The sequence below is a fragment of the Scyliorhinus torazame genome, chromosome 8 (assembly GCF_047496885.1).
Source record: "Scyliorhinus torazame isolate Kashiwa2021f chromosome 8, sScyTor2.1, whole genome shotgun sequence".
NCBI lineage: Eukaryota > Metazoa > Chordata > Chondrichthyes > Carcharhiniformes > Scyliorhinidae > Scyliorhinus > Scyliorhinus torazame.
In genome coordinates, this window is record NC_092714.1 from 258,749,952 (window position 1) to 258,894,130 (window position 144,179).

Here is a 144,179-nt window from a genome sequence, read left to right on the forward strand (position 1 = left end):
GTTATAGACAATCATTGGGAATGGAGTGGTTATAGCCAATCATTGGGAATGGAGGGATTATGGAGAATCATTGGGAATGGAGTGGTTAAATACAATCATTGGAAATGGAGTGGTTATAGACAATCATTGGGAATGGAGTGGTTATAGAAAATTATTGGGAATGGAGTGGTTATAGACAATCATTGGGAATGGACGAATTATAGACAATCATTGGGAATAGAGGGATTATGCACAATCATTGGGAATGGAGTGATTATAGAAAATTATTGGGAATGGAGTGGTTATAGACAATCATTGGGAATGGACGAATTATAGACAATCATTGGGAATAGAGGGATTATGGACAATCATTGGGAATGGAGTGGTTATAGACATATTTGGGAATGGAGTGGTTATAGACAATCATTGGGAATGGATGAATTATATACAATCATTGGGTGTGGAGTGGTTATAGACTATCATTGGGATTGGAATGGTTATAGACTATCATTGGGAATGGAGTAGTTATAGACAATCATTGGGAATGGAGGGATTATGGACAATCATTGGGAATGGAGTGGTTATAGACAATCAATGGGAATGGAGTGGTTATAGACAATTATTGGGAGTGGACTGGTTATAGACAATCATTGGAAATGGAGGGATTATAGACAATCATTGGGAATGGAGTGGTTATAGCCAATGATTGGGAATGGAGGGATTATGGACAATCATTGGGAATGGAGTGGTTATAGACAATTATTGGGAATGGAGTAGTTATAGACAATCATTGGGAATGGAGTGATTATAGACAATCATTGGGAATGGAGGGATTATAGACAATCATTGGGAATGGAGTGGTTATAGACAATCATTGGGAATGGAGGGATTATGGACAATCATTGGGAATGGTGTGGTTATAGACAATCATTGGGAATGGAGTGGTTATAGCCAATCATTGGGAATGGAGGGATTATGGACAATCATTGGGAATGGAGTGGTTATAGCCAATCATTGGGAATGGAGGGAGTATGGACAATCATTGGGAATGGAGTGGTTATAGACAATCATTGGGAATGGAGTGGTTATAGAAAATTATTGGAAGTGGAGTGGTTATAGACAATCATTGGGAATGGAGTGGTTATAGAAAATTATTGGGAATGGAGTGGTTATAGACAATCATTGGGAATGGACGAATTATAGACAATCATTGGGAATAGAGGGATTATGCACAATCATTGGGAATGGAGTGATTATAGAAAATTATTGGGAATGGAGTGGTTATAGACAATCATTGGGAATGGACGAATTATAGACAATCATTGGGAATAGAGGGATTATGGACAATAATTGGGAATGGAGTGGTTATAGACATATTTGGGAATGGAGTGGTTATAGACAATCATTGGGAATGGATGAATTATAGACAATCATTGGGTGTGGAGTGGTTATAGACTATCATTGGGATTGGAATGGTTATAGACTATCATTGGGAATGGAGTGGTTATAGAAAATCATTGGGAATGGAGGGATTATGGACAATCATTGGGAATGGAGTGGTTATAGACAATCATTGGGAATGGAGTGGTTATAGACAATTATTGGGAGTGGAATGGTTATAGACAATCATTGGAAATGGAGGGATTAAAGACAATCATTGGGAATGGAGTGGTTATAGCCAATGATTGGGAATGGAGGGATTATGGACAATCATTGGGAATGGAGTGGTTATAGACAATCATTGGGAATGGAGTAGTTATAGACAATCATTGGGAATGGAGTGATTATAGACAATCATTGGGAATGGAGGGATTATAGACAATCATTGGGAATGGAGTGGTTATAGACAATCATTGGGAATGGAGGGATTATGGACAATCATTGGGAATGGTGTGGTTATAGACAATCATTGGGAATGGAGTGGTTATAGACAATCATTGGGAATGGAGGGATTATGGACAATCATTGGGAATGGAGTGGTTATAGCCAATCATTGGGAATGGAGGGAGTATGGACAATCATTGGGAATGGCGTGGTTATAGACAATCATTGGGAATGGAGTGGTTATAGAAAATTATTGGGAGTGGAGTGGTTACAGACAATCATTGGGAATGGAGTGGTTATAGACAATCATTGGGAATGGAGTGGTTATAGCCAATCATTGGGAATGGAGGGATTATGGACAATCATTGGGAATGGAGTGGTTATAGCCAATCATTGGGAATGGAGGGAGTATGGACAATCATTGGGAATGGAGTGGTTATAGACAATCATTGGGAATGGAGTGGTTATAGAAAATTATTGGTAATGGAGTGGTTATAGACAATCATTGGGAATGGACGAATTATAGACAATCATTGGGAATAGAGGGATTACGGACAATCATTGGGAATGGAGTGGTTATAGACAATTATTGGTAATGGAGTGGTTATAGACAATCATTGGGAATGGACAAATTATAGACAATCATTGGGAATGGAGTGGTTATAGCCAATCATTGGGAATGGAGTAGTTATAGACAATCATTGGGAATGGAGTGGTTATAGACAATCATTGGGAATGGAGGGATTATAGACAATCATTGGGAATGGAGTAGTTATAGACAATCATTGGGAATGGAGTGGTTATAGACAATTATTGGGAGTGGAGTGGTTATAGACAATCATGGGGAATGGAGTGGTTATAGACAATCATTGGGAATGGAGTGGTTATAGCCAATCATTGGGAATGGAGGGATTATGGACAATCATTGGGAATGGAGTGGTTATAGCCAATCATTGGGAATGGAGGTATTATGGACAATCATTGGGAATGGAGTGGTTATAGACAATCATTGGGAATGGAGTGGTTATAGACAATCATTGGGAATGCAGTGGTTGTAGACAATTATTGGGAGTGGAGTGGTTATAGACAATCATTGGGAATGGAGTGGTTATAGACACTCATTGGGAATGGTGTGGTTATAGGCAATCATTGGGAATGGTCGGGTTTTCGACAATAATTGGGAATGGAGTGTTTATAGACAATCATTGGGAATGGAGTGGTTATAGACAATCATTGGGAATTGTTTGGTTATAGACACTCATTGGGAATGGTGTGGTTATAGACACTCATTGGGAATGGTGTGGTTATAGACAATCATTGGAAAAGGAGGGATTATAGACAATCATTGGAAATGGAGTGGTTATAGACAATCATTGGGAATGGAGTGGTTATAGCCAATCATTGGGAATGGAGGGATTATGGACAATCATTGGGAATGGAGTGGTTATAGCCAATCATTGGGAATGGAGGGATGATGGACAATCATTGGGAATGGAGTGGTTATAGACAATCATTGGGAATGGAGTGGTTATAGACAATCATTGGGAATGCAGTGGTTATAGACAATTATTGGGAGTGGAGTGGTTTTAGACAATCATTGGAAATGGAGGGATTATAGACAATCATTGGGAATGGAGTGGTTATAGACAATCATTGGGAATGGAGTGGTTATAGCCAATCATTGGGAATGGAGGGATTATGGAGAATCATTGGGAATGGAGTGGTTAAATACAATCATTGGAAATGGAGTGGTTATAGACAATCATTGGGAATGGAGTGGTTATAGAAAATTATTGGGAATGGACTGGTTATAGACAATCATTGGGAATGGACGAATTATAGACAATCATTGGGAATAGAGGGATTATGCACAATCATTGGGAAAGGAGTGATTATAGAAAATTATTGGGAATGGAGTGGTTATAGACAATCATTGGGAATGGACGAATTATAGACAATCATTGGGAATAGAGGGATTATGGACAATCATTGGGAATGGAGTGGTTATAGACATATTTGGGAATGGAGTGGTTATAGACAATCATTGGGAATGGATGAATAATAGACAATCATTGGGTGTGGAGTGGTTATAGACTATCATTGGGATTGGAATGGTTATAGACTATCATTGGGAATGGAGTGGTTATAAACAATAATTGGGAATGGAGGGATTATGGACAATCATTGGGAATGGAGTGGTTATAGTCAATCATTGGGAATGGAGTGGTTATAGACAATTATTGGGAGTGGAGTGGTTATAGACAATCATTGGAAATGGAGGGATTATAGACAATCATTGGGAATGGAGTGGTTATAGCCAATGATTGGGAATGGAGGGATTATGGACAATCATTGGGAATGGAGTGGTTATAGACAATCATTGGGAATGGAGTAGTTATAGACAATCATTGGGAATGGAGTGATTATAGACAATCATTGGGAATGGAGGGATTATAGACAATCATTGGGAATGGAGTGGGTATAGACAATCATTGGGAATGGAGGGATTATGGACAATCATTGGGAATGGTGTGGTTATAGACAATCATTGGGAATGGAGGGATTATAGACAATCATTGGGAATGGAGTGGTTATAGACAATCATTGGGAATGGAGGGATTATGGACAATCATTGGGAATGGTGTGGTTATAGACAATCATTGGGAATGGAGTGGTTATAGACAATCATTGGGAATGGAGGGATTATGGACAATCATTGGGAATGGAGTGGTTATAGCCAATCATTGGGAATGGAGGGAGTATGGACAATCATTGGGAATGGCGTGGTTATAGACAATCATTGGGAATGGAGTGGTTATAGAAAATTATTGGGAGTGGAGTGGTTACAGACAATCATTGGGAATGGAGTGGTTATAGACAATCATTGGGAATGGAGTGGTTATAGCCAATCATTGGGAATGGAGGGATTATGGACAATCATTGGGAATGGAGTGGTTATAGCCAATCATTGGGAATGGAGGGAGTATGGACAATCATTGGGAATGGAGTGGTTATAGACAATCATTGGGAATGGAGTGGTTATAGAAAATTATTGGTAATGGAGTGGTTATAGACAATCATTGGGAATGGACGAATTATAGACAATCATTGGGAATAGAGGGATTACGGACAATCATTGGGAATGGAGTGGTTATAGACAATTATTGGTAATGGAGTGGTTATAGACAATCACTGGGAATGGACAAATTATAGACAATCATTGGGAATGGAGTGGTTATAGCCAATCATTGGGAATGGAGTAGTTATAGACAATCATTGGGAATGGAGTGGTTATAGACAATCATTGGGAATGGAGGGATTATAGACAATCATTGGGAATGGAGTAGTTATAGACAATCATTGGGAATGGAGTGGTTATAGACAATTATTGGGAGTGGAGTGGTTATAGACAATCATGGGGAATGGAGTGGTTATAGACAATCATTGGGAATGGAGTGGTTATAGCCAATCATTGGGAATGGAGGGATTATGGACAATCATTGGGAATGGAGTGGTTATAGCCAATCATTGGGAATGGAGGTATTATGGACAATCATTGGGAATGGAGTGGTTATAGACAATCATTGGGAATGGAGTGGTTATAGACAATCATTGGGAATGCAGTGGTTGTAGACAATTATTGGGAGTGGAGTGGTTATAGACAATCATTGGGAATGGAGTGGTTATAGACACTCATTGGGAATGGTGTGGTTATAGGCAATCATTGGGAATGGTCGGGTTTTCGACAATAATTGGGAATGGAGTGTTTATAGACAATCATTGGGAATGGAGTGGTTATAGACAATCATTGGGAATTGTTTGGTTATAGACACTCATTGGGAATGGTGTGGTTATAGACACTCATTGGGAATGGTGTGGTTATAGACAATCATTGGAAAAGGAGGGATTATAGACAATCATTGGAAATGGAGTGGTTATAGACAATCATTGGGAATGGAGTGGTTATAGCCAATCGTTGGGAATGGAGGGATTATGGACAATCATTGGGAATGGAGTGGTTATAGCCAATCATTGGGAATGGAGGGATGATGGACAATCATTGGGAATGGAGTGGTTATAGACAATCATTGGGAATGGAGTGGTTATAGACAATCATTGGGAATGCAGTGGTTATAGACAATTATTGGGAGTGGAGTGGTTTTAGACAATCATTGGAAATGGAGGGATTATAGACAATCATTGGGAATGGAGTGGTTATAGACAATCATTGGGAATGGAGTGGTTATAGCCAATCATTGGGAATGGAGGGATTATGGAGAATCATTGGGAATGGAGTGGTTAAATACAATCATTGGAAATGGAGTGGTTATAGACAATCATTGGGAATGGAGTGGTTATAGAAAATTATTGGGAATGGACTGGTTATAGACAATCATTGGGAATGGACGAATTATAGACAATCATTGGGAATAGAGGGATTATGCACAATCATTGGGAAAGGAGTGATTATAGAAAATTATTGGGAATGGAGTGGTTATAGACAATCATTGGGAATGGACGAATTATAGACAATCATTGGGAATAGAGGGATTATGGACAATCATTGGGAATGGAGTGGTTATAGACATATTTGGGAATGGAGTGGTTATAGACAATCATTGGGAATGGATGAATTATAGACAATCATTGGGTGTGGAGTGGTTATAGACTATCATTTGGATTGGAATGGTTATAGACTATCATTGGGAATGGAGTGGTTATAAACAATAATTGGGAATGGAGGGATTATGGACAATCATTGGGAATGGAGTGGTTATAGTCAATCATTGGGAATGGAGTGGTTATAGACAATTATTGGGAGTGGAGTGGTTATAGACAATCATTGGAAATGGAGGGATTATAGACAATCATTGGGAATGGAGTGGTTATAGCCAATGATTGGGAATGGAGGGATTATGGACAATCATTGGGAATGGAGTGGTTATAGACAATCATTGGGAATGGAGTAGTTATAGACAATCATTGGGAATGGAGTGATTATAGACAATCATTGGGAATGGAGGGATTATAGACAATCATTGGGAATGGAGTGGGTATAGACAATCATTGGGAATGGAGGGATTATGGACAATCATTGGGAATGGTGTGGTTATAGACAATCATTGGGAATGGAGTGGTTATAGCCAATCATTGGGAATGGAGGGATTATGGACAATCATTGGGAATGGAGTGGTTATAGCCAATCATTGGGAATGGAGGGAGTATGGACAATCATTGGGAATGGAGTGGTTATAGACAATCATTGGGAATGGAGTGGTTATAGAAAATTATTGGGAGTGGAGTGGTTATAGACAATCATTGGGAATGGAGTGGTTATAGACAATCATTGGGAATGGAGTGGTTATAGCCAATCATTGGGAATGGAGGGATTATGGACAATCATTGGGAATGGAGTGGTTATAGCCAATCATTGGGAATGGAGTGAGTATGGACAATCATTGGGAATGGAGTGGTTATAGACAATCATTGGGAATGGAGTGGTTATAGAAAATTATTGGTAATGGAGTGGTTATAGACAATCATTGGGAATGGACGAATTATAGACAATCATTGGGAATAGAGGGATTATGGACAATCATTGGGAATGGAGTGGTTATAGAAAATTATTGGGAATGGAGTGGTTATAGACAATCATTGGGAATGGACAAATTATAGACAATCATTGGGAATGGAGTGGTTATAGCCAATCATTGGGAATGGAGTAGTTATAGATAATCATTGGGAATGGAGTGGTTATAGACAATCATTGGGAATGGAGGGATTATAGACAATCATTGGGAATGGAGTAGTTATAGACAATCATTGGGAATGGAGTGGTTATAGACAATTATTGGGAGTGGAGTGGTTATTGACAATCATTGGGAATGGAGTGGTTATAGACAATCATTGGGAATGGAGTGGTTATAGCCAATCATTGGGAATGGAGGGATTATGGACAATCATTGGGAATGGAGTGGTTATAGCCAATCATTGGGAATGGAGGGATTATGGACAATCATTGGGAATGGAGTGGTTATAGACAATCATTGGGAATGGAGTGGTTATAGACAATCATTGGGAATGCAGTGGTTATAGACAATCATTGGGAATGGAGTGGTTATAGCCAATCATTGGGAATGGAGGGATTATGGACAATCATTGGGAATGGAGTGGTTGTAGCCAATCATTGGGAATGGAGGGATTATGGACAATCATTGGGAATGGAGTGGTTATAGACAATCATTGGGAATGGAGTGGTTATAGACAATCATTGGGAATGCAGTGGTTATAGACAATTATTGGGAGTGGAGTGGTTATAGACAATCATTGGGAATGGAGTGGTTATAGACACTCATTGGGAATGGTGTGGTTATAGGCAATCATTGGGAATGGTCTGGTTTTCGACAATAATTGGGAATGGAGTGTTTGTAGACAATCATTGGGAATGGAGTGGTTATAGACAATCATTGGGAATTGTTTGGTTATAGACAATCATTGGGAATGGAGTGGTTATAGACAATCATTGGGAATGGAGTGGTTATGGACAATCATTGGGAATGGAGTGGTTATAGTCAATCATTGGGAATGGAGTGGTTATAGACAATTATTGGGAGTGGAGTGGTTATAGACAATCATTGGAAATGGAGGGATTATAGACAATCATTGGGAATGGAGTGGTTATAGCCAATGATTGGGAATGGAGGGATTTTGGACAATCATTGGGAATGGAGTGGTTATAGACAATCATTGGGAATGGAGTAGTTATAGACAATCATTGGGAATGGAGTGATTATAGACAATCATTGGGAATGGAGGGATTATAGACAATCATTGGGAATGGAGTGGGTATAGACAATCATTGGGAATGGAGGGATTATGGACAATCATTGGGAATGGTGTGGTTATAGACAATCATTGGGAATGGAGTGGTTATAGCCAATCATTGGGAATGGAGGGATTATGGACAATCATTGGGAATGGAGTGGTTATAGCCAATCATTGGGAATGGAGGGAGTATGGACAATCATTGGGAATGGAGTGGTTATAGACAATCATTGGGAATGGAGTGGTTATAGAAAATTATTGGGAGTGGAGTGGTTATAGACAATCATTGGGAATGGAGTGGTTATAGACAATCATTGGGAATGGAGTGGTTATAGCCAATCATTGGGAATGGAGGGATTATGGACAATCATTGGGAATGGAGTGGTGATAGCCAATCATTGGGAATGGAGTGAGTATGGACAATCATTGGGAATGGAGTGGTTATAGACAATCATTGGGAATGGAGTGGTTATAGAAAATTATTGGTAATGGAGTGGTTATAGACAATCATTGGGAATGGACGAATTATAGACAATCATTGGGAATAGAGGGATTATGGACAATCATTGGGAATGGAGTGGTTATAGAAAATTATTGGGAATGGAGTGGTTATAGACAATCATTGGGAATGGACAAATTATAGACAATCATTGGGAATGGAGTGGTTATAGCCAATCATTGGGAATGGAGTAGTTATAGATAATCATTGGGAATGGAGTGGTTATAGACAATCATTGGGAATGGAGGGATTATAGACAATCATTGGGAATGGAGTAGTTATAGACAATCATTGGGAATGGAGTGGTTATAGACAATCTTTGGGAATGGAGTGGTTATAGCCAATCATTGGGAATGGAGGGATTATGGACAATCATTGGGAATGGAGTGGTTATAGCCAATCATTGGGAATGGAGTGAGTATGGACAATCATTGGGAATGGAGTGGTTATAGACAATCATTGGGAAAGGAGTGGTTATAGAAAATTATTGGTAATGGAGTGGTTATAGACAATCATTGGGAATGGACGAATTATAGACAATCATTGGGAATAGAGGGATTATGGACAATCATTGGGAATGGAGTGGTTATAGAAAATTATTGGGAATGGAGTGGTTATAGACAATCATTGGGAATGGACAAATTATAGACAATCATTGGGAATGGAGTGGTTATAGCCAATCATTGGGAATGGAGTAGTTATAGATAATCATTGGGAATGGAGTGGTTATAGACAATCATTGGGAATGGAGGGATTATAGACAATCATTGGGAATGGAGTAGTTATAGACAATCATTGGGAATGGAGTGGTTATAGACAATTATTGGGAGTGGAGTGGTTATTGACAATCATTGGGAATGGAGTGGTTATAGACAATCATTGGGAATGGAGTGGTTATAGCCAATCATTGGGAATGGAGGGATTATGGACAATCATTGGGAATGGAGTGGTTATAGCCAATCATTGGGAATGGAGGGATTATGGACAATCATTGGGAATGGAGTGGTTATAGCCAATCATTGGGAATGGAGGGATTATGGACAATCATTGGGAATGGAGTGGTTATAGACAATCATTGGGAATGGAGTGGTTATAGACAATCATTGGGAATGCAGTGGTTATAGACAATTATTGGGAGTGGAGTGGTTATAGACAATCATTGGGAATGGAGTGGTTATAGACACTCATTGGGAATGGTGTGGTTATAGGCAATCATTGGGAATGGTCTGGTTTTCGACAATAATTGGGAATGGAGTGTTTGTAGACAATCATTGGGAATGGAGTGGTTATAGACAATCATTGGGAATTGTTTGGTTATAGACACTCATTGGGAATGGTGTGGTTATAGACACTCATTGGGAATGGTGTGGTTATAGACAATCATTGGAAAAGGAGGGATTATAGACAATCATTGGAAATGGAGTGGTTATAGACAATCATTGGGAATGGTGTGGTTATAGACAATCATTGTGAATGGTGTGGTTATAGACACTCATTGGGAATGGAGGGATTATGGACAATCATTGGGAATGGAGTGGTTATAGACAATCATTGGGAGTGGAGTGGTTATAGACAATCATTGGGAATGGAGTGGTTATAGAAAATTATTGGGAATGGAGTGGTCATAGACAATCATTGGGAATGGAGGAATTATAGACAATCATTGGGAATAGAGGGATTATGGACAATCATTGGGAATGGAGTGGTTATAGACAATCATCGGGAATGTAGCAGTTATAGACAATCATTGGGAATGTAGTGGTTATAGACAATCATTGGGAATGGAGGGATTATAGACAATCATTGGGAATGGAGTGGTTATAGACAATCATTGGGAATGGACGAATTATAGACAATCATTGGGAATAGAGGGATTATGGACAATCATTGGGAATGGAGTGGTTATAGAAAATTATTGGGAATGGAGTGGTTATAGACAATCATTGGGAATGGACAAATTATAGACAATCATTGGGAATGGAGTGGTTATAGCCAATCATTGGGAATGGAGTAGTTATAGACAATCATTGGGAATGGAGTGGTTATAGACAATCATTGGGAATGGAGGGATTATAGACAATCATTGGGAATGGAGTAGTTATAGACAATCATTGGGAATGGAGTGGTTATAGACAATTATTGGGAGTGGAGTGGTTATAGACAATCATTGGGAATGGAGTGGTTATAGACAATCATTGGGAATGGAGTGGTTATAGCCAATCACTGGGAATGGAGGGATTATGGACAATCATTGGGAATGGAGTGATTATAGCCAATCATTGGGAATGGAGGGATTATGGACAATCATTGGGAATGGAGTGGTTATAGACAATCATTGGGAATGGAGTGGTTATAGACAATCATTGGGAATGCAGTGGTTATAGACAATTATTGGGAGTGGAGTGGTTATAGACAATCATTGGGAATGGAGTGGTTATAGACACTCATTGGGAATTGTGTGGTTATAGGCAATCATTGGGAATGGTCGGGTTTTCGACAATAATTGGGAATGGAGTGTTTATAGACAATCATTGGGAATGGAGTGGTTAGACAATCATTGGGAATTGTTTGGTTATAGACACTCATTGGGAATGGTGTGGTTATAGACACTCATTGGGAATGGTGTGGTTATAGACAATCATTGGAAAAGGAGGGATTATAGACAATCATTGGAAATGGAGTGGTTATAGACAATCATTGGGAATGGAGTGGTTATAGCCAATCATTGGGAATGGAGGGATTATGGACAATCATTGGGAATGGAGTGGTTATAGCCAATCATTGGGAATGGAGGGATCATGGACAATCATTGGGAATGGAGTGGTTATAGACAATCATTGGGAATGGAGTGGTTATAGACAATCATTGGGAATGCAGTGGTTATAGACAATTATTGGGAGTGGAGTGGTTTTAGACAATCATTGGAAATGGAGGGATTATAGACAATCATTGGGAATGGAGTGGTTATAGACAATCATTGGGAATGGAGTGGTTATAGCTAATCATTGGGAATGGAGGGATTATGGAGAATCATTGGGAATGGAGTGGTTAAATACAATCATTGGAAATGGAGTGGTTATAGACAATCATTGGGAATGGAGTGGTTATAGAAAATTATTGGGAATGGAGTGGTTATAGACAATCATTGGGAATGGACGAATTATAGACAATCATTGGGAATAGAGGGATTATGCACAATCATTGGGAATGGAGTGATTATAGAAAATTATTGGGAATGGAGTGGTTATAGACAATCATTGGGAATGGACGAATTATAGACAATCATTGGGAATAGAGGGATTATGGACAATCATTGGGAATGGAGTGGTTATAGACATATTTGGGAATGGAGTGGTTATAGACAATCATTGGGAATGGATGGATTATAGACAGTCATTGGGTGTGGAGTGGTTATAGACTATCATTGGGATTGGAATGGTTATAGACTATCATTGGGAATGGAGTGGTTATAAACAATCATTGGGAATGGAGGGATTATGGACAATCATTGGGAATGGAGTGGTTATAGACAATCATTGGGAATGGAGTGGTTATAGACAATTATTGGGAGTGGAGTGGTTATAGACAATCATTGGAAATGGAGGGATTATAGACAATCATTGGGAATGCAGTGGCTATAGCCAATGATTGGGAATGGAGGGATTATGGACAATCATTGGGAATGGAGTGGTCATAGACAATCATTGGGAATGGAGGGAGTATGGACAATCATTGGGAATGGAGTGGTTATAGACAATCATTGGGAATGGAGGGAGTATGGACAATCATTGGGAATGGAGTGGTTATAGAAAATTATTGGTAATGGAGTGGTTATAGACAATCATTGGGAATGGACGAATTATAGACAATCATTGGGAATAGAGGGATTATGGACAATCATTGGGAATGGAGTGGTTATAGAAAATTATTGAGAATGGAGTGGTTATAGACAATCATTGGGAATGGACAAATTATAGACAATCATTGGGAATGGAGTGGTTATAGCCAATCATTGGGAATGGAGTAGTTATAGACAATCATTGGGAATGGAGTGGTTATAGACAATCATTGGGAATGGAGGGATTATAGACAATCATTGGGAATGGAGTAGTTATAGACAATCATTGGGAATGGAGTGGTTATAGACAATTATTGTGAGTGGAGTGGTTATAGCCAATCATTGGGAATGGAGGAATTATGGACAATCATTGGGAATGGAGTGGTTATAGCCAATCATTGGGAATGGAGGGAGTATGGACAATCATTGGGAATGGAGTGGTTCTAGACAATCATTGGGAATGGAGTGATTATAGAAAATTATTGGGAATGGAGTGGTTATAGACAATCATTGGGAATGGACGAATTATAGACAATCATTGGGAATAGAGGGATTATGGACAATCATTGGGAATGGAGTGGTTATAGACATATTTGGGAATGGAGTGGTTATAGACAATCATTGGGAATGGATGAATTATAGACAATCATTGGGTGTGGAGTGGTTATAGACTATCATTGGGATTGGAATGGTTATAGACTATCATTGGGAATGGAGTGGTTATAAACAATAATTCGGAATGGAGGGATTATGGACAATCATTGGAAATGGAGTGGTTATAGACAATCATTGGGAATGGAGTGGTTATAGACAATTATTGGGAGTGGAGTGGTTATAGACAATCATTGGAAATGGAGGGATTATAGACAATCATTGGGAATGGAGTGGTTATAGCCAATGATTGGGAATGGAGGGATTATGGACAATCATTGGGAATGGAGTGGTTATAGACAATCATTGGGAATGGAGTAGTTATAGACAATCATTGGGAATGGAGTGATTATAGACAATCATTGGGAATGGAGGGATTATAGACAATCATTGGGAATGGAGTGGGTATAGACAATCATTGGGAATGGAGGGATTATGGACAATCATTGGGAATGGTGTGGTTATAGACAATCATTGGGAATGGAGTGGTTATAGCCAATCATTGGGAATGGAGGGATTATGGACAATCATTGGGAATGGAGTGGTTATAGCCAATCATTGGGAATGGAGGGAGTATGGACAATCATTGGGAATGGAGCGGTTATAGACAATCATTGGGAATGGAGTGAGTATGGACAATCATTGGGAATGGAGTGGTTATAGACAATCATTGGGAATGGAGTGGTTATAGAAAATTATTGGTAATGGAGTGGTTATAGACAATCATTGGGAATGGACGAATTATAGACAATCATTGGGAATAGAGGGATTATGGACAATCATTGGGAATGGAGTGGTTATAGAAAATTAATGGGAATGGAGTTGTTATAGACAATCATTGGGAATGGAGTGGTCATAGCCAATCATTGGGAATGGAGTAGTTATAGACAATCATTGGGAATGGAGTGGTTATAGACAATCATTGGGAATGGAGGGATTATAGACAATCATTGGGAATGGAGTAGTTATAGACAATCATTGGGAATGGAGTGGTTATAGACAATTATTGGGAGTGGAGTGGTTATAGACAATCATTGGGAATGGAGTGGTTATAGACAATCATTGGGAATGGAGTGGTTATAGCCAATCATTGGGAATGGAGGGATTATGGACAATCATTGGGAATGGAGTGGTTATAGCCAATCATTGGGAATGGAGGGATTATGGACAATCATTGGGAATGGAGTGGTTATAGACAATCATTGGGAATGGAGTGGTTATAGACAATCATTGGGAATGCAGTGGTTATAGACAATCATTGGGAATGGAGTGGTTATAGCCAATCATTGGGAATGGAGGGATTATGGACAATCATTGGGAATGGAGTGGTTATAGCCAATCATTGGGAATGGAGGGATTATGGACAATCATTGGGAATGGAGTGGTTATAGACAATCATTGGGAATGGAGTGGTTATAGACAATCATTGGGAATGCAGTGGTTATAGACAATTATTGGGAGTGGAGTGGTTATAGACAATCATTGGGAATGGAGTGGTTATAGACACTCATTGGGAATGGTGTGGTTATAGGCAATCATTGGGAATGGTCTGGTTTTCGACAATAATTGGCAATTGAGTGTTTGTAGACAATCATTGGGAATGGAGTGGTTATAGACAATCATTGGGAATTGTTTGGTTATAGACACTCATTGGGAATGGTGTGGTTATAGACAATCATTGGAAAAGGAGGGATTATAGACAATCATTGGAAATGGAGTGGTTATAGACAATCATTGGGAATGGTGTGGTTATAGACAATCATTGGGAATGGTGTGGTTATAGACACTCATTGGGAATGGAGGGATTATGGACAATCATTGGGAATGGAGTGGTTATAGACAATCATTGGGAGTGGAGTGGTTATAGACAATCATTGGGAATGGAGTGGTTATAGAAAATTATTGGGAATGGAGTGGTCATAGACAATCATTGGGAATGGAGGAATTATAGACAATCATTGGGAATAGATGATTATGGACAATCATTGGGAATGGAGTGGTTATAGACAATCATCGGGAATGAAGCAGTTATAGACAATCATTGGGAATGGAGTGGTTATAGACAATCATTGGGAATGGAGGGATTATAGACAATCATTGGGAATGGAGTGGTTATAGACAATCATTGGGAATGGACGAATTATAGACAATCATTGGGAATAGAGGGATTATGGACAATCATTGGGAATGGAGTGGTTATAGAAAATTATTGGGAATGGAGTGGTTATAGACAATCATTGGGAATGGACAAATTATAGACAATCATTGGGAATGGAGTGGTTATAGCCAATCATTGGGAATGGAGTAGTTATAGACAATCATTGGGAATGGAGTGGTTATAGACAATCATTGGGAATGGAGGGATTATAGACAATCATTGGGAATGGAGTAGTTATAGACAATCATTGGGAATGGAGTGGTTATAGACAATTATTGGGAGTGGAGTGGTTATAGACAATCATTGGGAATGGAGTGGTTATAGACAATCATTGGGAATGGAGTGGTTATAGCCAATCACTGGGAATGGAGGGATTATGGACAATCATTGGGAATGGAGTGATTATAGCCAATCATTGGGAATGGAGGGATTATGGACAATCATTGGGAATGGAGTGGTTATAGACAATCATTGGGAATGGAGTGGTTATAGACAATCATTGGGAATGCAGTGGTTATAGACAATTATTGGGAGTGGAGTGGTTATAGACAATCATTGGGAATGGAGTGGTTATAGACACTCATTGGGAATTGTGTGGTTATAGGCAATCATTGGGAATGGTCGGGTTTTCGACAATAATTGGGAATGGAGTGTTTATAGACAATCATTGGGAATGGAGTGGTTAGACAATCATTGGGAATTGTTTGGTTATAGACACTCATTGGGAATGGTGTGGTTGTAGACACTCATTGGGAATGGTGTGGTTATAGACAATCATTGGAAAAGGAGGGATTATAGACAATCATTGGAAATGGAGTGGTTATAGACAATCATTGGGAATGGAGTGGTTATAGCCAATCAGTGGGAATGGAGGGATTATGGACAATCATTGGGAATGGAGTGGTTATAGCCAATCATTGGGAATGGAGGGATCATGGACAATCATTGGGAATGGAGTGGTTATAGACAATCATTGGGAATGGAGTGGTTATAGACAATCATTGGGAATGCAGTGGTTATAGACAATTATTGGGAGTGGAGTGGTTTTAGACAATCATTGGAAATGGAGGGATTATAGACAATCATTGGGAATGGAGTGGTTATAGACAATCATTGGGAATGGAGTGGTTATAGCCAATCATTGGGAATGGAGGGATTATGGAGAATCATTGGGAATGGAGTGGTTAAATACAATCATTGGAAATGGAGTGGTTATCGACAATCATTGGGAATGGAGTGGTTATAGAAAATTATTGGGAATGGAGTGGTTATAGACAATCATTGGGAATGGACGAATTATAGACAATCATTGGGAATAGAGGGATTATGCACAATCATTGGGAATGGAGTGATTATAGAAAATTATTGGGAATGGAGTGGTTATAGACAATCATTGGGAATGGAGTGGTTATAGACAATCATTGGGAATGGAGTGGTTATAGAAAATTTATTGGTAATGGAGTGGTTATAGACAATCATTGGGAATGGACGAATTATAGACAATCATTGGGAATAGAGGGATTATGGACAATCATTGGGAATGGAGTGGTTATAGAAAATTATTGGGAATGGAGTGGTTATAGACAATCATTGGGAATGGACAAATTATAGACAATCATTGGGAATGGAGTGGTTATAGCCAATCATTGGGAATGGAGTAGTTATAGACAATCATTGGGAATGGAGTGGTTATAGACAATCATTGGGAATGGAGTGATTATAGACAATCATTGGGAATGGAGTAGTTATAGACAATCATTGGGAATGGAGTGGTTATAGACAATTATTGGGAGTGGAATGGTTATAGACAATCATTGGGAATGGAGTGGTTATAGACAATCATTGGGAATGGAGTGGTTATAGCCAATCATTGGGAATGGAGGGATTATGGACAATCATTGGGAATGGAGTGGTTATAGCCAATCATTGGGAATGGAGGGATTATGGACAATCATTGGGAATGGAGTGGTTATAGACAATCATTGGGAATGGAGTGGTTATAGACAATCATTGGGAATGCAGTGGTTATAGACAATCATTGGGAATGGAGTGGTTATAGCCAATCATTGGGAATGGAGGGATTATGGACAATCATTGGGAATGGAGTGGTTATAGCCAATCATTGGGAATGGAGGGATTATGGACAATCATTGGGAATGGAGTAGTTATAGACAATCATTGGGAATGGAGTGGTTATAGACAATCATTGGGAATGCAGTGGTTATAGACAATTATTGGGAGTGGAGTGGTTATAGACAATCATTGGGAATGGAGTGGTTATAGACACTCATTGGGAATGGTGTGGTTATAGGCAATCATTGGGAATGGTCTGGTTTTCGACAATAATTGGCAATGGAGTGTTTGTAGACAATCATTGGGAATGGAGTGGTTATAGACAATCATTGGGAATTGTTTGGTTATAGACACTCATTGGGAATGGTGTGGTTATAGACACTCATTGGGAATGGTGTGGTTATAGACAATCATTGGAAAAGGAGGGATTATAGACAATCATTGGAAATGGAGTGGTTATAGACAATCATTGGGAATGGTGTGGTTATAGACAATCATTGGGAATGGTGTGGTTATAGACACTCATTGGGAATGGAGGGATTATGGACAATCATTGGGAATGGAGTGGTTATAGACAATCATTGGGAGTGGAGTGGTTATAGACAATCATTGGGAATGGAGTGGTTATAGAAAATTATTGGGAATGGAGTGGTCATAGACAATCATTGGGAATGGAGGAATTATAGACAATCATTGGGAATAGAGGGATTATGGACAATCATTGGGAATGGAGTGGTTATAGACAATCATCGGGAATGTAGCAGTTATAGACAATCATTGGGAATGGAGTGGTTATAGACAATCATTGGGAATGGAGGGATTATAGACAATCATTGGGAATGGAGTGGTTATAGACAATCATTGGGAATGGACGAATTATGGACAATCATTGGGAATAGAGGGATTATGGACAATCATTGGGAATGGAGTGGTTATAGAAAATTATTGTGAATGGAGTGGTTATAGACAATCATTGGGAATGGACAAATTATAGACAATCATTGGGAATGGAGTGGTTATAGCCAATCATTGGGAATGGAGTAGTTATAGACAATCATTGGGAATGGAGTGGTTATAGACAATCATTGGGAATGGAGGGATTATAGACAATCATTGGGAATGGAGTAGTTATAGACAATCATTGGGAATGGAGTGGTTATAGACAATTATTGGGAGTGGAGTGGTTATAGACAATCATTGGGAATGGAGTGGTTATAGACAATCATTGGGAATGGAGTGGTTATAGCCAATCACTGGGAATGGAGGGATTATGGACAATCATTGGGAATGGAGTGGTTATAGACAATCATTGGGAATGGAGTGGTTATAGACAATCATTGGGAATGCAGTGGTTATAGACAATTATTGGGAGTGGAGTGGTTATAGACAATCATTGGGAATGGAGTGGTTATAGACACTCATTGGGAATTGTGTGGTTATAGGCAATCATTGGGAATGGTCGGGTTTTCGACAATAATTGGGAATGGAGTGTTTATAGACAATCATTGGGAATGGAGTGGTTAGACAATCATTGGGAATTGTTTGGTTATAGACACTCATTGGGAATGGTGTGGTTATAGACACTCATTGGGAATGGTGTGGTTATAGACAATCATTGGAAAAGGAGGGATTATAGACAATCATTGGAAATGGAGTGGTTATAGACAATCATTGGGAATGGAGTGGTTATAGCCAATCATTGGGAATGGAGGGATTATGGACAATCATTGGGAATGGAGTGGTTATAGCCAATCATTGGGAATGGAGGGATCATGGACAATCATTGGGAATGGAGTGGTTATAGACAATCATTGGGAATGGAGTGGTTATAGACAATCATTGGGAATGCAGTGGTTATAGACAATTATTGGGAGTGGAGTGGTTTTAGACAATCATTGGGAATGGAGGGATTATAGACAATCATTGGGAATGGAGTGGTTATAGACAATCATTGGGAATGGAGTGGTTATAGCCAATCATTGGGAATGGAGGGATTATGGAGAATCATTGGGAATGGAGTGGTTAAATACAATCATTGGAAATGGAGTGGTTATAGACAATCATTGGGAATGGAGTGGTTATAGAAAATTATTGGGAATGGAGTGGTTATAGACAATCATTGGGAATGGACGAATTATAGACAATCATTGGGAATAGAGGGATTATGCACAATCATTGGGAATGGAGTGATTATAGAAAATTATTGGGAATGGAGTGGTTATAGACAATCATTGGGAATGGACGAATTATAGACAATCATTGGGAATAGAGGGATTATGGACAATCATTGGGAATGGAGTGGTTATAGACATATTTGGGAATGGAGTGGTTATAGACAATCATTGGGAATGGATGGATTATAGACAGTCATTGGGTGTGGAGTGGTTATAGACTATCATTGGGATTGGAATAGTTATAGACTATCATTGGGAATGGAGTGGTTATAAACAATCATTGGGAATGGAGGGATTATGGACAATCATTGGGAATGGAGTGGTTATAGACAATCATTGGGAATGGAGTGGTTATAGACAATTATTGGGTGTGGAGTGGTTATAGACAATCATTGGAAATGGAGGGATTATAGACAATCATTGGGAATGGAGTGGCTATAGCCAATGATTGGGAATGGAGGGATTATGGACAATCATTGGGAATGGAGTGGTTATAGACAATCATTGGGAATGGAGGGAGTATGGACAATCATTGGGAATGGAGTGGTTATAGACAATCATTGGGAATGGAGGGATTATGGACAATCATTGGGAATGCAGTCGTTATAGACAATTATTGGGAGTGGAGTGGTTATAGACAATCATTGGGAATGGAGTGGTGAGAGACACTCATTGGGAATGGTGTGGTTATAGGCAATCATTGGGAATGGTCGGGTTTTCGACAATAATTGGGAATGGAGTTTTTATAGACAATCATTGGGAATGGAGTGGTTATAGACAATCATTGGGAATTGTTTGGTTATTGACACTTATTGGGAATGGTGTGGTTATAGACACTCATTGGGAATGGTGTGGTTATAGACAATCATTGGAAAAGGAGGGATTATAGACAATCATTGGAAATGGAGTGGTTATAGACAATCATTGGGAATGGAGTGGTTATAGCCAATCATTGGGAATGGAGGGATTATGGACAATCATTGGGAATGGAGTGGTTATAGCCAATCATTGGGAATGGAGGGATTATGGACAATCATTGGGAATGGAGTGGTTATAGACAATCATTGGGAATGGAGTGGTTATAGACAATGATTGGGAATGCAGTGGTTATAGACAATCATTGGGAGTGGAGTGGTTATAGACAATCATTGGGAATGGAGTGGTTATAGACACTCATTGGGAATGGTGTGGTTATAGGCAATCATTGGGAATGGTCTGGTTTTCGACAATAATTGGGAATGGAGTGTTTATAGACAATCATTGGGAATGGAGTGGTTATAGACAATCATTGGGAATTGTTTGGTTATAGACACTCATTGGGAATGGTGTGGTTATAGACACTCATTGGGAATGGTGTGGTTATAGACAATCATTGGAAAAGGAGGGATTATAGACAATCATTGGAAATGGAGTGGTTATAGACAATCATTGGGAATGGTGTGGTTATAGACAATCATTGGGAATGGTGTGGTTATAGACACTCATTGGGAATGGAGGGATTATGGACAATCATTGGGAATGGAGTGGTTATAGACAATCATTGGGAGTGGAGTGGTTATAGACAATCATTGGGAATGGAGTGGTTATAGAAAATTATTGGGAATGGAGTGGTCATAGACAATCATTGGGAATGGAGGAATTATAGACAATCATTGGGAATAGAGGGATTATGGACAATCATTGGGAATGGAGTGGTTATAGACAATCATCGGGAATGTAGCAGTTATAGACAATCATTGGGAATGGAGTGGTTATAGACAATCATTGGGAATGGAGGGATTATAGACAATCATTGGGAATGGAGTGGTTATAGACAATCATTGGGAATGGAGTGGTTATAGGCAATTATTGGGAGTGGAGTGGTTATAGACAATCATTGCGAATGGAGGGATTATGGACAATCATTGGGAATGGAGTGGTTATAGACTATCATTGGGAATGGAGTGGTTATAGACAATCATTGGGAATGGAGGGATTATGGACAATCATTGGGAATGGAGTGGTTATAGCCAATCATTGGGAATGGAGGGATTATGGACAATCATTGGGAATGGAGTGGTTATAGACAATCATTGGGAATGGAGTGGTTATAGACAATCATTGGGAATGGAGTGGTTATAGAAAATTATTGGGAATGGAGTGGTTATAGACAATCATTGGGAATGGACGAATTATAGACAATCATTGGGAATAGAGGGATTATGGACAATCATTGGGAATGGAGTGGTTATAGAAAATTATTGGGAATGGAGTGGTTATAGACAATCATTGGGAATGGACGAATTATAGACAATCATTGGGAATAGAGGGATTATGGACAATCATTGGGAATGGAGTGGTTATAGATATATTTGGGAATGGAGTGGTTATAGAAAATTATTGGGAATGGAGTGGTTATAGACAATGATTGGGAATGGATGAATTATAGACAATCATTGGGAGTGGAGTGGTTATAGACTATCATTGGGATTGGAATGGTTATAGACTATCATTGGGAATGGAGTGGTTATAGACAATCATTGGGAATGGAGGGATTATGGACAATCATTGCGAATGGAGTGGTTATAGACAATCATTGGGAATGGAGTGGTTATAGACAATTATTGGGAGTGGAGTGGTTATAGACAATCATTGGAAATGGAGGGATTATAGACAATCATTGGGAATGGAGTGGTTATAGACAATCATTGGGAATGGAGTGGTTATAGCCAATGATTGGGAATGGAGGGATTATGGACAATCATTGGGAATGGAGTGGTTATAGACAATCATTGGGAATGGAGTAGTTATAGACAATCATTGGGAATGGAGTGGTTATAGACAATCATTGGGAATGGAGTGGTTATAGACAATCATTGGGAATGGAGTGGTTATAGACAATTATTGGGAGTGGAGTGGTTATAGACAATCATTGGAAATGGAGTGGTTATAGACAATCATTGGGAATGGAGTGGTTATAGACAATCATTGGCAATGGAGTGGTTATAGACAATCATTGGGAATGGAGTGGTTATAGACAATCATTGGGAATGGAGTGGTTATAGACAATCATTGGGAATGGAGTGGTTATAGACAATTATTGGGAGTGGCGTGGTTATAGACAATCATTGGAAATGGAGGGATTATAGACAATCAGTGGGAATGGAGTGGTTATAGACAATCATTGGGAATGGAGTGGTTATAGAAAATCATTTGGAAAGGAGTGGTTATAGACAATCATTGGGAATGGAATGGTCATAGACAATCATTGGGAATGGTGTGGTTATAGACACTCATTGGGAATGGAGGGATTATAGACGATCATTGGGAATGGAGTGGTTATAGACAATCATTGGGAATGGAGTGGTTATAGACAATTATTGGGAGTGGCGTGGTTATAGACAATCATTGGAAATGGAGTGGTTATGGACAATCATTGGGAATGGAATGGTCATAGACAATCATTGGGAATGGAGGGATTATAGACAATCATTGGGAATGGAATGGCCATAGACAATCATTGGGAATGGTGTGGTTATAGACACTCATTGGGAATGGAGGGATTATAGACAATCATTGGGAATGGAATGGTCATAGACAATCATTGGGAATGGTGTGGTTATAGACACTCATTGGGAATGGAGGGATTATAGACAATCATTGGGAATGGAGTGGTTATAGACAATCATTGGGAATGGAGTGGTTATAGACAATTATTGGGAGTGGAGTGGTTATAGACAATCATTGGGAATGGTGTGGTTATCGACACTCATTGGGAATGGAGGGATTATAGACAATCATTGGGAATGGAGTGGTTATAGACAATCATTGGAAATGGAGTGGTTATAGACAATCATTTGGAAGGGAGTGGTTATAGACAATCATTGGGAATGGAATGGTCATAGACAATCATTGGGAATGGTGTGGTTATAGACACTCATTGGGAATGGAGGGATTATAGACAATCATTGGGAATGGAGTGGTTATAGACAATCATTGGGAATGGAGTGGTTATAGACAATTATTGGGAGTGGAGTGGTTATAGACAATCATTGGAAATGGAGTGGTTATAGACAATCATTTGGAAAGGAGTGGTTATAGACAATCATTGGGAATGGAATGGTCATAGACAATCATTGGGAATGGTGTGGTTATAGACACTCATTGGGAATGGAGGGATTATAGACAATCATTGGGAATGGAGTGGTTATAGACAATCATTGGGAATGGAGTGGTTATAGACAATTATTGGGAGTGGAGTGGTTATAGACAATCATTGGAAATGGAGTGGTTATAGACAATCATTGGGAATGGAGTGGTTATAGCCAATGATTGGGAATGGAGTGGTTATAGACAATCATTGGCAATGGAGTGGTTATAGACAATTATTGGGAGTGGCGTGTTTATAGACAATCATTTGAAATGGAGGGATTATAGACAATCATTGGGAATGGAGTGGTTATAAGCAATCATTGGGAATGGAGGGATTATAGACAATCATTGGGAATGGAGTGGTTATAGACACTCATTGGGAAAGGAGTGGTTATAGACAATCATTGGGAGTGGAATGGGTATAGACAATCATTGGGAGTGGAATCGGTATAGACAATCATTGGAAATGGAGGGATTATAGACAATCATTGGGAATGGAGTGGCTATAGCCAATGATTGGGAATGGAGGGATTATGGACAATCATTGGGAATGGAGTGGTTATAGACAATCATTGGGAATGGAGGGAGTATGGACAATCATTGGGAATGGAGTGGTTATAGACAATCATTGGGAATGGAGGGATTATGGACAATCATTGGGAATGCAGTCGTTATAGACAATTATTGGGAGTGGAGTGGTTATAGACAATCATTGGGAATGGAGTGGTGAGAGACACTCATTGGGAATGGTGTGGTTATAGGCAATCATTGGGAATGGTCGGGTTTTCGACAATAATTGGGAATGGAGTTTTTATAGACAATCATTGGGAATGGAGTGGTTATAGACAATCATTGGGAATTGTTTGGTTATAGACACTTATTGGGAATGGTGTGGTTATAGACACTCATTGGGAATGGTGTGGTTATAGACAATCATTGGAAAAGGAGGGATTATAGACAATCATTGGAAATGGAGTGGTTATAGACAATCATTGGGAATGGAGTGGTTATAGCCAATCATTGGGAATGGAGGGATTATGGACAATCATTGGGAATGGAGTGGTTATAGCCAATCATTGGGAATGGAGGGATTATGGACAATCATTGGGAATGGAGTGGTTATAGACAATCATTGGGAATGGAGTGGTTATAGACAATGATTGGGAATGCAGTGGTTATAGACAATCATTGGGAGTGGAGTGGTTATAGACAATCATTGGGAATGGAGTGGTTATAGACACTCATTGGGAATGGTGTGGTTATAGGCAATCATTGGGAATGGTCTGGTTTTCGACAATAATTGGGAATGGAGTGTTTATAGACAATCATTGGGAATGGAGTGGTTATAGACAATCATTGGGAATTGTTTGGTTATAGACACTCATTGGGAATGGTGTGGTTTTAGACACTCATTGGGAATGGTGTGGTTATAGACAATCATTGGAAAAGGAGGGATTATAGACAATCATTGGAAATGGAGTGGTTATAGACAATCATTGGGAATGGTGTGGTTATAGACAATCATTGGGAATGGTGTGGTTATAGACACTCATTGGGAATGGAGGGATTATGGACAATCATTGGGAATGGAGTGGTTATAGACAATCATTGGGAGTGGAGTGGTTATAGACAATCATTGGGAATGGAGTGGTTATAGAAAATTATTGGGAATGGAGTGGTCATAGACAATCATTGGGAATGGAGGAATTATAGACAATCATTGGGAATTGAGGGATTATGGACAATCATTGGGAATGGAGTGGTTATAGACAATCATCGGGAATGTAGCAGTTATAGACAATCATTGGGAATGGAGTGGTTATAGACAATCATTGGGAATGGAGGGATTATAGACAATCATTGGGAATGGAGTGGTTATAGACAATCATTGGGAATGGAGTGGTTATAGGCAATTATTGGGAGTGGAGTGGTTATAGACAATCATTGCGAATGGAGGGATTATGGACAATCATTGGGAATGGAGTGGTTATAGACTATCATTGGGAATGGAGTGGTTATAGACAATCATTGGGAATGGAGGGATTATGGACAATCATTGGGAATGGAGTGGTTATAGCCAATCATTGGGAATGGAGGGATTATGGACAATCATTGGGAATGGAGTGGTTATAGACAATCATTGGGAATGGAGTGGTTATAGACAATCATTGGGAATGGAGTGGTTATAGAAAATTATTGGGAATGGAGTGGTTATAGACAATCATTGGGAATGGACGAATTATAGACAATCATTGGGAATAGAGGGATTATGGACAATCATTGGGAATGGAGTGGTTATAGAAAATTATTGGGAATGGAGTGGTTATAGACAATCATTGGGAATGGACGAATTATAGACAATCATTGGGAATAGAGGGATTATGGACAATCATTGGGAATGGAGTGGTTATAGATATATTTGGGAATGGAGTGGTTATAGAAAATTATTGGGAATGGAGTGGTTATAGACAATGATTGGGAATGGATGAATTATAGACAATCATTGGGAGTGGAGTGGTTATAGACTATCATTGGGATTGGAATGGTTATAGACTATCATTGGGAATGGAGTGGTTATAGACAATCATTGGGAATGGAGGGATTATGGACAATCATTGCGAATGGAGTGGTTATAGACAATCATTGGGAATGGAGTGGTTATAGACAATTATTGGGAGTGGAGTGGTTATAGACAATCATTGGAAATGGAGGGATTATAGACAATCATTGGGAATGGAGTGGTTATAGACAATCATTGGGAATGGAGTGGTTATAGCCAATGATTGGGAATGGAGGGATTATGGACAATCATTGGGAATGGAGTGGTTATAGACAATCATTGGGAATGGAGTAGTTATAGACAATCATTGGGAATGGAGTGGTTATAGACAATCATTGGGAATGGAGTGGTTATAGACAATCATTGGGAATGGAGTGGTTATAGACAATTATTGGGAGTGGAGTGGTTATAGACAATCATTGGAAATGGAGTGGTTATAGACAATCATTGGGAATGGAGTGGTTATAGACAATCATTGGCAATGGAGTGGTTATAGACAATCATTGGGAATGGAGTGGTTATAGACAATCATTGGGAATGGAGTGGTTATAGACAATCATTGGGAATGGAGTGGTTATAGACAATTATTGGGAGTGGCGTGGTTATAGACAATCATTGGAAATGGAGGGATTATAGACAATCAGTGGGAATGGAGTGGTTATAGACAATCATTGGGAATGGAGTGGTTATAGAAAATCATTTGGAAAGGAGTGGTTATAGACAATCATTGGGAATGGAATGGTCATAGACAATCATTGGGAATGGTGTGGTTATAGACACTCATTGGGAATGGAGGGATTATAGACGATCATTGGGAATGGAGTGGTTATAGACAATCATTGGGAATGGAGTGGTTATAGACAATTATTGGGAGTGGCGTGGTTATAGACAATCATTGGAAATGGAGTGGTTATGGACAATCATTGGGAATGGAATGGTCATAGACAATCATTGGGAATGGAGGGATTATAGACAATCATTGGGAATGGAATGGCCATAGACAATCATTGGGAATGGTGTGGTTATAGACACTCATTGGGAATGGAGGGATTATAGACAATCATTGGGAATGGAATGGTCATAGACAATCATTGGGAATGGTGTGGTTATAGACACTCATTGGGAATGGAGGGATTATAGACAATCATTGGGAATGGAGTGGTTATAGACAATCATTGGGAATGGAGTGGTTATTGACAATTATTGGGAGTGGAGTGGTTATAGACAATCATTGGAAATGGAGTGGTTATAGACAATCATTTGGAAAGGAGTGGTTATAGACAATCATTGGGAATGGAATGGTCATAGACAATCATTGGGAATGGTGTGGTTATAGACACTCATTGGGAATGGAGGGATTATAGACAATCATTGGGAATGGAGTGGTTATAGACAATCATTGGGAATGGAGTGGTTATAGACAATTATTGGGAGTGGAGTGGTTATAGATAATCATTGGGAATGGAATGGTCATAGACAATCATTGGGAATGGTGTGGTTATAGACACTCATTGGGAATGGAGGGATTATAGACAATCATTGGGAATGGAGTGGTTATAGACAATCATTGGAAATGGAGTGGTTATAGACAATCATTTGGAAAGGAGTGGTTATAGACAATCATTGGGAATGGAATGGTCATAGACAATCATTGGGAATGGTGTGGTTATAGACACTCATTGGGAATGGAGGGATTATAGACAATCATTGGGAATGGAGTGGTTATAGACAATCATTGGGAATGGAGTGGTTATAGACAATTATTGGGAGTGGAGTGGTTATAGACAATCATTGGAAATGGAGTGGTTATAGACAATCATTGGGAATGGAGTGGCTATAGACAATCATTGGGAATGGTGTGGTTATCGACACTCATTGGGAATGGAGGGATTATAGACAATCATTGGGAATGGAGTGGTTATAGACAATCATTGGAAATGGACTGGTTATAGACAATCATTTGGAAGGGAGTGGTTATAGACAATCATTGGGAATGGAATGGTCATAGACAATCATTGGGAATGGTGTGGTTATAGACACTCATTGGGAATGGAGGGATTATAGACAATCATTGGGAATGGAGTGGTTATAGACAATCATTGGGAATGGAGTGGTTATAGACAATTATTGGGAGTGGAGTGGTTATAGACAATCATTGGAAATGGAGTGGTTATAGACAATCATTTGGAAAGGAGTGGTTATAGACAATCATTGGGAATGGAATGGTCATAGACAATCATTGGGAATGGTGTGGTTATAGACACTCATTGGGAATGGAGGGATTATAGACAATCATTGGGAATGGAGTGGTTATAGACAATCATTGGGAATGGAGTGGTTATAGACAATTATTGGGAGTGGAGTGGTTATAGACAATCATTGGAAATGGAGTGGTTATAGACAATCATTGGGAATGGAGTGGTTATAGCCAATGATTGGGAATGGAGTGGTTATAGACAATCATTGGCAATGGAGTGGTTATAGACAATTATTGGGAGTGGCGTGTTTATAGACAATCATTTGAAATGGAGGGATTATAGACAATCATTGGGAATGGAGTGGTTATAAGCAATCATTGGGAATGGAGGGATTATAGACAATCATTGGGAATGGAGTGGTTATAGACACTCATTGGGAAAGGAGTGGTTATAGACAATCATTGGGAGTGGAATGGGTATAGACAATCATTGGGAGTGGAATCGGTATAGACAATCATTGGGAATGGAGTGGTTCGAGACTATCATTGGAAATGGAGGGATTATAGACAATTATTGGAAATGGAGTGGTTATAGGCAATCATTGGGAATGGAGGGGTTACAGACAATCATTGCGGCAACATGGCATGGTACCAGCCACTCACCTGAGGAAAAAATGAAAGGTGAGGCATGGAAGGAAAAAAGAAACTGATGAAAAATAGAATTTAAACAGCCACTCTGCAATATCCAATGTGGTGGAATAATTCTGACCATCAGCATACCAATAAAATGGTACTTATATAGCAACTTAACACATCAAAATGCATCATAGAATTTATTATGTTTGGAGTGCAGTGAAAATAATGTTATGCTGAAAGTGTGACCTCCTCTAATACATCAACCGTGAAGGAGGGAGCAATTGTTTTGAAGCTTCAGTAATTAACGCATGTACTTGAATACAGTTAATGGTACATTGTGGCATTGAAGCATTTGCACTGTGCCACAAAAGTACTGAAGTAGGCATCAATTTCTCATGGCATTCTGCTTTCACAGATTGAGTTTCTAAGCGACGGATAAATTCTTTGCTTCCTGGACAAGCCAGAAGGAGGCAGTGAATTAAACACCAATACAAAAGCTAAACCCCTCAAGTGCTGGATATATAAAATAAAAACAGAAAATGCTGGAAACATTCAGCTTGTCACGGACCTGAAACATGAACTGTTTCATTTTCTATCCACAGATGGCTGACTGATTGACCAGTATTTTCAGCATTTTGCGACTGCCTTGGCCAGTAAGTGGTGGAGACAACAACAATAGCAATATTAAAAAGTGCATTTACAGTGGTTATCCCTGCCACCTCACGGCTCCGAAGACCCGGGTTCAATCCCATCCCCGGGTCACTGTCCATGTGAGTATGCACATTCTTCCCATGTCTGCGTGAGTCTTACCCCCTCAACCCAAAAAGATGTGCAGGGTAGGTGAATTGGCCACTCTAAATTGCCCCTTAATTGGGAAAAAAAAGAATTGGATACTCTAAATTTATTTTGAAAACAATATTCTCAGGTAATGCGATGGGCATTAGGGAATGAATGCTGAGCTGGGAATGGATACATGAAAAAGATGCATGAAAAACAGATGGATTTGGGGAGGGTTTCTTTTTAATATGGGAGAGAGTGATGGAAAGGTGGAGAGATTTTGGGAAGGAATTAGGCCAGAGGCAGCTGAAGGCAATGGTGAGGTGGAGGGAAGTGGGAATGCACAGATCATCAAAGTATAATATAATAATCTTTATTGTCACAAGTAGGCTTACATTCACACTGCAATGAAGTTACTGTGAAAATACCCTCGTCGCCACATTCCCTCGCCTGTTTGGGTACACTGAGGGAGAATTCAGAATTATCAAAGCACCTAACAAGCACATCTTTCGGGACCTGTAGGAGGAAACCGGAGCACCCGGAGGAAAGCCACACAGATACGGGGAGAATGTGCAGACTCCGCACAGACAGTGACCCAAGCCGGGAATCAAACCTGGGATCCTGGCGCTGTGAAGCAACAGTGCTAACCACTGCAAAGTCAGAGGAATTGAGCATTCAAGAAGGATCATAGGTCTGGAGGACCTTATGCCTAGTGGATGTTTTTCCTTGCGAGGAGTCCGAAATTAGTGAAATACTGCCGAAGTGACAGAGGTGTTCAAAATCATGAGGGTTCTAATAATAATAATAACTTATTATCACAAGGATGCTTCAATGAAGTTACTGTGAAAAGCCCCTAGTTGCAACATTCAGCATCTGTTCAGGGAGGCCAGTACAGGAATTGAATCCATGCTGCTGGCATTATTCTGCATTGTAATGCCAGCTACTTAGCCCACTGTCCTAAAGCAGCATTTCTAGACAAAGTAGATAGGGAGAAACTATTGCCATTGGAGGGAGGGTCACGATCCCGAACCTTTTACATAGTAACGATTGGGAATGCACTGCCTGAGAGTGTGGGGGAGGAGGATTCGATTGTGGCTTTCAAAAAGGAACTGGATAATCACCTGAGGAGAAAAGGAGTACAGGGCTGTGGGCGGCCGGTTAGCTCAGTTGGCTGGATGGCTCACGTGTGCTTCAGAGTAACACTAACAATTGCCATTTCATCCGAGGTAGTCCTGGGACCTGCCTCATTGCCCTCCCCCCCCCCCCCCCCCCCCACCCCCCACCCCGAGAGTAGACAGCAATGAGAAACCGCCGCTGATTGTGGAGCTGCCAGGAAAACAGCTCAGGAGAAGGACTCAGCAGGCAGTGAACTGAGGACCTGCCTACAGGCCGAGCTCACATAGAAACTAAGAGCAGGAGTAGGCCATTCGGCCCTTCGAGCCTGCTCCACCATTCACTATGACCATGACTGACCCTCGGTCTCAATGCCATGTTCCTGCTTTCTCTCCATGTCCCTTGATGCCATTAAAATCTAAAGAACTATCTATCTCTTTATGGAATACATTCAGTGACTTGGCCGTCACAGCCTTCTGTGCTAGAGAATTCCACAGGTTCTCCACCCTTTCACTACCTTCCTCATTTCAGTCCTAAATGGTCTACCCCCTAGACCGAGACTGTGTCGCCTGGTTCGAGATTCCCCAACCCGGGAAAAACATCGTCCCTGCATCTAGTCTGTCCAGCCCTGTTAGAATTTTATAGGTTTCATTCAGGCCTCCTCTCATCCTTCTATACTCTAGTGAATGCAGGCCCAGTCGAACCAATCTCACAGAAAGTGCTGGAAAAACACAGCAGGTCTGGCAGCATCTGACGAGGGAGAGGAAACAGAGTTAACATTTCGAGTCCAATACGTCTCTCCTTTGGAACTCAAGGCATAACATGGGGAAAAGGCAGCGAACTGGGACTACCTGAGTTGCCATTGCAGGGAACTGTCACCAATATATAATAATAATCTTTATTAGTGTCACAAGTAGGCTCACATTAACACTGCAATGAAGTGACTGTGAAAATCTCTTAGTCGCCACATTCCGGCGCCTGTTCGGGTACACAGAGGGAGAATTCAGAATGTCCATTTCACCTAACAAGCATGTCTTTCGGGACTTGTGGGAGGAAACCGGAGCACCCGGAAGAAATCCACGCAGACATTGGAAGAATGTGCAGACTCCGCATGGACAGTGATCCAAGCTGGGAATCGAACCTGCGTCCCTGGTGCTGGCAAGCAGAGCTGTGACAAAGAGTCATCGGACTCAAAAAATTAGCTCTTTTCTCTCCTTACAGATGCTGCCAGGCCTGCTGAGATTTTCCAGCATTTACTCTTTGGTTTCAGATTCCAGCACCCGCAGTAATTTGCTTTTATACAGTGCTAACCACTGTGCTCCGGTGCTTAGACAACCTTCTCAGCTGCATTCATTCTGCGGTGTTGAGTTTCTAGTATTTGTCAGCTGTACAGACACTCGGACCCTGCAGTTCCCGGGTTGTTGTCACTCCACTTCCCCAATCACAGGTCACTGCAGTAACACTGCAACCTCGACAGTGATTGGCACAATCCCAGGGGTTGGAGTTCCTTTGCTGAGGCAATCCTCAGAGCCTCGTTAGCGCAGTAGGCAGCGCGTCAGTCTCATAATCTGAAGGTCGTGAGTTCGAGCCTCACACGGGGCACTTGTTTTATGAGACCTGAATTTGCAGAATCAGCTGAGAAGGGGTACACAATAGGGTCTGACCGAAGTGGGGTCATTTCCGAATCCCTGTGCCCAAGTGGTGAATCTCCTGTTTGATTGCTCAAACCAGCTGTCTGCGCATCTCCCCTTCCGTTTTACAATTTATTATTTTATTTATTGACTTTTCAAAGTCAGTCTCATAATCTGGCTCGTGGCAACATTCAGCGATGGCACCAAAGGCCCCAATTTCGTGTCATTCCATATTCCATTGCATTTAAAGTTGGCCTGGGACGGAGAACATCGTCAATAAAATGAATGAGTCTCGTGCAAAGGTAGAAAAAGCCGAGGCAACAAATAGTGCGATGCATGATTGCCTTGGTACTGCCCCATCAACATGAGCTGACAATTGACCCTCCCTGACCCCTCTCCACTGCCCAATCTCACACCCTGAATCATCATCTCCAATGCCCCCCCTCCTGCCCCCTCCCCCCTCAGTGGCCATTCTCCCCCTTCTCCCCTTCCAGACCCCTCCATTTCCTCACTCCCTAACTCACCATCTTTATTAGCCCCATCCTGACCCTCTCTCGAATACCCCCTCCTGACCCCCTCTCCAATACCGCCTCCTGAACCCCTCCTCAATGACCATTCTCCCCCTTCCAGACCCTTCCCCATTTCCCCACCCTGACTCACCATCGTCATTATCCCCCACCTGGCCCCCTCTCCAATACCCCCTCCTGACCCCCTCTCCAATACCCCCCTCCTGACCCCCTCTCAAATACCCCCCTCCTGACCCCCTCTCCAATACCCCCTCCTGACCCCCTCTCCAATACCCCCCTCCTGACCCCCTCTCCAATACCCCCCTCCTGACCCCCTCTCCAATACCCCCTCCTGACCCCCTCTCAAATACCCCCCTCCTGACCCCCTCTCCAATACCCCCCTCCTGACCCCCTCTCAAATACCCCCCTCCTGGCCCCCTCTCCAATACCCCCATCCCGACCCCCTCTCCAATACCGCCTCCTGAACCCCTCCTCAATGACCATTCTCCCCCTTCCAGACCCTTCCCCATTTCCCCACCCTGACTCACCATCGTCATTATCCCCCTCCTGGCCCCCCTCTCCTAGCCCCCTTTCCAATACCCCCCTCCTGGCCCCCTTTCCAATACCCCCCCAACCCCCTCTCCAATACCCCCCTCCTGGCCCCCTCTCCAATACCCCCTCCTCAATGACCATTCTCCCCCTTCCAGACCCTTCCCCATTTCCCCACCCTGACTCACCATCGTCATTATCCCCCACCTGGCCCCCTCTCCAATACCCCCTCCTGACCCCCTCTCCAATACCCCCCTCCTGACCCCCTCTCCAATACCCCCTCCTGACCCCCTCTCAAATACCCCCCTCCTGACCCCCTCTCCAATACCCCCCTCCTGACCCCCTCTCAAATACCCCCCTCCTGGCCCCCTCTCCAATACCCCCATCCCGACCCCATCTCCAATACCCCCTCCTGACCCCCTCCTCAATGACCACTCTCCCCCTCCAGACCCCTCCCCATTTTCCCCACTCCCTGACTCACCATCTTCATTAGCCCCATCCCGACCCCATCTCCGATACCCCCATCCTGACCCCCTCCTCAATAACCATTCTCCCCACAGACCCGCATTTTCCCCATTCCCGACTCCCAATCTTTTGGACCCCCTCCTGAATGACCATTCTCGCCACCCCCCCCCCCCCCCCAAGACTCCCATTTCCCCACTCGCTGACTCCCAATCTCTGTACCTCCTCCTGACCCCCTCCTCATTGACCATTCTCCATTATCCCCTCCTCAATGCACCCTTCCCCATTGCCCAATCCCTACGCTTTTTGCTCCCATTCTGAAGCCTCCCCCCATCACCTTATAGCCCCTTTCCCGGGACCATCTCCATTGCCCCTCTCACTGTCCTGCATTCTCGCCAGCCACCACCCCACTTCCCCTTTCAATTGCCCCCCTTCGAAGGTCTTCACCAGTCTCTGACGTTCCGACATCTGCCTCCTCCAGGCAGGCTCTCGGACTCCGGGGTTCCCAAAACTCCTCCCTCCTCCTCCCCCCAATCGCCCCTTTCCCCGGCTGCTGGTTACCCAGTGCACCGCTCCCCGGTTGCAGAGAGCCCCGCGAAGCTGCTTTGAGCCTATGCTGAGGTCTGGCTCCAGTTACAGTCTTTTACATGGACTATGCCAGAGCCTGAAGCCGCTTTGCTGTCGTTACATTCAGAGCCTCGTTAGCGCAGTAGGCAGCGCGTCAGTCTCATAATCTGAAGGTCGTGAGTTCGAGCCTCACACGGGGCACACGCTTTTGTTTCTACAGATCAACCTTAATTGTTTTGCACAGCAGCAGGCAGCCTGGCTGTTTGTTACTTAAAACGCGGGAAGCAGACCACATGCAAGGAATAAGCCCTGCATTGCTAATGTTTAAAACAAACAGTAAATCATGAGCTGAATCCTGTCAAGAGCCAACAGTACCTGAATTGAAAACAGAAAGTGCTGGAAATATTCAGCAGGTCTGGCAACATTTGAACGTTTTGAGGCCAACATTTTTTACAATTAATTTAGAGTACCCAATTCATTTTTTCCAATGAAGGGGTAACTTAGTGTAGCCAATCCACCTACCCTGCACATCTTTGGGTTGTGGGGGCGAAACCCACGCAAACACGGGGAGAATGTGCAAACTCCACACGGACAGTGACCCAGAGCCGGGATTGAACCTGGGACCTCGGCGCCGTGAGACAGTGGTTTTGAGGACACCATGACTCCACTTCGTGAGTTCTGCATAAGTCATATTGGACTCCTATTTCTCTCCACAGATGCTGCCACACCTGCTGAATATTTTCCCGCACTTGCTGTTTTTATCAGATTTCCACCATCCGCAGTATTCTGCTTTTATTTAAACTGATGTTACCTACTTGGCAACAATTCCCATCTGTGAATCTAAAGTGTTGAAAGATTTGCGTTTTATAGTGCCTTTCACAACCCATAGGATGTTTGAATTAAGCGCTTTACACCTAACTTAGTTTCCTTCAACAGCATCTTCAAAACCCGCAACCTCTACCGTCTCAGAGGGCAAGGGCAGCAGATGCATGGGAACTCAGCTACCTGCAAATTTCCCTGCAGGTCACATGCCATCCTGACTTGGAAATTGTTGAACGAAAGTAGCAAATACAGAACAAGGTTTATTTTGATACAGTTACAATGCTCCTCCACTCCCCTAAGGGTCTCCTTCCCCAACCTGAAGCTAGGCCGGGTGGCTCTCCTTGTAAAGAGGAATCCCCACCCCCTTAAAGGGGAAGGTCTGCCTGCCTTAAAGGGGAAGTTCATATTCCAGGGTGTGGTATGTACAGAGTTTGCTTGTGTTCATTAAACCGTTTGTTTTTCTCGTGTGGTCGCTGCCTTAAAACCTAACACTGGCGACGAGGGTGCAGGTAGCTGCAAACGGCGCCATTTCCTCCAGACCCGGTCCCCCTTTTGAAGCCCCAAGAGGTCTCCTCACCAGCCGCAGGCATCAGGAAGCTTGAAGTGTTCAACGCGGGCAACGACAATTGGATGCAGCCCGCCTCTGGAATCTTGCAGGTTATTGCAAATACGGAGCTTTGCTGGCCGAGATGCTACGTGATAGACTAGTCTGCGGGATCCAAAATGAGTCGACCCTGCGTAAGCTACTAGCTGAACCAGAGCTGGTCCTCAAGAGGGCCATGGCGATAGCCTTATCACGTGAAAGTGCGGATCAGGGCGTTCAGGAATTGCAGGGGATGGGGTTCCTCCCTGCAGGAGGGCGCCTCTTAGACCAGAAAATCCCGATCCTCGGCATTATGCGGCCGCTTGACGAGAGTTTGACTGACCACCCGGTCGCAGAAAAGGTGCGAGCCATCTGTCAAGCTCCCATTCCAGAAGAGCCTACGAAGCTCCTGGGACTAATCAGCTATTATGGCAAGTTCATCCCAGGCCTTGCCACACTGTTGGCTTCCCTGTAGCAGCTCCTGAAAAAGGGCCAGGTTCAGACATGGAGTCTGTCACAGCAGGCGACATTCGCAGAGGTAAATTGGCAGCTCTCGTCTTCCCAGTTACCACAACGTTTTGCATTTATTCTCCTTACTCCAACACTGTCCTGATGAATGTCCTTCTTGACTATAGCGATGACCTGGTAGATTTTTTGCATGCCTTCTTTTCGCAGTCTCAATCTTATGAACCTTTGCGCGGACTCCAAATCAACAAAGACTCTTTTGCTGGAACTTCCATGGAAGTAGTGAATTCCACAGCACTTTCGGGGTTAACGCAGCAGTTTCTTCTGGGTGGGCTTCATTTCTGAGACCACAAACCAGTCTGTCTCAAAGTGTATCAAGTGTTTGACTGAATTCAGAGAACTTGGCTAATTTACGTAGTGCTGCCATGAATTGGGAAGTACGATCCCCTTCCTCTTGTGCACAACGATGGAACGATGGCAGCGGAATCCTTCAGCGATCAGCAGCGGGCAGGGAGAGAAATGTCCAAAATTATGGCAGCACGGTGGTGCAGTGGTTAGCACTGCTACCTCACAGCACCGAGGTCCCAGGTTCAGTCCCGGCCCTGGGTCACTGTCTGTGTGGAGTTTGCACATTCTCCCGTGTCTGCGTGGGTTTCACCCCCACAACCCAAAGATGTGCAGGGTAGGTGGATTGACCACACTAAATTGCCCCTTAATTGGAAAAAATGAATTGGATACTCTAAATTTAAAAAAAAAGAAATGTCCAAGATTGTCATTAACTCTTTGAAGCTCTTTTCTCCTGAGTTAGCAGCGTGGACTAGGTTTTGTAACATGTATGTTTTTCACGCAACTGAGCCAAGTCTCAGCATGCAGGTTTTCCGGTGTCCGATTTGCTACAAATACAATTGGAACCTTTCCTCATAAGAATTCCACGTCTCATAATCCTTGTTAATTGAATCCAATACACCACTTTTCGGATTCCGGTTCCCTGAACTGTGCATTTTCAGCATTTCACCCTTCCATTTCTCCCAAAAGCAATCAATCCCCAAGCAAACTGGTGCGATTCCCGAGCAGTACATTGCAGAGTGGCAGTCTTCTAGGTTCCTGTTCTGCAGCCCCTTTACAGTGCCATGTGCGCAGTCTCCGCAGCTCCTACCTGCTATAAGCAGCAAGTGTGCCTGGAATTTTGATTATTTGTTTAAAAGATATGCTCCAGTAACTTAGTTGTGTCCTGATTCATTTTCAAAATCCTTATGTTGCACTAGTGGCTGGCGCGATTGATAAACTGACTTGCCAATGCCTTTCCAAGATCCGATCGTTTTTGTTTTTACTTGCCACGAACTCGATGAGTTTCTGCCCGAGGGTCGACAATGGCTTTCTTCAGGCCTACAAATCTTAGTCATGATTATTTATGGTCCGAATCCTCATCGATTTTTATTTTTGCCCGAATCCTCATCGCCAGTTTTCTCTTCCGTTATGTATTTTTTTGCCTCAAAGAGAAAAAGAAGTCGAGGTGCCACGCTTTAAGTTTGTGAAAACAATGCAGGGTTTATTAACGAGATGTTGCTTCTACAGGGTTTAGATGGTGAACTTCCCCAAAAGCCCGCAAAATGCTCCACTGACATCAGTGTTTCACGTGGCATTTTACCAGCCAATAGTGTTACTTGAACACATAATAGGCTATTTAGGATCAAGATAAGGAAGAATATCTTCGGTCTGAGGGTGGTAAATATTTGGAATTCTCTACCGCAGAGAGATATAGAGGCGCAGTCATTGAGTCTATCCAAAGAAGAAGTCGATAGATTTCTGGACAAAAATGACATTAAGGGATATGGTGTTGGTGCGGGAAGATTGAGGTAGATCAGCCACAAGTTGGTTAAATGGCGAAGCAGGCTCGAAGTGCCGAATGCCCTACGTCTGTCCCTATGTTTCTATGGATAAAGAAACTGAACTTCTCGATTAATTGATGATTCAGTCCGGAAGGAGCTTGTACTGTCAGGGTCACTGCCATTCAATTGAAGCCCCCATTATTTAATTGGGTTGGTGCAAAAGACCAGACAACACCATCTGTAGAAGTACCGCGACCAACATTGTTTCCTCCTCTCACACCACCAAAAATAAGCTGACTGGTCATTTTGCTGGTGTATTTGGGATCTTGCTATGCACAAGGCTAGCTGTTGCAATTCGCTAACTAATAACAGTAATCATCACATTTGGGAAAAGTATTTGGCTGTAAAACACTTTGGTGCATTCAGAGCTTGAATGACTCTCCTTGGCATTCTTTCCAGTAAATATTTTTAAATTCTAAATTTAGAGTACCCAATTATTTCTTTCAATTAAGGGGAAAATTTAGCGTGGCCAAACTACCTGGCCTGCACATCTTTTGGGTTGTGCAAGCATGGGGAGAATGTGCAAATTCCACATGGACAGTGACCCGGGTCCTCGGCACCATGAGGCAGCAGTGCTAACCACTGCGCCACAGTGCTGCCCTTCTTTTCAGTAAATGATTTGGGTCGGAGTTGTGTGGGGGGGGGGGGGGGGGCTAAATCATTTTGCTCTGTGTCTAACACCCTCCTTCCATCCCGTCCTCCAGAAAATGAAAACCCTTTGAAAGTCCATTAAAAACAAAAGTCAACTTTATTCCACTTAATTTCATAAATAGAGTCCCTTTAGGTCATAAGGTCATTATGCACACTAGGAATGATCTGTAAACACTTGGCCCAACACTGCAAGCTTTGAGCTGAAATGCTGACTGGGGCAGCTTAGTATCGGAACTCTTTTTTTATTTGTCTGCTTATTTATTGTTTTTCCATCTTGGGCTGTCCGCATTTTCTTGCTGTATTGATGATATTGCTCTGAAGCACCAGCTGCCGATAGTCCCATCCTCATGTATTGTGAGGCACGGAAGCCTTGCATCAGTCCCTCGACTTCCCACCGGTCCTCCTTGTGTTGGCTGCAGCAGTGCAAGGCGGCGGGGTCGATGGGGTGTGCCTCGGTGTTGAACAGGTAGCCACCAGCACCCAGTACGCATTCCCCGTAAGGTGTGGTGACGGTGTGGAAGGTGGTGCCGTCGTTATGGAGGAAGTTGTCGGGGTCAAACAGCAGGTAGAGATACTTCACCGTCTCTGCCAGGAAGAAAGACTCCATGCGATTGTCCAGTTTGTGGTCCCGTAGGTCCCGCACCTTAAATGCAAGAAAACAAGATCTGATCATCAAATCTGTAAAAGACACAATGTGGAGATGCAAGCGTTGGAACTGGGGTGGGCACAGTAAGAAGTCTTACGACACCAAGGTACAGTCCAACAGCTTTGTTTGGAATCACTAGCTTTAGGAGCGCAGCTCCTTCATCGGGTGAATGAAGAGGTGGGTTCCACAAACACATATATAGACAAAGTCAATGATGCAAGGTGATAACTTTGCAGGTAATTAAGCCTTTACAGGTCCTGACGGTGCCACTGGAGAGGGATAACAACAGGTTAATGAGGTGTGAATTGTCTCAAGCCAGGACAGTTGGTAGGATTGTCTATATATGTGTTTGTGGAACCCACCTCTTCTGTCACCTGAGGAAAGGAGCTGTGCTCCGAAAGCTAGTGATTCCAAACAAACCTGTCGGGACTTTAATCTGGTATTGTAAGACTTCTTACTATAAAAGACACAGCAGGTGCTCTCGAGCTGGATTAAAAGAATTCTGTCACACTGTCGCCTTCTGGCCCCACCACAATGATCCGCCAGTAAATTTCCAGCATGCGGGCGGACTCTGGAGCTATCTCATGCGGATAGATGGGAGAGGCTGGGACTGTTGCCCGAGAGGAGAGAAGATCGATAGTAGGTTTGAGGGGTCCGGACATAATAGATCGGGAGAAACCGTTCGATTGACAGAAGGTTCCAGCACCAGAATACAACAATTGAAAGTGATGCCAAAAGACGACATGGGAAAAGCCTTTTTATGTAGCGAGTGTTTAGATTGCAGAATGCACTGCCTGAGAGTGTGGTGGAAGCAGATTTCATCGTGATTTTCAAAAGGAATATTTGGAATCAAATTTGCAGGGCAGCTGGGAAAAAGGTGAGGGAGTGGGATCATGTGCTCTTGCACATGGCCGGCACAGAAACGACGGGCTGAATGGCCTCCTTCTCTGCTGTAACTGATCTATGATTCTATGTATTGAAGCAATAGCCATGTAAGCACTCACTGTGGAATTATGAGCATGTTGTAGCCAGTCCTTGTGCTCACCCAATATTAAGACATACAATAATAATCTTTATTAATGTCACAAGTAGGCTTACATTAACACTGCAATGAAGCTTTCATTTTTAAAAAGAGTACCCTAGTATTTGTTTTTCAATTAAGGGGCAATATATCGTGGCCAATCCACCTAACTGCACATCTTTGGGTTGTGGGGATGAGACCCACGCAGACACAGGGAGAATGTGCAAACTCCGCACGGACAGTGACCCAGGGCCGGGATCGGACCCGGGTCATCAGCGCCTTAGGCAGCAGTGCTAACCACTGCGTAACTGTGCTGCCCCACACTGCAATGAAATTACTCTGAAAATCTCTTAGTCGCCACACTCTGGCGCCTGTTTGGGTACACTGAGGGAGAATTCAGAATGTCCAATTCATCTAACAAATACGTCTTTCGGGACTTGTGGGAAGAAACTGGAGCACCTGGAGGAAACCCACGCAGACATGGGGAGAACGTGCTGACTACACACAGACAATGGCCCAAGCCGGGAACTGAACCCAGGTCCCTTACGTGCATTTGTTGGCAGGAGCAACTGGCTAGAAATTGAGATCTGGGGCGAAATTCTCCATTATCGGCGCGATGTCCGCCGACCGGCGCCAAAAGCGGCACAAATCCCACCTGCATCACGCCGCCCCAAACGTCGCTAAGTCTCCGGCCCGGAATGGGCTAGCAGCGGCGTGACGCTATCCGCGCTGGCTCACACTGTGCGGCGTCGTGTTCAAAAGACGCGCTGCTCCCCCCACCCGACCAGAACACCCGACCGGATGGCCGCCCGCCGCTCAGCGCCGAGGTTCCAGTCCCGCGACATTGAGGCGCTCCTGGACGCAGTGGAGCAGAGGAGGGAGGTCCTGTATCCCGGACACGGCCGCAGAGTCGCCCCACGCCACAGCCAGCGTCTGTGGAGGGAGGTGGCAGAGGCCGTCAGCGGTGTGGCCCTGACACCACGGACAGGCACCCAGTGCCACAAGGTGAACAACCTCGTCAGGGCAGCCAGGGTGAGCCCCCCCTGCCCGATATCCATATCCCCCATCCCCATATTCCCCATATCCCCCTTCCCCCATATCCCCCCTCCCCATATCCCCCCTCCTCCATATCCCCCCCTCCTCCATATCCCCCCTCCTCCATATCCCCCCTCCCCCATATCCCCCCTCCCCCATATCACCTGATCACTGCCTGCGTGTCTAACCATGCATGCTTCATTGTGTATCGCAGGAGCAAATGTCGAGGCACCCATCCCTGCAGATGCAGACCACCCGCAGGATGCCCCTCGGAGGCCACGGGAGACGGAGAGACCTGGACCCTCTGGCATGCGACATCCGCACGATGCCCCTCGGAGACCACGAGAGACAGAGAGACCCGGACCCTCTGGCATGCGACGCCCGCACGATGCCCCTCGGAGACCACGGGAGACGGAGTGACCTGGAGCAACAGGGAGACGGCGCCCCCGTCTCATGCAGGTGCGGCGACGCAGGCGTGTGCCACCCAGCGACGAGAGGGGCAGCCACAGGCCCCCGTCACAGCCGAGCCACGAAACCACAACCCAGGACACCCCTACCCAGGAAACTGAAATACAGGACAGTGACACAGATTGGATGGGCGGAGACGAACCGCCACCCCAATGTGCCATGGACTCAGAGTCGGACGATGCGCACGACCCAACGCCACTGCTGTCACCAACACCCTCCACCATTGCAGAGACGCTCACCTCGGTTGGGCATTTTAGTGATGAGGCGTCTGGTACACTCACTGGTGCGCACAACACAGCCGTCCCGGTGCAGCAGGTGGAGGTAGGAGCAGCAGAGGGGCCGGGCGGTCGGAGGGCAGCCCGGCGCATGCGAACATCTGCCGCCCAGATGGATCCCGGATTCCTGGAGTTACCACACCCACCCATAGGTCCGATGCAACCACCGAACCGGAGACGAGCGAAGAGGGTGACGGCCAGCTTGCGGCGGCTGCAGTCGCAGGTGGAGGGGTCTACCCGTGTCCAGGAGCTGGCAGTGGTGCCGGTCATGCGTGCCACCCAGGCTGACACCGCACGGGTGGCGTCCGCGGTGGAGGTAATGGGTGCGACGGTGTCAGACATGGAGAGCGGTTTGCGAGGCCTGGGGCTTTCCGTGCAGGCGGCGTCTGTGGCCCAGGATATGGCTACCCTCTCACAGGAGGCCATGAGCCAGCGCCAGCGGCAGATGGCAGAGGGACTCAACTCTGTGGCACAGTCTCTGAAGGCCATGGCCCAGTCTCAGCAGGCCATGGCCCAGTCTCAGCAATCCATAGCCCAATCTCTGCAGGCCATGGCCCAGTCTCAGCAGGCCATGGCCCAGTCTCAGCAGGCCATCGCTGAGGGCATCGGAGCCACTGCCCATGTGCGAGCCGGCGTCGCACAGTCAGACAGGGATTGCCAACCCCCTGAGCTCCATGGCTGCAAACCTGCAGACCCCTGTCGATACCAGCACAGGCCTCCAGGACTGGCAGCGCCAGATGTCGGGGGGGCGTCGGATGGCCAGTCCGTTCGCATCCCCCACCCATGTAGAGGCCTGGGGGCCATCGGGCACCCCGAGGGAGGAGGAGGAGGTGCTGGGGCCTGTTCTGGGTCCCATTGTAGGGGAGGTCCCAGAACACCTCAACACCTCGGACTCTCCCCCTTCCGTCCCAGGTGCATCGGGTGGGCAACGGGCAGGACAGGCTGGCAGCTCGCCATCCCAGTCGCCTGGGCCGCAGCCTGGCCCGTCTAGGCCAGGACGCCCCAGGAAACGGCCGCCAAAGGGATCCCGTGTCAGAGGGCAGGAATCACAGGAGTCCACCTCCAGTTCTGCTGTACCGTCTGGGGTAACACCTAGGCGTAGTCAAAGGGCCCGTAAGGCCAAACAATTAGACACTGAGTAAGTTGGCACGGGTGCAGGGCACAGATGAGTTTTAGGGGCTAGTCAATGTTACACCTACAGAAGCTGCCTTTGTGCTCTGTCCAAAGCGTGCGGGGGTGTCATGTACGCTGAGCGCAAGTGTGTGTGTGAGGGGTGGTCCTACCTCAGCCCCAGGTGAGTCTGCCCCCTTCCCCCTGGGCTGCCATCGACATCCCCCTGGGCAGAGGACGGGACCGTGCGCTGCAGTGTCACAGCCGCATGCAGGGATGGTCCGGGTGGATGGTGGTACTGTGGCCATGGGTCAGACATAGTCCAACGATGTGGAGCCAGGAACTCATCGCAGGGCGGGTTGTCATCATCCTCCATGGCCTGCAATAGACACGCGTCCACCGGCAACTGTGTGAGCCCGTCCGTTGTGCCGCAGGTGGATCGGCAATGGGGGGGTGGTGTGCATGCGGGTGGGGTGGGTGGGGTTGGGGAGGGGGGTGAGGGTGCTGGGTGGGTGGATGGGTGGGGGGTGTGGGTGGTCGGGTGTTGCCATGGTGTGCGGTCTGTGGCCAGACTACCCGATTCCCATGCCCATCTAGTCAGTGAAGCGGGCGGCTATCAGTCTGTCCCGTGCCCGCTGGGCCAGCCGGTAACGGTGGACAGCCACCCGCCTGTGTCTACCCCATCTGCCCTGACCATTGCCCCCATCCCCCTCATCTGGGGAGGACTGGGCCTCTTCCTGCTGCTCCTCCACTCCGCCATCCTCTGCCTGCGGCACATCGCCTCTCTGCTGGGCTATATTGTGCAGGACGCAGCACACCACAATGATGCGGCCGACCCTATCTGACCGATACTGGAGGGCGCCCCCAGAGAGGTCCAGGCACCTGAAACGCATCTTCAGCACGCCAAAGCACCTCGCTATCATTCCCCTTGTCGCTACATGGGCATCATTGTAGCGGTTCTCCACCTCATTGCGTGGCCTCCGTATAGGCGTCATCAGCCACGATCGCAATGGGTAGCCCGTCGCCCAGCAACCAGCCCCTCAGCTGGGGATGGCGTCCCTCGTACATGCCGGGGATGTATGACCGCGACAACACGTATGAGTCTTGTACACTGCCCGGGTAACGGGCGCAGACGTGCAGGATCATCATGCGGTGGTCGTAGACCACCTGTATGTTCATCGAATAGGTCCCCTTCCTATTGGTGAACACGGCCCTGTTATCTGCAGGTGGCCGCACAGCGACATGCATCCCATCAATCGCGCCCTGGACCATGGGGAACCCGGCCACGGCAGAGAAGCCCACGGCCCGGGCATCTTGGCTGGCCCGGTCCACAGGGAAGCGGATGTAGTGGTGCGCAATGGCATATAGGGCGTCTGTCACTGCCCGGATGCACCGGTGCACTGATGTCTGCGATATGCCGGACAGGACCCCACCTGGCGCCTGGAATGACCCCGTTGCATAAACGTTCAGGGCCACCGTAACCTTGACGGACACGGGGAGAGGGTGTCCCCCGCCAGTGCCACGCGGTGACAGGTGCGCCAGCAGGTGGCAGATGTGTGCCACAGTTTCCCGGCTCATCCGGAGTCTCCTCCTGCATACCCGGTCCGTGAGGTCCTGGTATGACAGCCGGGGCCGGTACACACGGGATGTCCTCGGGTGCCTCCGTTGCCGTGGGGCCGCGACGTCCTCCTCCCCCTCCTCGTCCTGTCGGTCAGGTGTCCCTCCAGCCTGGTCGGCTGCCGCCTGCCCCTCTGCGGCAGCCTGCGCCGCCTCTCTGGCACCTCCTCATCCTCCTCCTCATCCAGGGCAACATGGACATTAGCGGCTGCCGCCACGGCGGCCAACATCACTGGCTGACCGGAAAACATGACGGCCTGTGCGGGGGAAGGGGGGGAACGATGACATGTCATCATTGCCCATACCCCCTCCTCCCCTCCAGCCAGGTGGCATGGACCGCATGGGTCCGACTGTTGGAGGCTGGCACCTGCCCAGCTGGACCAGCTCACTTGCCCTCGCACCCCCCCCCCCACGTCCCTCCCCGGCACGGACCGCCCCTGTCCCCCTATCCGGCACGGACTCCCCCCCCACCCCCCCCCCCTGCGTCCCTCCCCGGCACGGACCCCCCCCCCCTCCACGACACGGACCCCGCCCCCCCCCCCGTCCCCCTATCCGGCACGGACCCCGTCCCCCTATCCAGCACGGACCCCCCGTCTCCCTATCCGGCACGGACCCCCCCCCCGGCACGGACACCCCGTTCCCCCTCCCCGGACCCCCCTATCCGGGCACGGACACGCCCCCGGCCCGTCCCGTCCCCCCGGCAGTCATCCTCCCGTCCCCGGCACTCACCCCGCCCCCGCCCCCCCCCCCCCCCCCCGGCACTCCCCCGGAGCCCAGCCAACTCTAACCACCCCCCACCCCCCCACGCACGCATACACTCACACAACCCTACACACACCTCTCCCCCACACATAGACTGCGGCCACGCCATCGCCTCTCCAGCGGCCAACCCCCCAGGCCGTCACCCACCTCCACGTTGGTTGACGCCGATTGAAAGGTGTTTTGATTTACGCCGACGTGACCGGCGATCACGTCGGCGGGACTTCGGCCCATCCGGACGGGAGAATATCGGCAGCCCCGAAATCCATTGCCTTGCGCCCACCCGTGCCATTCTCCGAGGTGTGCGGTGCGATTGACGCCCCGCCGACTTTTCTCCCTTCGGAGAATTCGGCGGGGCGGGATTCACGACGGCCCACGGCGATTCTCCGACCCGGTGGGAGGGTCGGAGAATCTCGCCCCTGATGTGCAATGTTTCCTGCATGACAATGATACTTCACTGTACAGCACTTTGGAATGTTCTGAGGTTTTGCAAGGCACCATATAGATGCTGAACCCCACCCCAAAATTGAATTGGTAACTTTTTTAATTCCCTGCTCCCCCAACCACCCCAACTCTGTAGATCCAGAATTGGTTGGAGTACGTTAGTACAACCCAGTGAGTAGGAATCACGGCGGACAGGAATGGCTGCCAAACTTGAACAGGTTTTTAGTACTTACTGTAGCAAAGCCACAATCCACACGGCTGATCTTCTCAATGGCCTCAATGACGTCCCTGCCCAGCTCCAGGAGAGTTGGATCTCCAGTTGCTCGATACAGATACATAGCGCTCTCCACAAGCTCTGTAACAACAAACCATCCCCTTTAACGGTCGGACTTAGGCTGAAAAAAGTCTATTACCTTTGGGCAGCGCATCCATTGCACTGAACAAGGACAGCAGTGGGAAGTGAGAAGGTTCCAAAAGCCAGGAGTCAGCTGTATGTCAGCACAGCTGTAGTTTTTTGGAGAGGGGGGACTCCATGGTGAAATGCCTTCTCTCTTATTTACCTTCCATTACAGCCTGTTGTTCTTCTCGAGCTGCAAGGCCTCTTTATTGCCCCTCTAGCTTAGAGATCCCACCAGGAACCTGAACTGGAGGGAGAACCTGTCTCCAGGCCAATTAATGGGGCATCCCAGTCAATCTCCTCAATTACAGTCACAAGGTTTGTTCATGTTAATTACATTTTTACAGTTAAGCAAAACAGGCGATGGATATAAATCGTCTGTAAGCACATATAAATAGGGAATACCCGTTTAAGGGACTTTTATTTAATTTTGTTTAAAGGATTGTATGAATAGGGGACAGCTGGGACCCTGGATTGAGTGAAAGGAGAGCCGTGACATTGAACATGTCAATAAACTCTCTCCAACCAACTTGGATCCCATTAACACCCCTTTGAAAGTCAAAATGAGTGACTATTTCCCTCTGGGAGTGTTTTGGACCTGGAAACAGTCTGAAATTCTGTTTCCACCCCTCGTGGGGAAACCCATGGTGTGGCGTTCGATATTGCTGCATCAGATTCTGGTGAGTCCAGAATGCACTGTCTCAAGTTTTGCATCGCCCCAGTTGTGTTTTTGGGGACCCAGGGGTCTAATTTCTTTCTTGCTCGGTTTTCAAATCGGGGCAGGGGTTGCGAATCAGGCTGCCGGTTAGTCCACTTCTACACTCCAGCCAAAGACTGGTTATGACCCCCCATGGTGTACAGAGTAAAGCCAATGAGAATTGCTCGTAATTTACTAGGGCCCGTCTGTCTCTGCCTTGTTGTTTTAAATAAATTCAGAGCACCCAATTTTTTTTCCCCCCAATCAAGGGACAAATTAGTGCGGCCACCCTGCGCATCTTTGGGTTGTGGGGGTGAGGCCCACGCAGACGCGGGGAGAATGTGCAAACTCCACTCGGACAGTGACCCGGGGCCGGGATCGAAACCGGGTCCTCAGCACGTGAGGCAGCAGTGCTAACCACTGCAACAACCGCGCCACCCCTTGCCCCTGCCTTGTTAAGCATCAGGGCCGTTCTATACAAGGGCATTTAGGGATGGGCAATAAATGCTGGCCTAACCAGCTGCATCCCTTTAATAAATATATTTTACAAAATGAATAAATACTGTTGTTTCCTTTTTAACTGAGCACTGCAAGTACTTTCAGAAAGGCAAAACACCCACCGCAACTATTTTCAAGAATGGAGGTGGTATATAATTGGCACACCGTATTCTTACTGACATCTAGAATCTTCAATCAACCACTCCCTTTTGTCAGTATATTGCACTGAGAGAGCAGCTGGGGAACTATTCTCACACACCAATCCTGATTTTGGATGTGCGGTTCATGGTGGGCTCAAAGTGAAGGGGAGCAAGGAGAGAGCTGCCGCGACTGTAGTCCTGATCGCCCCCGTGACGGGCTGGAAAGCTAGACGGATAAGAGACCCGGGACAGGTAAACACGTCCCTCCCGGTCAGACAGAAGCGAGCGTGGGAGAGAAGGGACTCGGAGGAACAGAACGTTACGAGACGCTCGACAAGGTTTCCGTTCCCAATGGTTAATGATGGGACGTTAAGTTTTGCATTTTGATACCTATACGCCATCCTGACTTGGGACTATATCGCCGGTCCTTCGCCGTCACTAGGCCTGCAACAACCTACCTAACCGCACCGTGGATGGACCAGTTCAAGGCAGCGGTTCATCGCCACCTTCTCAAGGGCAATTAGGGAATGGCAATAAATGCTGGTGCTGCCCGCGATGCCCACAACCTACCAATGAATGAAAAAAAATCTCTAAACCGTGTAAAAACGTCATGACAAATTTCCCCCATGGTTCGAGTTACAGCCAGACAAGCAGTCTCTAGAACAGGGGACAGAAAATCGTGATCCAGTGAATGACCTTTATTGAAAGATGGGTATGTGTGTGTGTATACACATGGGGCCCGGTTTAGCTCAGTTGGCTGGACAGCTGGTTTGTGATGCAGAACGAGGCCAGCAACGCGGGTTCAATTCCCTCCCCGGCTGAGGTTATTCATTCTCAGCCCTGCCCCTTGCCTGAGGTGTGGTTTATCTTCGTTCAGCTCTCCCCCCTCACAGGGGGGGGAAGCAGCCTATGGTCATCTGGGACTATGGCGACGTTACATTTTACATGTGAGTGTGTGTGTGTGGGGGTGGGGGGGGGGGGGGGGTTCAGGTTTGGCTGCAATCAGGCTTGGCTGTGGTGGCTCCTCACAGTAAAATACCCCAAAGACACTTGGGTGTCCGGCAAAAAAATGAAGCCACAATAGGTTATATTTGTTGTGCATTGTCTGGAACGAAGTGGTATTCATCCAGACTGTGAAAGACTCTTAAAAGCAACCTCCTTTCTTGGTCCAGTGACTTTAGTCAGTGAATAACAGCGTCATACAGGCCAAAAAGATCTCTCTATGCTGAGTAAGCGGGGACACCCACTAGCTCGGAGTAAGTGGCTTCAGTCCGCCTTACTCTCAGAGGGGCAGTCAACCAGGGTTCTTGGTTGCTATCTACAGACTCGTAGTAGAAATGCACAGGATAGGGTTTAGCTGCACTGCCCCTTGCAGTTAAATAGCTCAACTGTCAAGGTTCACACACAAATGACTGCGACTTGGTCAAGCTGTCAGGAATGCCCTGCGCCCGAGGAATGAGCGCTCTCGGAGCAGTGAAGGGGGAGGTGGTGGAATACTGGCAAGAAAATCTATCATCTCTTTCCCGAAAGGCGTGCTTGTTAGGTGAATTGGACATTCTTAATTCTCCCTCTGTGGACCCGAACAGGCGCCGGAATGTGGCTTTTCACAGTAAGAGACTAGGGGCTTTTCACAGTAACTTCATTGCAGTGTTAATGTAAGCCTACTTGTGACAATAAAGATTTGTTCTTTCTTCTTCTTTTTAAAAAATAAAATAAATAGATTAAAAGAATAAAATAAATGGTCGATAAAATAAACTGACAGGAAAATCTACTATACAAACATCCGCAACAAAATTAGGAAAGGGAACGTCGGCAAGGGCTGCCCCCGGATTATATGCACCTGGTATTTAACAGGTTAACTAGTCATCCATCTCATTTACTGTTGGTGGGGGCGCAATATCTGCTGCACCAAATGCAATGATTACACTTGGCTGTGAAGTGCTTTCAGACGTCGTGAGGAGGTGACAGGTGCTACTAGAATGCAAAGTTATTTCTTTCTTCACCTGGTCGTAGCGGATAGCCTTCCCGCTTGTCCACCGCTGAACCCTGAGGGATGCTGTAGAATTCGGGTAGACCGCCATACTGCTTCCAAACCTGGTAGTAGTTGTGAAACGTCTTCATGGCATTATTAATGTCACCAATCAGGCTCTGCGGCGGAAGGAACAAAAGAAAGCATCAGCCCTAGCTTAAAGGGCAACACGGTTTTAGATAGAGGAGTCTTTAAAAATAGTCTTAATGTCTTTTGGGTCTGCAATTGGGTCTTACAAGCTGGTTCCCATTGATGGGTCAATCCTGCGTGCCCTGCCTCCAACCAGTTATTTCCCTCTGCAGAAAAACACACCTGGAATTGTTCCCCTGATAACAACTTGCGTTTATATTGCGCCGTCAACGCAATAAAACGGGGCGATTGCCAGGGAGATGCCGAAAGCGAGCAACGTGGGAAAATTAAGATCATGAGGGGCCTGGACAGAGAAGACAAGGAGAAACTGCTCCCATTGGTGGAAGGTTCTAGAACCAGGAGACAAAGCCTTCCTTGGTGATCGGCGAACAAAGCAATGGCGACATGAGGGAAACCTTTCTCACGCGGCGGGTGGTTAGGATCTGGAGTGCACTGCCCGAGAATGAGGTGGAGGCAGATTCCATCGCAGCTTTCAAAAGAGAAACAGATGGATGGGCCACCGGGGTAAAGGGGAAGGAGTGGTACTAGGTGAATTGGTCTTGTAGAGAGCCAGCACAGCACGATGGGCTGAACAGCCTCCTTCTATGCGTTAGAAAATTGTAACGCTTACAAAATATAACTTACTAGATTTCATTTTTTTGTTTTAAAGTTAAAGCAGTGAATTCATTTTTCCCAATTAAGGGGCAATTTAGCGTGGCGAATCCACCTACCCTGCACATCTTTGGGCTGTGGGAGTGAAACGCATGGAGACATGGGGAGAATTTGCAAACTCCACATGGACAGTGACTCAGATCCAGGATAAACGCATTTTACTCAAATTTGTATCAAAGTAGGTTACAGCAAATAAACACGCCGGGAAAAATTCTTCCCAACAATCAACTATACAGTTTGTACAAAATTGTTTCCATTTTCACCCCCCCCCTCCCCATCACTCACCCCCCTGTGACGAACAGCTCCTCAAACACGGTCACAAACATCCCCCACCTTTGCTCAAACTCCCCCGCTGAGCCCCTTCACTCATACTCTATCTTCTCTAACCGCAGGAAGTCGTACAGGTCACCCAACCAGGCTGCTACCCCCGGTGGCGATGCCGACCGCCACTCCAGCAAAATTTGTCGCCGTGCAATCAGAGAGGCGAAGGCCAAGACATCGGCCTTCCTCCTCTCCATGGGCCCCGGCTTCTCTGAAACCCCAAATATCGCCACCAAAGGGTCCGGGTCCACTCCCTCCTCCACTGTCCTGGCTGAGACCGCGAACACTCCCGCCCAGAATCTTCCCAATTTTTCACAACCCCAAAACATGTGCGCATGATTCGGTGGCCCCCGCCCACACCTCTCACACTCATCTGCTACCCCCTGAAAGAACCCACTCATTCTCGCCCGAGTCATATGCACCCTGTGCACCACCTTAAACTGTATCAGGCTCATTCTTGCACAAGAGGAGGTCCCGTTTACCCTTCACAGTGCCTCACTCCATACTCCCCAATTGATCTCCATTCCCAACTCCGCTTCCCATTTCTCCTTGATCTTCACCACCCGCTCGCCTCCCTGCTCCCCCAGCCAATTATATATATCCCCAATTCTTCCCTCCCCTTCCACATCCGGAAGCAGCAGTCGCTCCAGCAGGGTATATCACAGCAATCTAGGGAACCACCTCCAAACCTTTCGCGCAAAGTCCCTAACCTGTAGATACCTGAACTAACTATCCCTCGGCAGCTCTACCCTCTCCCTGAGCTCCTCCAGACTGGCGAACCCTTCCTCCAAATACAAATCCCTCACCTTGACCAGCCCCACATCACTCCACCTCCTGTGTACACTCTCCATCCCCCCCCCCACCCAGCCCAGCCAATGATTCTCGCACAGCGGCGTTAGCACCGACATCCCTTCCAGCCGAAAATGCCTTCTCAGTTGATTCCATATCTTCACCGTGGACTGCACCACTGGGCTCCCTGAATACCTACTCGGAGCCATTGGCAATGCTGCCATCACCATAGCCCTCAAACTAGACCCCTTACAAGATTCCTCCTCCATCCTAACCCACTCTACCCCTTCTCCTTCCCACCACTGCCACACCTTGTCCACATTGGCCATCCAATAATAATGAAGAAAGTTTGTCAACGCCAACCCCCCCGGCTGCCTCTGCCTCTGTAGCAGGGTCCTCCCCACCCTCGGCACCTTCCCCGCCCATACAAAGTCAGAGATGATTGTGTCCACTTTCCGAAAAAAGGCCTTTGGTATAAAGATCGGGAGAGCCTGAAAGATAAACAAGAACCTCGGCAGAATATTCATTTTCACCACTTGGACCCTCCCCGCCAACGTTAAGTGCAGTGTATCCCACCTCTGAAGATCCTCCCTGGCCTCCTCCACCAGCTTCGTTAAGTTCCACTTATGGAGCCCCGTCCATTCCCTCGCTACCTGAATCCCCAAGTACCTAAACCTATCCCTCGCTACCGTAAATGGTATCCCCCTAAATTAGCCCGCTGTGCCAGCTCATTCACCGGGAATACCTCGCTTTTCCCTACATTCAGCTTGTATCCTGAGAACCCTCCAAAGCTCCCCAACAGGCCCATAATCCTTCCCATACTCTCCAACGGATCCGAAACATACAGCAAGAGGTCATCGGCTTAGAGGGACACCCGATGCTGTGAGGCAGCAGTGCTAACCACTGTGCCACAATGCGGCCCTTAATTTACTGAAATTCATAAATACACATTAACCATATTATCAACAATAAAGGTAGCGCTCTGACACCTGAATCAAGATGATTGTGGGTTCAACGTTCCTCCCCCACCCTGCCCCACACAAGAGGGGACCAGTTCAATTCTCGGCTTAGGTGATTGTCTGTGTGGAGTTTGCACTTTCTCCCCGTGTCTGCGTGGATTTCCTCTGGATGCTCCGGTTTTCTCCCACAGTCCAAACATGTGGTTAGGTGGGCTTATGGAGTTACAGGGGCAGGGCGAGGTAGTGGGTCTAGTTAGGGTGCTCTATCAGAGGGTCGGCACTGACTCAGTGGACTAAATAGCTTCCTTCTGCACTGTAGGGATTCTAACTATCGTTTTCTTTTAAATTTAGAGTATCCAATTCTTTTTTAACCAATTAAGGGGCAATTTAGCCTGGCCAATCCACCTACCCTGTACATCTTTGGGTTTGGGGGGTGGGGCTGAACTATCACAGACGCCATCTTTCTCAAGAGACATGGAACGCAAGTGCATCCTCTCAGGTTGACGCGAGCGATCCCACTGCACTGTTTCAAAGCCGAGCAGTCCCCCGTCCCCCCCCCCCCCATTTTCCTGGCCAATATTAATCCCTCAAACAACAGATCTCAACAAAAAAAACTGCCGATCTGGTCACTGGAATGTTGATGTTTGCGGGAGGTGGCTTCGTGCAAATCACTGCCGCTTTCCTTACATTTCCTTGTTAGCATTTCCTCATTCATGGGATGTGAGCATCGCTGGCTGGGCCAGTATTTATTGCCCATCTCTAATTGCCCTCAAGAAAGTGGCGGTGAGTGGCCGTCTTGAACTGCTGCCGTCCACAGTGCTGTGAGGGAGTTCCAGGATTGTGACCCAGCGACGGTGAAGGAACGGCGATATATTTCCAAGTCAGGGTGGCGAGTGACTTGGAGAGGTACCTGCAGGTGCTGGCGCTAACTTCAATACCCCAAAAGTACTTAAATTGCTGTACATTGGGACATTGAGATCATGAAAGGCGCTATATAAATACAAATCTTTCTTTTATTAGAGCCGATCCCAATCACCGGCATATATCTTTCCATTAGGAGTGCTTTATCAACATCCCTCCTAATTTTGAGCATCCTGTTAAGTTGCCCCTACTCTGCTTGAAGGAGAACAAAGCTAAACCTCTTTAATCTCGTCACCAGAGCCTTGTCCTCTCGGGGATTTGTATTGGACTGGGAGTATCGGGACAACCAATCATCAAGTTTCTCTTCAAAAAGGTGCTTTGCAATGTTAACAGGTCCAACTAGAACCACGCTGTCAAGCAACTACAACCCAACCCTTAACTGGTGGTCATGCATTTTTGGAGTGAAACTTTAGCCAACGTTAAAAGTTTGCAAGGAGGAACCATCACAACGGACAAAACAAAAGAATAAAAACACGAGGATCGAGCTCAGCCCAACAGCCCAGCAATTCTGACCTGGAGTCCTGGCCAGAAGGCTTCTAGAGACTGGAAGACAGGCATGGAGATGGTGCCCTTGTACATCTGAACCCACACATACCAGTCTTCAAACTTTGTGTAATTCTTAATTACTTTATCATATTCTACGAGAAAAAGGAAAAAAATTAGAGGAAGGAACAAAATTGAGATTACGTTTTTAAATAACGCAATTATTCGGTTCCTATGACAGCTGCTGTTCGATAGAATAAACAAAGAACAAAGAACAAAGAACAAAGAAATGTACAGCACAGGAACAGGCCCTTCGGCCCTCCAAGCCCGTGCCGACCATACTGCCCGACTAAACTACAATCTTCTACACTTCCTGGGTCCGTATCCTTCTATTCCCATCCTATTCATATATTTGTCAAGATGCCCCTTAAATGTCCCTATCGTCCCTGCCTCCACTACCTCCTCCGGTAGTGAGTTCCAGGCACCCACTACCCTCTGCGTAAAAAACTTGCCTCGTACATCTACTCTAAACTTTGCCCCTCTCACCTTAAACCTATGCCCCCTAGTAATTGACCCCTCTACCCTGGGGAAAAGCCTCTGACTATCCACTCTGTCTATGCCCCTCATAATTTTGTATACCTCTATCAGGTCGCCCCTCAACCTCCTTCGTTCCAGTGAGAACAAACCGAGTTTATTCAATCGCTCCTCATAGCTTATGCCCTCCATACCAGGCAACATTCTGGTAAATCTCTTCTGCACCCTCTCTAAAGCCTCCACATCCTTCTGGTAGTGTGGCGACCAGAATTGAACACTATACTCCAAGTGTGGCCTAACTAAGGTTCTATACAGCTGCAACATGACTTGCCAATTCTTATACTCAATGCCCCGGCCAATGAAGGCAAGCATGCCGTATGCCTTCTTGACTACCTTCTCCACCTGTGTAGCCCCTTTCAGTGATCTGTGGACCTGTACTCCTAGATCTCTTTGACTTTCAATACTCTTGAGGGTTCTACCATTCACTGTATATTCCCTACCTGCATTAGCCCTTCCAAAATGCATTACCTCACATTTGTCCAGGTTAAACTCCATCTGCCATCTCTCCGCCCAAGTCTCCAGACAATCTAAATCCTGCTGTATCCTCAGACAGTCCTCATCGCTATCCGCAATTCCACCAACCTTTGTGTCGTCTGCAAACTTACTAATCAGACCAGTTACATTTTCCTCCAAATCATTTATATATACTACAAAGAGCAAAGGTCCCAGCACTGATCCCTGTGGAACACCACTGGTCACAGCCCTCCAATTAGAAAAGCATCCCTCCATTGCTACCCTCTGCCTTCTATGGCCTAGCCAGTTCTGTATCCACCTTGCCAGTTCACCCCTGATCCCGTGTGACTTCACCTTTTGTACTAGTCTACCATGAGGGACCTTGTCAAAGGCCTTACTGAAGTCCATATAGACAACATCTACTGCCCTACCTGCATCAATCATCTTAGTGACCTCCTCGAAAAACTCTATCAAGTTAGTGAGACACGACCTCCCCTTCACAAAACCGTGCTGCCTCTCACTAATACGTCCATTTGCTTCCAAATGGGAGTAGATCCTGTCTCGAAGAATTCTCTCCAGTAATTTCCCTACCACTGAAGTAAGGCTCACCGGCCTGTAGTTCCCGGGATTATCCCTGCCACCCTTCTTAAACAGAGGAACAACATTGGCTATTCTCCAGTCCTCCGGGACATCCCCTGAAGACAGCGAGGATCCAAAGATTTCTGTCAAGGCCTCAGCAATTTCCTCTCCAGCCTCCTTCAGTATTCTGGGGTAGATCCCATCCGGCCCTGGGGACTTATCTACCTTAATATTTTTTAAGACACCCAACACCTCGTGAATAAGAGTCACTCTCGGTTAGTGTTTTGTTGGTATATCAAAGTCTGGCCCAGAAAGTCCTGTGTCCTACCAATGTGACAGTAATCACTGTTCCAATTATTATTACACGGAATATTTCCAAAGTACACGTTGTACGATTGCTCACTTCACAAAGGGGTTTAACTTCTCTTGTTGGCACACCGGTTTATACAGAATATTGACTATTTTAAATCAGGTTCGCAACCTGTTTAATTTCACAAGTTAACCAGATGACATCAAAGGGCATTAAACTTGCATGTGTGTTACCCGCAGGAAAATCATGTCCGCATTCAGCAGAAGAACACTGTGGTCGGAAGTTCCTGAAAAGATGCACCGTAGCCACAATGCAGGAGCCGCATTGGGTCATACCCCAGTCCCCCCGCAAAGGAAACGCACATTTAATCGATTGAAATCGAAACATAAAAAGACGTGAATTTCCATAATCATTTGCGTCGTTTCCGAGACCGTTGCGCTGAAACCCTCTGCCGCTCATTTAGTCAGTTCCGCCCCAATACTGGCTAATGCAAATTTCCTGGAAAACCTGCAAAGAATGAGTTTGCGAAGATCCACGCCTACAGATTTAAGCACAGCGTGGCCCTGGGGCACTGAAAGGATTAAAACAGGTTTAGTTGAAAAATGCTCTTTAGCAAAATAAACTTCCAGGCAGGGAGAAGGCAGGATTTATGAATACTCCACAGACTAGATAAGGAATGGGACAACAGCTACTGGGACAGAAGGACAAGGTCAGGTCAAGATATAGGGCCTGAGGGCAGCACAATGGCGCAGTGGGTTAGCCCTGCTGCCTCACAGCGCCGAGGTCCCAGGTTCGATCCCGGCCCTGGGTCACTGTCCGCGTGGAGTTTGCACATTCTCCCCGTGTTTGCGTGGGTTTCGCCCCCACAACCCAAAGAAGTGCAGGGTAGGTGGATTGGCCACGCTAAATTGCTCCATAATTGGAAAAAAAAATTAATTGGGTACTCTAAATTTTTTAAAAAAGATATAGGGCCTGGTATTTAGGTGAGAACAATGCAGAATGTGTATCCTCACGGGAAACAGGTAACTAAAGTCTGAGACATGTTTCACACCTGACTAAGTGACAAGATTAATGGTATGTGTATGTAACTAGTTACGTATTAAAAGGTGACTCTGTTGTGGATCTTTAGTCAGTCTTGGTCTGCCCAAGATTATCGCTCCCTATGTTGGAATAAAGCTTTGAAAGCGGTTTGGGGGTCTCTTCCGGCTTGGGTCACTGTCTGTGCGGAGTCTGCACGTTCTCCCCGTGTCTGCGTGGGTTTCCTCCGGGTGCTCCGGTTTCCTCCCACAGTCCAAAGATGTGCAGGTTAGGTGGATTGGCCATGCTAAATTGCCCTTAAGTGTCCAAAAAGGTTAGGAGGGGTTATTGGGTTACGGGGATAGGGTGGAAGTGAGGTCGGTGCAGACTCGATGGGCCGAATGGCCTCTTTCTGCACTGTATGTTCTATGTATCTATGATTGAGTTGACCCCCAGACTAACACATGGACACGTTTTCTGGAATTCCCGCAACAGCTAGTGTAGATAGAGGCACAATGTCACTCAAAGACATTCAACATCGGTGTAAGTGAGATATATACCTGTCTTGTGGTGAAGCAGAATAAGAGGGAACTTTCCTCTTTATCTAATCTATACAGAGTACTTGTACCTGACCAGGTAATGCTTGATCAGATGATGGGGAGTACTTTACTATTTTATCTGACTTGGTCTCTTGGATCTTTTTCTTCATACATTTTTTAAAAATTCTTAAACTGGCAGCACAATTCTTTTTTTTTTTTTAATTTAGAGTACCCAATTAATTTTTTCCAATTAAGGGGCAATTTAGCGCGGCCAATCCACCTAGCCTGCCCATCTTTGGGTTGTGGGGGCGAAACCCACGCAAACACGGGGAGAATGTGCAAACTCCACATGGACAGTGACCCAGGGCCGGGATCGAACCTGGGACCTCGGCGCCGTGAGGCAGCAGTGTTAACCACTGCGCCGCCGTGCTGCCCTTCAGCATAATTCTTAACCGTAGGGCTGTCGCAGAGTAGCTGAGATTTGCCCTGCCCTGCCCCCTCTCAGGGCTATGCTGAAATGGCCTTCACAATGGAAACACTTCCGCCATACTTAACAAATGGAAGAGGGGCAGCGCGGGGTGGCCCAAGTGGTCAGCACTGTCGCCTCACTGCGCTAGGGACCCGGGTTCGATTCTGGCCTTGGGTGACTGTCTGTGTGGAGTTTATACGTTCTCCCCGTGTCTCAGTGGGTAGGGCGGTGGTGTGGGCCTAGATAGGGTCCTCTTTCGGAGGGTCGGTGGTGACTCAATGGGCCGAATGGCCTCTTCTTGCACTGTAGGGATTCCATGGATTCAGAGATAAGAGGCTTTGAGAAGGTGGTCGGGAACAGCGTCACCCTCATTATTAATTGTATTGGCAGCAGCGCATCTACACTTGCTCACGCTGTTGGGAACAGCAGGAAATTTTGATGCACGTTTTTCACTGGCCAGGTGTACGCTGACGTCAGCGTGAATTTCTTTTAAGAATCTGCTTTTCCCAATTAAGGGCCACTTTAGCGTGGCCAACCCATCGGCCCCGCACATCTTTTTGGGTTGTGTGTGAGAGACCTCACGCAGACACGGGGAGAATGTGCAAACTCCACACGGGCAGTGACCCGGGGCTGGGATCGAACCCGGGTCCTTGGTACCGGGAGGCAGCAGTGCTAACCACCGTGCGGCCCCGGAAGTGTGAATTTCAACACATTTTCTGCAGAAGTGCAATCCAGGAAATTCTGTCCCGTTGTTTTAATCCACGGAGTTTAATACTTTGAAAATCACATTACATCTTCTTAATAAAGCTAATTCAGAATCCCTATGATCCAAGACCCCCTCTCTCCCCTGTTCTGCAGACGGATAAAACCCATAATCCAAGTGACCAAGTCAGGTAAGTACAAATAAAATAAAAAATAAAAGTAAAGACCATCTGATCAAGGATTCTCAGGGCAGCTACAAGTACTCGGTTTAAGTTAGATATAGAGGAACGTTCCCTTTTATTCTGCCTCAACACAAGGCATTGTCAAGTTTTGTTAATTACATTGTTACGGTTTAATGTTGATTATGTTGTTAAACAGGTCATAGGTATTGGTATACCTCTCAATGAGGATGGCTGGGATACTGGTGACCGAGCAGTGTTGACTGTGACCATAGAATCCCTACAGTGCAGGAGGAGACCATTCAGCCCATCGAGTCTGCACTGCCCTTCCGAAAGAGCACCCTATATTGGTCCACACCAAGTCAATAAACTAAGTCAATAAACTCCAGCAAAGAAAGCTGCCGTGCCTTGGTTTTAACTTCACTAATTGGCACGGATCCAGTTAACATTCAAGAGGGGTGTGTTTTACACCCCTCACACCACCATATAATTTTGTACCGTACAGCAAAAACTACTGAGGAAATTGCGACTCGGATGCCGAGCATAATTCTCACCAAGGAAGGAAGACATCAGCCCCTCATCCTGCAACAGGATGGCACCTTTCACCAGATACTCGAAGTAAGAGTCGATCCCTGCGCCAATCCCAGCATCCTGTGCCACCCACTTTGAAGTTACCACATCGATATGGTTTCCAACCTTTACAAAAAAGAGGTGGGGGAGGCAAGAGAGGGAAAAGATTCAGTCAAAACAGATCCTGATTTTATAATCAGTGAAACAAATAAAGCGGATCTGAATTCAGTAATGATATATCTTTTTATTCATTTGTTGCATGTGAGCGCTGCTGGCTTTATCATCTATCCCTAACTTCCCTGGAGAAGGAAGCGGTGTTCCCAACCATCCGCTATACCCGCCCAGAGATTCATCTTTTTTTTCAGTTTTAAAAGGGATGTGTCAGTATTTTTGAGCTTCTGTTCAGGGGGAATGCACTGGGGCACCTCAGGGCATCCAGGCTACTGTGACTATCCCTTCTTGCAGGGCCATATCGTTTTCTGAGTCAACTCTTCCACATTCTTGTCACAATGGCCGACCAAAGATAAGAAACATCCCCATTATGTAAAACCCCAGGTCTAGCTCCTTCAGAGCCACAGGAAAGCAACTGGTCAACAACAACTTGTTGGACCAGGATACGTGTCTGTGTGTAGCTTATACGTTCTCCCCGTGTCTCAGTGGGTAGGGCGGTGGCAGTACCATAGTGATTGACGGTGGTGATATACTCCGAGACCAACTAATCGCAGGAAGGCAGAATAATGCCCCAAGGTGTGGAACACGGAAGCATAAATAGAGAGTCGTGAACATAAGAAGAGATAATGCACGACCGTGAGTAATGTAGAGTCAGAAAGGCTGGGGAGCAACACCATGCAAACCCATTCTTGGAAATGTAAATAGATACAGCCTAGCAATAAACAGTGTTTATTTTTGTACAAGCCTTCCTCCCGATTTTTATTCCCAAGGCGTTTTTTGGGTTGGTGAAAGCGGTGATTTCAGGGTTTGTGGGCAGGTAAAGAAGGAGCTGCTGGAGCGAGGTCGGGTGGGGTTGGCTCTCCCGAACTTTATGAATTACTACTGGGCGGCGAATATTGCGATGGTCAGGAAATGGGTAGTGGGAGAGGGGTCGGTGTGGGAGGGGATGGGGGCGGCCTCATGTAAAGGCACGAGTTTGGGGCCACTGTTAACGGTGCCTCTGCCGTCTTGCTACTCCACAAGCCCGGTAGTAGTAGCGACCCTGAGGGTGTGGGGACAGTGGCGGAGGCTCCTGGGGCTGGAGATCGCTTCGGTTTGGGCACCGATATGTGGCAACCACCGATTCGCTCGGGGGGGGGGGGGGGGGGGGGGGGGGGGGGGGGGCTCCACCAACAAAATAGAAGAAAGGAAACAAAAGGTGGATTGGCCATGTTAAATTGCCCCTTAATTGGAAAAATTAAAAAATGAAGAAATGGGGAATAAATGCAGGCCTTAACAGGGCTGCCCAAATTCCATATAATAATGAGTGTCATCAAATAAAATTTGGCTGAAGGAGATGTTAGGACAAGCAGTCAAAGATAAAGGCCTGAATGAGCATCTTTGTGGAGGACAGAGAGGTGGCATTGCCGAATTCCACAGCTTAGGGGTGAATGTCTTTGTAAGTGACATTGAGTGCAGAGGAAAGCAACAGTAAAAGCATAACTGGGGAAACAGCAGTATTGGATCACTAACTAACTTGTAAAAAATTAAATCAACTCTGTCCTAGATAGTGCCAAACTCGAGCAGCAAAACCTCATTAATGACAAATCCAAATCTGCAGTTGATAACGAGTTTTCCACGGACCAAAGTTCAACAAGGAGTAATTTCTGGACAATATGCAACTCATATCCAACTGGTATTTAAAATGAACAGTGCGCAGTGGATCAAACTGGCTGCGTACAAGTTGCATGCTGCTCTGTGGGAATGCAGGTGTATTTTATTTTATGAATTTAGAGTACCAAATTCTTTTTTTCCCAATTAAGAGCAATTTAGCTTGGCCAATTCACCTACTCTGCACATCTTTCCGAGTTGTTGGGGTGAGACCCACGCAGACACGGGGAGAATGTGTCAGACGGACAGTGACCCAGGGCGGGATCGAACCTTGGTCTTCGGCGCCGCAAGGCAGCAATCTAACCACTGCGCCACTGTGTTGCGCGGAATGCATGTGTATTGAAAGAGGGGGGGGGGGGGGGATGATTGCTGCCGGTGACCAGATTTCTGGTAGATTCAAAACAACAATCTCTTAGCTTGGCATTGTCCGAACATGGTATTCAGGAATCAAACTTCCGGGGTCAACGCAACGAGAGGAAAAACAGCACTTTGCATTGATCACAGTAAAAGTCCCAAGGAGAGTGTTGTCAAACAACATTAGGAGATATCAGGGCCGATGGCTGAGGATGTAGGTTTAAACAACTATCTTAAGGATGAAAAAACAAAGAGGTAGAGGGGGTTAGGGAGAGTGAGCCTCACGTCGGTAGTAGGGAAGTTGCTCGAGTCTCTTAGCAAGGATTTCATAACACAGCATTTGGAAAGCAGTGGTGTAATCAGACAAATTCAGCATGGATTTACGAAAGGGAAATCATACTTGACAAATCTTCAAGAATTGATGTAACTAGTGGAATTGACCAGGGAGAACCGGTGGATGTGATTTATTTAGGCTTTCAGAAGGCTTTCAACAAGATCTCACTTTGCAGATTACTATGCAAAGTTAAAGCATGTGGGTTTGCGAGTGGTGTCTTGAGACAGATAGAAAGCTGGTTAGCAGACAGGAAACATAAAGACGGAATAAATGGGTCTTTTTCCAATTGGCACGCAGTGGCAAACAGGGTACCGCAGGGATCTGTGCTAGGACCCCAACTGTCCACATTATATATTAATGATTTGGACGCGAGAACTAAATGTGTTATCTCCAAAGTTGTAGATGATACAAAGTTGGGTGGGAGGGTGAGCTGTGAGGAGGATGCAGAGATGCTTCAGTGGGATTTGGACAGGCTGAGTGAGTGGGCACATGCATGGCAGATGCAGTATAATGTGGATAATTGTGAGATTTTCTGCTTTGGTAGCAAAAATAGCTGTTTGAGCTGGCTTTGGAGTTTGGATGACTGTGCATGACATCAGATGCCCAAAGGGATGTCAAGAAAAAAAATTACCTGCCCTAATTTGGTTGGGGGGGGGGGGGTGCAGTGAAACCTTATAAGAAGAAATACTTACAAGCCCAATATCCGATCGGCTGTCCCACAGTGCGTCCAGGGCTTTCCTCGCCACGTCCTCAAACACAGGGTCACCGGTCAGGCGGCTGAGAGTAGCAAATTCCAGAATGAAGGTCCCGATGCCAGCAGTGCAAGTGACTGGGGTCTCACTGAGATTAACTCCGTTCATGAGGTTTACTGTTCCGTAAGGCATTCCTGTTGGTGTCTGGAAAGCTGAAGATAAAATACGCTCATTTCTTCACCACATCCTGAGCACTGGCACTCGGTGAAGCAGCATCAACAAAACCAAACTAAACCTTAAACTATCACGCAACAGCCATTGACATCTGCAACATGAGCCCTGCTTCCAAAACCCTCCATTCAGCTACCGCGGCCTCTCTCTTTCTCTGCCTCGCTCTCCTCCTTTAACACGCTCCTTAAAACCTCGCCCCTTGACCAAATTCTCTTGTCCCAAGATCCCCTTTGTCAATGTCGGTCACTGTCAAATTTTGACAGTGGGTTTCCTTCGGCTGCTCCGGTTTCCTCCCACAGTCCAAAGATGTGCAGGTTAGGTGGATTGGCCATGATAAATTGCCCCTTCAGTGTCCAAAAAGGTTAGGTGGGGTTACTGGGTTATGGGGATAGGGATGCGTGGGCTTAAGTGGGGTGCTCTTTCCAAGGGCCGGTGCAGACTTGATGGGCCAAATGGCCTCCTTCTGCACCGTAAATTCTATGATTCTATGAACCCAAAGACGTGCAATGTTGGTGGATTGGCCATGCTACAATTGCCGCTTAATTGGGGGGGGGAAAATGAATTGGGTACTCTTAAATTTAAATTTTTTTTATTTTTTAAATGCAGACATATTTTTGTGGATTCTCCTCACTTGAAATATACAAAGAATGTGCTGAAAGTCAGTGTCGGTGTGTGCTCTGTGCGAACAAGTGCTGGAAGTTTTGACATAGAAGTATAAGCCAGCAAGCACTCTCACAGTACCCCTGCAAATAACGCTTTTGCAGGAATCTCTCTCTCCCTCTCTCTGGCTGCGGAATTCAGCCGCCAGCAAAAGAACGCAGCTGAAAAGAGAACTGGGAAGCCTCTCCACCAATCTACAGAACACCGGAACCTCAAAACTGACTATTCGACTACTGAAGTCAACTCTACTGGATTCTCGAATTGGAGTTGCTGTAACACTCAATCATCTACTCCTCACCAGTCGAGGACTGTTCCGTATCCCTTAAAAAATATATATTTACTTACTTTGAACTCAATTCTCCCTTCTAAACCGTATGAATGTACATGCATGCGTTTAACCATTTTCTTGTATTCTGTAGAAATTAATAAACTCACTCTGTCTTTACTTAAGAAAGCCTGGTTAAATTTGATCCTTTTAAAACTTAACTGCTGGTTCTGGGGTCGAGAAGGGATCTGTTTCAGATTAAATTTAAGCGCAACTTGGAAACAATGCTACTTTGCAATTAGTGGCTCATCGCCTGATCCCTCAAAGCCTCTTCATCTTCCACAAGGGTCAAGGCTTCTCGGAATATGCATGCCTTGCCTGGGTGCAGCTGCAACAACATTCAAGAAGCTCCAATGTGGACTACTTTGCTTCACTGGCGCTGCTCCCAATACACTCTATGTCCACTCACTCCATCACTGCGGCTGCAGTTTGGACTATATATAGAATCACAGCAGTGACTCACCGAGGCTATTTTGACAGCATCTCCCTCCCCCGCAACCACCAAAATTGAGAAAAACAAGATCAGCAGTGTCATGAGAGCATCAAGTTCCCCTCCAAGTCACACGTTGTTTCTTCAACACTGCAGGTCAACATTCTGAGATTCCCCACCCAACGTCGCGGCGGGAATCTGTCATCAGCACCAGGGTGGAGAGGGTCGAAGCAGGCCGATCACCAACCTCTTGAGGGTAGCGAAGTTCTCTCTGGTGTCCTGGCCAACATTCACCCCTCAATACATCTCAATAGGAGCGGTTTACCTGGTCACTGCTGTTTGTGGGAGTTTGCGATGTTCAATCCGGCTGTCTGTTACCGTTTCCCACATCACAACGATGATGACACAGAACCATAGGATGGTTACAGTGCAGGAGGAGGCCATTCAGCCCATCGTCTTCGCCAAGGTAATCCCATTCATTGCATTTTTTTCAAAGCCCTTTCAACGGCTCACCCACTTCTCCTTTTGAAAAGTCACGACTGGAGATCAGTCTCCTACACTCGAAGGTCAGATCCTAAACCACCCGCAGCATTAAAAACTTTCTCCTCATATTGCCATTGATTCTTTTGCCACCCACCGAATAATCAATGCCTTATGCATCTCACCCGTTCTGGCACCGGGAATAGCTTCCAACCATTCACTCTGTCTGGACTCCCCACGGTTTTGTCGCCTCATCACTTCTAATGAATGTCAATGGCTCGGAGGTATTTTGGGGCATCGCGAGGTTGTGAAAGGCGCTATATCAATGCAGGATGGGCAATAAATAGGACCTTGGCAGCGTTGCCTGCATCCCAACAGGGAATCTTGTTTTCCCTCAATTATTCTTTAGCATTTCCATTGGGTGGGAGGTTACACGATGCACTCAAGTTCTGAATGTTTAACATACAATCTTGTACCTCAGCTCAAAGTAAAATACCCAGCTATCCACAAGGTGGCTCAAAGAGCCCTCCAGCTTGTATTTAACCTTTATTTTTGCTGAGGCTGTTGATGCTACGAGAGCTGTTGTACATCCGTTTGCTAATCCACAAGCGGCTGACATGTTTCATGTATTTATTTGGCACATTTGCACCTGATTATTCTCCTATGATGGGGGTCTTTTAAAAAATATATGTTTATTCAAGTTTTCCAACAAAATTTTTGACAAACCCCCCCACAGAAGATAAAAGAAACCCAAACACAACAATTAAACATTGTACATTGTACAAAACATTCACATTGGGTTTCCCCATGTACAATAGCCACCCCCATATGACATTTAAAGGTACTCGTAGGGAAGACCCCCCCCCACCCACCCGCATTCCCCACCCCCCCACCCTAGGGTTGCTGCTGCTGCTGACCTCCTGCTAACGTTCCGCGAGATAGTCTAGGAACGGTTGCCACCGCCTGAAGAACCCCTGCACAGACCCTCGTACATAAGGACATAAGAACTAGGAACAGGAGTAGGCCATCTGGCCCCTCGAGCCTGCTCCGCCATTCAATGAGATCATGGCTGATCTTTGTGGACTCAGCTCCACTCTCCGACCCGTACACCATATCCCCGAATCCCTTTATTCTTTAGAAAGGTATCTACCTTTTTCTTAAAAACGTTTAAAGAAGGAGCCTCAACTGCTTCACTGGGCAAGGAATTCCAGAGATTCACAACCCTTTGGGTGAAGAAGTTCCTCCTAAACTCGGTCCTAAATCTACTTCCCCTTATTTCGAGGCTATGCCCCCTAGTTCTGCTTTCCCCGACCAGTGGAAACAACCTGCCCGCATCTATCCTATCTATTCCCTTCATAATTTTATATGTCTCAATAAGATCCCCCCGCATTCTTCTAAACTCCAATGAGTACAGTAACTTCATTGCAGTGTTAATGTAAGCCTACTTGTGACACTAATGAATGAATTACAATGAATACATAAATACTCGTCAGGCAAACTTTATCCTTCTCCAGCTTAATGAACTCTGCCATTATCATTTATCCAGGCTTCCACACTGGAGGGCTTCGCGTCCTCCCATAATAACAATATCCCCGGGCTACCAGGGACGCAAAGGCCAGGATACTGGCCTCTTTTGCCTCCTGCACTCCCGGCTTGTCCGTTACCCCCAAATAATGCCAACCCCCAACTCGGCTTGACCTGGACTTTCACCACGTTGGACATAGTCCTCCCAAGACCCCTCCAGTGCCAGGCACGACCAGAACATGTGGACGTGATTTGCCGGACTCCCCGAGCACCTCCCACACCTGTCCTCCACCCCAAAGAACCTACTCATCCTCGCCCCTGTCATATGCGCTCTGTGAACAACCTTGAATTGTATTAGGCTAAGCCTGGCGCAAGAGGAGGAAGAATTAACCCTATTCAGGGCATCAGCCCACAGACCCTCATCTATCTCCTCCCCAAGCTCCTCCTCCCACTTGCCCTTTAGCTCCTCTACCGAGGCCTCCTCCTCTTCCTGCAGCTCCTGGTAAATCGCCAAAACCTTGCCTTCTCCAACCCATACACCCGAAATCTCCCTGTCCTGGGTCCCCTGTGCCGGGAGCAACGGGAATTCCCTCACCTGCCATCTCACAAATGCCCTCACTTGCATATACCTGAAAGCATTCTCCGGGGGTAACCCAAACTTCTCCTCCAGCGCCCCTAGGCTTGCAAACGTCCCATCGATGAACAGGTCCCCTTTCTCCTAATCCCTGCCCGATGCCAGCTCCGAAATACCCCATCCATCCTTCCCGGGACGAACCGATGATTTTCCCGAATCGGGGACTCAACCGAGGCTCCCACCTCGCCCCTGTGTCGCCTCCACTGCCCGATATGATGGGGGTCTTAAGGCACAGAGGAGGGCGCTCCTGCCTCGGAGCCAGAAGCTCTGGGTTCGGGTTTTCGTTCCCAAGACCTGATGGCCAAGGTACATTCATAACATGGCCAAACGGGTTAATCATTAACCTGCAAGTCCTTCCAACACGACACCAATAATAATAATCTTTATTAGTGTCACAAGTAGGCTTACATTAACACTGCAATGAAGTTACTGTGAAAAGCCCCTAGTCGCCATATTCCGGCGCCTGTTCGGGTACACAGAGGGAGAATTCAGAATGTCCAAATTACCTAACAGCACGTTTTTCGGGACTCGTGGGAGGAAACCGGAACACACGGAGGAAACCCACGCAGACACGGGGAGAACGTGCAGACTCCGCACAGACAGTGACCCGAGCCGGGAATCGAACCTGGGATCCTGGGTGCTGTGAAGCCACAGTGCTAACCACTGTGCTACCGTGCCACCCATTTGCGTACCAAATTGCGCGTTGGAACCGCAACTCGGACCCTCTGAGTGAATTGTAACCACACCACCACTTGCCCATGAATATGGATACTTGAGCTGCTAAATTGCAACTAAATACAATGTAACATTCCCAACCCTTCAGTTAAATTCGCAAGCACCTGATCACCGGCAAGGTGGAGTTCAGGTTTGGCTCCGACTCTCCTCCATATGGAGAGATTCCTACTGACTCACCAGCGAGATTCACATGGCGGAAGGTACCGGATTTGCACCTAGCAAAATTAATCATATTCAAAACTCAAAAAGTCTCGACTTGCAGTCTCATTCTGAGCTGTGGTGTGGATCTGGCGCCCTTGATATTCATTCTTGTTTCGAAGTTGACAAAAAAGGTGAAAGACCCTCATTGCTCAATAGGTACAAACATGAGAAAGGTTTGTGGTGCAGGAGGCAGCCACTTGGTTCACTGTGTCTGTGCCAGCTGCATGAAAACGTTATCCAGCCTAATCCCACTCTCCAGCTCCTGGACTGGACCTTTTTAGATTACGGCACTTCAAGTACATACCCCAGTGTGTTCAGGTTTCTGCCCCCATCTGCTTGGCAGGCAGTGAGTTTCAGAACCCCACACCCCTCTGCCGGATAGACCTCCTCTACTCCCCCTCTAATCCTGCTATCAATTACTTCAAATCCATGCCCCCCGATTATTGATCTTCTGTCTCTCCTTCCTCTCCAATTTCTCCAGGCCCTCCATAATTGATACCCCTCAATCAAATCTACCCCTCAACCTCCAGCCTATCCAATCTTTCTCCAGAGCCAAAATTCTCCATTCTTGCGAACACATAGTTGCTGTAATTTGGTGGCCAGTGTGCAGGGTACCCTGGCTGCACTCTCGGGTTTTATAGCTTGGGCAGTCCCTCAGTGTCGAGGATGTATTGCTTCCATTCCAGGGAGATGGGTTCAGCAGTGGCTGAATAGTCCAATCCTGGACTGCAGACTCTGCCACAGGTTTGGCACATGGTGCTTGGTGAGGTGGGGGAAACGCTCTGGATTCCACGCTTTTTCCGCTGTTTTCTCTTGGCCTCCGTGTGCTCCACCCGGTGACCTTCGAGGTGATTGGTGCCTTCGTTGATGCTTCTTCTCCAGTTTGTGCGTTCTAAGGCAGGCAATTCCAGTGTGTCGACAGGGATGTCGCACTTATTTAGGGAGGCTTTCAGATTGCCCTTGTAGTCTTTCCTCTGCCCTCCTGGTGATTATTTGCCATTGCAGAGCTCGGAGTAGAGCACTTGTTTTGGGGGTCTTGTGTTGGGCATAGGAATTAGCAGCAGAAGTAGGCCATTCAGCCCGTCGAGCCTGCTCTGCTATTCAATCAGATCATGGCTGATCTCTTCCTGGTCTCAAATCCACCTCCCCATTTGTTCCCCATGTCCCTTTAACCCGTTTTTTAAAATCAGAAATATATGTACCTCCTTCTTGAAACCATTTAATAACCGATTCAACCGCACTATGGAGCAGCGAGTTTCACAAATTCACCACCCTCCGCGAGGAGTAGTTCCTCCTCATCTCAGTTGTAAATCTACCGCCTCTCAGCCTACATCCGTGACCACTGGTTTTAGATTGCCCCACAAGGGGGAACATTTGGTCCACGTTTACTTTATCAATCCCTTTAAGTATTTTATACACCTCGATCAGATCCCCTCTCATCCTTCTAAACTCCAGTGAGTACAAGCCCAAACTGTTTAATCTCACCTCATCCATTGACTCTTCCCCGGAATCAATCTGGTGAGTCTCCTCCGACCTGCTGCCAATGCCACCACATCCTTTCTCAAGTAAGGAGACCAAAACTGGACACAATACTCCAAATGTGGTCTCACCAATACCCTATACAATTGCAACAACACTTCTCTACTTTTATACTCCAGTCTTTTAGCAATAAACGCTAGCATTCCATTTGCCTTTTTAATTACATGCTGTACTTGCATACCGACCTTCTGCAATTCAGGAACAAAGACACCCAGATCTCTCTGCCCCGACGCATTTTGAATCTGCTTTCCATCGAGATAATAATTTGCCTTTCTATTTTTTCGATCAGAATGGATAACCTCACACTTACATACATCAAATTCCATCTGCCTCGGGCGGCACGGTGGCACAGTGGTTAGCACTGCTGCCTCACGGCACCGTGGACCCTTTTCGATCCCGGCCCTGGGTCACTGGCTGTGTGGAGTTTGCACATCCTCCCCGTGACTGCACGGGTTTCACCCCCACAACCCAAAGATGTGCAGGGTAGGTGGATTGGCCACACTAAGTTGGCCCTTAAAAATTAATTGGATACTTTAAATTTTTTTTTTTTTAAATCTATCAGCCAAATTTTAGCCCACTCTCCCAGCCTATCTATATCCAATCTGTAAAATCTTTATCTCCTCTTCACAGGGAGTGCGGACAATGTGGCCCGCCCATCGCAGCTGGTGGAGCATGACCAGTGCCACGATACTGGGGATACTAGCCTGGGAGAGGCCGTTGGCACACCCATCCTGCCAGGGATTTGCAGGATTTTGTAGAGGCAGTGTTGGTGATATCTCTCCAGGGATTTGAGGTGTCTGCTGCACATTGTCCATGTGTCTGATGCATACAGGAGGGCGGGGACCACGGCTGCTCTGTAGACTTGGTGCAGAATTTGAGGTCTCGGTTTTGGAACGCTGTTCCTCAGGCGTCCAAAGACTGCACTGGCGCTTGGGAGTCGTTGTTGGATTTCATCGTCAATATCCGAGAGGAGGCTCCCGAGGAATGGGAAATGATCCATGTTGTTCAGGGGCTCGTCGGGGATCTTGATGGTGGCGGGGGCAGTGTTATGGCTGCACTCTAGTTGAGGTACAACCTCCCTGCTCTTACCGCAGCCAAATGAAGTGTCGCGTTGTCTGGAACAGCGAGCAATAGTTTGCAAATGTAATAACGTTTTAGAATGACGGCAACAATAATGGAGAAAGGCAAAATAACGGATGCCCGATGTGCCACTGCAGATGTGGCAGGTAGGGCCCTTACCTGGTAGCAGCGTGCGAGCAGCTTCCTCAGCCAGCCTGAGCAAAGGCCCAGAGCAGGGCCATCCCGACTCCACCTTGATTCCGCCCTCTTTAGAGAGCAAGTGAGCAGACAGTAGGCCTCCCACCACTGGGGAAAGGAGCAAACGCAACAAGAAAGTGTTAAAAATGTGCACGCAGGTGGAAAGAGTAGATACGGAGAGAATGTCTCCTCTTTGGGGGAAGAGAATAACGAGAGGCCACCGGGAAATCCAACAGGAACCTTCGAAGAAACTTCACCCAAAGTGTGGTGGGAATGTAGAACTCGTCATCACAGGGAGCGACTGAAGTGAATAGTAGAGATTATTTAAGGAGAAACTGGACAAGCTTATGAAGGAGAGACGAATCGAGGATTACAATGGCAGATTTAGTTGAGGAACGATGAGAAGAGGCTCAAGTGGACTGGTTGGGGTGGGCAGCCTGTTTCTCTGACACATATCCTTTATATTTCTATGTCGATAAACCATAGAGGGCAAAACACTCAATAATAATTGGAAGCCTGAAAAGTTTATTCAGGTCCCTTTCAAATAGACAACGGGTGTAAGAGAAACAAATACTTTTAGATCCAAATTATCGCAGCATTCCCCTGACCTATCGTGGTCCAGGGCCATATGCCAGTACACTGAGCCTCAGAACCACTGGAGGAGTTTTGCTGTGGTCTCCATTGCGATTGCAGCCAGGGAGAGCTCTCAGGAAGGACTCGTCTTTTAACACTGCGCAGTGCTGATACAGGACAGGGTGATTTCGGGCGTGTGGGTAAGGTCTCGGCGATATACCAGGAGCTGCAGGAAGCGGAGGAAGCCTCGGTGGAGGAGCTGAAGGGCAAGTGGGAGGAGGAGCTGGGTGATGAGCTGGATGCGAGCCTGTGGGCTGACGCCCTGGGCAGGGTTAATTCCTCCTCGTCTTGCGCCAGGCTCAGCCTGATCCAGTTTAAAGTGGTGCACAGGGCGCATATGACAGGGGCGAGGATGTGTAACTGTTTTGAGGTAGAGGACAGGTGTGTGAGGTGTTCGGGGAGCCCAGCGAACCACGCCCATATGTTCTGGGCATGTCCGGCGCTTGCGGGGTTTTGGAGGGGCTTCGCAAAGGCTACGTCCAAGGTCTTGGACACTCGGGTAAAACCGAGCTGGGGGGATAGCAATATTTGGGGTATCGAATGACCCGGGAGTGCAGGAGCCGAAAGAGGCCGGAGTTTTGACCTGTGCCTCTTTGGTAGCCCGGAGAAGGATCTTACTAATGTGGAGGAACGCGAAGCCCCCCAGTGTGGAGGCTTGGATCAATGACATGGTGGGGTTTCTCAGGTTGGAGAAGATAAAGTTTGCCTTGAGAGGGTCTGTGCAGCCGTTCCTTGACTTTCTTGCGGAACATTAGGTGGAGGTCAATGGCAGCCGGGGGGGGGGGGGGGCGGGGCAGTTTTTTGTTTTGGTTTATGTAAGGGGCGTTTGCCCCATTTTGTTCTTAATTTGTTAAATCGTTTAAGGGTTAGAGGATTAAGTTGCTTTGTTTGTTGGTGTATTGCCCTTTTTGGAGTGTTTTGTATAAATTATTGAAAAACCTTGAATAAACATATTTTTTTTAAAAACACTGCGCAGTGCAATAGCGATTCACAGTCTGGTGAAACACAAGGGCACAACTCATAGGTTGTCCCGAAGAGGAACCAAATTAGATGATATCCTCCAACGCATTTGCATCCACTGACAGCTAGTTACACATTAGAAGAAGGCGAATTTGGACCGCGATTTATAATAATCATCGGTTTGTACCGGGTAGGCTGGATGGTGGGTTCCGGAGATGGCAAAGGGCAGGAATTAGGAGGATGGGGGGTCTATTTATAGACGGGAGCTTTCCCATCTTGAAAGCCTTGGAGGATAAATTTGAATTGCCAGCAGGGAATGGGTTTAGGTATTTGCACGTGCGAGACTTATTGAGAAAACAGGTTCCGGCCTTCCCGCTGCTGCCGCCACGTGGGAAGTCGAGCTAGGAGGAGAGATAGAGGCGGGTCTGTGGGCTGATGCCCCAAGCAGGGTTAATACATCCTCATCATGTGCCAGGCTTAGCCTGATACAATTTAAGGCAGTCCACCGGGCCACATATGACGGTGGTCCGGATGAGAAGTTTTTTGGGGTAGAGGACAGGTGTGCGAGGTGCGCGGGAAGCCGAGGAAATCATGTCCACATGTTTTGGGCATGCCCGAAGCTCAGAGGGTGTTGGCAGGGTTTTGCGAAGGCAATGTCCACGGTGCTAGAAACACGGTGTGGTGCCGAGTCCGGAGGTAGCGATCTTTGGAGTGTCGGAAATCCGGGAGTTCAGGGGGCGAAGGAGGCCGACGTCCTCGCCTTTGCCTCCCTGGTAGCCCGGAGACGGATCTTATTAATGTGGAGGGACTCGAAGCCCCCGAGTGTAGAGACCTGGGTTAGTGACATGGCTGGGTTTCTCAGGCTAGGGAAAATAAAGTTTGCCTTAAGAGGGTCAATGTTAGGGTTCTCCCGGAGGGGGCAGCCGTTCGTCGACCTTCCCGGGGAAAATTAAAATGGCAGCAGAAGCAGCATTCCGTTGGGGGGGGTTATTATGATTAAAAACTTGCAAATACCCTAATAAATATATATTTTTTAAAAAGGCATATGCATGGGTATGTGTGGTGTGGGGTGTGTGTGTGTGGGGGTGTGTGTGGGGTGTGTGGGTAAGGTGTGTGTGTGTGAGAGAGTCTGTTGTGAGTGTGTGTGTGTGTGGGTGTGGTGCATGTGTGTGTGTGTTGTGTGGATGGTGTGTGTGTGTGTGTGTGTGTGTGCGTACGTGTGTGTGGGTGTGTGCGAGTGCTTGTGTGTGTGGGTGTGTGTTGGGGGTGGTGTGTGTGGGGGGGTGTGGGGGTGTGTGTGGTGTGTACGTGTTTGTGTGGCGTGTATGTGTGTGGTGTGTATGTGTGGTGTGTATGTGTTTGTGTGGTGTGTGTGTGTTTGTGTGGTGTGTTTGTGTTTGTGTGGTGTGTATGTGTGGTGTGTTTGTGTGGTGTGTATGTGTTTGTGTGGTGTGTATGTGTTTGTGTGGTGTGTATGTATTTGTGTGGTGTGTTTGTGTGGTGTGTATGTGTTTCTGTGGTGTGTATGTGTTTGTGTGCTGTGTATGTATTTGTGTGGTGTGTTTGTGTGGTGTGTATGTGTTTGTGTGGTGTGTTTGTGTGGTGTGTATGTGTTTCTGTGGTGTGTATGTGTTTGTGTGCTGTGTATGTATTTGTGTGGTGTGTTTGTGTGGTGTGTATGTGTTTGTGTGGTGTGTTTGTGTGGTGTGTTTCTGTGGTGTGTATGTGTTTGTGTGCTGTGTATGTATTTGTGTGGTGTGTTTGTGTGGTGTGTATGTGTTTGTGTGGTGTGTATGTGTTTGTGTGGTGTGTTTGTGTGGTGTGTATGTGTTTGTGTGGTGTGTATGTGTTTGTGTGGTGTGTATGTGTTTGTGTGGTGTGTATGTGTTTGTGTGGTGTGTATGTGTTTGTGTGGTGTGTATGTATTTGTGTGGTGTGTATGTGTTTGTGTGGTGTGTTTGTGTGCTGTGTTTGTGTGGTGTGTTTGTGTGGTGTGTATGTGTTTGTGTGGTGTATGTGTTTGTGTGGTGTGTATGTGTTTGTGTGGTGTGTATGTGTTTGTGTGGTGTGTATGTATTTGTGTGGTGTGTTTGTGTTGTGTGTATGTGTTTCTGTGGTGTGTATGTGTTTGTGTGCTGTGTATGTATTTGTGTGGTGTGTTTGTGTTGTGTGTATGTGTTTGTGTGGTGTGTATGTGTTTGTGTGGTGTGTTTGTGTGGTGTGTATGTGTTTGTGTGGTGTGTTTGTGTGGCGTGTATGTGTTTGTGTGGTGTGTTTGTGTGGTGTGTATGTGTTTGTGTGGTGTGTTTGTGTGGTGTGTATGTGTTTGTGTGGTGTGTATGTGTTTCTGTGGTGTGTATGTATTTGTGTGGTGTGTTTGTGTGGTGTGTATGTGTTTGTGTGGTGTGTATGTGTTTGTGTGGTGTGTATGTGTTTGTGTGGTGTGTTTGTGTGGTGTGTATGTGTTTGTGTGGTGTGTTTGTGTGGTGTGTATGTGTTTGTGTGGTGTGTATGTATTTGTGTGGTGTGTTTGTGTGGTGTGTATGTGTTTGTGTGGTGTGTATGTGTTTGTGTGGTGTGTATGTGTTTGTGTGGTGTGTATGTGTTTGTGTGGTGTGTATGTATTTGTGTGGTGTGTTTGTGTGGTGTGTATGTGTTTGTGTGGTGTGTATGTATTTGTGTGGTGTGTTTGTGTGGTGTGTATGTGTTTGTGTGGTGTGTATGTGTTTGTGTGGTGTGTATGTGTTTGTGTGGTGTGTATGTATTTGTGTGGTGTGTTTGTGTGGTGTGTATGTGTTTGTGTGGTGTGTATGTGTTTGTGTGGTGTGTATGTGTTTGTGTGGTGTGTTTGCGTGGTGTGTATGTGTTTGTGTGGTGTGTTTGTGTGGTGTGTATGTGTTTGTGTGGTGTGTATGTGTTTGTGTGGTGTGTATGTGTGGTGTGTATGTGTTTGTGTGGTGTATGTGTTTGTGTGGTGTGTATGTGTTTGTGTGGTGTGTTTGTGTGGTGTGTATGTGTTTGTGTGGTGTGTATGTGTTTGTGTGGTGTGTGTGTGTGGTGTGTATGTGTTTGTGTGGTGTGTGTGTGTGGTGTGTATGTGTTTGTGTGGTGTGTGTGTGTGGTGTGTATGTGTGTGTGTGGTGTGTATGTGTTTGTGTGGTGTGTATGTGTTTGTGTGGTGTGTATGTGTTTGTGTGGTGTGTGTGTGTGGTGTGTTTGTGTGGTGTGTATGTGTTTGTATGGTGTATGTGTTTGTGTGGTGTGTTTGTGTGGTGTGTATGTGTTTGTGTGGTGTGTATGTGTTTGTGTGGTGTGTTTGTGTGGTGTGTATGTGTTTGTGTGGTGTGTGTGTGTGTGGTGTGTATGTATTTGTGTGGTGTGTATGTGTTTGTGTGGTGTGTTTGTGTGGTGTGTATGTGTGGTGTGTATGTGTGGTGTGTATGTGTTTGTGTGGTGTGTATGTGTTTGTGTGGTGTGTATGTGTTTGTGTGGTGTGTATGTGTTTGTGTGGTGTGTTTGTGTGGTGTGTATGTGTTTGTGTGGTGTGTATGTGTTTGTGTGGTGTGTATGTGTTTGTGTGGTGTGTTTGTGTGGTGTGTATGTGTTTGTGTGGTGTGTATGTGTGGTGTGTATGTGTTTGTGTGGTGTGTATGTGTTTGTGTGGTGTGTATGTGTTTGTGTGGTGTGTATGTATTTGTGTGGTGTGTATGTGTTTGTGTGGTGTGTTTGTGTGGTGTGTATGTGTTTGTGTGGTGTGTATGTGTTTGTGTGGTGTGTATGTGTTTGTGTGGTGTGTATGTGTTTGTGTGGTGTGTATGTGTTTGTGTGGTGTGTATGTGTTTGTGTGGTGTGTATGTATTTGTGTGGTGTGTATGTGTTTGTGTGGTGTGTTTGTGTGGTGTGTATGTGTGGTGTGTATGTGTTTGTGTGGTGTGTATGTGTTTGTGTGGTGTGTATGTGTGGTGTGTGTGTTTGTGTGGTGTGTTTGTGTGGTGTGTATGTGTGGTGTGTATGTGTTTGTGTGGTGTGTTTGTGTGGTGTGTATGTGTTTGTGTGGTGTGTATGTGTTTGTGTGGTGTGTATGTATTTGTGTGGTGTGTATGTGTTTGTGTGGTGTGTATGTGTTTGTGTGGTGTGTATGTATTTGTGTGGTGTGTATGTATTTGTGTGGTGTGTATGTGTTTGTGTGGTGTGTATGTGTTTGTGTGGTGTGTATGTGTTTGTGTGGTGTGTATGTATTTGTGTGGTGTGTATGTGTTTGTGTGGTGTGTTTGTGTGGTGTGTATGTGTTTGTGTGGTGTGTATGTGTTTGTGTGGAGTGTTTGTGTGGTGTGTATGTGTTTGTGTGGTGTGTATGTGTTTGTGTGGTGTGTTTGTGTGGTGTGTATGTGTTTGTGTGGTGTATGTGTTTGTGTGGTGTGTATGTGTTTGTGTGGTGTGTTTGTGTGGTGTGTATGTGTTTGTGTGGTGTCTTTGTGTGGTGTGTATGTGTTTGTGTGGTGTGTTTGTGTGGTGTGTATGTGTTTGTGTGGTGTGTATGTGTTTGTGTGGTGTGTATGTGTTTGTGTGGTGTGTTTGTGTGGTGTGTATGTGTTTGTGTGGTGTATGTGTTTGTGTGGTGTGTATGTGTTTGTGTGGTGTGTTTGTGTGGTGTGTATGTGTTTGTGTGGTGTGTATGTGTTTGTGTGGTGTGTATGTGTTTGTGTGGTGTGTATGTGTTTGTGTGGTGTATGTGTTTGTGTGGTGTGTATGTGTTTGTGTGGTGTGTTTGTGTGGTGTGTATGTGTTTGTGTGGTGTGTTTGTGTGGTGCGTATGTGTTTGTGTGGTGTGTATGTGTTTGTGTGGTGTGTATGTGTGGTGTGTATGTGTTTGTGTGGTGTGTATGTGTTTGTGTGGTGTGTATGTGTTTGTGTGGTGTGTTTGTGTGGTGTGTATGTGTGGTGTGTATGTGTTTGTGTGGTGTGTATGTGTTTGTATGGTGTGTTTGTGTGGTGTGTATGTGTTTGTGTGGTGTGTATGTGTTTGTGTGGTGTGTATGTGTTTGTGTGGTGTGTATGTGCTTGTGTGGTGTGTTTGTGTGGTGTGTATGTGTTTGTGTGGTGTGTATGTGTTTGTGTGGTGTGTTTGTGTGGTGTGTATGTGTTTGTGTGGTGTGTATGTGTTTGTGTGGTGTGTATGTGTTTGTGTGGTGTGTATGTGTTTGTGTGGTGTGTATGTGTTTGTGTGGTGTGTATGTGTTTGTGTGGTGTGTATGTGTGGTGTGTATGTGTTTGTGTGGTGTGTTTGTGTGGTGTGTATGTGTTTGTGTGGTGTGTATGTGTTTGTGTGGTGTGTATGTGTTTGTGTGGTGTGTATGTGTGGTGTGTATGTGTTTGTGTGGTGTGTATGTGTTTGTGTGGTGTGTTTGTGTGGTGTGTATGTGTTTGTGTGGTGTGTTTGTGTGGTATGTGTGGTGTGTATGTGTTTATGTGGTGTATGTGTTTGTGTGGTGTGTATGTGTTTGTGTGGTGTGTTTCTGTGGTGTGTATGTGTTTGTGTGGTGTGTATGTGTTTGTGTGGTGTGTTTGTGTGGTGTGTATGTGTTTGTGTGGTGTGTATGTGTGGTGTGTATGTGTTTGTGTGGTGTGTATGTGTTTGTGTGGTGTGTTTGTGTGGTGTGTTTGTGTGGTGTGTATGTGTTTGTGTCGTGTGTATGTGTTTGTGTGGTGTGTATGTGTTTGTGTGGTGTGTTTGTGTGGTGTGTATGTGTGGTGTGTATTTGTTTGTGTGGTGTGTTTGTGTGGTGTGTATGTGTTTGTGTGATGTGTTTGTGTGGTGTGTATGTGTGGTGTGGTGTGTTTGTGTGGTGTGTTTTTGTGGTGTGTATGTGTGGTGTGTATGTGTGGTGTGGTGTGTTTGTGTGGTGTGTTTTTGTGGTGTGTTTGTGTGGTGTGTTTGTGTGGTGTGTATGTGTGGTGTGGTGTGTTTGTGTGGTGTGTTTGTGTGGTGTGTTTGTGTGGTGTGTATGTGTGGTGTGTATGTGTTCGTGTGGTGTGTTTGTGTGGTGTGTTTGTGTGGTGTGTATGTGTGGTGTGTATGTGTTTGTGTGGTGTGTTTGTGTGGTGTGTTTTTGTGGTGTGTTTGTGTGGTGTGTTTGTGTGGTGTGTATGTGTTTGTGTGTATGTGTTTGTGTGTATGTGTTTGTGTGGTGTGTATGTGTTTGTGTGGTGTGTATGTGTGGTGTGTATGTGTTTGTGTGGTGTGTGTGTGTAATAGTGTGGCAGTAATAATGAGATGGGCCCGGGGGCAAGCCAGGATATAGGTGCAGAGTGGGGCAAACATCACACAGAGTAGAGACGAACCTTGCAGAAGCAGGCAAACAATCTTACAACCCGTTTTCTTTAAAAAAAGACTAGCATGTACATAGTGTCATTTACGGCTACAGGACATCCCAAAGAGCTTTACAGCCAATGACGTGCTTCTTTAAAGTGAAGTCATTGTTGTAATGCAGGAAAGGGTAGTCAGTTAGCATAGAGTCAGCTATGTGATAATGATCCGATAATATCTGTGTTTGTGACGCTGACTGAGACTCTGGCAATACCTCCTCTGCTCCTCTTTGAAGAAGAACCATGGGACATTTTACATCCACTTGAGAAAGTGGACAGGGCCTCAATTAAATGTCTTATCAAAAAGACGGCACGTCCAACATTCCCTCGGTCCTGCATTGGCGCGTCAGCCTGGCCTTTTGTGTCAAGACCTGGACTGGGACTTGAACCCACAACAAATACTGTAGCCAACATCCAAAGCATTGCTAAAACACTCTCATATTATACAATAATTCAGTTGGGGTGTCTATGGTTACTAACCAATTTGAAAAGGAGTCCTTTGACCAACAAACTTTTGAGAAGCATTGGGTTCAGTGATGGGAGTGGGAGGCACATGTAATAATGAAACCAAAAAATCTGGAGAGGCATCAAATAAATGAACAAAGAGGAGATCGAGGAGGGGCTGTGGGCAGATGCCCTAAGCAGGGTAAACTCGTCGTCCTCGTGTGCCAGGCTAAGCCTGATTCAGTTTAAGGTATTACACAGGGCACATATGACTGGAGCACGGCTCAGTAAATTTTTTGGGGTGGAGGATAGGTGTGAGAGGTGCTCGAGAAGCCCAGCGAATCATACCCATATGTTTTGGTCATGCCCGGCACTACAGGGGTTTTGGATGGGGGTGACAAAGGTGCTTTCAAAAGTAGTAGGAGTCCGGGTCGAACCAAGCTGGGGGTTGGCTATATTTGGGGTTGCACAAGAGCCGGGAGTGCAGGAGGCGAGAGAGGCCGATGTTTTGGCCTTTGCGTCCCTAGTAGCCCGGCGCAGGATATTGCTAATGTGGAAAGAAGCCAAGCCCCCGGGGGTGGAGACCTGGATAAATGACATGGCGGGGTTTATAAAGCTAGAGCGGATTAAGTTCGTCCTAAGGGGGCCGGCTCAAGGGTTCACCGGGCGGTGGCAACCGTTCGTCGAATACCTCGCAGAAAGATAGACGGAATGGGAAAAAGAAGGCAGCAGCAGCAGCCCAGGATCGGGGGGGGGGGGGGGGGGGGGGGGGGAGGAGGAACCAGAAGGACTCTCAGGGTTGTTAATATATACTGTATAGTATGTATAGGTCGTTGCTACAGATAATTATATATTGGACTGTTAAATTATATTTTTGGAGAGTGTTACTTGTGACAAGGCAGTTGCCAATTAGGGCTAGTTTTCATTTTTGTTATTTATTATTTATTCATTTTTTGTTTATAAAATAGGTCATTGTTATTTGTGTTGTTATAATATTGTGTAAAGGCTAGTCCCCAACCACCCAGGAAAAACAGCTGACTGGTCCCTCACCAGCCTGGCACCCCTGCAGCGCCGACACTGCCAGCCTGGCACCCCCGCAGCCCTGGTCCCCCACCAGCCTGGGACCCCCGCAGCCCTGGTCCCCCACCAGCCTGGGACCCTCGCAGCCCTGGTCCCCCACCAGCCTGGGACCCTCGCAGCCCTAATCCCCCACCAGCGTGACAGTCCCACAGAGCCGGTGCTCCGTCAGCGTGACAGTCCCACAGAGCCGGTGCTCCACCAGCGTGACAGTCCCACAGAGCCGGTGCTTCACCAGCGTGACAGTCCCACAGAGCCGGTGCTCCACCAGCGTGACAACCCCACAGAGCCCGTGCTCCACCAGCGTGACAGTCCCACAGAGCCGGTGCTCCACCAGCGTGACAGTCCCACAGAGCCGGTGCTCCACCAGCGTGACAGTCCCACAGAGCCCGTGCTCCACCAGCGTGACAGTCCCACAGAGCCGGTGCTCCACCAGCGTGACAGTCCCACAGAGCCCGTGCTCCACCAGCGTGACAGTCCCACAGAGCCGGTGCTCCGTCAGCGTGACAGTCCCACAGAGCCGGTGCTCCGTCAGCGTGACAGTCCCACAGAGCCGGTGCTCCGTCAGCGTGACAGTCCCACAGAGACGGTGCTCCACCAGCGTGACAACCCCACAGAGCCGGTGCTCCGTCAACGTGACAACCCCACAGAGCCGGTGCCCCACCAGCGTGACAGCCCCACAGAGCCGGTGCTCCACCAGCGTGACAGTCCCACAGAGCCGGTGCTCCGTCAGCGTGACAACCCCACAGAGCCGGTGCTCCACCAGCGTGACAGTCCCACAGAGCCGGTGCTCCGTCAGCGTGACAACCCCACAGAGCCGGTGCTCCGTCAGCGTGACAGTCCCACAGAGCCGGTGCTCCACCAGCGTGACAGTCCCACAGAGCCGGTGCTCCACCAGCGTGACAGTCCCACAGAGCCGGTGCTCCACCAGCGTGACAGTCCCACAGAGCCGGTGCTCCACCAGCGTGACAACCCCACAGAGCCGGTGCTCCGTCAGCGTGACAACCCCACAGAGCCGGTGCTCCGTCAGCGTGACAGTCCCACAGAGCCGGTGCTCCACCAGCGTGACAGTCCCACAGAGCCGGTGCTCCACCAGCGTGACAGTCCCACAGAGCCGGTGCTCCACCAGCGTGACAGTCCCACAGAGCCGGTGCTCCACCAGCGTGGCAGCCCCACAGAGCCGGTGCTCCACCAGCGTGACAACCCCACAGAGCCGGTGCTCCACCAGCGTGACAACCCCACAGAGCCGGTGCTCCACCAGCATGACAACCCCACAGAGCCGGTGCCCCACCAGCGTGGCAGCCCCACAGAGCCGGTGCTCCACCAGCGTGACAGTCCCACAGAGCCGGTGCTCCGTCAGCGTGACAGTCCCACAGAGCCGGTGCTCCGTCAGCGTGACAACCCCACAGAGCCGGTGCCCCACCAGCGTGGCAGTCCCACAGAGCCGGTGCTCCACCAGCGTGACAGTCCCACAGAGCCGGTGCTCCACCAGCGTGGCAGCCCCACAGAGCCGGTGCTCCACCAGCGTGACAGTCCCACAGAGCCGGTGCTCCACCAGCGTGACAGTCCCACAGAGCCGGTGCTCCGTCAGCGTGACAGTCCCACAGAGCCGGTGCTCCGTCAGCGTGACAGTCCCACAGAGCCGGTGCTCCGTCAGCGTGACAGTCCCACAGAGCCAGTGCTCCACCAGCGTGACAGTCCCACAGAGCCGGTGCTCCGTCAGCGTGACAGTCCCACAGAGCCAGTGCTCCACCAGCGTGACAGTCCCACAGAGCCGGTGCTCCGTCAGCGTGACAGTCCCACAGAGCCGGTGCTCCGTCAGCGTGACAGCCCCACAGAGCCGGTGCTCCGTCAGAGCGTGACAGTCCCACAGAGCCGGTGCTCCACCAGCGTGACAGTCCCACAGAGCCGGTGCTCCGTCAGCGTGACAGTCCCACAGAGCCGGTGCTCCACCAGCGTGACAGTCCCACAGAGCCGGTGCTCCACCAGCGTGACAGTCCCACAGAGCCGGTGCTCCGTCAGCGTGACAGTCCCACAGAGCCGGTGCTCCGTCAGCGTGACAGCCCCACAGAGCCGGTGCTCCACCAGCGTGACAGTCCCACAGAGCCGGTGCTCCGTCAGCGTGACAGTCCCACAGAGCCGGTGCTCCACCAGCGTGGCAACCCCACAGAGCCGGTGCTCCACCAGCGTGACAGTCCCACAGAGCCGGTGCACAGTCAGCGTGACAGTCCCACAGAGCCGGTGCTCCACCAGCGTGGCAACCCCACAGAGCCGGTGCTCCACCAGCGTGACAGTCCCACAGAGCCGGTGCTCCGTCAGCGTGACAGCCCCGCAGAGCCGGTGCTCCGTCAGCGTGACAGTCCCACAGAGCCGGTGCTCCACCAGCGTGGCAACCCCACAGAGCCGGTGCTCCACCAGCGTGGCAACCCCACAGAGCCGGTGCTCCACCAGCGTGACAGTCCCACAGAGCCGGTGCACAGTCAGCGTGACAGTCCCACAGAGCCGGTGCTCCACCAGCGTGGCAACCCCACAGAGCCGGTGCTCCACCAGCGTGACAGTCCCACAGAGCCGGTGCTCCGTCAGCGTGACAACCCCACAGGGCCGGTGCCCCACCAGCGTGACAGTCCCACAGAGCCGGTGCTCCGTCAGCGTGACAGTCCCACAGAGCCGGTGCTCCGTCAGCGTGACAGTCCCACAGAGCAGGTGCTCCGTCAGCGTGACAGTCCCACAGAGCCGGTGCTCCGTCAGCGTGACAGTCCCACAGGGCCGGTGCTCCACCAGCGTGACAGTCCCACAGAGCCGGTGCTCCGTCAGCGTGACAGTCCCACAGAGCCGGTGCTCCACCAGCGTGACAGTCCCACAGAGCCCGTGCTCCACCAGTGTGACAGTCCCACAGAGCCGGTGCTCCGTCAGCGTGACAACCCCACAGAGCCGGTGCTCCGTCAGCGTGACAGTCCCACAGAGCCGGTGCTCCGTCAGCGTGACAGTCCCACAGAGCCGGTGCTCCACCAGCGTGACAGTCCCACAGAGCCGGTGCTCCACCAGCGTGAAAGTCCCACAGAGCCGGTGCTCCACCAGCGTGACAGCCCCACAGAGCCGGTGCTCCACCAGCGTGACAACCCCACAGAGCCGGTGCTCCGTCAGCGTGACAACCCCACAGAGCCGGTGCTCCACCAGCGTGACAGTCCCACAGAGCCCGTGCTCCACCAGCGTGACAGTCCCACAGAGCCGGTGCTCCACCAGCGTGACAGTCCCACAGAGCCGGTGCTCCACCAGCGTGAAAGTCCCACAGAGCCGGTGCTCCACCAGCGTGACAGCCCCACAGAGCCGGTGCTCCACCAGCGTGACAACCCCACAGAGCCGGTGCTCCGTCAGCGTGACAGTCCCACAGAGCCGGTGCTCCGTCAGCGTGACAACCCCACAGAGCCGGTGCTCCGTCAGCGTGACAGTCCCACAGAGCCGGTGCTCCGTCAGCGTGACAGTCCCACAGAGCCGGTGCTCCACCAGCGTGACAGTCCCACAGAGCCGGTGCTCCACCAGCGTGACAGTCCCACAGAGCCGGTGCTCCACCAGCGTGACAGTCCCACAGAGCCGGTGCTCCGTCAGCGTGACAGTCCCACAGAGCCGGTGCTCCACCAGCGTGACAGTCCCACAGAGCCGGTGCTCCACCAGCGTGACAGTCCCACAGAGCCCGTGCTCCACCAGCGTGACAGTCCCACAGAGCCGGTGCTCCACCAGCGTGACAGTCCCACAGAGCCGGTGCTCCACCAGCGTGACAGCCCCACAGAGCCGGTGCTCCACCAGCGTGACAACCCCACAGAGCCGGTGCTCCGTCAGCGTGACAGTCCCACAGGGCCGGTGCTCCACCAGCGTGACAGTCCCACAGAGCCGGTGCTCCTCCAGCGTGACAGTCCCACAGAGCCGGTGCTCCACCAGCGTGACAGTCCCACAGAGCCGGTGCTCCGTCAGCGTGACAACCCCACAGAGCCGGTGCTCCACCAGCGTGACAGTCCCACAGAGCCGGTGCTCCGTCAGCGTGGCAACCCCAGAGGGCCGGTGCTCCACCAGCGTGGCAGTCCCACAGAGCCGGTGCTCCACCAGCGTGACAACCCCACAGAGCCGGTGCTCCGTCAGCGTGACAGTCCCACAGAGCCGGTGCTCCACCAGCGTGGCAACCCCAGAGGGCCGGTGCTCCACCAGCGTGACAGTCCCACAGAGCCGGTGCTCCACCAGCGTGACAACCCCACAGAGCCGGTGCTCCACCAGCGTGACAGTCCCACAGAGCCGGTGCTCCACCAGCGTGACAGTCCCACAGAGCCGGTGCTCCGTCAGCGTGACAGTCCCACAGAGCCGGTGCTCCACCAGCGTGACAGTCCCACAGAGCCGGTGCTCCACCAGCGTGACAGTCCCACAGAGCCGGTGCTCCGTCAGCGTGACAGTCCCACAGAGCCGGTGCTCCGTCAGCGTGACAGTCCCACAGAGCCGGTGCTCCGTCAGCGTGACAGTCCCACAGAGCCGGTGCTCCACCAGCGTGACAGTCCCACAGAGCCAGTGCTCCACCAGCGTGAAAAAAAAAAAAAAAAAAAATAATAATAATATTGTGTAAAGGATGCACAATGTACTGTGTTGGTTGACCAAAAATTTTCAATAAAATATTTAATTAAAAAAAATAAATGAACAAAGGACAATGGTTGTAAAGATGGTGTAGTTGCTTATGCTCACATAAGCCAATAATCTTCCCATATGGCGACTCCTTTGCGACAGCTGTTATACCGAATAACACAGGCAGTGTAAGCTTTTGCTCAGGAAAGACACCAGCATCAGGTATCATAACAGATGGAGCAGTAACCCGACAGAAAAACAAACTCAAAAACTTTACTTTCAGACACACCAGAGCATGGAAGCAAGAAGCCACACGTGTAGGATGTTAAAGGCCAAATTTAAGTCAGATGTCTGCTCGCGTTTCTTTACGCAGAGGCTGATAAACAGCTGGAAAGTCAACCTGGGCAATTTTGTACTGGACTTCCTGACACAAGGTTAGCAATAGCTGGATAGACGAGATTAAAAAGGAAAGTTTCATCACGAGCAGAAACATTTAAATCAAGGTAGAATAGAGGTGGGACCGGGAAAATACAGGCTTCATTGGTAAGGGGTTGGAAGGAAAGAAGAGCCTACAGGTTTCAGCCCTCTCACCTCTGGACAAGGGCATTGTGGGTTCAAACCCCACACCAGAGAGCTGCGCACAAAATCCAGCTGGAGTACTAATACTGTTGTAAATAATGTCGCCATAGTCCCAGATGTCTCGGATCGTGTTTTCCGGGTCCTTAGGGGGGAGGGGGAGCAGCCCCAAGTCGTGGTCCACATTGGCACTAACGACATAGGTAGGAAAGGGGACAAGGATGTCAGGCAGGCTTTCAGGGAGCTAGGATGGAAGCTCAGAACTAGAACAAACAGAGTTGTTATCTCTGGGTTGTTGCCCGTGCCACGTGATAGTGAGATGAGGAATAGGGAGAGAGAACATTTAAACACGTGGCTACAGGGATGGTGTAGGCGGGAGGGATTCAGATTTCTGGATAACTGGGGCTCTTTCTGGGGAAGGTGGGACCTCTGCAGACAGGATGGTCTACATCTGAACCTGAGGGGCACAAATATCCTGGGGGGGAGATTTGTTAGTGCTCTTTGGGGGGGTTTAAACTAGTGCAGCAGGGGCATGGGAACCTGGATTGTAGTTTTAGGGTAAGGGAGAATGAGAGTATAGAGGTCAGGAGCACAGATTTGACGTCGCAGGAGGGGGCCAGTGTTCAGGTAGGTGGTTTGAAGTGTGTCTACTTCAATGCCAGGAGTATACGAAACAAGGTAGGGGAACTGGCAGCATGGGTTGGTACCTGGGACTTCGATGTTGTGGCCATTTCGGAGACATGGATAGAGCAGGGACAGGAATGGATGTTGCAGGTTCCGGGGTTTAGGTGTTTTAGTAAGCTCAGAGAAGGAGGCAAAAGAGGGGGAGGTGTGGCGCTGCTAGTCAAGAGCAGTATTACGGTGGCGGAGAGGATGCTAGATGGGGACTCTTCTTCCGAGGTAGTATGGGCTGAAGTTAGAAACAGGAAAGGAGAGGTCACCCTGTTGGGAGTTTTTTATAGGCCTCCTAATAGTTCTAGGGATGTAGAGGAAAGGATGGCGAAGATGATTCTGGATATGAGCGAAAGTAACAGGGTAGTTATTATGGGAGACTTTAACTTTCCAAATATTGACTGGAAAAGATATAGTTCGAGGACAATAGATGGGTCGTTTTTTGTACAGTGTGTGCAGGAGGGTTTCCTGAAACAATATGTTGACAGGCCAACAAGAGGCGAGGCCACGTTGGATTTGGTTTTGGGTAATGAACCAGGCCAGGTGTTGGATTTGGAGGTAGGAGAGCACTTTGGGGACAGTGACCACAATTCGGTGACGTTTACGTTAATGATGGAAAGGGATAAGTATACACCGCAGGGCAAGAGTTATAGCTGGGGGAAGGGCAATTATGATGCCATTAGACGTGACTTGGGGGGGATAAGGTGGAGAAGTAGGCTGCAAGTGTTGGGCACCCTGGATAAGTGGGGCTTGTTCAAGGATCAGCTACTGCGTGTTCTTGATAAGTATGTACCGGTCAGACAGGGAGGAAGGCGTCGAGCGAGGGAACCGTGGTTTACCAAGGAAGTGGAATCTCTTGTTAAGAGGAAGAAGGTGGCCTATGTGAAGATGAAGTGTGAAGTTTCGGTTGGGGCGATGGATAGTTACAAGGTAGCGAGGAAGGATCTAAAGAGAGAGCTAAGACGAGCAAGGAGGGGACATGAGAAGTATTTGGCAGGAAGGATCAAGGAAAACCCAAAAGCTTTCTATAGGTATGTCAGGAATAAGCGAATGACTAGGGAAAGAGTAGGACCAGTCAAGGACAGGGATGGGAAATTGTGTGTGGAGTCTGAAGAGATAGGCGAGATACTAAATTAATATTTTTCGTCAGTATTCACTCAGGAAAAAGATAATGTTGTGGAGGAGAATGCTGAGCCCCAGGCTAATAGAATAGATGGCATTGAGGTACGTAGGGAAGAGGTGTTGGCAATTCTGGACAGGCTGAAAATAGATAAGTCCCCGGGACCTGATGGGATTTATCCTAGGATTCTCTGGGAGGCCAGGGAAGAGATTGCTGGACCTTTGGCTTTGATTTTTATGTCATCATTGGCTACAGGAATAGTGCCAGAGGACTGGAGGACAGCAAATGTGGTCCCTTTGTTCAAAAAGGGGAGCAGAGACAACCCCGGCAACTATAGACCGGTGAGCCTCACGTCTGTAGTGGGTAAAGTCTTGGAGGGGATTATAAGAGACAAGATTTATAATCATCTAGATAGGAATAATATGATCAGGGATAGTCAGCATGGCTTTGTGAAGGGTAGGTCATGCCTCACAAACCTTATTGAGTTCTTTGAGAAGGTGACTGAACAGGTAGACGAGGGTAGAGCAGTTGATGTGGTGTATATGGATTTCAGCAAAGCGTTTGATATGGTTCCCCACGGTAGGCTATTGCAAAAAATACGGAGGCTGGGGATTGAGGGTGATTTAGAGATGTGGATCAGAAATTGGCTAGCTGAAAGACAGAGGGTGGTGGTTGATGGGAAATGTTCAGAATGGAGTACAGTCACAAGTGGAGTACCACAAGGATCTGTTCTGGGGCCGTTGCTGTTTGTCATTTTTATCAATGACCTAGAGGAAGGCGCAGAAGGGTGGGTGAGTAAATTTGCAGACGATACTAAAGTCGGTGGTGTTGTCGATAGTGTGGAAGGATGTAGCAGGTTACAGAGGGATATAGATAAGCTGCAGAGCTGGGCTGAGAGGTGGCAAATGGAGTTTAATGTAGAGAAGTGTGAGGTGATTCACTTTGGAAGGAATAACAGGAATGCGGAATATTTGGCTAATGGTAAAGTTCTTGAAAGTGTGGATGAGCAGAGGGATCTAGGTGTCCATGTACATAGATCCCTGAAAGTTGCCACCCAGGTTGATAGGGTTGTGAAGAAGGCCTATGGAGTGTTGGCCTTTATTGGTAGAGGGATTGAGTTCCGGAGTCGGGAGGTCATGTTGCAGCTGTACAGAACTCTGGTACGGCCGCATTTGGAGTATTGCGTACAGTTCTGGTCACCGCATTATAGGAAGGACGTGGAGGCTTTGGAGCGGGTGCAGAGGAGATTTACCAGGATGTTGCCTGGTATGGAGGGAAAATCTTATGAGGAAAGGCTGATGGACTTGAGGTTGTTTTCGTTGGAGAGAAGAAGGTTAAGAGGAGACTTAATAGAGGCATACAAAATGATCAGGGGGTTGGATAGGGTGGACAGTGAGAGCCTTCTCCCGCGGATGGATATGGCTGGCACGAGGGGACATAACTTTAAACTGAGGGGTAATAGATATAGGACAGAGGTCAGAGGTAGGTTCTTTACGCAAAGAGTAGTGAGGCCGTGGAATGCCCTACCTGCTACAGTAGTGAACTCGCCAACATTGAGGGCATTTAAAAGTTTATTGGATAAACATATGGATGATAATGGCATAGTGTAGGTTAGATGGCTTTTGTTTCGGTGCAACATCATGGGCCGAAGGGCCTGTACTGCGCTGTATTGTTCTATGTTCTATGACCATAGGCTGCTTTCCCCTCTTTTGACGGGGAGAGCTGACTGGTGGTGATTTAACCTGAGGATCACCACACCTCAGGCGAGGGGCAAGGTTGAGAAGGTGGGGCCTTCATGAATAACCTCAGCCGGTCCAGGAATTGAACCCGCGCTGCTGGCCTCGTTCTGCATCGTGAACCAGCCGCCCAGCCAACTGAGCGAAACAGATTTACCTCGAATATTGGTCTCGAACACAGATGCATTGACGTCAATGTCAAAGTTCATTCCACCCTGAAGAACGTGATAGACTCTCTGAAACTCAGTCACGTTACCCAGCACCTAAATGCAGAAGAGATTGGAACAATGTATGAGAGCCTGCACATTCCCGACCACATCCCATCCCTCCAACCTCAGGGGTCCTGTGGAAAAGTCATGTGCACTAACAATGGCCACGTGAGCAGGGTACAGAAGGTCTAGCACAGTGGAGCTGTGCGTTAACCAATTCACAAGTTGGGGGGGGGGGGAAGCTGCAGATTCAATCTACCCCATGGGTTTATTTCAGAGGCCCCAATATTACTGGCACTCGCTCACATTACCTATTTGCTCCCTTCACCATTTTCATTCGCTACACCTCATTGGGAATGGATTAAGGTGCCCCAAAGGCTAATCTCGTGCAGGCTCCTTTCAGCCAGGAGAGGCACAATCTTTGCGTCATCGTTTTGGCCTAGTCGGCAACTCATCGGTAAAAGGAGCGAGCGATATGTCACCCCGCTCCTCACTGCTGACGGTTTTCGTTTCCGCTCCTCAGTCACATCCCAATCCACAAGGACAACATATCTATTTTCCCATCCCAGAAAATGGGATTCCTGCAAGAAGACCGGGGGGGCGGGGGGGGCGCTGAATTCTCCGCCAGCAGGATGCTGTTTTGCCCGCAGCCCCGGGGGTTTTCTGGCGACGTGCGGGTGCTCCACAACGGGAAACCCCACAGACCGGCTGGCGTTACGGAGCATCCCGCCGGCAGGGCGAAACAGAAATGTGGCAGGCCGGAGAATCCAGCCCTAAGTCTTTCCAATGCCTCCAAGGCTCATAATTCCCAGTAAAGCAGCAGCAGCAGGAAAGAGATCATCACCATCGACTGTCGGCTCGTGTGAAGCGGTCCGCGGACAACCTTCCGTTTCTAAGGCATTCCAGACCTCATCCAAGCACTGATCTCCTGCCCAAGCTCATTGCAATGGGCCGGACTCTGATTCTGAGATCTGAGCATATGATCACAGGATTTAGGAGGAGTGGACCATTCAGCCCCTCAAGTCTGTACCGCCATTCAATAACATAATGACCAATCTGAATGCAACCTCTTGCCTATCTCTGATAATCTTTATATTAATAAATAGATCATCCTGGAAACGGACTTAATTTATCTTGGGACCGTTACAATTTTGTTGGATTTGGCTCAAGTTCAAGCGAAGGGATAGGAAATCAATTCCACAGTACCACCACTATGTTAGTTTTACTACATTGCTGTCATGTTTTTATTAAAATCGATATCTATTCCAATAAAGGAAAAGAAAAACGTAAATATTTGCTGCAGAAAATATTCTCCAATGCCTCTCTTGAAGGCGGCGGCACCGGACAGCAGTGGCGCAGCGGTTAGCACTGTTGCCTCACGACACTGAGGACCCGGATGCGATCCCAGGTCACTGTCCATGTGCACTTTGCACATTCTCCCTGTGTCTGCAGGAGTCTCACCCCCACAAGATGTGTCAGTGGATTGGCCACGCTGTTGCCCCTTAAACGGTGGCACTATTTTTCCATTTGGGGATGTATTCATGTTGAAAAGTATGTCTTGACTTGTAGAGACCCAAAGCAATGAGTTTCCCACTCATTTTCCAAACCATTGGACAGTGGAGCCCAATTACTTGAAAAAAAACAACAGGAGTGGAATGACTTTCCCTGACTCAGACTGCATCACATCAGTGTCCAGGTCCAAGGTCCCATCCCAATCCACAGATTTGTTTCCTTTCTTAAATTCCTTCAAGTGATGCAGACGTCACTGGCTAGGCCAGCCCAACCCAGTTGTCTTTGAGAAGGTGGTGGTGAGCTGCCTTCTTGAACCACTGCAGTCCTTCTGATGTAGGTACATCCAGAGCACTGTTGGGAAGGAAGGGCGTTCCAGGATTTAGATAAGACAGTGAAGGAACAGCAATATCATTCCAAGTCAGGATCAGCGTGGCTAGCAGGCGCCAGCGTTGCCTTTTATCTGCTGCCCAAGTTCCTCCAAGGAGGTTGTGGGTTTGGATGGTGCTATCGAAGCAGCCTTTGCTACAGTGTATTTTTGGCAATGTTGCTGCCGCTGTGTGGCAATGATGGAGGCTGTGATTGGATACGGTGTGGGATAAGTTGTCACGACACCCGAGGCTAGTACACGGTCAATTCCAACGATCAGACCCGGAGTCACAACCAAGTGGAATTTGATGTTATTTTAAAATATCGGAGGACCTTGGCTGAAGGATAAAAGATCTTCAATGCACTATGATGGTTTTCAGTTAAAGTCTGCAGTTAGCCCCCTATCTTACTCCCTATACACACACGACTGCGTGGCAAAATTGGGTTCCAACTCCATCTACAAGTTTGCTGATGATAAGACCATAGTGGGTCGGATCTCGAATAACGACGAGTCAGAATACAGGGGGGGGGGGGGGGGGGGGGGGGGGGGGGGGGGGGGGGAGATAGAGAACCTAGTGGAGTGGTGCAGTGACAACAATCTCTCCCTCAATGCCATCAAAACTACAGAGCTGGTCATTAACTTCAGGAAGCAAAGTACTGTACACACCCCTGTCAGCATCAACGGGGCCGAGGTGGAGATGGTTGACAGCTTCAAATTCCTAGGGGTGCACATCACCAAAAATCTGTCCTGATCCACCCACGTTGACGCTACCACCAAGAAAGCACAACAGCGCCTATACTTCCTCAGGAAACTAAGGAAATTTGGCATGTCCACATTGACTCTTACCAACTTTTACAGATGCACCATAGAAAGCATCCTATTGGGCTGCATCACAGCCTGCTCGGCCCAAGACCGTAAGAAATTACACACAGTCGCGAACACAGTCCAGCTTCTTCCATTGGGCAGGAGATACAAAAGTCTGAGAACACGCACGAACAGATTCAAAAACAGCTTCTTCCCCACTGTCACCAGACTCGTAAATGACTGTCTTATGGACTGACGCATTTAACATTACACCCCTGTATGCTTCACCCGATGCCAGTGTCTATGTATTTACATTGTGTATCTTGTGTTGCCCTATTATGTATTTTCTTTTCACGTACTAAATGGTCTGTTTGAGCTGCTCGCAGAAAAATACTTTTCACTGTACCTCGGTGACAATAAACAAATCCAAATCCACTTTCAGGAGTTCAGGCTTTCACTTCAATGTTTCTTCCTTCTCTTAACAAGGCTGTCTACTTTCTTTGTGATGCTAGGTAATTTCAACTGTATACTAAAGATGTGCCAGCGATTCATTAGTTTTAGAACAATAAAGAATTATTTCAGCAGAGAGAGAGAGAGAGAGAGAACGCGAGTGACAGAGAGACAGAGACAGAGAGATCTAATCACTTACTCCAGCTCTCTCAGAAGCCTCACGCAAGGCCCAATCACGGACTGTTATTCGCCACAACACTGTCCTTGGCAAACCCACAGGCTGCCAGCCAATCAGACTTCCTCCAAAGCTGGTTCTTAATTGTTCCCTTGGCACCGACAAGTCTGTATTCTCCTCTCCAAAGACAAATCCTGGAACACACTGTCCTGACGAGCAGGCTGCCTCAGCTTGTCCACGGATTAAAGGTACGTTCGAATTAGGAGTCCATGGACCAAAAATAATAAAACAACAGCCCCAGGGTCCCAGGTCCGATTCGCGGCTTGGGTCACTGTCTGTGTGGAATTTGCATTTTCTCCCCGTGGCTACATGGGTTTCCTCCGGGTGCTCCGGTTTCCTCCCACGGCCCAAAGATGCGCAGGTCAGAAGGATTGGCCATGATCAATTGCCCCTTAGTGTCCAAAAGGTTATGTGGGATTACAGGGTTACGGGGGTAGGGTGGGGGCGTAGGCTTAGGCAGGGTGCTCTTTCCAAGGGTTGCTGCAGACTCGATGGGCCGAATAACACTGTAGGGATTCTATGATGTAATCTGGGTTTATCTTAGCCACTGTCTTAGAGAGCTCTGTAGACTTTATTTCACCGCAAAGATATGTGTGTCCTTCACAAATGTAACATAGCAGTTGCTGTTGCCCAGTGTTCTTTGTTGGGCAAACGTGTTCTTTCAAAAGAAATTCAACATGTGTCCAGCTGATGACATTATAAATTCCCATTCTAACTGAGGGGTTCTGCAGAAGATGACAGGCGTTTATTCTGCGCTTTAAAGAGCTAGTCAGCATCAGCTATTGGGAAGAGAAATGCAAGCTGTGAGGAGGATACAAAGAGACTGCAAAAAGTAAGAGATTGTTCAGTTATTGGGCACCACAAGGTAGCAGATGTAGTATAATGTGGGGAGGTGCGAGGCTAAATTAACTTTGATCGTAAGACGAGAAGCAGAATACTTTTTAAAAGGCATGGTGATATTTAAAGGGACGTTAGCTTACTCGTATAAGGAACAGAGAAAGCTAGCTTGCAGGTGCAGCAGGCAATTAGGAAGGCAAATAGCAAGTTGGTCTTTATTGCAAGGAAATAGAAGTACAAGAATAAAGAAGTCTTTTTTTACAATTAAACAGGGCTTTGTCGAGACCACATCTGGAATGTGTGCAGTTTTGGTCACCATGCTTAAGGAAGGATATACCTGCATTGGAGGCGGTACAGCGGAGCTCATTAGATCGGCCCCTGGGGTGACAGGGTCGTCCTATGATAGGAATCTGAGTGAATGGAGTCTGTATTCTCCCGAGTTCAGAAGATTGAGGCATTCAAGTCTCATACTAGGGGACTGACAGGGAAGACACCGTAAAGGTGGTTTCCCTTGGTAGGTCAATCTGGAACACGAGAGCAGAGGATAAAAAAGCCGATCATTCAGGACAGGGACAAGGACAAATTTCTTCACTCAGGAGGGTTGAAAATCTTTGGAATTCTCTACGCCGGGCAGCTGTGGATGCTCCATCGCTGAATATACTCAAAGTCGAGATAAGCAGATCTCGGGGGATCAAAGGCAGTGGGGAGCGGGTGCGAGAGTGTGGAGGTGAGGCAGAAGGTTAATCGCAATCAGGCTGATTGGCAGAGTGGCTTCAACAGGCCGAATACTCCTGCCCCTATTTCTTATGTTCTTAGCTGGCAGAAAAAAACCCAGCTGGGACAGAGTGCGTGGGGCTCAGTCCGTCGATACAGGCTGAGCAGGAGTATGCACTTACCAACAGCGTGTCCAATGCATCGATCAGCGTCAGGGAAAAGCTGTGAATGCAGAAAATAAAATTAACTTTTTGCACATTAAGGAATGCTACTGACTGTATCCCTGATTCAATTAGTGCCCACATTAAAAGTTTATTTGCACTTAATCTCCAGAGAATTTTTCCTCACTTACTCTCTCAAAAGCACCCAACCATGACAGAATTCAGCTGCTAGGGGCTCCCATCAGCCCTTTGCTAACTGCTCACTCTTCACTTCTGACCTGATAACCTCCAGCTGAGGTCAGCCAACGCACGGCACGTGGGAAATAACTGAACCAGAGGCATTGTACGCTGGGCGGGGGAGTGCCACAAGGCACCATTTGCATTTTGGGGCCTGGCTCCAGTTTGCAAATTAAAATGAGGCCCCATCCCACCTAGTGCCACTCATGGGGTTTCTAAAATTCATTCTCAGGATGTGGGCGTCACTGGCACTGCCATCATTTATTGCACATCCCTAATTGCCCCGGGAGACTGCGGTGAGGGTGGGAGACGTCCTTGAACCACCCCAGTGCCTGTGGTGAAGATTTCTCCAAATTGCTTCCCTCCCTGTTGTGGCTGCAATTGGCCAAAGCGAATTTATTTTGAGGGCAATGGGGAAAAGCAGGGGAGTGGGACTTGTTGAGTAGTTCTTACAGAAGTCCAGCAGGGAAACAATGGGCCGAATGGACTCTTTCTGGCCTGTATCCATTCTGGATTAGTCCGACGTCCCGACCCCACCCCCCATTCCCCTCGCGATAAGCACCAGCATTTGATTTCCCTTCCTTTAAACAAAAATTTAGAGTACCCAATTCATTTGTCCAATTAAGGGGCAATTTGGCGTTGCCAATCCACCTACCCTGCACATCTTTGGGTTGTGGGGGCGAAACCCATGCAGACACGTGGAGAATGTGCAAACTCCACACGGACAGTGACCCAGGGCTGGGATTGAACCTGGGACCTCGGCGCTGTGAGGCAGTAGTGCTAACCGGGCAACTTATTTCTGACCTATCTTGGTGTCATCGGCAAGTTTAGCTACTGCACTATAGGTCATTTCACCCAAGTCATTCATATAGATTGTAAATACTTGAGACCGCAACCCTGTGGCACTCCGATAGTTAGAGCTTGCCAATTCAAAAATTACTTATTTTTCTCTACCCACTGCGTTCTGGTAGTTAGCCAATCCTCTATCAATGTTAATATGTTACCCTCTACACCAGGAGGTCTTATTTTGTGTCGCAACCATTAATGTGACACTTTATCAAATTACTTTTGGAACCGTGTCTGCATGGGTCTCGCCCCCACAACCCAAAGATGTGCAGGGTAGGTAAATTGGCCATGGTAAATTGGCCCTTAATTGGAAAAAAGAATTGGACACGCTAAATTTAAAAAAAAAATTAATTTGGGAAATTCAAGTACACCACGTGTACATCGCATTCTACTGGTGCCCCTTTAGCCATGTTGCTTGTTACTTCCCCAAAGAAAATTAATAAATTAGTTAAACATGACTTCACTTTCACAAAACCATGTCGCCTCTCCCTGAACCTCTTCCAACTTCTTCCATCGGGCAGGACTACAGAAGTCTGAGAACTCGCACAAACAGGTTCAAAAACAGCTTCTTCCCCGCTGTTACCAAACTCCTAAACGAGCCTCTTATGGACTGAACTGATTAATACTACACTCCTGTATGCTTCATCCGAAGCCGGTGTCTATGTATTTACATTGGATACCTTGTGTTGCCCTATTATGTATTTCCTTTTATTTTATTTTCAGGTATTAAATTATTTGTTTGAGCTGCTCATAGAAAAATACTTTTCACTGTACCTCGGTACACGTGAGAATAAGCAAAATCCAATCCAATCCAATCCATCATGATTTTCTAAGTATCCTGTTATGACAGTGATGGGCAACCTAGGCTAGTGACTGGGCCTCATGAGTGGCCCTCATTCATCTCAGTGGGCCGCAGGATTGAAATTGGGCTTGTCCTCTAACCATGATCCCATGAAAGTTTAAATACATTTAATACACGCCAAATATTTCATAATGAATTCCAGAAAATGCTTAATCATTTATACAACAGTAGAATTCTCAACTTCAAATGGGACTACATTTAGTCCCCTCACCCAAATCATTGGGCAGTGTGGTTAGCACTGTGGCTTCACAGCTCCAGGATCCCAGGTTCGATTCCCTTGGGTCACTGTCTGCGTGGAGACTGCCCATTCTCCCCGTGTCTGCGCGGGTTTCCTCCGGGTGCTCCGATTTTCTCCCACAGTCCAAAGATGTGCAGGTTAGGTGGATTGGCCATGGTAAATTGTCCTTAGTGTCAAAAAAGGTTGGTTGGGGTTACTGGGTTATGCGGTTACGGGGATAGGGTGGAGACGTGGGCTTAAGTGGGATGCTCTTTCAAAGGGCCGGTGCAGACTCGATGGGCCGAATGGCCTCCTTCTGACTCTAAATTCTATGATTAATATATAGTGTCAACAGTTGGGGTCCTAGCACAGATCCCTGCGGTACCCTACTTGTCACTGCCTGCCAATCGGAAAAAGACCCATTTATTCCAACTGTTTTCTTCCTTTTGCTAACCAGCTTTCTCAAGACACTACCCGCAATCCCATGTGCTTTAAAGTTACATATTAATCTGCTATATGAGACCTTGTCAAAAGTCTTCTGAAAGCCTAAATAAACCACATCCACTGGTTCTCCCTGATTAACTCTGCTAGTTACACCTTCAAAGAATCACTGCTTTCCAAATACTGTGCTTATGAAATACTTGATAATGGACTCTAGCAACTTCCCTACTACCGACGTTAGGCTCACTGGTCTATAGTTCCCAGTTTTCTCTCTACTTCCCTTTTTGAATAGCGGGGTTATATTAGCTCCCCTCCAATCTGTAGGGCTCATTCCAGAGTCCGGAGATTTTGAAAATGAACACCAAGTGTAACTAGCAGAGTTGATCAGGGAGATCCAGTGGATGTGGTTTATTTAGACTTTCAGAAGGCTTTCGACAAGGTCTCATATAGCAGATTAATATGTAACTTTAAAGCACATGGGATTGCGGGTAGTGTTTCTAGGGCCACTTCCTTAAAGACTCTGGGGTGAAGATTATCAGGCCCTGGAGATTTGTCCGCCTTCAATCCCATTAATTTCCCCAAAACCATTTCTCTACTAATAGTAACTTCATTGCAGTGTTAATGTAAGCCTACTTGTGACAATAAAAAGATTATTATTATTAATTTTGTTCAGCTCCTCACTGAAACTTGTGTTTCTCAGAAGTTCCGGTACATTTTTCATGTCTTCCTTTGTGAAGACAGAAGCAAAGTACGGATTTAGTTCCTCAGCCATTTCTTTGTTCCCGGTTATGAATTCTCCCGTTTCTGACTGTAAGGGGCCCACGTTCACTGTTGTCAATCTTTTTCCCTTTACATACCTATAGAAACTTTTATAGTCAGTTTTTTTAAAATCCTCCCCAGCTTACTTTTTATATTGTATTTTCCCCTTCTTATGTATTTCCGTTATGAGCAGCACGGTGGCACAGTGGTTAGCACGGCTGCCCCACGGCGCCGAGGTCCCAGGTTCGATCCCCGCTCTGGGTCACTGTCCGTGTGGAGTTTGCCCATTCTCCCCGTGTCTGCGTGGGTTTCGCCCCCACCACCCAAAGATGTGCAGGGTAGGTGGATTGGCCACGCTAAATTGCCCCTTAATTGGAAAAAATGAATTGGGTACTCTAAATTTATTTTTGAAAATGTATGCACGTTATTTCTATTGTGTGCTTCGAGTGCCTTAACCCTGTAATGTTACAAAGTCTAACTGCTGCTAAGTAAACACAGCCTGGTACCATAGGAGTTTAGATGCTGTTGGACACTGCAAACTGGAATGTGCCCGAGTTTCAGGTGGCAGCTCTGGTGTGGACAGCATTCTGAGACTGTTTTTGGCATCTGTACAAAGTGAAGGCACAGCAAATGTTATATTGTAGACACACTGCCTTTAATATAATCATCCGTAAAACCAAGTCCGCAATCAGAAATGGAACCCCCTTCCCGCTCCAAAGATTAACCAGAACACCTTGCTCAGCAACAATCAGCCAACGCCACAGAGAATGAATCTGGGACTTTCTCATCCGATTGCTACATGTTGCCGAAACTGCGGCCCCCCGGGAGTCTCGTCCAAAATTCCCATTATTTAATTGTTATTCGCCCACGATCGTGTGTTTTCACAAAGGCCTAACCCAATCAAACCGAAGCTTAGCGATCAATGGCTGGTTGGGGTTCGGCTGTAACTCCCTGCAAAACCTCTTCTTCAAAAATTAAAATAATTTTTTTTTGTTGCCGGAAAACGAACGCGGCTGACGGTCAGCTACAACTTACCTCCCCCACGTGTCTTGGCCATCACAAGTCAACGGTCGTAGTTCATCATAAGGGAACGCGTTCTCCAGGTAGTTGTTGTAGGCATGATAAAACATGTCTTTGACCCGCTCTCTGCGAGGGGGGGGGAAAGAAAACACATCACCGTATATAGGAAACTCGTATTCCAGTTTGTACCAATTCTTCAGCCAAATCTTAAAGCAGCACAGAACTCAAAGGATCGTAAAAATACAGAAGCTCTTCTTATTGCTGGAGAAAGTCACACGAGCAAAGATCAGAGTTGCTCATTTAATTGATCAAATATGAGAAATGAAATTGTTCAATTTATTTTATCCATTCTTGGGGTGTGAGCGTCACTGGCAAGGTCAGCCTTCATTGCCCATTCCTGAATGCCCCCCCCCCCCCCCCCGGTAGTTTTGTGATCATTGTTAATGAGACTAGCCTTTTATTCCAAATGCGTTAATTAACGGAATTTAACTTCCATGTGCTGCCATGTCAAACTTTCTATGCGTCAATGAGATCAGTGGTTAGCACTGTTGCTTCACTGCACCAGGGCCCCAGGCTCGATTCCCGGCTTGGGTCACTGTCTGCGGAGTCTGCACGTTCTCAGTGTCTGTGTGGGTTTGCTCCAGGTGCTCCGGTTTCCTCCCACAAGTCCCGAAAGACGCACTGTTCGGTAATTTGGACACACTGAATTCGCCCTCAGTGTGTTCGAACATGCGTCGGAATGTGGCGACTAGGGGCTTTTCACAGTAACTTCATTGCAGTGTTAACGTAAGCCCACTTGTGACAATAATAAAGATTATTAGATCACCTCTCCCATCTTCTGAACTCTGGAGAATATTGGTCTAGTCTACTCAATCTCAATGGACAACCCAGTGTCTCTGGAACATTAGTCCGGTCCTCTGGTTTGCTGGCTCAGAAACATTATCACTATGCTAACCTTCCCTTAATAACCCTTCTAAACAAATAAAAATTCCAAACAGTAAGTAATCATTGCTCACTTGATCAAATGCCCACGGATAGAACATTTTTATGAACAAGCTAAACGTCTGACCTGAATGGAAATTTATCACATGCTTCAAACTGAGCTACTGAGAAAACTTTATTAATTCATTCTGAGCCACATGGTGAACGAGGAATCCAGACATCGATCTTTTTACTTAATACTAGTTTACAGAATGCAACATTACAAATGTTTGCCTCCTCCCTAACCAACATTCAGTGTTCCAGATGTTTTGTTTTATATCCTTGGCAATTAAATAATCAAGTAAGTAAATCAAACAAATGAACAAACAACCCCTTAAAGGGGAAGTCTCCCTTAATACTCTTTTGAATAAATCAATGAAGCAAATAAAATAATTGGTAACGAACCACCCCTTAAAGGGGTACTGTAACAAAACTTCAAAGGAAACATATGAAATCAAATTGAACTTCCTGAGGGCTGATGCTGCCCTATGTAGCATCTGTCAGACACGGAAGGCCTCGTGTACCAGTGGACACCAGGCAAGCTCTTTATACAATTTTTTAATACCGAAAGTTAAAATAATTTTTAAAAAATTTTTTAGAGTACCCAATTCTTTTTTCCCCCCCCCAATTAAGGGATAATTTAGCGTGGTCAATCCACCTACTCTGCACATCTTTGGGTTGTGGGGGTGGGACCCATGCAGACACGGAGAGAATGTGCAAACTCCACACGGACAGTGACCCAGGGCCGGGATCGAACCCGGGTCCTCGGTGCTGTGAGGCAGCAGTGCTAACCACTGTGCCACCATGCTGCCCCCAATTAAAACAATATGAAGCAAATAAAGCAAAATTAGGGAGTGACAGCTATCAAAGAGGCAGTGCAACAAAGCCCAGATTAGCAAAAGAAGCTTATGAAAATTAAATTGTCATTTTGGGGGCTGACAACGCACTCCAGCTCCCAGTGTCCACTGAGCATGGGCGGCCTCAAATGTACTGGCGGAGACCGCATACTCCCTCTTCAGGAACACCCAGGCACTAATGTTGCCATGGAGCATGGGCAGATGGTCGGGTCTAATGGTTCGCCCCCTCGCCCAAGGACCGCAGCCTGGCTGTGCTAATGGTCATCGTGGCCCAGGCCCAGGGGCAAACCCACAAGGAGGTCCTGCAACCTCCCTGCCCCCTCCGCACCAAGTGGCCAATAGCAGGAGCACAGGGCTGAAATGCAACCAAAATTCGAGTTGCAGCCCCCATCAATTGATCTAAAAGGGGCTGCAACCTTGGGCAACCTGTCTACACGGAGACTCCTCCAGACCACAGAAAATACAGGCGGCCACTTGGGAGCCACTGAATCAGCTGAATCGCCAGCTGCACGGGACTGCTGAATGCAACACGCTCCACCCCAAATCCCTGATGGTGAAGGAGAGGAGGTCTCCTGCACAGAGAGGGCTCTCCATTGGGGGCCCCTGCCACCTCGGTCTCTCTTTATACTCTTTTGAGAATCAGTAAAAAATTAACAAATCAACTGTAGATCTTCTGCAACCACCCCCGGGACACAATCCTCCATCCTCCCCGCCAACAACTTAGCCAATACTTTCACATCTGTGTTCAATACTGATATGGGTCTATACGACCCACATTCCTCCGGATCCTTCCCTTTTTTGGGGATTAGTGTGATTACTGCCTGCGTCATCGTCTCCGGCAACTCCCTCTTCTCCAGTGCTTCATTAAACGCCCCCAACAGATGTGGTGCCAGGTCCGCCGCAAATTCCTTATAAAATTCTGCCGGGTACCCATCCGGCCCAGGGGTCTTCCCCGACTTCATACCCCTGATACTATCCAGCACCTCCCTCAGCCCCAGGGGCTCCTCCAACACCTGCCTCTTTGCTTCCTCCACCTGGGGAAATTCCAGCTCGTCCAGAAACCACCCCATGTCCCCCTCCTCTCCTCCTGGGTCTGCCTCAAAGTCCCTGGTAATACTCTCTAAATGCCTCATTTATCTTCCCTGGCTCTGACACCACATCCCCAGCCCCAGTCTGGATCTTCAATATTTCCCTGGACGCAGCTGGTGCGCCAACATGCGGCTCGCCTTCTCCCCATACTCGTATTGCACCCCTCTTGCCCTATGCAGTTGCCCTACCGCCCTCCCAGTTGTCAGCCTGTCAAAATTGCCACTTCAACTTTTTCCTCCTCGCCAATCCCTCCACGGTGGGCACCGTCTAATATTCCCTGTCTACCTCCACTATCTCGCTCACTAGACGGCCTTGTTCCGCCCTCCTTTCCTTATTCGCACGAACCATAAAGGAGATAATTTCTCCCCGGACCACTGCCTTCAGTGTTTCCCAAAAAATGCCCGCCGACACCTCCCCATTCTGATTGAACTCCACATAATCCCCAATCGCCAACTGCACCTTATCACAAAAACCTCCATCTGCCAGCAACCCTGAGTCAAACCTCCACCCCGGCCTCTCCTCTCGTCCCGTACTGAAGGAACTCTGGCTTTCACATGAGGGTTTCCAAACTCCAGTCTCGAAGAACATGCCTTGGAATCTTCACCCAAAAAATGCTTCCTCTCTGGTGCCTTCACCAAGGATCCACATCCAAGATTTCAGCCTCTCCTTTCAGTGTTCCTCTGCAGTGAAACATCCTGTCCATTCAAGCTTCCACAGGTACCCAGCCACACCAATAGAACACCACTGCTTCACAGGTTGTGAATTATTCAGATACCTGGCTTCGCGCTAGCCGACATGTCCAGGTCTGCACCTTGCCGCTCTGTCTTTACTGGAAGTCTCTCTCTGCCCCTTTTCTTTAACTTCCATTAACAGTACCTTGTTCAGATTCTGGTTCTTTGTCCCTTTGATTTCAGTCTTCCTGGGACCTTCCACTTTTTCATCCCCTGGTTTCTGGAACTTTCTGTTCTTTAGCTTCTGGGGCTTACTTTCTGTCTCCTGCTTGATGTGCCATCAATTAACACAAGGCGAGTAGTGAACGAAACTGAGGCTTTAATGAGCTAAACAGAAAGCCTCCTGGCCTCTGATCCCGAACTGGGACGGGGCGGGAGGTCGGCCACCTTTATACCGAGCCCGAGGGGAGGCGGAGCCATCAGGCAGTGGTTTACCACATTACATGTAGTACAGTAGCAGGTTACCACAATACATATAATATACTAACAGTGGTTTACCACACTGCTTTAGTGTCCTGCTTGTACGGACAGATTTTTGCTCCTGGGTTACCTGGTTGCACACTGAAAACAAATGCTTCTGCTTCTCAGTGTGGGCCTCTGGCTGCTAAGCAACAGCTTTAAAAAAAAAAAGCCCGTAATTGCTTTTATGTTGTAAAATCTCAATTACAATGCATGCAAAGTGTAACTAAACTTGTAGGCACCTTTGTTTAACATGAAGCTTACTAAAGTTTTAACCTTTTCTTAGCACACAAATACAGACACACAAATTAAGTTTAAACTTAAACACATACTTTATTTCTAACACACACAGCAAAAATATAAGTTACTTAAACTATCCCTATTTCTGAACAGTTGTTTCTGGGGCTGATGATGCATTCCAGCCCCTGTGGTGTCCACCAGTTACAGAAAGAGACCCCAAGCGTCCCAGTGGACACCACATGGGCAGTCACCTGACCGTGAATGTGGACAAGGAAGAAGGGCAGGCTGTCAAGTTGGATGACCCCCATCAACCGTCCGCTACCTGAACATGTTAATGGCCACCTTGACTAGGCCCATCTTGGCAGACGTATGAGGTGGTGCTTCTCCCTTGCCTGCCACTCCACTCGAGGTGGCCAAAGATCAGGAGTGTGTGGCGGAAGTCCAAACAAAATCAGAGGAGCAGACCCTTCAAATAACCAAAAGATGCTGCAATTGACACAGTCTCTGTCAAGGTGGAACATGAACTCCAAGGAAATTCAGGAGGTCTAGGGATCCGGGAATGATCTTCGTCATCTATTGACCGGGACTGCTGCGTGCAATACACTCTATGCCAAATGCCCAATGGTAAAAGAAATCCTCTCCCTCCTGTTTCCCCACCCCACCCCTTTCCACCGGGTGGCTGAAAATTAGCAGTGTGGGGCTGAAGTGCTCCTGTTTCGATGATCTTTTATTCAGCCACGTCCAGAGAGAGCTTCTGCACTTTGGCAAATTCTAAGATGTAATGGCCCCAGATGGGGTCCTGCCCGAGCTTAGATTAACCAGGTGAAACGACGCCGAGCTTTTCACTGATCACCTCGATTAAAAGGATACAGTTGAGCAGAGCCAGGGAGAATCCCGGTTCCCATTTGCAGGTCCACTCTCCAGCTTCCTTTGGTGAGCCACATTGGCTACTCAATGGCAAACAGTAACGTGGAACGCCATGGATGTGTGTAACTCCAGTATTAGATAAACTACCTTAAGTATGTACTCGGTCCAGTCTTCCACCATGAAGCCTGCCATCTCAGACCCACCTGAACCGCAGAAAGACCGTGTTTATTTCCCCCCTAAAGATAATTAATTCATCTGTGTTTGAAGGCAAATATGGTCACAAGATGACTGGTGGCAGGCAGCAGGTGCCAGCAGCACCTCACGACTGGCACAAAGTTCAACACAACTCAACAGGGAAGTATGTGTTTTTACACCAGAGCATAGACATGCATTATGTTTTCATTGGTCCTGGTCAACTCATTATAGGAAAGATGTGCTAGCACTAGATAAGAAGGACCTATTTCTCTTGGAATAGAGCTCAATAACTGGGGGACGGGATCATAGAATTTACAGTGCAGGAGGCCTTCCGTCCCATCGAGTCTACACCGGCCCTTGGATAGAGCACCCCACTCAAGCCCACGTCTCTACCCGATCCCTGTAACCCAGTAACCCTCACTTAACCTTTTTTGGGGTCACCGAGGGCAATTTATCATGGCCAATCCACCTAACCCGCACATCTTTGGACTGTGGGAGGAAACCGGATCACGCGGAGGAGGCCCACGCAGGCACGGGGAGAACGTGCAGACTCCGCACAGACAGTGACCCAAGATTTAAAATAATTGGAAGAAGGATTAGCGGAAGTTGAGGAGTTACTTTTTCATTTGTGGGATCACTGCCCTAAACTCTGATAGATGCAGAAACCCTCACCACATTTTAAAAAAACACTCATTTGCACTTTTGTTGTGGTCACTTAACCTACAGGGTCTCCGGAAAGGGCTGGAAAGTGGGGATTTGCTCTTTTGTCAGCTGGGGCTGAATGGCTGTCTCCTTCTCTACTGTAAAATCTTTTCTCTACAAATCTTTGCTGTGCTTCTAAGATGCCAAAGGATTGCTGCTGCTGATGGGACCACAATGCAGCAACACCAGGAAACCATTGCTGCAGCCTCTTCCTGCAACTTGGGGGGGGGGGGGGTGCTGCTTTTCAGCACTGACGTCCACTTTGTCCCATGCTGCTTTTCAGCACTGAATTCCGCTTACCCTATCCTGCTTTTCAACACTGAATTCCACTTTCCCTTATCCTGCTTTTCAGCACTGAATTCCCCTTTCTGTATTCCCCAGCAGAAAGATCAATCTATCCGAATCCCAAGTGCAGAAGGAGGCTATTCAGCCCTTCGAGTCTTCGCCGACTTTTTGCATCACAGGAGAGCAGGTAATCCCAAGTAGACCAAATGCTTTTCCGGAGAGTAACAGGCCAAAGGTCAGACATTAGGCTTTGTGTTAAGTGTGTAACTGGTGCACAACCAGTCTGCCTCCCCTCCCACACTCGGCAGGAAACCTGGAGAAGATGCATTTGTTTCTGGCGAGTTTCTTTTCCCCAAATCTGAGCAAAACTTTGCAAAGGGAGGAAGCAATGGGAGAGCAACTGGAAGCTGAGCTCCATGTTTAACCAAAGCCCCTTCCTCCCTTTCCGGCTGCATGCACGCAATGCCAAGCCAGCAGCACTGACCTGTACTGAGCCATCTCCTCCGCCTGGATTTCTTTGCCTTTTGCATTGTGGCCCCCCGCTCCGATGACTATGGAGAAGCAGGCGGTGTAGAGGATGCCCAGCATAGATTTGGGTTGCCTCCGCTGCACGGCACGTCCCGGGACAGTTTGATTGACAGGCCGCTCCCCGGGACCGTTTGATTGACAGGCCGCTCCCCGGGACAGTTTGATTGACAGGCCGCTCCGGGACAGTTTGATTGACAGGCCGCTCCCCGGGACCGTTTGATTGACAGGCCGCTCCAGAGCCACTGTTCCCACTCTCTGCAAACCCGGAAGCGAATACCTCTGTGCGCCTGCGCCTGCTCCACGATCTGAAGCGCTGACTCAGTCCCGATGCTGCAGTTTCCTCAATGGCCGTGCTCTTGTTTTAATTGCATGGCGCATTTCACATGTTGCAACAGTCCCTATGCTGCAGTTTCCTCAATGGATGTGCTCTTGTTTTAATTGCATGGTGCATTTCACATGTTGCAACAGTCCATATGTTGCAGTATCCTCAAATGATGCTGGTGCAGCTTGGAGCTGCTATTTGTATTTGAAGGTATGTGAGCATCGCTGACAAGGCCAGCGTTTGTTGTTCATCTCTAATTGCCCTTGCACTGAGTGGCTGGCTAGGGCAGTTAAGAGTCAGCCACTGTGCTGTGGGTCTGGAGTCACGTGGGCCAGGGAACTTCTTCAAAATCGTCCCATGGGTTCTTTTGCATCCACCTAGGAGGACAGACAGGGGCCTCAGTTTCACAGAATGACACAGCACAGCAGGAGACCATTCGGCCCAGCATGTTTTTGTGAAAGAACTATTCAACTACTCCCACTATGTCACTTCTCTTTCCCCATTGCCGTGCAAGTTTTTCCTTTCCAAGTAATTATCCAATTCCCTATTTGGAAGTTAGTAATAAATCTGCTCACACCAGAGGCAGACCTACAATGAAATAGGCCGTGTCTCGGCCACGGGTGAGACGCCAACAATGGAAAAAGCCATTGACCTCGGGCGGGATTCTCCGGTCGCCAGGAATAGAATCCCGCCCTATGGGTGCATTCGTTCAAACATGTTAATTATCTGGAAGAATTTATTCAGCTTTATTGGCTCAGTTTGAAAAGGAGGGTTCCAACTGGAGGAAAGTGCTGAGACGTGTTGTTGCCACAGTCAATCTGCTGTCTTCCTTGGGACTACCTCGAAGAACATAGAACAGTACAGCACAGAACAGGCCCTTCGGCCCTCGATGTTGTGCCGAGCATTGTCCGAAACCAAGATCAAGCTATCCCACTCCCTGTCATTCTGGAGTGCTCCATGTGCCTATCCAATAACAGCTTGAAAGTTCCTAAAGTGTCCGACTCCACTATCACAGCAGGCAGTCCATTCCACACCCTAACCACTCTGAGTAAAGAACCTACCTCGGACATCCCTCCTATATCTCCCACCCTGAATCTTACAGTTATGCCCCCTTGTAACAGTTACATCCACCCGCGGAAATAGTCTCTGAACGTCCACTCTGTATCTATCCCCCTCATTATCTTATAAACCTCTATTAAGTCGCCTCTCATCCTCCGCTCTAACAGAAAAGCCCTAGCTCCGAAGAGGACATGATGAGTCATCATTGTCAACTCGAAGAGGTCATCTTTTAGCCTGCCTTGCATATCTCGGTGAATTTGATAAGCTCCTCAAAGAGCATTTGAAAAATTATCATTACTGTGGCTCAGGAAAGTCCGCATTTAACACATCAAACCTACGATGATTTCATCATTATAATGACAGCACGGCTCAGAAACCAATTCACTAATCAAGTAAAAGATGCCAAATACAATTCCATAATATTTCATTCAATATCAGATGTGAGTCATGCAGACCGATTAACATTAATTTTAAGATATGTGACCAGCGATGGTGAAGCTGTCTTTGTTTTGTCCAGCTACAATCCCCACTTCTGAGTTTCTGGAGACAACTGTTTTGGAAACCATTGCAAATTTAGGTTTGGACATCAAAAACTGTCATGGGCAGGGCTTTGATAATGCCGCAAGTATAGCAGGAAAGTATGAAATGAAAATGAAAATCGCTTATTGTCACAAGTAGGCTTCAAATGAAGTTACTGTGAAAAGCCCCTCATCGCCACATTCCGCCGCCGCCTGTTCGGGTAGTGTTGCTGATTTTCTCCTTGGTTCAATTGCTCTGTTTTATTACCTTTGCTCTCGCCAGGTATCTTTATGATACCGCCACGAGGTTCAAGTCCGAGTAATGATCAATAATCCAATACACCGATTAGTAAGATTTAAATCAAAGCACATTTATTATACACAGTAATCACTCCTCATGCACAAATTCTACATCTAAGCTACTTCTACAACTAACAGGCCTATACTTAACTTCGGACTGGCCCACCAGGTCAGGGGAACAAATGGCCTTTCGTTCGGGTTCTGAGTCTGCGGGATTCGAAGTTGGTACAGATTGGTAGCTAGGAGCGCCTATCTCGTAGCGAGCGTTGAATTAAGACTTACTGGTTTTGGTGATCACTGGAGTCACTGCACTGGTCACGGTCAATGTTGGTTTGTGTTGCTGGGTGACCCGGGCAGGACGCAGAGGTGAAGAGAGCTGCTGAAGAGCGAGCTGAAGAGAGCAATTTGAACTTGGGGCTTAACTCTTATAGTCCCCAGGGGCTTCCCGCCTTTCGGGGCGGACCCTGTACCTGGTCCCAAGTGATTGGACTTTGTCCCAATCGCTTGGTTCAATTTTCTCCAATACTGGAGCGGTTCCCTGATCGATGGGCGGTCTTGAGGTGCTCGTTCACCTTTGTGTTGGTTCCTGCTGGCGCCGAGGAGTCTGGCTTTGCTTTGTGTGTCAAAGATGTTACTTATTGTTTCCGGGGATTGCTCATCAGTATGCAGATGGCTGCTACTTTGTTATGCTGATGGCCGCTGGTATCGATGTTGTCTGGCTTTTGCAGAGGTAAATACACAGCAAACCTGCAGCTGCTGGTTTCTGTCTTGTTGGCTGACTTTCTCATCAGCCTTTGCCGTACACCATTTTAAATCGGGAGTTGGCCAATTTAGGTGGCTACATTCCCTCCTTGTGATCCTAATGCGAAGCGTGAAGGATCACATAACTATGTTGCTTTCCATTCCCTGACCTGGGGGGGCACTTCTTTCATGGCCTCTACACTGACCATAACTATGCAAAACATTTTTAACTGACAATTCTAAGGTGCGCTATGTCAAATAGGGACATGCATTACAAAACAAAAAAAATGGGAACCTCTAACTATTCTTCATACACTACACTCACTTAAACATTTCATCATTCTACCTTCCTCAACCATACAAACAAAATCATTGCAGTTCATACACAGTTTTCCTGGCTTGGCAGTCAAGCTCAGGATCGTACAATTGCTCATGAACAGTTTCTTTACATTTCTTTATTTACAATAAAACCGTAAATGAATGCTCTTTATTATAGATCGCGGGGGACGGGGGTCTGGTCGTATCCGAAGATAGGGGATCTGATCCTATATACCGGGGTTCGAGCGCGGTAGGCTCTCCTTCTCCATTTCCTTAGACGCATAGTCTGCACGATGCAGCAGAGTATCGCCAATACAAGTCAGGATTCTATTACATATGACCGAGAGTACCAGGTTATAAACCTGACACACCAAGATGGTGTGGTGTCGCTGGTGACTGGGCTCTGGGTACTGTGGGGAAGTGAAACATTAACGGCTGGGGGGCTTGAAGTCATGGGATTCGCGTTCACTCGCAACCAAATGTCCATTATTATGATGATGATCCATGTGAAGGAAGTCCTCATGGCTCTTTTTTCTTTTCTTCTCTTCTCCGGTCCTGGAGCTTCTGGAGTTCTGTGGAAACAAGCATAGTGTCTGTAACTATCTTGGTTTAACATCTCGTACGATAGTCTGTCTGTCCCTTAGTGCCAATTACTCCCTTTATAATTGGTCACTATGTGTGTCTCCCTCATTTTTTTGTCAAAAACCAAATTTTAGGACAAGACACACTTCCCAATAATGAACCAGTGCGAGCCGTCTCGCAGACTGTGCAATTTACCATCCAAATGTTCCAGGATGTAAATAGCATGTGGTTGGCAACCTAAGGGTTACCTGAAACAAAACAAAACTTTTTGAACTAAAATTTCCAAAATGAGGTGCGTATGGGCCGCGACGGGTAAGAGTTGGATGGAGTCCCCGGGTAGGACGGCTACCAATGCCGTATCTCTGCTACCCGAGCGTAGTTGACCAGAGGGGGGGGTTCCCAGGCAGGGCGGGTCCCAAGCCGTTACTCCACTGCCTGAGCAACCGACAAGAACGGGCAAGAAATGTAGTCATCGTGGTGGGGCTGCCGTAGCGGTTTTTTCCTTCGAACCAGAAGGGCAGTTATGAACGGGGGTCTGGGTTTCCGTCGGCAGACGAGTTCCACTGAACTGGCGCCTGGGACCTTAACAAGTCTCTGCAGACAAACTAGTTCCTCTGAACTAGCGTCTGGCCAATAGCAAATCTCTGTGGGCAAGTCCTCAGAGGTTTCGGCCGAAAAGGTGTGGGGCCGTGAAAATTTTTTCGGTCTGACAAACAACATTTAACAAACTTACAAACACCATAAAACATGCGGCAGGTTCCATCAGAAAGGACACCACTTCTCCCAAGCGGTTCCTTTTAAAACATCATCTGGACGCCTCAGTTCTCGGTTGCGAACAGGGTCGCAAAGGGGTTCTCGGTTTGGGAGTCAGACCCAAGGTCATCATCTTCTCCCGGGTGCCAAACTCTTGAGTGTATCAGGGCTGAAAGGGCTGCATGGTGTGAGGTGGGGTCGCTCTCGTCGTTGTGGACGAGTCGGAACGAGTTATCTCGGTGCCAATCGTTGGTGTCTAGTTGTGTGGGGACAGAATTGGGGTCGTCATAGTAGTTCGGTGGTCAGTGGTGGGGTTTGTTCAGGAAAGTGATCATGAAGGGATCACTCGGATCGTGGGCGGAATCGCTGGGTGTGGGTCCTGTTGCATGGGGATAGTAGGGAGGCGTGCTGTGGCTATCGTCCGAGTCACAGTCGCTGTCTCTGCTGCTGCAGTCTGTGGGCGTTCCGGGACGGAGTGTATATTTTGGGGTTGGAGTCGAGGTCGAGTCCGTGGCTGGGCTGGACGTGTTGGGGGATGGTAGGGTTACGTTGGCTGTGGGCGGGGCGTGGTGTGCTGCGTCGAGCATGACGTGGTGTGAGTGGTTAGACTGTGTTCCGTATGCCTTCAGCTGGTTGATATGGAACCTCGCAGTCTTACCGTTGGCATACTTTATTTTATATACGGAAGGGCTTACTTTGTCCGCAATGGAGTACGGACCCGAGTATTTTGGGGACAGGAATGTGCTGGGGTTATATACGGAGAGCATGACTTGCTGTCCTATACTGTACTCAGTCGCATGCACTGTCTTGTCGAAACAAGCCTTGCTCTGTTTCTTCCTTGTGCCTAATTTTACTGCGGCTGCTAGCTGAGCCGTTTTAACATTTTCCACTAATTGCTCTACTGCTTTCTCGTGTGTGAGGGCCGTCACTTCGGGGCTGGTCAAGTCCAAACCTAATAAAAATTCTGTGCCTTTCATGGGGCGTCCGGTCATGAGGGTGTGTGGGGTGTAACCTGTGGAAGTAGAAATTGTATTACGCAAAAACATCAGTGCAAAAGGGAGGACTGAGTCCCAAGTGGTGTTGTTCTGCTGGACCATTTTTCTGAGGGTGGATTTTAGGGTCCGATTCATGCACTCCACGATGCCACTCAACTGTGGGTGGAATGCTATGTTCTGCATGACACGTCCCGTAAAATGGGAGCCTTGGTCAGATTCAATGCTGCGGGGGAGTTCCCATCTTGTAAAGATGTGGTTGATCAAAATCTTGGCTGTGGTTTTTGCAGTGTTTGTGCGGGCTGGGAATGCTTCCACCCATTTCGTAAACGTGTCTATCACCACGAGCACATATTTATAGCCATTCCTGCAAGGGGGCAATGGGCCTATAAAATCAATCTGGAGGTTAGTCCATTAACGGGTCGGGTGTGGCTGAGTTGAGCCTTTTTGGCATATCTGTCCGGATTATTCTGGGCACAGATAAGACAATTCTCGATGTAATGATTTACATCATCCTTTAAATTCGGCCACCAACAAAGCTGCTTGAGATGGGCTGTAGTGGGATAGATTCCCTGATGTCCATGGCTGTCATGGAACAAACAAATCAGTTGATCCCTGTCCTGTTCAGGAACCACATAAAGGGTGTCTTTTAACACCACACCGTCATGTGTGGTCAGTGCGTTTTTGAACCTCTGGATATTTAAACCTCTGGAGCTGGATATTTTCCTTTTACAATCTCCCTGAGATTGTTGTCCTGCTTCTGGGCCTCTACTAGATCCTCGATCTTTGTCTGTGAGACCTGAACTGCACTCACTGGTGCGCTTTCAGGGGGTGTCCAAAAGTATCCATGCCTGGAACCTGCCTTAGCCAGTGCGTCGGCTTTCACATTTCCAGGAGGGGGAAGGAACGATGGTGACTGCGAACTTTGATTATCCCAAAAGTCCTGTTCTGGGCTCTCTCTAAAATGTGACGGAGCAATGGAGCTGAGGGGAGGGGTTTTCCGTCTGCGGAAACAAATCCTCTTGCTTTCCACAGGGGCAGGAATTCCGTGAGGCTGTTGCAGCCATAGAGGCTGTCCGAGTATATGTCTGCTGGGCTGGGGAAGGAATCTGGGTGTTCCACTATATATGCGATGGCCGCGAGCTCTGCTGCCTGCGCGCCGAAGTGACCTGGCAGTTTTATTGCTATCTCCTCTAGGGCGCGTCCTCGACATATATACCGCAACCTGTTATGCGCTTCCCATCCAATACTGTGGAAGATCCATCCACATAGATCTTTATGGGCTCACACGTGTCTGTGTGCTGGGGGCTCTGGGTTGAACTACCTATCTTTCTGGGGGGTGTTTTCGCAATAAAGGGGCCTGTGTTGTGGTGTGGAGAGATAATTTCACATTCATGGGGGGTTCCGGGGTACTGTAAGTTGTCGGCTAAAAAGGTGTGCATCTTTGTCCGTTTAACAGTGATGTCCCGTCCCTGCAAGAGAAGGGTCCACCTCGCTGCTCTAATCTGGCTTACTGTACCGTCCTTGAGTCATCCGTCCAGTAAAAGTTGGGTGGGGGTGTGCTCGGTGAGAATTGTGATGGGGTTCAGTCCGGTAATGTACGAAAAATGCTGCACTGCCCAAAATACTGCGAGCAGGTGCCTCTCACAGGCTGAAAATCCCTGCTCCACAGCATCTAAAATTCTGGAGGCGTAAGCTACGGGCTTTAACTGGTCGTGCCGTTCCTGGGGGAGCACGGCCGAAAGGGTGCGGTCTGTGGTTGCTACCTCTATAGCGTAAGGGGAAAGTGGGTCTGGAACTTGTAGTGCGGGGGCTGCTATGAGTGATTGCTTCAACGCATCCACAGCATCCGTATGCTGCGGAAGCCATTCCCAGGGGGCTCCTTTCTTTAGGAGGTCTGAGAGGGGCGCTGCCTTGCTGGCAAAACCGTCAATGTGGTTTCGGCAGTAGCCAACCAGTCCTAAAAATGACTGGAGGGCTGAAACGTTCTGGGGAAGGGGCAATTTAGCAATCGAGTCAATCCTTTTATGCTCGATCTCGCGTTTACCATGTGTGATAATTGTTCCCAAATATATCACCTTATCTTCCAAAATCTGGGCCTTTTTGGGGTTGACTTTACAACCAATTGAGTGTAGGAGTTCCAGGAGTTCGGACAGAAGCTCAATGTGCTCTTCCTTGTTGTCTGTCTGCAGTAGTAGGTCGTCTACGTACTGGACCAGACATTCGGGGCGAGAGAATTTGGCTAAACCATTTGCCAGCTGTCGGTGGAAAATGGAGGGGGAGTTGTGGAATCCTTCTGGCAGGCATGTCCACGTGTACTGCTGTGCTTTAAAGGTGAAGGCCAATTTGTACTGGCACGCCTTTGCCAATGGAATGGACCAGAATCCATTACTGATGTCCAAAACCGTGAAGAATCGGGAATTGAGTCCCTGCTTGAGCATGGTCTCGGGACTTGTTGCTACTGTGTGGGCTGCTGCGGGGGTGATTTTGTTGAGCTCCCGGTAATCGATGGTCAGGCGGCATGATCCATCGGGCTTTCTCACTGGCCAAATCGGGGCATTATTAGTGGAGGCTACTGATCTAAGTACGCCCTGCTCTAATAAGCTTTCTGTTACCTTGGAGATTTCTCCCTCTGCCACTTTGGGAAATCCATACTGTTTTTGGGGTCTAGGGTCAGGTCCTGTTATTTCTAAGGAGCCAGTCATCCGTCCACAGTCGTGCTTGTGGGTCGCGAATGCTGCCCTGTTCTTTTGCAGAACTGCCCTAACCTGCTTGTCCGTGCTAAGCGTAGTCGGGTTGAACTAAAATTCGCCTACGGCGCTAATTTTGTTCGCGTATTCTCCAATGTTGAGCGTTGCGGGGGCTCTTGCGGATTTTGCCATTTTCCAGACACACTGGTTGACTGGATCAAATGATAAGTTGTGGGAATTCATGAAATCGTTTCCCAGAATGTGTTCTGCTGTGTGGGGCAGATCAACTAAAACTACGGGGTGCTTGGTGGTAATGTTACCGATTTGAATGGGTACAGAGGCTGTGATGTGTCCCTGCTGTGAGTGGCCTGTAAAGCCGCTGAGGGTGATGGTGGCTGTAGTGGGCCACGTGTCCTTTTGGAACAAGGTGGAGGAATTTATTGTGGTGCAGGACCCTCCTGTGTCCCAGAGAAATTCAATGGGCTGTCCCCAAATTTTCGCTGCAACTACCGGTCATCCGGACCTATCTCAAAGGGTGTCGCAGACCCAACTGGGGGAGCCCGTACACCGTCAGTCCGTTCTGGTCAAGTCCGTCTGATCTGAACGGGCGCTAACGCTATGAATGGGCTCTGTCTTCTTCTTACTCAGAGTGCCCGTCTGCTGGGCTCTCTGTGGCTTTCTAGGGGCATTGCACTCTCTTGCGAAGTGTCCCAACTGTCCACAGTTGTAACACTCCTGTGACTTGGGTGGGGGGCTGTTCCTTCCTTCGTTCACCCATGCGGGGTTCTGGTGTGTTGTAACTGCCTGTATATCTGCGGCGGCCTGCTTTTCCTCGGGATTCGTGACTGCGGGTTTGCTTTGTACAGATTGCTCCCAAGGGACAATCTTTTCACTACCCACTTCTCGTTATGGGCCTCCTCTGAGGGATCATAACTCGCGCAAGCTTTCTGTCCTGTTTCTGTGGCGTGGGAGATAAGGGTGCGGGTCCATTTGGCCATGTTGTCTGGGGACAAATGGGCGCGGTCCAAGTCTCCAAAGACTGCTGCAATGTGGATCCACAGGCGTCCAGCAAACGCCTATCTCGTAGCGAGTGTTGAATTAAGACTTACGGGCTTCGGGTGATCACTGGAGTCACTGCACCGGTCACGATCAATGTTGGTTCATGTTGCTGGGTGACCCGGGCAGGACGCAGAGGTGAAGAGAGTTGCTGAAGAGCGAGCTGAAGAGAGCGATTTGAACTTGGGGCTTAACCCTTATAGTCCCCAGGGGCTTCCCGCCTTTCGGGGCGGACCCTGTACCTGGTCCCAAGTGATTGGACTTTGTCCCAATCGCTTGGTTCGATTTTCTCAAATACTGAAGCGGTTCCCTGATTGATGGGCGGTCTTGAGGTGCTCGTTCACCTCCTTTGTTTTGGCTCCTGCTGGCGCCGAGGAGTCTGGCTTTGCTTTGTGTGCCAAAAATGTTACTTATTGTTTCCGGGGATTGCTCATCAGTATGCAGATGGCTGCTACTTTGTTATGCTGATTGCCGCTGGTATCGATGTTGTCTGGCTTTTGCAGAGGTAAATACACAGCCAACCTGCAGCTGCTGGTTTCTGTCTTGTTGGCTGACTTTCCCATCAGCCTTTGCCGTTCGCCATTTTAAATCGGGAGTTGGCCAATTTAGGTGGCTACAGTAGGTTGGTACGGGAATTGAACCATGCTGCTGGCTTGCCTTTGTCTGCTTTAAAAGCCAGCTATTTAGCCCAGTGTGCTAAACCAGCCCAGGTCTACAAGCAAGGCTGAACAACACAAGCTCCTGTGCATTATTCATCCCATGTTCCTGTCATTCCTTGAATTTAATCTTGAATCTTGTAAGGGAGCTGGACATTGTTTTGACTTTGTTCAAAATGTGTATCCCTTTTCTCGATTTCCAGCCATAGAATGTGTCGCAATCACGCTTGGAGCAGGCAAATGGAAAACATTTGACGGTCAAAATAATTTGCAACACCACGTGCTCTGCTCATGCAGATGCTGTTTTGGTTTTGAAAATGATCTTTATTGATGTAAAGGAATGCTTATCAGATTTAACATCATCAAATTCAGAAAACCCACAAGTGAAAGCTGTAGCAAAATCCCTAGCAGAGAAGTTTGAAAAGTACGATATTGCTGTTTTTACTGTTTTGTGGAGTCGTTTACTTCAAAGAATTGATGCCGTCAGAAAATCGATCCAAAATGTTGATACAACTTTGTTTATTTTATTTTATTCAAATTTTTTTCGGTCAAACAAAACAATACAAAGGTTTACCATTTTACAACAATAAAACAATATATATAACAGTGACCGTTATATGTTATTTTTAACAAATAAATAAATAATATATAAACTAGATGGCAACTGCCATAACAAAAATAATAACTCTCCAGAGATAAAATCAAACAATCCAATATACATAACCAAGTACAAATATCTATACAAAAACACCCCTGAAGACCTGCCCGAGGCCTTCCCCCCCCCCGCCCCCTCCTGGGTTGCTGCTGTTGCCTTCCCATTTCCTTTATCGTTCTGCAAGGTAGTCGATGAACGGTTGTCACCGCCTGGTGAACCCTTGAGCCGAACCCCTTAGTGCGAACTTTATCCGTTCTAGTTTTATAAACCCTGCCATGTCATTTATCCAGGTCTCCACGCCCGGGGGTTTGGCTTCCTTCCACATAAGCAATATCCTTCGCCAGGCTACGAGGGACGCAAAGGCCAAGACATCAGCCTCTTTCGCCTCCTGCACTCCCGGCTCTTCTGCAACCCCAAATATAGCCAACCCACAGCCTGGCTCGACCCGGACCCCCACCACCTTCGAAAGCACCTTTGCCATCCCCACCCAGAACCCCTGCAGTGCCGGGCATGACCAAAACATGTGGGTGTGGTTTGCTGGGCTTCTCGAGCATCTCCCACACCTATCCTCTACCCCAAAAAATTTACTAAGCCTTGCTCCGGTCATATGCGCCCTGTGCAAAACCTTGAATTGTATCAGGCTTAGCCTGGCGCACGAGGACGACGAGTTTACCCTACGTAGGGCATCAGCCCACAGCCCCTCCTCAATCTCTTCCCCCAGCTCTTCTTCCCATTTCCCCTTCAGCTCATCCACCATGATCTCCCCCTCGTCCCTCATTTCCCTGTATATATCCGACACCCTACCATCCCCCACCCATGTCCCTGAGATCACTCTACCTTGAATCTCCTGCGTCGGGTGCTGCGGGAATTCCCTCACCTGTTGCCTCGCAAATGCCCTCAGTTGCATGTACCGAAATGCATTCCCTTGGGGCAACCCATATTTTTCCGTCAGCGCTCCCAGACTCGCAAACGTCCCGTCTACGAACAGATCTCTCAGTTGCACAACCCCAGCTCTCTGCCAGGCTCCAAATCCCCCATCTATTCTCCCCGGGACAAACCTATGATTATTTCTTATCGGGGACCGCCCGAGGCTCCCGTCCTTCCCCTATGTCGTCTCCACTGCCCCCAAATTTTTAGCGTTGCCACCACCACTGGACTTGTGGTGTATTTCTTCGGGGAGAACAGCAACGGCGCCGTCACCAGTGCTTGTAGGCTGGTTCCTTTGCAGGACGCCATCTCCAATCTCTTCCACGCCGCTCCCTCCCCTTCTCCCATCCACTTACACACCATTGAGATATTGGCGGCCCAGTAGCATTCACTGAGGCTCGGTAGTGCCAGGCCCCCCCCCCTATCCCTGCTACGCTGCAAGAACCCCCTCCTCACTCTCGGGGTCTTCCCAGCCCACACAAAACTCATGACACTTTTCTCAATTTTCTTGAAAAAAGCCTTCGTGACCATCCCCGGAAGGCACTGAAACACAAAAAGGAATCTCGGGAGGACTACCATTTTGACCGCCTGCACCCTACCCACCAGTGACAGGGGCACCATGTCCCATCTCTTAAAATCCTCCTCCATCTGTTCCACCGATCGTGTTAAATTATGCCTATGTAAGGTTCCCCAACTCCTGGCTATCTGAATCCCTAAGTACCTGAAATCTCTTATTGCCTTCCTCAGCGGTAAATCATCTATTCCCCTGCTCTGCTCCCCCGGATGCATCACAAACAACTCACTCTTCCCCATATTCAATTTGTACCCTGAAAATTCCCCAAACTCCCTGAGTGTCTGCATTATCTCAGGCATCCCCTCCACTGGGTCCGCAACATACAGCAATAAATCATCTGCATACAAAGATACCCAGTGTTCTTCTCCTCCCCTGAGTACTCCCCTCCACTTCCTGGAGCCCCTCAGTGCTATGGCCAGGGGCTCAATCGCCAATGCAAACAGTAACGGAGACAGGGGACACCCCTGCCTCGTCCCTCTATGAAGACGGAAGTAGTCAGACCTCTGCCTGTTCGTGATCACACTCGCCACCGGGGCCCTGTACAGCAGCTGTACCCATCCAATAAACCCTTCTCCAAAACCAAATCTCAGCACCTCCCACAGATAATCCCACTCCGCTCTGTCGAATGCTTTCTCGGCGTCCATCGCCACCACTATCTCCGCCTCCCCCTCTGGTGGGGGCATCATCATTACCCCTAGCAACCTCCGTATGTTCGTGTTCAGCTGTCTCCCCTTAACGAACCCAGTTTGATCCTCGTGGACCACCCCTGGGATACAGTCCTCTATCCTCGTCGCCATCACCTTGGCCAGGAGCTTAGCATCTACATTTAAAAGGGAAATGGGCCTGTAGGACCCACACTGCAGCGGGTCTTTATCCTTCTTCAAAAGGAGCGATATCGTCGCCTCCGACATAGTCGGGGGAAACTTCCCCCTTTCCCTGGCCTCATTAAAGGTTCTCGTCAAAAGCGGGGCCAGTAGGTGCATATATTTCCTATAAAATTCCACCGGGAATCCGTCCGGTCCCGGGGCCTTCCCCGCTTGCATGCTCCCAATCCCTTTTACCACCTCCTCCATCTCAATCTGTGCTCCCAGTCCCGCCCTCTCCTGCTCCTCCACCTTCGGGAATTCCAGCTGATCCAGGAAACACCTCATTCCCTCCTTCCCTTCCGGGGGCTGAGCCTTATATAACCTCTCATAGAATGCCTTGAACACCCCGTTCACTCTCTCCGCTCCCCGTTCCATCTCTCCCTCCTCATCTCTCACCCCAACTATCTCCCTCGCTGCTCCCCTCTTCCTCAATTGGTGGACCAGTAGCCGACTCGCCTTCTCTCCATACTCATACTGTACACCCTGTGCCCTCCTCCACTGTGCCTCTGCCTTACCCGTGGTCAGCAGGTCAAACTCCACATGTAACCCTTGTCTTTCCCTATACAGTCCCTCCGGTGCCTCCGCATATTGCCTGTCCACCCTCAAAAGTTCTTTCAACAATCGCTCCCTTTCTTTACCCTCTTGCTTCCCTTTATGTGCCCTTATGGATATCAGTTCCCCTCTGACCACCGCCTTCAACGCCTCCCAGACCACTCCCACCTGAACCTCCCCATTGTCATTAAGCTCCAAGTACCTTTCAATACACCCCCTCACCCTTAAACATACCCCCTCATCCGCCAATAAGCCCATATCCATTCTCCAGAGTGGGTGCTGTTCTTTTTCCTCTCCTACCTCTAGGTCTACCCAATGTGGAGCGTGGTCCGAAATGGCTATGGCCGTATATTCCGTCCCTGTCACCTTCGGAATCAGTGCCCTTCCCAAGACAAAAAAAGTCTATCCTTGAGTATACTTTGTGAACATGGGAGAAAAATGAAAACTCCTTACTCCTAGGCCTACTAAATCTCCAGGGGTCTACCCCTCCCATCTGCTCCATGAAGTCCTTGAGCACCCTGGCCGCTGCCGGCCTCCTCCCGGTCCTGGACCTCGACCGGTCCAGCCCTGGATCAAGCACCGTATTGAAGTCTCCCCCCATTACCAACTTTCCCGCCTCCAGGTCCGGGATACGTCCCAACATACGCCTCATAAAATTTGCATCATCCCAGTTCGGGGCGTATACGTTCACCAGAACCACCGCCTCCCCTTGCAATCTGCCACTCACCATCACATATCTACCCCCACTATCCGCCACTATGGTCTTTGCCTCAAACAGTACCCGTTTCCCCACTAAGATAGCCCCTATTCTTTGCATCTAAACCCGAATGAAACACCTGCCCCACCCATCCTTTACGTAGTCTGACCTGGTCTATCAGTTTCAGATGCGTCTCCTGCAACATAACCACATCTGCCTTTAATTTCTTTAGGTGTGCGAGTACCCATGCCCTTTTAATCGGCCCGTTCAGCCCTCTCACGTTCCACGTGATCAGCCAGGTTGGGGGGCTATTTACCCCCCCCCCCCCTTGTCGATTAGCCATCCCCTTTTTTAACCCAGCTCCTCACCCGGTTACCACGTACCCGTATATCCCCCAACGGTGCCCTCCCGCCTCGACCACCCCATCCCATAACAGCTCCCCCTTCTCCTTAGCAGCAGCAACCCAGTTAACCACCCCCCCTCCGCTAGATCCCCCTCTAGCGTAATTGCACCCCCCATGTTGCTCCCAGAAGTCAGCAAACTCTGGCTGACCTCGGCTTCCCCCCTTATCCTCGGCTCCCACTGTGCGAGGCCCCCTCCTTCCTGCGTCCCTGTTCCCGCCATAATTACCATAGCGCGGGAACAAAGCCCGAGTTTCCCACTCGGCCCCGCCCCTAGTGGCCGGCGCCCGCAGTTCCTCATGCTCCCCCCCCCCCAACATGGGGAAGAGAGAAAAGTTAGAGGATCACAAAATTAATAAATTGAAAAATCATCCCCCCACCCCCCCCGGTCCCCTGTAATCACACCACCACTTTGTCCCAAAACCTCTTTCTCTCGCCAGACTATTCCAGCTTCTCGTCCACAATGAATGTCCACGCCTCTTCTGCCGTCTCAAAGTAGTGGTGCTTCCCTTGGTGTGTGACCCACAATCTCGCCGGTTGCAACATTCCAAACTGGACCTTCTTTTTGTGAAGCACCGCCTTAGCCCGATTGAAACTTGCCCTCCTTCTCGCCACCTCCGCACTCCAATCTTGGTATACGCGGATCACCGCGTTCTCCCACCTACATCTCCGTGTTTTCTTCGCCCATCTGAGAACCGTCTCTCTGTCATTGTAGCGGAGAAACCTCACCACTATAGCTCGAGGTATTTCTCCAGCCTTTGGTCTTCGCGCCAGAACTCGATAAGCTCCCTCCACCTCCAAAGGGCCCGTCGGGGCCTCCGATCCCATTAGCGAGTGAAGCATCGTGCTCACATATGTCCCGACGTCCGCCCCTTCTGCGCCTTCGGGAAGACCCAGGACTCTTAAATTCTTCCTCCTTGAGTTATTCTTCAGTGCTTCCAACCTCTCCACACACCTTTTGTGCTGTGCCTCGTGCGTTTCTGCCTTCACCACCAGGCCCTGTATTTCATCTTCGTTTTCAGCAGTCTTTGCCTTCACGACCCGAAGCTCCAGCTCTTGGGTCCTCTGCTCCTCCTTTAGCCCTTCAATCGCCTGTAATATCGGAGCCAACACTTCCTTCTTCAACTCCTTCTTCAGCTCTTCCACACAGCGCCGCAGGAACTCTTGTTGCTCCGGGCCCCATAACAGACGGCCACCTTCCGACGCCATCTTGCTTTGAGCTTCCCTTCCTTGCCGCTGCTCCAGAGGATCCTCCGCAATCCGGCCGCTATCCTCTCCCTTTTCCATGCGTGACGGGGGGATTCCCTTCTGGTTTACCGCACAGTGTTTTTGCCATTTAAATTGCCGTTGGGGCTCCTATTATGAGCCCAAAAGTCCGTTCCAACGGGAGCTGCCGAAACGTGCGACTCAGCTAGTCATTGCCGCACCCGGAAGTCGATACAACTTTATTGAACGCTGCACAATTGTTAGCCTCAGTCAAAAGTTTTGTCATGGAAGTTCAGTGAAATGACTATAGCTCGGTGGAAACAGGGGCACTGACTTTAGCAAAAAATACACGTCCCCTTGATGAGAAGCGTACAAGGTGCAGGAAGCTCTTCTTCGCTGAAATTTTATTTTTCGATGGAACTTTAAAAGTGAAAGAGAGGATCATTGTTTTTTATTTAATTTAGAGTACCCAATTATTTTTTTTCCCCAATTAAGGGGCAATTTAGCGTGGCCAATCCACCTAACCTGCACATTTTTGGGTCGTGGGGGCGAAACCCACGCAGACACGGGGCGAATGTGCAAACTTCACACGGACAGTGAGTGAACCAGGGCCGGGATTCGAACCTGGGTTCTCAGCGCTGTAGGCAGCAGTTCTAACCACTGCGCCACCATGCCATCTCCCCAATACAGAAGTTAAGCTAACCGGCCCATATTTACCCGCCTTTTGTCAACCTCCTTTTCTAAATAGTGGCATCACATTTTCTGTTTTCCAATCTGCTGGAACCGCCCCAGAGTCCAGCGAATTTTAGTAAATTACCACAAGAACATTTGCTATTTCCTTCGCCATATCTTTTATTACCCTGGGATGCATCCCATTAGAACCAGGAGACTTGTCTATCTTTAGCCCCATTAGCTTGTCCAACACTACCTCCTTAGTGATAATGATCGTTTCTGGATCCTCGTCTGCCATAGCCTGCTTGCCACAAATTATTGGCATATTATTTGTGTCTTCCATTGTGAAGACCGACACAAAATACCTGTTCAGTACCTCGGCCATTTCCACATTTCCAATTATTAAATCCCCCTTCTCATCCTCTAATGGACCAATGTTTGCCTTTCTCGTCTTATATATTTGTAGAAACTATTGCTATCTGTTTTTATATTCTGAGCTAGTTTACTCTCATAGTCTATCTTACTTTTCTTTATTCCCGTAACAGCCTCCCCGAACAGGCGCCGGAATGTGGCGACTAGGGGCTTTTCACAGTAACTTCATTTGACGTCTACTTGTGACAATAAGCGATTTTCATTTCATTTTTCATTCATTATAACTTTTATCGTGGCTTTCTGTTGACCTTTAAAGATTTCCCAATCATCTAGTTTCCCACTAATCTTTGCCACTTTGTATGCATTTTCTTTCAATTTGATACTCTCCTTTATTTCCTTAGATATCCGTGGCTGATTATCATTTTTCCTACAGTCCTTCCTTTTCACTGGTATATACTTTTGCTGAACACTGTGCAATATTGCATCAAAAGTCCTCCACTGTTCCTCAATTGTCCCACCATAAAGTCTTTGCTCCCAGTCTACCTTCGCCAACTCCTCCCTCATCCCATTGTAGTCTCCTTTGTTTAAGCGCAGGACACTGGTATTGGGTTTTACCTGGAGGGCTGTTAGGGATGAGCAATAAATGCTGGCCCAGCCAGCGATGCCCACATTCCACAGAAATACTGGAACTGCCTGATTAACAGCATATGGGACTGCCTTCACCACCCGACTGGCAGTGGTTCAAGAAGGTGACTGACTACCACCTTCTCGAGAGCAATTAGAGATGGGAAATAAATGCTGCCCTAGCCAGCGACGTTTCCAGGTGCCATTTAAGCTGACTTCTGCGATGATTCCATAATAGAATGTTCGCAAGCTTTACTGCAACAAATGACAATTTTTGCTATGTTTATAAGATGGCTAAGAACTTAAAGACAAGGAACTCTAATCTTCTTCCAGATGGCAACTCAATGCATTCAAAGACGATGGGCTGGATTCTCCGTTTCAGCGGCTAATGTGTGGTTTTTAACGACCATAAAATCGGCATCGGCACCGACCCCCCACCGATTCCGGGACCAGTGAGGGGCTAGCACCAGCGGCAGGTGAAACTCCCGCCACCCGTGCCGAATACGGCCTGAGAATGGCCGGGTCCCGGGCCGTGCGTGCACACGGCTGACGGCCTGCAGCGGTCGCGCCGACCCGCCATCCGCGACCCCACAGCCCACCCCCTGGCCCCCCCTCACCAGTCCCCCCAGCCCTCGCAGAAGGCCCCTGGCCAGCGGCATGGATCCCGGCCGAGTGTGGCGGCGCTGGACACTGTCCGCAGCCATCACGCCGGGTTCCCACACGGCTGAGACCACGCGTGTTCTGCGCCGTCGGGAACTCGGCCCATCATGGGCGGAGCTTTGAGGGAGGGCCGGCTGATGACGTGTCAACGGCGTGAGGCACGTGACGCGATGACGCCATTTCCGAGGGGGCGGAGCATGGCTGACCGGCGCTAAATTGGCGCCGGCCCCAGTTTCGGCGTCGGAGCCCATTCTCCGGCTGATCCTCGAACACGATTTCAGCATCGGGCAACAGCGAATCCCGCCCAGAGGCTCCAATGTGCTCTAACACAGAGTGTTAAGACAGGGTTTGTGTGTACAAACCCGGAATCACATCTTGGACAGCATCCCCAGGGAAATTTTAAGTGAAGGCCACAGCTTTCATTCAAGAATGCTTTGTACAAACAACAATTCCGAGATCTTTGATGCTGCTTCGATAATCGGCCAGCATTCTCTCACAATACCTCCCCCATTCCAACTTCCTCCATAATTAACTTCAAATCATCTTTATGTCTTTTCAAATATTTCCAGAGCCTGGCAGGTTGGAGAATTACTGACCACAGCTAATCTCTAAACAGATCGATACTATCAGAGTTGTTCACCTTGGAGTGGAGACGTTTCAGGAGAGATGTTATCAAAGTGTTCAAACTCATGAAACGTTTCATAGAGAGGAAACTGTCTCTAATTGGAAGAGGGTTTGTAGCCAGAGGATGTGGATTTAAAATAATAGGCAGAAAAAGCCAAGGAGGGATGAGGAGATACAATTGGGGAGTATGGAGTGAGGCACTGCGAAGGGTAAACGGAACCTCCTCTTGTGCAAGGATGAACCTGATACAGTTTAAGGTGATGCACCTTATGACTCGGGCGAGAATGAGTGGGTTCTTTCAGGGAGTAGCAGATGAGTGTGAGAGGTGTGGGCGGGGGCCAGCGAATCATGCGCACATGTTTTGGGGCTGTGAAAAATTGGGAAGATTCTGGGCGGGAGTGTTCGCGGTCTTAGCCAGGATAGTGGAGGAGGGAGTGGACCCAGACCCTTTGGTGGCGATATTTGGGGTTTCAGAGAATCCGGAGCTCATGGAGAGGAGGAAGGCCGATGTCGTGGCCTTCGCCTCTCTGATTGCACGGCGGCGAATTTTGCTGGAGTGGCGGTCGGCATCGCCACCGGGGGTAGCGGCTTGGTTGGGTGACCTGTATGACTTCCTGCGGTTAGAGAAGATAAAGTATGAGTTAAGGGGCTCAGCAGGGGCGTTTGAGAAAAGGTGGGGGATGTTTGTGACCGTGTTTGAGGAGCTGATCGTCATTGGGGGGCGGGGGGTGGGGGGGTGATGGGGAGGGGGGTGGGCGGTGAAAAAGAAGAAAAATCTGTACAAACTGTATAGTTGATTGTTGGGAAGAATCTTTCCCGGAGGGTTTATTTGCAGTAACCTACTTTGATACAAGTTTGAATAAAATGCGTTTTTTTAAAAAAGGGATGAGGATATAGGTTTTTAACACAGCGAGTTGTTGTGATCTGGAATGCACTCCCTGAAAAGGGAGCAACATTCAAAAGGGAAATGGACAAATATTTGAATGGGAACAATTTGCTGGGCTGTGGGGAAAGAACAAGGTGAATAGGACTACTTAGGTAGCTTGTTCAGAGGGCTAGCACAAACACAATGGCCAAATGGCTTCTGTCTGTGTTGCATCTTTTGTGAAGGCACGGGGAGTCCACACCGAGTTGAACAAAAGAAACAAAGATTTATTTGCAAGGCTCAATGTACATAGCTCCCGATGATACCCAACCGAGAGTGAGCCGGTTGGGGACCGGCTGGCTTTATAAACAGTAGGAATTAAGCTTCCCTCAACCCCTTAGCGTGGAAGCTCATATTCTGCAAAGAAATACAATCGTCCTCATCCCATAGGTCCCATGCGGATGCAGGTTACGACATCCCTCCACGCAAAGTGTGAAGGACCCTCCAAATGGCCGTGGACAAGGAGGAAGGGAAGAAGAGGCAGAAGAGGAGGAAGGGCGACGGGCTGTCTTCGGCTCAGATGGAACATCCTGTGCCCTAGGCACCAGGTCCAATGGCATGTATCGCTTCGGGGAACACCTTTTCCTACAGGAACATGGCAAGAGTTCATGGCACTGATTAACAACTTCCTTACCTTGCAGGTCAGCTGTTAGTTCGGGAGAGAGAGAGAGCCGGGACCTTAGAAACAGCGCGGGAGTTTGAAAAAGCGCGGGAGCTGCGAGGCAGAGGGGACAGTTTAAAAGGTCGCTGTCTGGGTGAGGTAAGTACTGATTAACAACTTCCTTACCTTGCAGGCCCAGTCGATTTCAGCAGGAGCGGAGCAGGCTAGTCCATTTCAGCGGGGGCAGTGCAGAAGTGATTTCTGGGAGGTAAGTCTCTCCTTTAAAAACACTTACCTGGTCCCGTTTTCGGTCCCTCTTTGCTGTTTTTTTTTAATTTTAGTGTTTAAGGCGGGAACAGGAAGTCGACCCGCGGACTTCTGGGAAGACCCTCACCAATAAATTCTGGTGGAGAGGAAACCCGAGACAATACACGTGTAGTGTCTCCCACCCGCCCTCCTCCTCTAACCTAATAATAAAACCCATTGGTGTGAGGTAAGTACCATATTTTATTATTATTATTTTTTTTTTTAAATTATTTTTTTTTAATTTAGTTGTTAGCCAGATCTTGGTAGAAAGTTAGAGGAATGGCAGGGAAGGGAGTGCAATGTTACTCCTGCAGGATGTTTGAGGTGAGGGATGCCGTTAGTGTCCCTGCTGATTTTACCTGCAGGAAGTGCTGCCATCTCCAGCTCCTCCAAGACCAAGTTAGGGAACTGGAGCTGGAGTTGGAAGAACTTCGGATCATTCGGGAGGCAGAGGGGGTCATAGATAGCAGCTTCAGGGCATTAGTTACACCAAAGATTGGAGATAGATGGGTAACTGTAAGAGGGACTGGGAAAAAGCAGTCAGTGCAGGGATCCCCTGCGGTCGTTCCCCTGAGAAACAAGTATACCGCTTTGGATACTTGTGGGGGGGGGGACTTACCAGGGGTAAGCCATGGGGTACGGGCCTCTGGCACGGAGTCTGTCCCTGTTGCTCAGAAGGGAAGGGGGAGAGGAGCAGAGCATTAGTAATTGGGGACTCGATAGTCAGGGGCACAGATAGGAGATTTTGTGGGAGCGTGAGAGACTCACGTTTGGTATGTTGCCTCCCAGGTGCAAGGGTACGTGATGTCTCGGATCGTGTTTTCCGGGTCCTTAAGGGGGAGGGGGAGCAGCCCCAAGTCGTGGTCCACATTGGCACTAACGACATAGGTAGGAAAGGGGATAAGGATGTCAGGCAGGCTTTCAGGGAGCTAGGATGGAAGCTCAGAACTAGAACAAACAGAGTTGTTATCTCTGGGTTGTTGCCCGTGCCACGTGATAGTGAGATGAGGAATAGGGAGAGAGAGCAATTAAACACGTGGCTACAGGGATGGTGCAGGCGGGAGGGATTCAGATTTCTGGATAACTGGGGCTCTTTCTGGGGAAGGTGGGACCTCTGCAGACAGGATGGTCTACATCTGAACCTGAGGGGCACAAATATCCTGGGGGGGAGATTTGTTAGTGCTCTTTGGGGGGGTTTAAACTAATGCAGCAGGGGCATGGGAACCTGGATTGTAGTTTTAGGGTAAGGGAGAATGAGAATATAGAGGTCAGGAGCTCAGATTTGACGTCGCAGGAGGGGGCCAGTGTTCAGGTAGGTGGTTTGAAGTGTGTCGACTTCAATGCCAGGAGTATACGAAATAAGGTAGGGGAACTGGCAGCATGGGTTGGTACCTGGGACTTCGATGTTGTGGCCATTTCGGAGACATGGATAGAGCAGGGACAGGAATGGATGTTGCAGGTTCCGGGGTTTAGGTGTTTTAGTAAGCTCAGAGAAGGAGGCAAAAGAGGGGGAGGTGTGGCGCTGCTAGTCAAGAGCAGTATTACGGTGGTTGAGAGGATGCTAGATGGGGACTCATCTTCCGAGGTAGTATGGGCTGAGGTTAGAAACATGAAAGGAGAGGTCACACTGTTGGGAGTCTTCTATAGGCCTCCAAATAGTTCTAGGGATGTAGAGGAAAGGATGGCGAGGATGATCCTGGATAAGAGCGAAAGTAACAGGGTAGTTATTATGGGAGACTTTAACTTTCCAAATATTGACTGGAAAAGATATAGTTCGAGTACATTAGATGGGTCGTTTTTTGTACAGTGTGTGCAGGAGGGTTTCCTGACACAGTTTGTTGACAGGCCAACAAGAGGCGAGGCCACGTTGGATTTGGTTTTGGGTAATGAACCAGGCCAGGTGTTGGATTTGGAGGTAGGAGAGCACTTTGGGGACAGTGACCACAATTCGGTAACGTTTACGTTAATGATGGAAAGGGATAATTATACACCGCAGGGCAAGAGTTATAGCTGGGGGAAGGGCAATTATGATGCCATTAGACGTGACTTGGGGGGGATAAGGTGGAGAAGTAGGCTGCAAGTGTTGGGCATACTGGATAAGTGGAGCTTGTTCAAGGATCAGCTACTGCATGTTCTTGATAAGTATGTACCGGTCAGGCAGGGAGGAAGGCGCCGAGCGAGGGAACCGTGGTTTACCAAAGAAGTGGAATCTCTTGTTAAGAGGAAGAAGGAGGCCTATGTGAAGATGAGGTGTGAAGTTTCAGTTGGGGCGATGGATAGTTACAAGGTAGCGAGGAAGGATCTAAAGAGAGAGCTAAGACGAGCAAGGAGGGGACATGAGAAGTATTTGGCAGGAAGGGTCAAGGAAAACCCAAAAGCTTTCTACAGGTATGTCAGGAATAAGCGAATGACTAGGGAAAGAGTAGGACCAGTCAAGGACAGGGATGGGAAGTTGTGTGTGGAGTCTGAAGAGATAGGCGAGATACTAAATGAATATTTTTCGTCAGTATTCACTCAGGAAAAAGATAATGTTGTGGAGGAGAATGCTGAGCCCCAGGCTAATAGATTAGTTGGCATTGAGGTACGTAGGGGAGAGGTGTTGGCAATTCTGGACAGGCTGAAAATAGATAAGTCCCCGGGACCTGATGGGATTTATCCTAGGATTCTCTGGGAGGCCAGGGAAGAGATTGCTGGACCTTTGGCTTTGATTTTTATGTCATCATTGGCTACAGAAATAGTGCCAGAGGACTGGAGGATAGCAAACGTGGTCCCTTTGTTCAAAAAGGGGAGCAGAGACAACCCCGGCAACTATAGACCGGTGAGCCTCACGTCTGTAGTGGGTAAAGTCTTGGAGGGGATTATAAGAGACAAGATTTATAATCATCTAGATAGGAATAATATGATCAGGGATAGTCAGCATGGCTTTGTGAAGGGTAGGTCATGCCTCACAAACCTTATCGAGTTCTTTGAGAAGGTGACTGAACAGGTAGATGAGGGTAGAGCAGTTGATGTGGTGTATATGGATTTCAGCAAAGCGTTTGATAAGGTTCCCCACGGTAGGCTATTGCAGAAAATACGGAGGCTGGGGATTGAGGGTGATTTAGAGATGTGGATCAGAAATTGGCTAGCTGAAAGAAGACAGAGGGTGGTGGTTGATGGGAAATGTTCAGAATGGAGCTCAGTCACAAGTGGAGTACCACAAGGATCTGTTCTGGGGCCGTTGCTATTTGTCATTTTTATCAATGACCTAGAGGAAGGCGCAGAAGGGTGGGTGAGTAAATTTGCAGACGATACTAAAGTCGGTGGTGTTGTCGATAGTGTGGAAGGATGTAGCAGGTTACAGAGGGATATTGATAAGCTGCAGAGCTGGGCTGAGAGGTGGCAAATGGAGTTTAATGTAGAGAAGTGTGAGGTGATTCACTTTGGAAGGAATAACAGGAATGCGGAATATTTGGCTAATGGTAAAGTTCTTGGAAGTGTGGATGAGCAGAGGGATCTAGGTGTCCATGTACATAGATCCCTGAAAGTTGCCATCCAGATTGATAGGGTTGTGAAGAAGGCCTATGGAGTGTTGGCCTTTATTGGTAGAGGGATTGAGTTCCGGAGTCGGGAGGTCATGTTGCAGCTGTACAGAACTCTGGTACGGCCGCATTTGGAGTATTGCGTACAGTTCTGGTCACCGCATTATAGGAAGGACGTGGAGGCTTTGGAGCGGGTGCAGAGGAGATTTACCAGGATGTTGCCTGGTATGGAGGGAAAATCTTATGAGGAAAGGCTGATGGACTTGAGGTTGTTTTCGTTGGAGAGAAGAAGGTTAAGAGGAGACTTAATAGAGGCATACAAAATGATCAGGGGGTTAGATAGGGTGGACAGTGAGAGCCTTCTCCCGCGGATGGAAATGGCTGGCACGAGGAGACATAGCTTTAAACTGAGGGGTAATAGATATAGGACAGAGGTCAGAGGTAGGTTCTTTACGCAAAGAGTAGTGAATCCGTGGAATGCCCTACCTGCTACAGTAGTGAACTCGCCAACATTGAGGGCATTTAAAAGTTTATTGGATAAACATATGGATGATAATGGCATAGTGTAGGTTAGATGGCTTTTGTTCGGTGCAACATTGTGGGCCGAAGGGCCTGTACTGCGCTGTATCGTTCTATGTTCTATGTTCTAAGAGTGCGGCAGGAGGTAACTGCACAGCAGAGTCCACCTCAGAGGCTGCAGAAGATTGCATCTCCGTTTCGGAATCCAAAGAGGTGCAGTCCGCGTGTTCATGTCGAGACATTCATGGGATGGCACAGTGGGCCGGCTCGACAGCGGGACCGGACAATCTTGTCCATATCAGGAACCGACGCGGGGCAGTGTCCACGACCGGAGGTGATGCAGATGGCACTTCAGCAGCTGGCCCGAGCCTGGTAGGAGACCGGCCCAATCTGACTGAAAACCGTCCCCGAGAACCAGCGAGCGGCAACAGTGAAATCTTGTGTGAATACCACGACCCCTGAGACAAAGTGCCTGGGCGGTCAGCGCTGATCTGGGCAACGTCATGGTTATGGCGTACATTCGCCCCGATATCAAGGAACAGCACGCTCAGGCGGGTATGGAGTTATTGGCCCGTGAGCATCTCAGCCGGAGCCAGTCCAGTCACAGCGTGTGGTGTCGTCCAATAAGAGAGCCAGCCTCGTATTCATGGAACTGGAAGTCTGTTTCCGGAGCCCCTGTTTGAATGTCTGAACGGCCCGTTCAGCGAACCCGTTAGACGTTGGGTGGTCAGGGGCCGTTCGCATGTCCTGAATCCTGTTGGCCTATAAGAACGGCGAGAACTCCTCACTGATAAAATGTTACCCATGATGAGGACCTCGTGGATGCCATGCATTGAAAAAGAGACAAGCAGCTTCTCAATGGTTGCGCCGTCATTCTGTGGACCTCCAACCAAAGGCCGGGGTCCCGCCATCTGTCGGACCGCGTCCCAGGCATTGACCTCCATGCCCTGTATCTCCTGAACCCTGTGCGCCAGGCTCTCACGGGATAAAGATATCTGTAATGTCTGTGGGAGGTTCAGGGAAGGCTAAGCCAAGTGGTTAGCATTGTTGCTTCACAGCTCCAGGGTCCCAGGTTCGATTCCCGGCTTGGGTCATTGTCTGTGCGGAGTCTGCATGTTCTGCCCGTGTCTGCTTGGGTTTCCTCCGGGTGCTCCGGTTTCCTCCCACAAGTCCCCAAAGACGTGCTCGTTAGGTGAATTGGACATTCTGAATTCTCCCTCTGTGTACCCGAACGGGCGCTGGAGTGTGGCAACTAGGGGCTTTTCACAGTAATTTCATTGCAGTGTTATTGTAAACCTACTTTTGACAATAAAGATTTTTTTAAAAGTTCTTGTTCTGCGTCTCTGCATTATTGATGCCGCAGACTAGGCGATCGGACAACATCTCTGACAGCGAGGCCCCAAATTCACAGAACCCGGCGATTTTGCGAAGCCGGGACGCAAACTCGATGACTGACTCACTCAGGGCTCTTTCTGCCGTATTGAAATGACAATGCTAGACTATAATGGATGCCATTGGTTTGAAGTGCTAACCGTCGATCTCTATGAGCTAGTTGAATGTGGCGGTGTCTGGCGCCGCCGGTTACATGAGGCTCCGAATTACCCCATATGTATGGGCATCACAAGTGGTTAGCAGGATCACCATGTGGCGCTTATCTACTGCGATATTATTGGCACAAAAGAAATAGCGCATCTGCTCCTCATACTAGGCCCAGTCCTTGACTCCAGCATCAACGGAGTCCAGCTTCCTGAACAGAGGCATGGCGGAAAAAGAAAGCTCCTACCAGAAAACATGAATGCAGGGAGGTGATGCAGGGTTGTAGCATTGGCAGCAGACCAGGCTTACTTCTTGTCGCCAGTTTTGTGAAGACACAGGGAGTCCACACTGAGTTCAACAAAAGAAAGAAAGGTTTATTTGCAAGGTTGAAGGCGATACCAAATTGGTACCGAGGGGCTGGTTTAGCACAGGGCTAAATCGCTGGCTTTGAAAGCAGGCCAGCAGCACGGTTCAATTCCCGCACCAGCCTACCCGAATAGGCGCCGGAATGTGGCGACTAGGGGCTTTTCACAGTAACTTCATTTGAAGCCTATTTGTGACAATAAGCGATTTGCATTTCAATTGGATGAGCGCTCAGGCCGGCCGGCTTTATATACAATAGTAATTAAACTACCCCCCCCCCCCCGCCCATCCCGTTAGCGGGGAAACTCATATTGCGCGAAGGACTCTGGGAATACACTTCTCCCCACCCAGTAAATCCCGTGCGGATACAGGTTATGACAGTATCCTTCCACGATTCGGTGGGCGGATAAAATAATGGCATTTTTGTTTCAGAGTAAGCTTAAGAATCACTGATAAACACAGCATCAACAACTCCTGTCTGCTCTTTGCAGAAGATGTGACTTCCCAACTAGGTTATGGAAAGCCCTGGAATGAGATTTATATGCTGTGGGATTCCAAACAATACTCTGAAACCATTTCAAATGAAAACTCATTACTTAAAATGAAGAGAATTCACAATAAAACCTGAGGTAGGGATAAGAAAAAAAACCCAGCCAAAATGAGTTAAGCCATTATCGGAGTGCACAATCGTTGAACGATTACATCAGAGGAAAGATAATCCTACTCTTGCAAATTTCAATAATTCATAAGCTCTTCAGTCTCCTGCAGCACCGCGTTCACGGAATAGCCGTTAACTTGTCAACAACAACCTATTTCTTGTTCAGGTTAAGACATATCTGTGCAATTTCACAGTGTCCTGCATTGCCATTACCACAATGTGGACTTTACCAGCAGGTTTAAAAGCTTTTATAAAGTGGAATTGGGAAATCTAGGCGAGATTGAATAGAGGAGTTTCGCATTATTACTCTCGCGATATCATGCTGATCTATAAAGTAGCATTTTAATTCTTTGTTGTGCTTTCGCGTCTACTCCTGAGGGTGTGTTATTCCATAAAAGATCAGTTAGAAAAGTCTTTAATATTGCCCAAGAGCAAGACAGTAACATCAAACAAATTGACATGAGAACCTCTTTTCATTGCAATTACTCTGCTCATCTGACAGAGTGGAGGGGATCAAATTACGCTCCACCAGCCTGCTGCTAGCTTTGGGTGAGATTGGATTGGCCATTAATAAGGAGCACAATGATCATGGGGATCTTCTGTCAGGCGAACTTTCAGATTCAAGGTTACTGGGTGTAGTTAGGCTGAGATTTGAAGATGTTGGCCGGAGCTTCAGGACCACAAGCTGCGAAGATGTGACGAGAGGCAGGTGACACTAGAGGGATGCATTGAGGAAAGGAAGAGGTTAAAGAGAAAATGGCTTCTCACGAGCGGACTTAAACTTGATTTCTGCAGCTCTCTCTTTAGTTCAGAGTCCTTTCCCTGCTCTTTGCTTTCACTTCACTGCGCATAACCTTTTTCCCCTGGTGCTTTGTTCCGTTGACTTCACAGTCTCCGTGGAATTTTCTTTTGTCCCATTCCCTGGTTTCTAAAGAACTTTCTGTTTGTTAGCTTGGGACCTGCCCTATGGAGTCTCGCTTCCTGTCTTCCCTGTTTATTTTTCTTTTTTTCAAATAAATTTAGAGTACCCAATTAAAAAAAAAAAAGAATTGGGTATTCTGAATTTATTTTAAAATATACAATGCGGGCATCTGAACCAAACTGAAGTTGTTTTTTTAATATAAATTTGGAGTAGCCAATTATTTTTCTTTTCCAATTAAGGGGCAATTTAGCCTGGCCCAATCCACCTACCCTGCACACCTTTGGGTTGTGGGGGTGAAATCCACGCAAAGATGGGGAGAATGTGCAAACTCCACACGGACAGTGACCCAGGGTCGGGATTCGAACCCGGGTCCTCAGCGCCGCAGTCCCAGTGCTAACCACTGTGCCACATGCCGCCCTCAAACTGAAGTTATTAACCCTTTAATAATAATCTTTATTAGTGTCACAAGTAGGCTTACATTAATGCTGCAATGAAGTTACTGTTAAAAGCGCCTAATCGCCACATTCCGGCGCCTGTTCGGGTAAGCTGGTGCGGGAATTGAACCCGCGCTGCTGGCCTTGTTCTGCATCACAAACCAGCTGTCTAGCCTACTGAGCTAAACCAGCAACCAAACCTAACACTTTAACTAACAACACACAAATATAGAACCCCCTAATCAAGCTTACTTAAAGCTCTGCCTTATTTCTAGTACCCACAAAAACAAAAATAAATTACTTAAAACTACCTCTGTTTCCACGGGCTCGCCTCTTGTGCAAGGATGAGCCTGATACAGTTTAAGGTGGTGCACAGGGCGCATATGACTCGGGCGAGAATGAGTGGGTTCTTTCAAGGGGTAGCAGATGAGTGTGAGAGGTGTGGGCGGGGGCCAGCGAATCACGCGCACATGTTTTGGGGTTGTGAAAAATTGGGAAGATTCTGGGCGGGAGTGTTCGCGGTCTTAGCCAGGATAGTGGAGGAGGGAGTGGACCCGGACCCTTTGGTGGCGATATTTGGGGTTTCAGAGAAGCCGGAGCTCATGGAGAGGAGGAAGGCCGATGTCTTGGCCTTCGCCTCTCTGATTGCACGGCGGCGAATTTTGCTGGAGTGGCGGTCGGCATCGCCACCGGGGGTAGCGGCTTGGTTGGGCGACCTGTATGAATTCCTGCGGTTAGAGAAGATAAAGTATTAGTTAAGGGGCTCAGCGGGGGAGTTTGAGAAAAGGTGGGGATGTTTGTGACCGTGTTTGAGGAGCTGTTCGTCGCAGTTGGGGCGGGGGGGGGGTGATGGGGAGGGGGGTGAAAAAGTGGGAAAATCTGTACAGACTGTATAGTTGATTGATGGGAAATATGTTTCCCGGGGTGTTTACTTGCTGTAACCTACTTTGATACAAGTTTGTAATAAAATTTGTTTAAAAAAAAATCCACCTCCATTTCCTGACAGAGAAACGTCAGCACGCCTATTATTTTGTATTTCTGCCTATTCTCACTTCCCTAGTCCCTGGAATACCTAGGCCGGGATTTTCCGAGCCCACGCCGGGTCGGAGAATTGCCGGTGGAGCGCAAGAATCTCGCCACGACTCTCCGACGCCAGGCCGCCGATTCTCCGGCGACCGTAGAATCGGGCTGAGTGCCCACCGAGTTCCGCCAAGTCCCGCCAGCGTGGTTTACATATGGTCCCACCTGGCGGGACCTCGGCCTTCTGGCTGCGGGGCCCATCCTGGTGGGGGGGGGGGGCAGGGGATTCGACTCCGGGGAGGGCCTCCATGGTAGCCCCCGATCTGCGGCCGCGCTCATTCGGGGGTGTCCTATGTTCCTCCTCGCCGGGCCTCTGTAGGACTCCGCCATGTTGCTCAAGTGCCAGCGTGGAGGCGGCAGTGGCACGCGTGCGCAGACCCGCGCCGGTCCTGTAAGGCTGGCTTTCGGCACCGGAGTAGCGCACAGCACTCCGGCTCCGTTATAGCCCCCGAGGAAGGGGAGAACGACTGGGCCTGGAGGCCGTTGATGCCGGCGTCGCTCGCGCCGGTTTTGACGCTGGCGTCAACATTTGGCCAGGATTTCGGAGAATCCCGGCCCTAGTGTTTTAAGATCATCTCCACGGGGGGGAATTTTATGCTCGCGCAGCGATGGGGTTTAAAGGCCGTCTACCCGCCTGCCCCAACCTGTTTTATGGGAAGGTGTTAGAGCTGCCCGACAGCCTTGCTGCCCCTGGGCCTTTGTAGCCTTTAAGTGGGGGGGCGGGGCAGAATGGAAAACACTGGCACCCAAATGTGAGGCCTACAGCGGGGTTTTCTCTTTCCCAAATCCTCATTCCTGCTTGCTTTACCATTTGCCTCTCGTCTGGGGTTAAGAGATTCCCCAGAATGGCCTGCATTTCGTCCCAGGAATATATATTGGGTCCAAGGAATTGATCTAATTGTTCAGCCACTGTCAGGGGATCCTCCAGCAGGTTTTTCATTTCTTTCTTGAAACTTCTTACTTTCTTGAAACTTCTTACTTTATGGGCGCCTGTTGGTCTGCCAGTTGTGGCTGATTATTCTGAGGGGGCGCATTGGGCTGTAGATAGGGCGGTGGCAGACTGTCTAAACAGTCCCACTGAGGGGGAGGGAGAGGGAGAGGTTCTTGATCTTTCTTCCCTTTAACTTTCAAGTTAAACATATTGGTGACCACCATCCAACAAGCGGCATAACTACTTTCCTCGGGTTTAACGGGTGACTTACTGTTAACGTAAATGTTTAACTGTTGGCACGCCCAATCCTCGTCTGTTCCATATTTTGGCCATAAAATTGAGGGTGGTGCTATTGGTTCTTCTGGCCATCTGTAGTAACAATACCGGATCATCTTTTCCTTTGACTGCCCCTTAGTACAAGAGGTGTCACCCCAGGTTTGTAACATTCGCCCCAATGGACTATCGGGCGGGATTTCTGGATTCGTTTTTCCATCCTTTTCCTTTTTACTGGGTTTACTACCCATGTCTAATCCTTAACCCTGCGTTACTTAATTAACCTGGACCTTGTTTCCTTAAGACAACAAATTCCGTCGTCTTCCCACCGTCGCCCGAGTAATACTTAATAGTCAATTTTCTTACCCGGGTCTTGTGCACAAGAATTGCTCGACAGTCTACTTTTTCCTGGTTCGTCTCCCTCTTGCTTCTAGAGTCCTCTGGTCCAGGCCGCGTCACTTCGTCAGCCCGAGAGCGGTGATTTCAGAGACTACCAAAATCAGTAGGACCCGTCGTCTCGTCACTCCTCGCTCCCGGCTACTGGCAGAGCGCCGTTGGGATCCCGGACGAGCCCCCAAGTTTGTGAGATGTGGATGTGCTCACAATCACTGACACCGAGGACAAAGTCGTAGAAGCAAGTTCCTTTATTAGTTTCGAGTCTGCAGAGTCGGGTGCCTCCACTAGAGAAGCACACTCTACGGCAATTGTTCTACCCCTTTTATCCTAATCCCGTCGCCCCAGTCCCCTCCCCTCTTGCCTGATCGGTTCAGGTTGTCGAGGTTCACATTCTTTCCTGTACGCCTACCATCTGATACATTGCATGTTCGCGTTAACGTCAGTTGCTCGCCACAGCCTGTTATCTCCACATCCTATGGCCCATATAATGATTTAATCAAACCGTATCCCTCACAATGGCCCATTATAATGATTAAATCTTTATAATGGGCCACAGGATGTGGAGATAACATTATGAGAGATACGGTTTGATTTAATCATTATAATGGGCCATTGTGAGGGATACGGTTTGATTAAATCATTATAATGGGCCATAGGATGTGGAGATAACAGGCTGTGGCAAGCAACTGACGTTAACGCGAACATGCAATGTATCAGATGGTAGGCGTACAGGAAAGAATGTGAACCTCGACAACCTGAACCGATCAGGCAAGAGGGGAGGGGACTGGGGCGACGGGATTAGGATAAAAGGGGTAGAACAATTGCCGTAGAGTGTGCTTCTCTAGTGGAGGCACCCGACTCTGCAGACTCGAAACTAATAAAGGAACTTGCTTCTACGACTTTGTCCTCGGTGTCAGTGATTGTGAGCACATCCACATCTCACACAAACATACTGCCCGATATGACTTAATGCCGACATCAGATAAGACAATCAATTTGTGAGTCAACTGTGAAATGCGAAAATGATGAATATTGAAATTGTCACAGAAGTCAAAGAAAATATGGCCTCTGGGATAGCGTCAACCAATAGATTATGGAATGGGATGGGAGAGTTTACAAAATTCTGTACTTCCTAATCGCTGCCTTTCCATTAGATTCTGATCACCCTGAGCTGATAGAGTTGTCATTCAGGACTGACTTTATGTTCATGTTTACACACAACAGTTACTAAGAGACTCGTGTGAAGGATAAAGGAACAATAATCCCATAATCCCACAGCCCCCAACCGTCATCTTCTAAAGGATGAGTAATTCCCAAAGAACACATGAAAGGATATCAATGCTAGTTTTGTAACAAACATTAATTACATTTTTATTACACAGCTCTCTGTCTCGTTTTTTTTAAGCTTCTTACGACCACATTACTCTATCAAGGAGAGATAATGTTTACGAAAGATGTTGAAGCATTATTTATTGACCTCTCGGCCAGACTTTAACAGGGGGATCTGAGTGCACCTGCTTGGGGGGGGGGCCTCAGTGGGCAGCCGTGTAGTGACACCAGTGGATCAATGGGGAGCACGTTTGCTCATGAAGATCATGGGTTCAAAGCCAACTTCAGAGATTTCAGCAGAAAATGTAGACTGATACCGAGAGCATGTTTAGACTGTCTTTCAGATATGATAGTAAACCCAAGACCATCTTTTTTTAAAAAAATAATTTTGATTAAAGGTTTTCATAAAATATCAATAACAAAAAGAGAAAGAAAAAAGAACCCTTAAGTACAAAACACAATCTAAAAAAGCAACCCCCCCAAACCCCTCCCCCCCCCTGTACATAAATAATAAATTAACATTAACACCCCCGACTTAACACAACAGGTGTATACACCCCCTCAAACCCTCCAGTGTAAATAACATGAACAAAAATAAAGTAAACACCCCGCCCCCCCCCCGAGCTGCTGCTGCCGTTGACCAATGTCTACCGCTCTGCCAGGAAGTCTAAGAACGGTTGCCACCGCCTAAAGAACCCTTGTACCGACCCTCTCAAGGCGAATTTCACCATCTCCAATTTAATATACCCTGCCATATCGCTGATCCAGGATTCCACGCTTGGGGGCCTCGCATCTTTCCACTGAAGGAGAATCCTTCGCCGGGCTACCAGGGACGCAAAGGCCAGAATTCCGGCCTCTTTCGCCTCCTGCACTCCCGGCTCCTCTGCCACCCCAAATATTGCGAGCCCCCAGCCCGGTCTGACCCTGGATCCTACCACCCTCAACACCGTCCTCGCTACGCCCTTCCAAAATTCCTCCAGCGCTGGGCATGCCCAGAACATATCGGTGTGATTTGCTGGGCTCCTTCAGCACCTAACACACCTGTCCTCACCCCCAAACAACCGGCTCATCCTTGTCCCGGTCATATGTGCCCTGTGCAGCACCTTAAACTGTATGAGGCTGAGCCTCGCGCACAATGAGGAAGAGTTCACCCTCTCTAGGGCATCTGCCCATGTCCCCTCTTCGATCTCCTCTCCCAACTCCTCCTCCCACTTACCTTTCAACTCCACCACCGAGGCCTCCTCCTCCTCCTGCATCACCTGGTAAGTTTCCGAGATCTTCCCCACTCCCACCCACCCCCCCGAGAGCACCCTGTCCTGTACTGTGTGTGGCAGTAGCCACGGGAATTCCACCACCTGCCATCTGGCAAACGCCCTTACCTGTAAGTACCTGAAGGTGTCCTCCGGGGGGAGCCCGTACTTCTCCTCCAGCTCACCAAGGCTCGCGAACTTCCCATCCACAAACAGGTCCCCCAACTTTCGTATCCCTGCCCTGTGCCACCTCGAAAACCCTCCACCTGTTCTTCCTGGGGCGAACCGGTGGTTCCCCCGTAATGGGGTCCATGCCGAGGCCCCAACTTCCCCCCTATGCCGCCTCCACTGCCCCCAAATTTTGAGGGCCGCCACCACCACCGGGCTCGTGGTATACCTCCTTGGAGGGAGCGGCAGCGGCGCCGTTGCCAGCACCCCCAGATTCGTACCCACACAGGACGCCGTCTCCAGCCTCTTCCATGCAGCCCCCTCCCCCTCCATCACCCACTTGCGCACCATCGTCGCATTGGCGGCCCAGTAGTATCCACAGAGGTTGGGCAGCGCCAGCCCCCCCATCTCTACTCCGCTCCAGCAACACCCTTCTCACCCTCGGAGTCCCTCGTGCCACACAAACCCCATTATACTCCTGTTAACCGGCCTGAAAAAAGCCTCGGGATAAACACGGGGAGGCACTGGAACAGGAACAAAAACCTTGGGAACACCGTCATTTTGATTGACTGCACCCTACCCGCCAAGGACAGCGGCAACGCGTCCCACCTCTTGAACTCCTCCTCCATTTGCTCCACCAGCCTTGTAAAGTGAAGCCTATGCAGGGCCCCCCCAGCTCCTGGCCACCTGGACCCCCAAATATCTGAAGCTCCTCTCTGGCCTTTTTAGTGGGAGCTCGCCAATCCCCCTCTCCTGGTCCCCCAGCTGAACTACGAACAGCTCGCTCTTACCCATATTGAGCTTGTACCCCGAAAAGTCCCCGAATTCCCTAAGGATCCTCATTACCTCTGGCATTCCTCCCACTGGGTCCGCCACATACAGCAGCAGGTCGTCCGCATAAAGCGACACCCTATGCTCCTCCCCACCCCGCACCAACCCCCTCCAGTTTCTCGACTCTCTCAGTGCCATAGCCAGGGGTTCAATCGCCAGTGTGAAGAGCAGGGGGGACAGGGGACACCCCTGTCTCGTCCCTCAGTGCAACCAAAAGTACTCGGACCTCCTCTTATTTGTGGCCATATTCGCCATCGGGACCTCATACAACAGCCTAACCCACCTGACAAACCCCTCCCCAAACCCGAACCTCTTCAGCACCTCCCACAGGTATCCCCACTCCACCCTATCGAAGGCTTTCTCAGCGTCCATTGCCACCACTATCTCCGCCTCCCCTTCCCTCGCCGTCATCATGATAACGTTCAAAAGCCTCCGCACATTCGCGTTCAACTGTCTCCCCTTCACAAACCCCGTCTGGTCTTCATGGATGATCTGCGGCACACAATCCTCAATCCTCGTGGCTAAGACCTTCGCCAGCACCTTGGCATCTACATTTAGAAAGGAAATCGGTCTGTAAGACCCACATTGCAGGGGATCCTTGTCCCGCTTCAGGATCAAGGAGATCAGTACCCGGGACATCGTCGGGGGTAAAGCCCCCCCTCCCTTGCCTCATTAAAGGTCCTAACTAACAGCGGGCCCAACAGGTCCATATATTTTTTATAGAACTCGACCGGGAAACCGTCCGGCCCCGGTGCCTTCCTCGCCTGCATGCTTCCTATCCCTTTGATCAGCTCCTCCAGCCCAATCGGGGCCCCCAGTCCTGCCACCAGTCCCTCTTCCACCTTTGGAAACCTCAATTGGTCCAGGAAACGGCCCATCCCTCCCTCCTCCCGTGGGGGCTCGGATTGGTACAATTCCTCGTAGAAGTCCCTGAAGACCCCATTGATGCCAACCCCACTCCGCACCACACTCCCTCCCCTGTCCTTAACTCCCCCGATCTCCCTAGCTGCGTCCCGCTTCCGAAGCTGATGCGCCAGCATCCGGCTTGCCTTTTCCCCTTACTCGTAGACCGCCCCCTGGGCCTTCCTCCACTGCACCTCCGCCTTCCTGGTGGTCACCAGGTCGAATTCGGCCTGGAGGTTGCGCCTCTTCCTCAACAGTCCTTCCTCAGGCTCTTCCGCATACCTCCTGTCTACCCTCACCATCTCCCCCACCAGCCTCTCCCTCTCCCTCCGCTCCTTGTGGGCCCTAATGGAGATCAGCTCTCCCCTCACCACCGCCTTCAGTGCCTCCCATACCATCCCCACTCGGACCTCCCCGTTGTCGTTGGTCTCTAAGTACCTCTCTATACTTCCTCGGACCCGCTCGCTCACCTCCTCGTCCGCCAACAGCCCCACCGCCAAGCTCTCCTCCCCCATCTCCAAGTCCACCCAATGCGGGGCGTAGTCCGAAATGGCTATTGCCGAATACTCAGTATCCTCTAATCTCGCTATCAGCGCCCTACTCAAAATGAAAAAGTCGATTCGAGAATAACCCTTATGGACATGTGAGAAGAATGAAAATTCCCTAGTCCCCGGCCTTGCAAATTTCCAAGGGTCCACCCCTCCCATTTGGTCCATAAATCCCCTCAACACTCTAGCCGCCGCCGGCTTCCTACCCGTCCTAGACCTGGAGCGATCCAGTGCCGGATCCAGCACTGTGCTAAAGTCTCCCCCCATTATCAGGCCCCCCACTTCCAAGTCTGGGATCCGACCCGACATACGCCGCATAAAACCCGCATCGTCCCAGTTCGGAGCATACACATTGACCAGTACCACCCTCTCTCCCTGCAACTTACCACTTACCATTATGTACCTACCGCCATTATCTGCCACAGTGCTCGACGCCTCGAATTACACCTTCTTTCCCACCAAGATCGCCACCCCTCGATTTTTGGCATCTAGCCCCGAGTGAAACACCTGACCTACCCACCCTTTCCTCAGTCTTACCTGGTCTGCCACCTTCAGGTGTGTCTCCTGGAGCATAACCACATCCGCCTTGAGCCCCTTCAGGTGCGTGAACACGCGTGCCCGCTTAACCGGCCCATTCAGTCCCCTTACATTCCAGGTTATCAGCCGGATCAGGGGGCTACCCGCCCCCCTCCCCCGCCGACTAGCCATGACCCCTCCTCGGCCAGCCATGCGCCCGCACCCCACACCCGGCCCGTTCCCCACAGCGGCATACCCCATCCCGACTCCCCCCCCCCCCCCCCGGCTAGGACCCATCCTAGCTGGTTTAGTCCCCCCATTGCACTTCCGCAGGTCAGCTGACTCCTGCTGACCCCGGCCACTCCCGCCTCCCCTTCGACTCCCATTGTGTGGCACACCCTCCTCTCCTGCTCCCCATCCACAGGCTCTCCCCCTCCCCCTTCTGTTCTAAGCGCGGGAAACAACTCTCGCTTTCCCGCCCCAGCCCCGCCCCTCCCAGTCTTTGGCGCGGGACAAAAGCCCGCGCTCTCCACCTACCAGGCCCCGCCACCAACCAAAACAGTGCCCAACCCGCCCCATCCACCCTCCCCAACCCGAAAGAGAAAAACACAGAGAAAAAGAAACCCAAAACAATGCAAAGACCCCCCCCCCGAACCAAAAATAGGCATAACATATCCACCGCAGTCCCCAATCGCCCATCCCGACCCTCAGTCTGTGTCCAGCTTCTCGGCCTGAACAAAGGCCCATGACTCCTCCGGAGACTCAGAATAATGGTGCCGGTCCTTGTAGGTAACCCACAGTCGCGCCGGCTGCAACATGCCAAACCTCACCCCCTTCCTGTGCAGCACCGCCTTCGCTCGATTGTACCCGGCCCTCCTCTTCGCCACCTCCACACTCCAGTCCTGATATATCCGAACCTCCTCTCCTTCTTGGCCCACCTGAGCACACACTCCCGATCGACG

The 144,179-nt window shown here is 47.9% G+C and overlaps 1 protein-coding gene and 2 non-coding genes across 4 annotated transcripts; 2 read left to right on the forward strand and 1 right to left on the reverse strand.

Annotated features, from left to right (window-relative positions):
• The first annotated feature begins 32,964 nt into the window (after positions 1 to 32,964).
• Positions 32,965 to 33,037, forward strand: trnam-cau (transfer RNA methionine (anticodon CAU)). The gene has a single exon. It is a non-coding gene; the product is annotated as a tRNA-Met (tRNA).
• Positions 33,038 to 35,278: 2,241 nt separating this feature from the next.
• Positions 35,279 to 35,351, forward strand: trnam-cau (transfer RNA methionine (anticodon CAU)). Its single transcript has one exon. It is a non-coding gene; the product is annotated as a tRNA-Met (tRNA).
• A 4,287-nt stretch (positions 35,352 to 39,638) lies between these two features.
• On the reverse strand, positions 39,639 to 106,671 carry edem2 (ER degradation enhancer, mannosidase alpha-like 2). Of its 2 annotated transcripts, XM_072515186.1 has the most exons (11): positions 106,347 to 106,671; positions 99,472 to 99,582; positions 95,096 to 95,135; positions 89,943 to 90,048; positions 71,582 to 71,707; positions 63,584 to 63,795; positions 60,367 to 60,508; positions 55,001 to 55,125; positions 50,671 to 50,815; positions 47,169 to 47,290; positions 39,639 to 40,203 (listed from the first exon to the last, which is right to left on the reverse strand). In XM_072515186.1, the coding sequence occupies exons 1-11, from the start codon at positions 106,448 to 106,450 to the stop codon at positions 39,715 to 39,717; spliced, it is 1,722 nt and encodes a 573-aa protein (XP_072371287.1). In that variant the 5' UTR covers positions 106,451 to 106,671; the 3' UTR covers positions 39,639 to 39,714. The 2 variants fall into 2 exon arrangements, with proteins under 2 accessions (XP_072371287.1, XP_072371288.1); XM_072515187.1 differs by lacking the exons at positions 99,472 to 99,582; positions 106,347 to 106,671 and adding an exon at positions 98,943 to 99,038.
• Between the last annotated feature and the right edge of the window lie 37,508 nt (positions 106,672 to 144,179).

Coding starts and splice junctions, on each gene's coding strand:
- edem2 (XM_072515186.1), bottom strand. CDS start 106,450: ATGCTGGGCATCCTCTACACCGCCTGCTTCTCCATAGTCATCGGAGCG. Junction 90,049..95,095: donor ATGCATTGGACACGCTGTTG/GTAAGTGCATAC, acceptor TTCTGCATTTAG/GTGCTGGGTAACGTGACTGA. Junction 50,816..55,000: donor CCTTCTGGCCAGGACTCCAG/GTCAGAATTGCT, acceptor CTTCCGCCGCAG/AGCCTGATTGGTGACATTAA.